Below are 144,179 nucleotides of genomic sequence, written 5' to 3' on the forward strand. Positions count from 1 at the left end.
AAGCAGCCATTCTGAAGCAGGAGGTCATCCTCATGCGATGGTTTTCAGTAACGCTTTTCATACTCCCAAGCAGGTGTTGTGTCCCAAAGAGTCTTTCGCAGCAAGAGTCAGAGTCTAAGGGTCCAGGGGACGTGAGTGCTTGATCCCTGATTGGAGCCGCCTCATGGATTTCCCACTTCCCTTCCCCGCTTTGGTTTTTCTTTTCAAGGGTTTGAACACTTTCCATTCCAGTATCTGATCTTGTGGACGAAAAGGGGCCACATGCTGCCCTGACCAGCTCAGGGGAGGCCTGCGTGGCGGCCTTGCTAACTCAAGAGACCTAAAGTGACCACACAGGATGGTCTGAAATTAAAATCTTTAATTAAAAAGCAGTTTATAGTGGGGAGTCCTGTCCCAGGCCAGTATCTTCCCTGACAAAGATCAACGTCCATCTTGACTGAGCCTGTTGTCTTTTTGCATCTAAGGTAACACACCTGTGGAATGTCAGGGTAACTTCTGTAACTTCCCTTTTTCCCGACCCCTCAGGGCACAACAAATGGTGCCAGGACTGAGACCACCAACTCCCTCATTGTTATTGCCATCTTGTTCATTGTTGACTGTTATCTGTCCTGCACCCACCTGTGTAAAGAAGCATGTGTCTATCATTTCACTTTTTATCCAATTCCAGATGTTTCTCCACGCTGCTTTCTGCTTTCTCCCACCTCCCTAATCTATCACCAATGGATTTCATGTAACCCACTTACGTCTCCTCCTTTGATGGAAACTTATAAAACCGCCATCCTTTGGAGCATTGTCTCAATGGGTTGAGATTCTACTGCCTGGCAATTGTCGATTAATCCCCTACTCCTGACTTCAGGCTATTCAGACAGAGTGAGGAAAGAGCTTCAGTCATGCCTGCTCCAAGCTCTGCTCCCTCCCGTATGTCTCCTGAAGGTGGTAAAGAGCCTATCCCTGCAGTCTCCACGTAGCCATCTTTTTGTTTGTTTGGGTGCATGGTCTCCAAAAAATGGTGTCTAATATCTATAGCTGTTCTAAATTCCTCTGGTTTTATTATGGAATTTAGGGTCTCTCAAATCATACTGAGGGTAGTCACAGAGTCTTTTCCATTTCATTTTATTGGTTCACTAGAAGCCCAGTGCAAAAAATTCGTGCACGGCGGGGGTTGTCCCTCAGCCCAGCCTATACCCTCTCCAATCTGGGACTCCTGGAGGGATGTCCGACTGCCCGTTTAGGCCCGATCCCTGGGATCGGGCCTAAACGGGCAGTCGGATATCCCTCTCACAATCCAGGACTGCTGGCTCCCAATTGCTTGCCTGCCTGCCTTCCTGATTGCCCTTAACTGCTTCTGCCTGCCAGCCTGATCACCCCCTAACCACTCTGCTGCCAGCCTGGTTGATGCTTAACTGCCCCCCTGCCAGCCTGTTTGCCCCCAACTTCCCTCCTCTGCCAGCCTGGTCACCCCTAACTGCCCTCTCCTGCAGGGTTGATAACCTCCAACTGCCCTCCCTTGCAAGCCTGGTCCCTCTCAACTGCCCTCCCTTGCAGGCCTGGTCTCTCACAACTGCCTTCCCTTGCAGGCTGGGTGCCTCCCAACTGCCCTTCCCTGCTGGCCATCTTTTGGTGGCCATCTTGTGTCCATATGGGGGCAGGATCTTTCACCACATGGGGGCAGCTATATTGTGTGTTGCAGTGATGATCAATCTGCATATTACTCTTTTATTAGATAGGATAGAGGCCTGGTACAGGGGTGGGGGCCAGCTGGTTTGCCCTGAAGGGTGTCCCAGATCAGGGTGGGGTTTCCTTGGGGCGTGGGGTGGCCTGAGCGAGGGGCCTCTGGTGGTTTGCAGGCCGACCACGCCCCCTGGCAACCCAAGCAGAGGCCCTGGTATCTGGAATTTATTTTCCTTCTACAATTGAAACTTAGTAGCCTGGAGCAGAGCCAAGCCTGCTGCTCCCTCTGGGGTGGCAGCCATTTCTGTGGCAGTTAATTAACCTTCTACAATTGAAACTTTGTAGCCTTAAGCGGGTGGGCCCGGCCAGGGTGTGCGGAAATCTTTGCTTCCCCTGTTCCCAGCGGCAACCCTGGCCTGCTCTCTCAAGCTCCATTCTGCCGCCATTTGTTTGAATTTGTTTACCTTCTATAATTGAAACTTTGTAGCCTGAGTGGAGGCTTAGGCCTGGCAAGGGCAGGCAGAAAGCTTGGCTTCCTCTGTTACCTGGGAAACCTTGCTCTCTGTGGCTGTAGCCATCTTGGTTTGGGTTAATTTGCATGCTTGCTCTGATTGGATGGTGGGCGTGGCTTGGCTGGTGGGTGTGGCTTATGTAGCTGAGTGATGGTTAATTTGCATATTACCATTTTATTAGAGAGGATAATAACACAAATACATTGACGTGCATCTGGAAACCCCGGATTAAATGTTCCTAGAACTACTGCAAAGTGCTAACCTATCCTACAGAGGCTTTGGAAAGTCTTCAAAAATCACTCTCCGCTCAGATCACCATCAGGACTTAAATTCCCCCACCGGGGACTTGTTCTGACCTGGTTAACATTCAGAGTTTCCGGCTGCCCAGAGGAATGGCAGCTGGCCCGAAAGAGTGTTGGGGCAGGGACACCAGAGGGCCACAGGGTGGAAGAAGACAAAAGCTTTCCGGTCCCAGTGATGACGTGGGCAGATCCAAAAGAGGGAGAGCCTTCCACATTTTTCACTTGTCTCTTCCGCAGAAGATTTAGAGAAGCAACTGCGGGATCTGAATTTCTCTCCCGAGCCTTCTCTTATCGATCAAGAAAACACAGGTCCCTGAATGGCTGCAATGTTCCTCCCTTTTCACTCTAAGGCACTTTGCAAATGAACAATTTTGTTCTTACAAAAAGATCCCCAAAATGGCCCCTGCGATTCCAAACTGTTGGTCAACTATGCCAACATTTGCATTGGTGTGTAAATACACATAAGAGGCCGGAATCTGGTCTGCAGGAGACACACACTTGGGTTTAGTCTGAGACAGACACGTGACCGTCTGGGGGTGGTTGGTCAAATCAGTGGTTGGTTCCCCTTGCGTCCTGGGCTCCCCAACCTACGGGCTGGGCAGTCTCCATTGGCAAACCTGCAAATCCGGCGTTCTGGGTAAACACAAGGGCTGGACGTGACCCTCCTGCTATCAACCACCAGCAGAAAGTGCCCATGAGTAAGGGCGAGAAGCAATGTTGCTGGTAACAAGGCAGCTTCCCCCCCCCCCCCCCCGGCATGGGGGCTCTCAAATCTATCAAATCATCAAAATCTTAGGGGGAAAAATACACTCAGCGTTTGGCAGCTTGATGAAAAGAAATCGGAACCGAATCTACTGCGAGCCTCGCCCCATCCCTGCAGGCCTCAGGGGTCCCAGGTTCTGAATTGAGGGTCTGGGTTACAGCACCGAGGGAGGCGGCAGTAGGCTCCTGGTGGGACTGGCGGGTTGTGGAACTCCCCAAAGTCTCACTGGAAAACCCTCTAATGAACAGCAGTGCACTTAGCAGAACTCTCTGCAGGCAGGGACAGCACCATTTGACAGCCTCTCGGGTGTCTCTGAAGAGGTGAGTCAGACTTGGATTAACGGGAGGACTTGGGGTCTGGGCGCAGATAGGGTCAGGTAGGTCTTTCCAAGTGGGGGGCTGAGTAGGACTGGGCCGAGCTCCTGGGGAAATAATTGAGGACTGGTTGATTCAGGTGAGGGTACTCCCTGTGCAGTACACACATCCCCGTGACTACGTTGAAACCGCCACGGTGTACTTCTTCACCCCTTGAGATCTCCTTATGTTATTCCAAGTGCAATCCAAGTGGAGAAGCACTGAAACAGGGATTGGTTAAAAAAGAAGCTCCAGCCTGGCCAGTGTGGCTCAGTGGTTGAGGTTCAACTACGAATCAGAAGGCGGTTTGCTTCCCATGTCCAGGTTGCAACTCAGTCCCCAGTAGGGGGCATGCAGGAGGCAGCTGATCAATGATTCTCTCTCATCATGGATGTTTATCTCTCTCCCTCTCCCTTCATCTCTCTGAAATCAATAATATATATATTTTAAAGTTCAGCTTCCACTTAAATCCTTCCCCAGCGAGTCCTTAGCCCTTCCCTTTATCATACTGAAGACAAATATGGCAAATTGGTGAAATGTGCACCTAACAGCAAGACAGCAAGAGGAGTCACACACCGGCAGGGTCCATCCCAGCTCATTTCCACAAGCTGTGATGACGCAGTGACTCCGGGAGGACAGATTTAATGAAGATCCATGTCAAAGCTCACATCTCAGACACAGTCACCAACCTCACGAATGCAGGCTCAGTGATGGAGGCCCGACTGGACTTTCAGTGGATTTTCAGTGCCTTGTGAGTCACTGATTCTGCTGCCAGAAAATAAACTCCATCTGAGGCTGCGTCCAGCAACGCATTGACCCCGGACAAGGAAGACCCTCTGTCCGTGCTGGCTGGACCCTGTAAGGACAGAGTCACGTGCTGAGCGGGTTTCTAAATGAAGAAGGAGTTAACTTGAGGGAACCAGGAGGGAACCGGGAGTTGCCCTAAGAAGAGATGTTTTGCTGGGCGGGAGGCTAGCACAGGGAGAGCAGAAGGCATTTTTCAAAGTCTTTGAAGAATCACACATGGACCATGGACCTGAGAGTAGATTTATCGTGGGAAGTCCAGAAGTCAGACGCAATGGAGAGATGGAGGGGCTTTTCAGCAGCCGTGGCCATCCCCACAGGGAATGGGCAGCGGGGCAGAGGGCCCTGTCCCAGGAGGCCTGGAGGCCGCCACGTGAATGATGCCCTGATGCCCGAGGGCGCTTTCAGAGCGTGTGGAGTTGAGTCAGATGAAGAACGTGTCCTCTGCATCTCAGACTTTAGAGGTAGAAAGTCTGCGTTTCTAGAAGTAGCTCCGGAGTGAGCGGGGACCTTTTCATCGGGTACATTGACTCCCTCAGCTTCCTTGTCTGGGGTCTGTCCCCTCCGCCCCCCGGAGGGACCTCCAGGGCAGCCCGCAGCACCACTCCGCCCCTGGGTGGTGCCCCTTGGGGTAAACTCAGTCACTTCGTGGCAGTTGTCACTTCCCACAATGTGTTGACCACATGTCCCTCTTTATGGGCCCCTCTCTCGCTTGAGCCCAACTTCTTGCAGAAGGAGCCGTGTCTCCTTACTGTCCCTGACGCCTCTGGCCAGAAGTCGGGATCCCCAAAGGGTCCTTCGCACGCATCCCAGGGGCCCGCACTGCACGCAGAGGACTTAGTTCTGGCTTCACCAGCAACACCAAGTTCCCAGGGAAAGGGGGGCCTCCGCTGGCCCCAGGTCCCCGCGGGGTCCCCGCCATGGCCAGGACTTTCTCGGGGACTATTCAGCGCGCCGGGGGCTACTTCCAAACCTGGAGCTGGGCGCAGCGGGCCGGGCGTGCTGGAGTCGGACAGGCGCCTGGGGCTGCCCGGGACAAAGGGGCTCCCCGCTCCCCAATAAGTCCTTTCTCCCGCTGCCACTCTGCCCAGGTCGCCTCCAGGCAGGGCCTGCAGCCCGCTGGTCCCGGGACTCCCCCGGCTCCCGGGCCCGCAGCCCCCGCAGGGAGGGACGGCTGGAGGGCACCGGGGGTGGGAGGTGGGGCTCCGGGCGAAGGCGCGGGCGCCGGGGCAGGGGTGGGCGCGCTCTGGGGGCGAGCGCAGGGGCGGCGGCCGGGCCGGCACGCGCCCTCCCTCGGCCTTTCTCTCACATAAGCGCAGGCAGAGGGCGCATCAGCCATGCCCTGCCCCGCGCCCGCCGCGCCGCCGCCGCCGCACTCCCGGCCCCGCCGCCCCGCGCCCCGCCGCCCGCCCGGCGCGCTCCACTCCTGGGAAGGGCGGGGAGGAGGGGACGCGGGCCCCCGGGAGTTGGAGGGGCCGACCATCGCGGGGGCTCTCGGCCCGGCCCCCCTCTTTCCCAAAAGCACCCGCAGCCACGCGGGCCGAGGAGCCGTCCGCCTCGCCCCGGCCTCCCGTCGCCGGCCCGAGCGCGCGCGGGGAGCTCGGATGTCCGGTTTCCTGTGAGGCCGGGCCCCGACGCCGCCCCGCTCGCCGGCTCAGGCGGGGACCGCGCCGCGCGCCGTGGGGATCGCCGCCTGCGGCTCGCCCTCGGGGCTCAGCGCGGGGCTGTCGGGGGGCCGCCGCGCCCCGGCCGGGCCACCATGCGCCGGCTGCGCGCCCTGAGCCTGGCGTGCTCCCTGCTCGCCGCCGCGCTGCTCCCGGGTCCGCGCCGCGCGCCCGCCGCCGCCGCCGCCTTCGAGTCGGGACTCGGCTTCTCGGACGTGGAGCCGGACGCGGGCGAGGCCAAGGTGGGTGCTCGGGCCGGGCCGCGGGGGGCCGCGGGGGGCGGGGGGCCGCGGGGTCGGGGCGCGGAGGGTCCGGACCCCGCGCTGAGCGGCGGGTGCGCTCTGGGTCGCCGGGCGCGGGGGGACCCGCACTCTGGGAGCGGACAGCGTGCTCCGGAGAGAAGTTTCCTGCTCTTTTCGCACAAAGTTGGTGCCGAGGGGACACGCGAGTTGCGGGAGGGAAGGGCCCGGGCGGCCGGGGACGGGGAGCGCGGAGCCGCTCTGGGATCCGTCCCCGCGCGCCCGGAACCTGCGCGGGGCGCGCAGCCCGGAGAGCCGGCTCCGCTGGGGTCCAGGGCTGAACCCCCGCAGGTTGTGGGGGTCGCACAGCCCTGGGGTGGGACGCAGCCCCCACAGCCCCAGCATAGGGAGCCCCCAGCGCGGGGCGCAGCTTGAGAAAGACGCGGGGGGTTTGGTCGCCGGGCTGGGGGCTTGGGACTGGGGTCGGTTCCTGAAGTTGGTGCAACTCGCGATGCCCCCGGACGGCACGCGGACCCCAGCCAGGCCCGGCCTTCCACCCTCAGGAGCCCGGCGTTTCTGACCTCTGTGGGGATGCTGCAAAGGAAGGTGGGTTTTGTGTGCCTGTTGTTCAAGCGGCGTTTTAATTTTGCACTCGGATGTCGAGTGTGACTCGACACGGTTAGCGTTAGAATAAAGGAATTGAGAGAAAAGCAAGCGAGTGCACAGGGTTTTAGCTCTCTGCCCAAAACCGTTGCCAAGGGACGTCTGAGACCTTCTGATTTGCACAGAGGAGCTGCGTGCTTGTGCCTGCTGCCTGCTGGCTCCCCTCGGAGGGTACAGTTACCTACAAAGTTCAGGTCTGAGGCGAGGTGGGTCGCATGCTCACTCGCGCTCTTGAACTCCTGAAGGTCCCACTGGAGGTGCGGGGGGAGGTCTCCCTCCCCACACTGGGTCCCTGCAGGGGCCTGGGCCGGTGGCTCTGCTTCTCTGGGGGCAGGAGGGGAAGCTGTCCGCTTGGAACTGATTTACGGACTCACACACATACACTGGACGTGTGGAAATTAACTTGCCTTCCCCGTTATATTTTGAAATACGTTTTAAGATTGCGTAGACTAATGTTCAAATACGAGGTTCCTAGTGTCTTTACATTTTGGGGCGGCGCGGGGTGGGGGAGGAATGTGCAAATACAGAATATAGGGCGTCAAGGAAAAACCTTTGGAGTAAAAAGAATAGGTGGTCAATTGCAGGACAGAGTGCGTTATGTGAACGGTGGGATGTTTTTAACGCACACAGTCACACAGGTATCACTGTTGTCAGGAGAGTGCCCCCCGCCCCGTGTCCTTAAATGCCACTCTCCCCCTGACACTGCTGCTGCTTCCTTTCTGTCTCTGCAGTCAGACCATTGGAAGGAGGGCCTGTGGCAACTCCCCTCGGTCCACAGGAGGGGAGTGGGAGGTCGGAGGTCAAAAGAGAGGTCTTTCCTGATAAGCTAAGAGCCCCCCCCCCCCCACGGGAGTCTGTCACTGCTGGACAGTCCTGAGTGAAAGCGCTGTGTGTGTGTGTGTGTGTGTGTGTGATGTGTGTGTGTGTGTGTGTGTGTGTGTGTGTGATGTGTGTGTGTGTGTGTGATGTGTGTGTGTGTGATGTGTGTGTGTGATGTGTGTGTGATGTGTGTGTGAGATGTGTGTGTGATGTGTGTGTGATGTGTGTGATGTGTGTGTGATGTGTGTGTGATGTGTGTGTGATGTGTGTGTGATGTGTGTGTGTGTGATGTGTGTGATGTGTGTGTGATGTGTGTGTGATGTGTGTGTGATGTGTGTGTGTGTGTTTGTGTGATGTGTGTGTGATGTGTGTGATGTGTGTGTGTGTGTGTGTGTGCGTGTGTGTGATGTGTGTGATGTGTGTGTGTGAGTGTGTGTGTGATGTGTGTGTGTGTGCGTGTGTGTGTGTGTGCGTGTGTGTGATGTGTGTGTGTGATGTGTGTGTGTGATGTGTGTGTGATGTGTGTGTGTGTGATGTGTGTGTGTGATGTGTGTGTGATGTGTGTGTGTGATGTGTGTGATGTGTGTGTGTGATGTGTGTGTGTGTGTGTGTGATGTGTGTGTGATGTGTGTGTGATGTGTAGGCAGGCGTGCTGTTGGACGATGCGAGGTAATTCATCTTTAACTTCAGAATTGTCTTCATTGGTGAAGTGATCCCCTTTCCCCTTGGAAAGTCCTCCTGGCTCCGCGCTCGCTCTTCCTGGCTCACCGTCCTTCACGCTCTGTGCGGTGGGCGTGGGTGGGTTTTCTGCATTCCGCGAGGACTCTTTCCCACACGATGACACATCAGGTGGAGTCTCTGAGTGCCACAGACCCCAGGCAGCCTGTTCCTTACCCTGCACTGACGTGTCCCCAGGGGCGAGGGAAGGCGTGGCGAGGCGTGTGTCATGAGTCCCTGCCATGGGATCGCCCAGAGACAAGATCCAGGCTCTCTGTCTCTCCCTAGTGGCCCAAACAACCGCCTCCTTTAGACACAGGCCCTGCTGAGGAGCTGACGGCTCCTTCTCCCTGAGCTACAGGAGCCCAGGAAGAGATCTGAGACAGTAACAAGAAGAGGCTCAATAGACTTACTCTCCCCAAAAGGCAGATTGTTGGTCATTGACACTTCGAATGCTTTTTTTTATATATTCACAAAATGCAAAACAGCTCATAAACTATGAACCAAGGTTAGCCAGCCAATCCTCCCCACCCCCTCCTGCACCCTTCCCCCACAGAGCCATGCAAAAAACTGGAGGTAAAATCACAAATGGAAACAAGAGACCCTGTTCTTCCCCTTCTGTTTGGGTCTATCGGGTCCCTCTTTCTAGTTCCCTGGTTGGAGGACGTACTCAAAAACCCTGAATTGTTTCTCTGCAGGGTGTTGGTGCAACCAGGTCCGCATCAGCAAAGTGAGGCGAGCGTGTTGCTCTCATGTAATTAAAGTGAAGTGGGCACGATGGGGGGAAAGAGGAAATATTTAACCTTGTCATCGCTCTGAAGAACACTGCAAATCCTAGAAAACGCACTAGATGGTTATCTTACAATCATGTTCCAACCTTCGATTAGAGAGAGTTCACTCTGGCTGGTGGGATTTGAGGACTTTGATTTTAAGAGAAAAGTTGGTTTACAGAAACAACAAAAAGGAAGAACTGCGTCATGTGAAATATACTTATGGGACTTCTACTTTACGGGTCTTTTATTCCATGAATTGGGTTGGACTAGGAGCATAAATACCTACATCCTTATATGTTTTTAGAGTAATAAATGCAAGGAGAGCAATATTTTACATTGCAAATACCTGTTAAAGATGAAGCTCAGCCCCGCTGGTGTGGCTCAGTGGTTGAGCATTGACCTGTGAACCAGGAGGTCTCAGTTTAAGTCCCCTCAGGGCACATGGCCTGGTTGAGTGCTCAGTCCCCAGTAGGGGGCGTGCAGGAGTCAGGGGATCAATGATTCTCATCATTGATGTTTCTCTCTCTCCCTCTTCCTTCCTCTCTAATATCAATAAAAACATATTTTTTTAAAAAGATCAAACTCAACATAAAACTCACAACCTGTGTCAACTGAGTGAATAATGTGGGAGATGAAATATTGAATACACAAATATAGCGTCTTATTTTCCGTTTTACACAACTTCAAATATCTTTACATTTATAAGTTAAATGCAAAAGAAGATTAGCTTAATATTAACAACATCAATTCCTTTAATGAGGATAGCTATTTTTAGTTAAAATAATAAAAGCACGTATAGTTTATGGTGACTATCACAAAAACCATCATAATGACAAGTAGTTTGCAGCGCGCCCGATTTCCTCCCTCCGTCATTTATACTTCTGCATACTTTCAGGCTTGCTTTATTTTTTATTTACTGCCTCAAATCCATCTGTGGTGATGTTTTTCCAAATGCCATCTGAGAGCTGACTGCAGCAGAGTTCCTTGGAGGTCTTGAATTGCTTTTTTTCTTACCTGACACTCATCAGCTCCCTGGTCTCGGGTCTAGGAACATGCTGCTTTAACTGGCATGCTGAGTCATCCTCATGCACAGTGAGTTTTGGAGTCACCAATCTATGGTATGTAACAATGATTCATTTCATTGGTTTTTATCATCTTCATTGTATGATTGTTGGGTTAGCGAGGGAAGTTATTGGGCCTGGGGGAACTTCAGGCACATAAGCCATTTATTCTCTCTTCAAGGAGCTCACAGCTCAGGTAGAAACAAAGGGAGGCTTTAGCACAGCAACCTCTGCGAGCTACATCTGGGTGCGGACGTCCTGCGAGAGATGCATCTGTGAGGCCTCATGGGTCTGGGTGCCTGGGAATGAGGCAGAACTTGAGTTGTCACTTGAAGGAGAGCTCCCAGCAGACGACTCCATCAAGCACAGGGATCCCTTTTGCGTCTTGGATGGGAGAGAAGGGGCAAGAAGGCAAGAAGGACTGAGGGATTCCGTAGGGTAAGAGTGAGGCTCTTCAGTAAGAACAAGTTTGTAGAGAAGGATGGGGTCACATTGTATGTGGCCGGTTTCAGGAATGTGACCATCATGCTGTGGCTCATGGGGGGTTGGTTGTGCATGACCTGAGCACCTGAAAGCCAGTTAGGAAGAGGGTATTGAACTCATGTGTGGGGTTGATTGGTCAGGACCTTGGCTGGCGGGGGGGGGGGGGGGGTGGGGATTGGTCTTGTTAAGAAGCAACAGCAACGATGTAGAAGGGGAGGCATGAATAGTGCGGCAGGTACAGTGATAACAGAAGAAAAACTGTTGGAGGAAGAATCCATAGATCTGGTGACTAACAGGAAAGACATGGGAGTGGGGGAAATCGACCTTGACCTCAGTGTTATAATCATAGGACATGTTGAGCCTACTTGTAAGACGAGGGCATTTCAGAGAGAGAAGAGACTGGTTTTCATGGATGCATAGTGGAAGAAGAAGGCATTATTCCACACATCACAAGATCTTACTAAACTAAGCAATCTTTGGAGAAGCAAATTAAACTCTACCAATCCATCTCACTAAAGGGAAATAATTGTCTAGGATCAGCCGGACTTAAGCTGCATAATAGAGCAAAAGTATTTAAGTGTTTGACAAGTATTATTACAATCCCTAAAGGAAAATGAACAGAATGCATACCCCATTAGAAGGCATTAGAAATAAGAAGGTAAACGTTATTCCAGTAAAATGGGCTGTGATGTTTAGCTAGTTACTCGCAGCCACCTCTGAGCTTGGGGGGATAGTACCTGGGGCACTTCTCTGATGTACTTCAAATTCCCGTCCTGGTGGGCAGCAGCCAACCACGGATCTTCAGAAAGCAGGTCACTGGTAGGGAAAGGCGCCCTGTTTGTGGAAGGGGAACCCTCTTCAGCTCTTTCTGCATCCATCATGTGAGGGCCTCGGAGTCTGACCCCCTCACAGCCCTTTCTGAGGAGGGCCAAGATTGTGCCACCAAGGACTGGATTGTTGTCCCTGCCCCGGGTGTCTGATGCCTCCACACCAGGTCTGCGGGTACTGTTTGTCCTTAGCGGGTCTGATCAGGTGCTCCGTCAACCTCCTGTCTTCTCAGAGCTCTCTGACCCCAACTCCGAAAGATGCTGGGGGTGCAAGGCTTTGGACATAGCGAGCTCTGTCCGTCTTTCCTTCTGGTTTCTGCTTCATGTTCTTTCTTCTGAACTTGGAACACCTGCCTGGCCGCCGTTTACTCACGAGATGGTGACCATCAAAACCGCAGTCTAGGAAGCCGCTTGTGGCTGGTCTAGGCCAGGGGTCGGCAAACTCATTAGTCAACAGAGCCAAATATCAACAGTACAACGATTGAAATTTCTTTGAGAGCCAAATTTTTTAAACTTAAACTTCTTCTAACGCCACTTCTTCAACATAGACTCGCCCAGGCCGTGGTATTTTGTGGAAGAGCCACACTCAAGCGGCCAAAGAGCCGCCTGTGGCTTGCGAGCCGCCGTTTGCCGACCACGGGTCTAGGCGGCTCCTCAGTGGGTGTCCACTCTCGTCCTTCTGCGCTGGGCTGGGCAGGGCGGTGGGCTGGGAGAGTTCACTCTGGGCCTCCAGGTCTGGGGCTCTGGAAGGGGTGTCTGGGGCTCCAGAAGGGGTGTCTGGGGCTCCAGAAGGGGTGTCTGGGGCTCCGGAAGGGGTGTCTGGGGCTCCGGAAGGGGTGTCTGGGGCTCCTTGCTGGCAGCCTGGGTCCAGCGGGGCGTGCGGTTCCCAGTTCCCACCTGCTGCTGCGGGACCGGGAGCTGGTGTGAGTGCCCTGAGCATCCCCCGTGCTCCTAGCACCTTCACCTCCGGCAGCCAGAGGGGACCTCGCAGGTTCAGATCGCCTCTGGACGCCATGCACACCTCGTCTATGGAGAGCAGGCGCCTCCATCATGAGGAGGTCACCCCTGCAGCGCCCTGAGCACTGTGTGCTGTGCGCCCACAGGGTGAGCTTCCTTTGTCAGGCACCTCCGTGGGATGGGCGCGGTCACATGTCATTGAAGACGATGAACCTAGACTCCAAGGACTTAGCCAGGAGCAAGGCCTTTTCCCTTTTAGAAGGCCTTGGCAGCAGCCGTTTTAGAAAAGTGTGGGCCTGGGTTTGGGCCTGCAGGGTTCCGGAAGCCCCGTGATCCCTCCTCCTGCACCCCCTCCCCACCTCCCCCCCCCCCCCCCCCCCAAAGCTGCAGCTGGAGGCAGAGGCCTCTGCACAGGGGCGGCCCCGGGTGCATTGATTTCCACCGGTGCCAACAGGACACTGCAGGGAACTGGACTCCCCCCGGCTGGCACATGGAGCCCCTCGGCTAAGGGAAGATGGTGAACAGCTTCTCCCTGGCCCTTGGGAGGGTGGCCGGCCGCGTGGGGAGGGCCTCGCTGAACCCCCGACGGCAGGCAGGCAGCGTTTTCCCGGTCGCACGCCTCCACCTGCAGTGCAGCCTGCTCGGCCCTGCGCCCGGCGACCTTTCACTGACAATGGGGCTTGGAAGGAGCAGTGCTGGTTGGCACCGGCCTCACCCCTCCTCCGACTTCGTGCGCCTGTGGTTTCACCTTTCCCCCGTCCCCGTGGTGGAAACCCGCTCCACACATGCCACAGCCGCCTCCGCGGGGCTGCAGAGCCGGGCTGTGACCGGATTAGCATCCATCGTGAGTCAGGGTGTCAGCAGCGGAGACTGCAGCCGGGGGGAGGCCGGTGCCTGTGGTTTGCAATGTGATTCTGACCTTTTCCACCGTGTCTCACATGTGTCCGTGCAATGGCTTCTCCTCTTTACTCACAGAAAGTGGTGGTGGCTCCTGCCTCCACTGGCTTACCTGCTGGGAGTCTGTAGGGTCCCTGTGGAGAGAAGAGGTGGTTCCTCCGTTTGCTTCCTTGGCATCCTTCCCCCCCCCTCCCCGCCCAACGAGCCCATAGGATGGGGGCCTTGACCCGCCCCTGGGGGGCTCTCACAGCCCGGTGCTGGGTGCTGACTGTGCCCGAGGCCCCTCTGCGAGAAGGAAGCGGGACTCCTCTGGATCCTGAAATCCTGAAGCTCATTTTCCTAACTGGTTTGGCGCTGTCACCCTGATCTGATCTGACATAAAGCTGTTTACGGCCTTGGTTTACCCTCTGCATCCGACTGTTTCTAACCTAGGTACTAGGTACCATGCTGCTGGGGCGGGGAGTGATGAGATGGCTGTGCCCTGGTGTCCTGGAGGCGCAGGGCCTGCTCCCAAAGGCGCTCTCAGGCCTCAGGCCCCTGACGCCTGGGAGGGAAACCCACGGGCCCAGAGGAGACCGTGTGGACGCTGCCGACTCCCCCCACCGGCCAGGGCCTGGCTTCTGTTCTTTCAAATCCAAACTCTCCTGTTGCAACCCGCTTCCACGCGGGCGTTTGAATTCGTGCTCAGCAGCGGTGGCTTCAGCGCCAGGCGGCAGTGCCGAGGCGGGGGGCAAGCAGAGGCTGTCCAGTGAGGGGTCTGTCCATAGCCAGCATCTCATCCTCCAGGAGAAGCTAGAAAGGTGCTCATTCAAGCACCAGATGAGTTAACTATACGCTCCAACATGTCAGAGGTTTTGTAAGAGTCTCCTGATCTCCCAGAGCTATTGGCCAGGCTGCCTGGGCCGTGCCGGCAAGGTCGGGGCTAGGTGTGGGCAAGGTGCGGGCAAGGTCAGGGCCAGGTGCGGGCAAGGTCAGGGCCAGGTGTGGGCAAGGTGAGGGCAAGGTGTGGGCAAGGTCAGGGCCAGGTGTGGGCAAGGTGAGGGCAAGGTGTGGGCAAGGTCAGGGCCAGGTGTGGGCAAGGTGCGGGCAAGGTGTGGGCAAGGTCAGGGCCAGGAGCAGGCAAGGTGTCGGCAAGGCGTGGGCAAGGTCAGGGCCAGGTGGGGAGATGTGAGGTCACGGACACTAGGGAGGCAGGCAGGGCCTCTCGGGAGCTGAAGAGTGAGAGTAAAGCCCAGAGGTGGTGATGGTGCGGTCAGGTGCTGGGGGGCTGGGGGCAGAGCTTCAAGGGGAACGGGGACACAGTGGAAGACCCCGAGACCCACTGACACACTCACACACAGTCATACACACACAAACACATTCACACTGACACATACACACACACACACTCACATTCTCAGTCACACACATTCACACACAAACACACATTCACACTGACACACACACCCACATTCACACTGACTGACACACGCAAACACACACACACACACACACACACACACACACACACACCTCATAATGCTTCTCCAAACAACCAACCAGGACTTATGTATCTGGCCTAGCTCACTATTTTTAGACAACCCATCAAAAGAAAACACTTTAAACAATCAGAGAGTATGAGATTAGATTCTTCGTCGTTTATACACTTATTTGTAGAGCAGCTGGCTATTAAGAAAAAAAGAGGTAACCCTAAAGTGTCCTAGCAACTCCATCTTTCAAAAATATGCTCACAAGTATTCTTGGGAACAGTAAGGCTGCAAAGAGGTGGCTGGGGGGAGGGGGGGCAGAAAGGAGACATCCAATAAATAGTGTAATTACTTTGTAGCTACTGGCAGAAAAATTCACTTACACTCAAAAGACATGTATGAGAAGAGTGGCCTACTGAAAGAGGACATACCCCGATGTGCAGCGTGGTGTAACCAACAACACTTCAGAGCGTAAAAGGCCGACTTCTCCACACGTTCAGCTTCCGTCCTGTCTGCGTGGACAGGTGGGGAGGAAACAGATACCTAAGCGTCGTTAAAAGGGATGTGGCTTACAGTAGGCATCCTAAGTTTACAGTGAAATCACACCAGAATAGCTAGGCGATGGAAGCATGCTCTCACTGAGTAAAACATAAGAAAACGTAAATGCAGGCCCGGCCGCGTGGTTCGGTCGGTTGGAGCACACAGTCCTGTACACCAAAAGCTTGTGGGTTCGATCCCCAGTCGGAGGGCATATGGGAGGCAACTCATTCATGTTCCTCTTTTATATTGATGTTTCTCTCTTTCCCCCTACCTCTCCCTCCAAAGTCAGTGAACATAGCCTTTGGTTGAGGATGAAAAAAGAAAACGTAATGGTGAAATGTCTTGCGCCAGAGTTAAGCTTGTGCGAATGTGTTGACAGCAAGGGGATCGCGCTGCTCTGTCAGGTGCTTTTCTAGAACGTTCTGTGCTGTCCTTGAGAAGCACTCTACCCTTAGGGGAAGGCTGGTCCCTGAGTGCTCTAGTGTGCTCGCCACGGGTGATTGTGTTCGATGGTTCTATTTGCCAGTAACACTGTGAATTTCTTGGTGCTGAGCCTGGGGTGGTGAGGGGGAGGCGGGCTGCATGGGAGGTGCGTGAGCAGACGAGGAGGAAACTCAGAATACGCGGTGGACACAGTTCCCGGCTCTTTAACAGCTAACAACATACTTTTTATTCAGAATCATCTTTTAAGTATTCACTTCCTTAGGGATCCAATATAGATGTCGGTTGGAGTATTTTAGGAACGTTTGATCAGATACCATATTTCTAAACAGAGAATTTTTTTTTCCTCACTGAATCTGGAACAAATGATCGAACACTAAATAGATACTCTGCTACTGCTTCTGTGTAAATGAATAAATAATTAGACAATATAGATAATACACTCTCTATACAAATTTATACATATCCATCCACATTCACCATATGAATCTACATGCAAATACTGGTATGATCATATCTTAAAGTGATCTTTACATTTTTATTTCAGGATTAGAAGCGTATGTAATTACATGAAATGACACTTTGTATTTAAGTGCTGTTATGGTTCCCTGTTTGAATTTTTAATGTAAAGCAATTTTTTTCACTGTGATTTCTCATTCTCATACTAATTTATTTTACTAAATAGCTGTGCTGTGCTTATTATGGGGGGATCAGAAACAGGATTAAAATAACATTGCTTATTCAATATTATTTTGTGCATAGAGGATATGTTCATGAAATGAATACTACTTTTCTTCCAACTTGCTAAAAAACTTAGAAAGAATGAAAACACCCACTCTCCCCTCCCTGCCCCGCCCCAAAAGGCAGCCCTTGCCCTGTGAGGGGGGCGCTGGGACAGCCACTCCTCCTCCCTCCTGGGAACCGGCTGGAGTGGAGGAATCCCACTGCTTATCGCTGCCTCCGCCGACGGGTGTTCAAAGCTTGAGCGCCTCTCTCTGAAATGGCAAAAATAATTGCCTTGTGCTGGTCACGGCCTATAACCTTTTCTCAGGAAAACTGCTTCTCTTTTCTTTGTTGATGCTTAAATAGGGTCTTGTCTTCCCCTCAATGACATCACACAGGCACCCTCACGCACCCCCCAAAGAGTGGGTAAGTCTGGCAAATTTAATCAGACTCAAATCTTTAAGGAAATGGTCTTTCTTTTTTTTAATTTTGTTTGTTTTTTAACTGTTATGGAATTTTGGGGGTTGACATTGGGAAAAAGGGAAATGGTCTTGACTTGCTTTCACCTGGCGTGGGCACAGCACCCGTGAGCCTGCGTGGAGCCCCACGACCCCTAAGGGAACTGCCTTGTCCTGGGCTCAGTGCTCAGCCTGCCTGGGCGGAGCCTGATCCCACAGACCAGCCGTGAGGCCTGGAAGCCAGGACAGTTCACGCTCCTGCCACACCCTGGCCTCCACGGAGGACTTTCCATTCTTCCTTCTTGTCTGTGTCTGTTGAGTGTATTTAGTTACTTTATCTTTCAAAGTCCCCTTCCAAGTTTATGTTTTTTGTGTGTTTGTTTGCTTGTTTTTGCTGCAAAAAGCTTTATTGTTTCCATTTGGCCCAATGCATGGGAGAGGGGTCCAGGGTGGTTAAAGAATGGCTAGTAGTTTCTGGGGGAGGCTCAGGCAAAAGCCAGACCCCAGGGGGTGCAGAGGGGCCCCTCAAAGGCCTCGGGCTCCAAAGGCTCCTAGGCATGCTCCAGGGTGAGCCTTTCCAAGAGGTGCTCGCCCAGCCCAGCCTGGGGCCGGCCGCCTGTGGAGGTGAGGCAGGTGTGGCCCCTTTTCTTGAGGAGTTGCACCTCCTCGTCCCGGAAGTGATTCTGCAGGAAGTCACAGAGCTGAGGGCGGAACCCGGGGCTGCAGCCACAGAAGGGCCTGGCTCAGGTTCCTCTCCAAGGCCAGGGCGGCCTGAGCTTCCCCCACGCACCTTGGGGAGGCTCCTGTGAGTCCTGGAAGAGGATGTGGTTTTGCATCTAATTGAAGAGACTCCCTGGAGCTTCTCCTCCAACGCTCTCCAAAGAAGTGGCCCCGCCCTCCAGGGTACCATGGTTGCCGTGGAAACAGAAGCCAGAGAGAGGTGGGTGTGGGAGGCCCTCAGATGCAGGTTGACCTCAGCCTCCATCTCGGTGGAATAATTCTGAGGAATTGGGGAGCTCATGGTTGCTGGGCGATAGGAGTTAAGGTAGAAAGGAAAGGTGTGTTGGCTGCTCTGGGAGGTGGCTCCGAAGGTGGTGAGCGGAGGGGGGTCGGAGGCTGGAGGAAGGGGGGTCCCTGGGTCTGTCCCGTCCAAACACTGTGGAAGCGGGAGACAGACCCGCGACGGCCGGGCCACTGTCCCAAGTTTATGTTTGGAAAAACGAACACTTATTTAGGTTCATGTTTGCTTATGGGTCGTGATATTTATGACTTCCCTAAAAAAACAAACTAATGATTCTGTCTCAGCGCCAGACTTCCGTTTTGGGGATGGCAGTGATTCCTTGTTTGTTCTCTTTGGATCCTGGGTCCTTCTTTTAACTTTGGTGTCTGTCCGCGCCAAATTAGAGTGCCATCGACGCCCGCGTTCCCCATGGCATCGCACTTAAAGTTGGGTCACCTGCAGGCGCTTTATGCTATGCAGCTCGGGCAAATGGTGATGTCATAAGTTCTAGTGCAGGTGACACATTGTTCTTCCCACACGTTGGCGGCAAGGAGACCTGCCCGGGTGGGGACCAGAAAGTGCACCCGGAGTCACAGCGTGTGAGCATGGCGTAGTTACATCGCTGTCACACGGCACACCGTGCCACCTGGGCTAGGAGTCCCAGATGGACATATTGCCCGGCAGGCGTGGCTCAGTGGTTGAGCATCTACCGATGAACCAAGAGGTCAGGGTTTGATCCCAGGTCAAGAGCATATGCCCAGGTTGCAGGTTTGATCCCCAGTGGGGGGTGTGCAGGAAGCAGCCGATCGATGATTCTCTCTCATCATTGATGTTTCCATCTCTCTCCTCCTCCCTTCATCTCTGAAATCAATAAGATATATATTTTTTAAAAAGATGGACTGCACGCAAGACAGGACCAGCTCACGTCACAGGACAGCCACGCACCCACATAGAGGAAAACATGCACCCTTTGCATTCAGTTAACTGTTAGACAATACTCTCTATTTAATTTTTATATTTTTTATATTTATTTTAAAGGCATCTTTAGGAACAGTTTTCCGTCCAGTAGCATTCTTTTCTAGAAGAAGGCCCTTTATTTATTTGCTTTTTTTATAAATATGCTTTTTTTTGGCATTGTCTTTCTTGCTTCCAATTATAAATGTGAGCAAATATCGATAGGGAATTCTTTGTAACTTCTAGCTTGGTTAGTTATCAAAGTTTATCAGCCAAAATGTGATTTTCTCCGTCTCCCAGAGAAAACGGAGTTGGCCACAACTAGACCATCAGTGTCTCGAAAGTCCTAGGTCCTGGACTTTCATATTTGTGTCTGTCTTTATCACATTAATTTCTTCACCAGGTAGTCATTGTCTTCTGTCTGTTAGTGTTTAAACTATCGAATAAAATCTGAGGAAAACAATTGTATAAAATTCCAAGATGTCAACTGTCTTACATATTTCAAAGTTTCATATATATATATATAAAATCGTGATTAATTTTTATGGGATGTGGATATAGACAAGAACTTAGACTTAAGTGACATGTAACTAGTTCTCTAGGCCAGTGGAAAAGCTATTACAAAGCTCACGCAGTGGCGGTTAAAAGTCAGTGAATTTACAACCACTCCGTTACTGGTAAGGCCAAATAGTAAGTACCAAAGCATGAAGTATTTTGAATGAGACGAAGATCGCTAACTGGGTTGTCTATAATTTAAAGCACTAATGAAAGATAATCTAGTAACTATCAAAAGTAGTACTTCATGAAGCTTTTATAGCTTGACAACTCCAAGTTGTTCATTTGGCATGTACAGAAAGACAGAACCGAACAACATAAAGCAACACCCAGGCCTTGAGCATGTTAATAATTTTCTGTGTTTGCCATAATCATTGGGTCATAGCATCACGTTTTATGTAACAAAAGACAGCCCCGGGGTTCCGGTTTGACCCGCTGGGGTCAGGATCAGAGATGCTGCTGTGCCTCTCCGGTCCCCCTGTCCTTGGTGCTGCAGCTCTTGACCTTGACAGCACCTGGGAAGTAGCCCACCCAGGGCACAGACGTCTTGCTTCCTCCCTCCTCACAGACCCATCACGTGCGTGTCGTGTGCTTGTGATCATGCCTGGGTTCTGCTGGTTGCTATTCATTTCCTTAGGACCGTGGTCGGCAAACCGCGGCTCTCGAGCCACACGCGGCTCTTTGGCCCCTTGATCGTGGCTCTTCCACAAAATACCACGGCCTGGGTGAGTCTATGTTGAAGAAGTGGCGTTAGAAGAAGTTGAAGTTTAAAAAATTTGGCTCTCAAAAGAAATGTCAATGGTTGTACTGTTGATGTTGGGCTCTGTTGACTAATGAGTTTGCCGACCACTGCCTTAGTATAACTCAAAGGGTTCAAAGGAAATTTTAAATGTAGTTGAGACCAAGCTGGGTTGGAAGTCGCGTGCAGTCAGAGCAAAAGCTGATTTCCCAGCTGTCTTTGCAGCTAGTGTTGCCATAGCATAGGCCTGGCCAATGAAATACAAGGCAAAACGTAGTAGGGATTTATGGGGAAACTTTGCTTTTCTCATAGGTACTGCCTTTCTTGTTTTATTTTCTTCCCTGGAAATCGGAAAATCCCTTCTAATTAAACAAATTATGCTTATCAAAAGAACACTTTTAGACTCATGTGGACTACAATTTTTATAGTTGTTAATGGCAGCCAGGGGATATGAGATGCCTTTCTAAATTTGTACTTAATCTGTTGCCCCTAGAGTTAAAATAATTTAGTATCCAAGTTGGATACAATCTTTATAGCCAACATTATTTGCCAGCTGATGGAATCTTTTAAAGTTCTATGTTTATATTCTGTAAAGATGTTAAGAAGTAGCCACATTTCAAATAAAGGAAAGTTCCGTTTATTAGGAAGACTATAGATTTTGTTCCTTTTTGCTGTTAAAAATGTTAACACGTTGCGTGCCACCCCTAACCAACTCTAATTATTTTGAAAATGGTAACTTGGATAGACAGAAAGAGAATTCTCCTAGGATTTAGAAAGTTCGATGAGAAGTCTCAGAAAGGCCAGGAAAAAGTGTGCAAACGAGAAAATGTTTTTTATCGTCGGACAGATTAAGGAGTAAACACCTGGACTGTGCAAGCACTGTGCTGGGCTCTGGGCTCGCAGAGCTGAACTGCCATCCCAGTATCACCACGGGAGATTGGGGAAGAAGCTAATTCAGATGTAAAACAGCTGGGACGCGATAGAACCCATGGCATATACAGCAATCTCCTCATCTGTCAACAAGTTTCTGCAGATGCCCCTCGGATTGTTTTCACTGCAATTGTAAAACTCAGTGGAATGTTTATCTGTGGTTCCAAAAATGTGATTTTTCCAACACACAGAGTAGAGTCGTTCTTAATGCTCTGTCCACCACAAAATGTGCACATGCACAGCCCCTCCTCCACACCGGTGCTTAGCAGTGGGGGAGGGGAGAGTCACTGTCAAATAATAAATATGAAATTTGGTTGTAGTCTGAGGCTGGAGCAATTGATTTCTAGAATATTCTTCCCTGATAATCTAGAGCCATGATCAGCAAACTGCGGCTCGCAAGCCACATACGGCTCTTTGGCCCCTAGAGTGTGGCTCTTCCACAAAATACCATGGCCTGGATGAGTCTATTTTGAAGAAGTGGCGTTAGAAGAAGTTTAAGTTTAAAAAATTTGTCTCTCAAAAGAAATTTCAGTCGTTGTCCTGTTGATATTTGGCTCTGTTGACTAATGAGTTTGCCGACCACTGGTCTAGAGAATACAGAGCAGCACATGTCATGTGCAGGCTGCAAGACTTAAAAAGCACGTGTTCTAATTTATTCCTTTAAGACATCATCTGGACCATCAAGTGTAATTTTACTTAGGGAGTTTATATAGGGTAGTGGTCGGCAAACTGCGGCTCGCGAGCCACATGCGGCTTGCAAGCCGGGGTTTGCCGCTCTGTTGACTAATGAGTTTGCTTGCCACTGATATAGGGAGATCATTTTTATTACTAGAATTGGCCATATTTTTCCATTTCTTGATTCTCTAATATTTAACTTTTCAGTTTCATTCTGTCTGTCACGTGCTGTAGCCATCTTATTTATTTATGCAGAGATCATGTTTTGTTTGCCACTAAAATCAATGTCGGGCAAGCTCAGCACAGGTGGACTACGTGGAGCAGCTAAGCACAGTTGCTCCATCCATCAGAAGGACAAGGTGAGTGAAGGAGACGAGGCTTTGGGTGGTGAGCATACCATAGAGGAGACAGGTGTCACATTATAAAGTTGGACACCTGAAATTTTATGACGTTATTAACCTGTGTTATCCAAATAAATTTAATTTAAAAAAGAAGGGATTCTTTCATTCTGATTTCTGAAGTTATTAACTACATCTTATTTTCTACCATGTTTGAAACCTAACACTCATAAAGTTAACTTTCACAGTTATTTGTGAGTTTAATAATTCAGTGACATCAGCCAGAATTTTCATGTGACATGCAGTTTCATTCTATTAAAAATCAAATGCTAAATTATCTATTAAGTAGCCCATGGCATAAAGTACTCAAGAATTACAAGTAATAGCATGTGGCAAATCAGTGGATAATATGTGTATCATGGATTCTATTTTCTTTTCTTTTTTAAAAAATTATATTTTATTGATTTTTTTACAGAGAAGAAGGGAGAGGGATAGAGAGCTAGAAACATCGATGAGAGAGAAACATCTACCAGCTGCCTCCTGCACACCCCCTAGCGGGGATGTGCCGCAACCAATGTACATGCCCTTGACCAGAATTGAACCGGGGACCTTTCAGTCCGCAGACCGACCCTCTGTCCACTGAGCCAAACCGGTTTCAGCTATTTTCTTTTCTTTTTCATAACAATGTGGTGGGGAAAAGTGAATTCCACAAGCAGAGAACATGCACTTGTCATTTACTCAATATTCTAAAACATGAAGTTGTTTTCACGAGTGAATTCTCTGGGCTCCTGGAAATTAGCATTTTCAAGTATATTTCAAGTTTTTATTGTGTTCTACTCTCAGACTTGCATCGCCGCCTTGGCACCATTCCTTGTATACCCATGTGAAAGATTAATGGCTTTAACCTAAAAGATTTAAAATTTTGTTTGGAGAGAACAGTCCTTATATGAAACATTTCCAGATCATGAGAGTTTAAACTTGCCAATTTTATTGTGTCAAAAGTGTAGTCGCAGAGAAGTGAAACACTTGGGCAAGTTAGTGCTTTTGAAAAGTACTTGAGTAATGTTGATTTCAGTATAGGATACATTAAATAATAGCAAATTAAGTAAATATAACATTTAAACAATGTTTAAAGTTTCCTTTAAACATTGATTTTCCTCTTCATGTTTTCTGTAAGGTTGGACACACAACACTTTCAGATTTCACTTCTTTCTGATGGCTTCGTCTCCATGGCTCAGCACGTGAAGGGTAACAGGGCTTCCTTCAGCTCCTGTCCCATGCGCTGTACCTCCTGTAAGGCCAACTGGGTGTCCCGGAGACGTCCCTTCTCCCCTGTCCTCTCACGTGTCTAAATGAGAACTGGGCAACGGTCACTGTTGGATCTGATAACAGAGAGTCTGGTGGTCCTGACCTCACGGGGTTAACGGCCCACACACCGTGTGATAAAGACAAACCCTACGCAGAAGAGGGAGACGGTGGTTACACTGTCTTCACACACCAGCAATCTAACGCACACCACCGGCTCGGCTGTGCCCAGGCGGGGTGTCCGAGGCACCCCTGCCAGCTGGGAGCACCGGTCCCCACCTGGGTTCTGCAGCGTCCCGCCTGGCCTCCTCCCGTGACTGATACATTCTCTCAGGGAGACAGGAAATCGGGGAGCGTGAGCTCCTCACAACGTACTCAGTGCATTTCTGATGCTGATGGAGACATTTCTCCGTTATTTCCTCGTTGCCCTTAATAGTTCATCCTATTGATTTTGTTATTCAACTGTGTAATCATATATAGAGAGTGTCCCAAAAATATATACACACACTGTTAGTGATTATAAAGGCAGTGTTTACTAAAATACATTTCATTTTCAAAATTGAGCTATCAGCTGTTAAAGTGTGTGTACATTTCGGGGGGGGGGACACACCCTATATGTTAAGCATATTTTTTCAGTAATTTGACCGTATCTCAGACTTCATGGAAATTTGACCTGAAAAGACATTTCAAAGAGGGAGGGAAGCAGCTACGACGAGAGCATCTGAACTTCGAGCTCGGCCTTGTTTACCTTCCATATCATCTTATATACTAACCAGATGTGAGCAGTTTCTACTGGTTAACATTTCCCTTGCAACTGATTTATTTGTCCTTAATCTTTTGAACTATTCTCCTGAATGCGCCTCACAGGCAATTGTCACCGATGCTGATGTGTCCGAGCCATATAGAATGCATTTGATTGCAAGTATCGGTTATTTGTTTTTTAGGTAAATTTTCTTGAAAGAAGTGAATTTTGCATATTCATTGGTTATTTGCACTTTCACTTAAGGCCGTGGTCGGCAAACTGCAGCTCGAGAGCCACATGCGGCTCTTTGGCCCCTTGAGTGTGGCTCTTCCACAAAATACCACGGCCTGGGCGAGTCTGTTTTGAAGAAGTGGCGTTAGAAGAAGTTGAAGTTTAAAAAATTGGGCTCTCAAAAGAAATTTCAATCGTTGCCCTGTTGATATTTGGCTCTGTTGACTGATGAGTTTGCCGACCATTGACTTAAGGAAAGGGGAGAGCATGGTTGTGTTAGGGCAGACGGGGAGAAGAAACGGACAGCCCCATGGGAACCTTGGAAACCAAATCAGCATCAGCCACTCTGCACGGTAGCAGGGAGGAGGCGCTCCACGTGTGAAAACCAAGATCGCAGTCTGCTCATGCTTCTGGGACTCTGGGTCAGTTTATTGTGTTCATTAGGAGGGAAGCAGGGGCGGGTGGGCGGGAAGAGATCAACCAATGAACCTGTATGCATATCTGCATCACCAGTGGACACAGACCATGGGGTGATGAGGCCCTGGGAGGGGTGGGGGGAGAATGGAGTGGGCTGGAAGAGGTTCATGGGGGAAGAGGAGGACCTATGTAATACTTCAACAATAAAGATTAAAAATATTAAAAAAAAGAAGTAAGACTCCAAAAACAACAACAACGAAAAACCAAGATTACATAACGGGCCTTCGTGGGTGCCAGCCTCTAGTGAACTCTGTCTCCTCATCGCTTTAAACCCACCCAGAGAAGGCCTGTGGCTAACACGGCAGCTGAGTTGCTTTTCGGGGGCAGGGGTCCAGGAGACACTCTGATGGAAACAGATCATTTCCAAGGTGAAAATGTCTGAGATTCTATTTTTATCCGGTTTGGAAAGTCTGCACTGAGACTTCATTCCACTCGGCTTTCTCAGGGAAAGACCTGGTTCAGGTCGCTGGAAATAACACGTCAGGTTTGAAAAGAGAGTTCACATGTGGCCAAGTAAACCCGCTAACGATGCTTAGAAAATCATTCCAGGGAGTAACTGCTTCAACTGTTTCCACAATAACAATGTGGGTAACGTTAGGATTTTCCCTTGTGCAGTGGCCTTGACCTGCCGCGTCTGAAAGGAGGCTTGGGAAGGGCAGCCAATTATACTTGCTAAGTGTGGTTAGGAAAGATGTTGGCTAATATAATTTTTTTAAAAGACTATTCATTTTAAGCAATAATATTGATTGATGTCTTTGGGCAGCTGGGGAGGGAAGTGAACCTACTCTTTGTTGGTGTAACTTTTTAAAAATATTTTCAGTTTAGTGGGACAAGGGGAGTAAGAGCCAGCTCCCGTTGGAAGTTGGAGTCGGTAGCCAGCGTGAATTCTGTTTTTCAGAATTACTGTTTTCAAGATCACGCATCACAAGCAGACATTTGTTAAGTTGCCTGATAACTTCCTCCTACTACATAGTCGTTTCTTCTCAAGCTCTGCAGGAATATGTTCTATTGCTGTCTCATTAGCATGGGTTACAGAGAAAGGGCTTTCAGGGAGCACAGGGGCCCACGATGGGTCCCCGGATAATGCACGTGAGCCATCCCGAGTCCTTCCGTTGTATTTTATTGTTAGAGAGCACGGGGGGAGTTGGGAGAGCACGGACCTTGGGGTCAGAACTGGATCTGAACGTCGCCCTGCACTGTGGGAGCCGCCTGATCTTCGTGTTTCTGAGTCGGTTTACTGTAATTGGGTACAGCAGCGTCTGTCGTATGGCATCGGAAGAGCATGCGTTTAAAGCGCTGCCTCGCGTTAGCTCCTAATAAAGCATCAGTTCCCTCTTGGGGGCCTGTCAGAGTCACCGAGTCCCTCCCTGTGGCTTGCACTTTTGCCTTCTTTAATTCCGCTCCTCAATTCAGGTCTGTGATCCAAAACCCACCTATGGAATAGAGTCGATCTCAATCCGTTTATCCATGTCCTATCTGCTAGCTACCTCCACGGTGGTTAAAACCGACCAGCACGTGGCTCTTTTCACGACAGCGGTGACCTCGTGGTTGCGGAAGCCAGGGGACCGTTCTCAGAACTCCTTGTTCTGTGTTCTATGTGATGGGCAGTCAGGTGTGGCCACAAGAGGGGCACAAGAAAACAGAGTCTCAAAAAAAAAAAAAGGAAAACGAAAGAAAGTCTCTTATACTCCCAGGAAGGGGTCACACAGGGTCACGGGAAGGTTTGGTGAGGAGGTAGAAAGGGCAGGAACAAGGGGAACTGGAGGCTAGATGGGTCTCTATTGAGGTTTCCCAGGGGAAGACAGGTGGGGCAGGGTGAACAGTTCAGGACTGGGAGTTTGCGTCCTCTCCCCGGGCTCGCAGCTAGCGGGTGGCCTCCCGTTGCCTGGTGCCTGGCCTCGGGGTGCCTAAGGCAGAGGGGCACTGTGCCCTGAGGGGTGTGGGCCAGGTGGAGGAGTGTGGCTCCCATGGAGAGTTTGCCCATCAAAGGCTGCTCCCAGTCACTCATCCCTCTCTCCAAAAACTGGCCGGCCTCTCCCTGGCCAGAAGGGTGTGTTTTTGTTTGTTTGTTCGTGTTTTGTTTTAACGTTAATAGGTCAAAGTATTCTAATACACAGACCAAAGATACATGCAATATATTCTGTAACTTAAGTTAGCAGCATTTGATCTCATTGGTTGCTCTTTCTTGTTCTCCACTGCCTGCGATTTTATATAATTTCTCTCAATTATATAAAAAATTGAGTTTTTCATTTTCTGTAGAGGCCTTGTACGTCTTTCTTATGGGTACCTAGGTATTTGGCATTTTTTAAGCAATCACAGAGGGTGATTATTTTTTCATTTCATTGTCTGTTTTCTGGGTAACAGTGTTCTAGATTGGCATTTATTGTCTTTCCATATTTTAAAGATTTGTTTCCATCCTCTTCTGATTTTCATTGTTTCCACTACCAATATTATCACCCCTTTGAACAATAAGTGATTTTTATTGTTGGCTTTTAACGTCTTCTGTCTTTGGATTTTAGTGGTTCTATTACACTTTTAGGTGTAGCTTCGTTTGTGTTTAATCTGCCTGGAGTTCACAGCAATTCTTGAAACTATTTGCTTGATGATTTCATTAATTTGAAAATTCCTAGACTGTCTCTTGAGACATTTCTTGTGTCCTGTGGTCTCTGTCCTCCAATTGAATGGATATTAGACCTCTTCGCTGTCTTTTTGGGTCACTTTTCTGTATTGTCTCCATCTGCTATGCTGTTTCTTATGGATATGTCCTACTGACCTATCTTCCAGTTCACTAATCCTCTCTTTTGCCCTGTCTAATACTATTCATCCAACCTATGGAGATCTATCTTCAGTCATGACATTTGCAGTTCTCAAATTTCTCTTGTCTTTTCTTTTTTTAAATAAATTCCTTTCCTCAATTCCTTTCCTCTGGTAGCATTCTTCATCTTGCCTTCTGTTTTCTTAAACATACCAGTCACAGTATTTCCCAACACCTGTTTCAGCATCTGACTCATCTTTTTTGTTTTGTTTTTTGAGTTTTTTTTTCATTTTTAAAGCTTTTTATTTTTTTATTTTTGATATTTTTAATGACTTTTTACAGAGAGGAAGGGAGAGGGATAAAGAGTTAGAAACATCAATGAGAGAGAAACATCGATCAGCTGCCTCCTGCAACCCTCTATTGGGGATGTGCCCGCAATCAAGGTACATGCCCCTGACTGGAATCGAACCTGGGACCCTTCAGTCCGCAGGCCAACGCTCTATCCACTGAGCCAAACCAGCCAGGGCTCATTTTTTTCCCTTCGTCTGATCTGTATGGCAGAAAATATCTGATTGGGTGCTTGACATTGTATATGAAAGTCGATCACTGCCTGAATGATGCTGTTTCCTCCCAGAGAGGGCTTACAGTATCCTCTGAGAGTCAGCTGAAATGGGGACAGGCCACCCCGTTCAGGCTGAGTATGCAGGACCAGAGGCTTGCCCGGCATCTTCGTGTGGACAGTCTGCTCTGGCTCACCGCCATTCCTAAGGAGCTGTCATTCCAGAGATTCACCTGATGATGTGATGGTCAGTGAGGTGTGGCCACACGAGACACCAGAGGGGCACAGGTTTATGGAGTTACGCCATTCTTCTTCCTCAGCGGGTTCTGTACCCCAGTTTTTGCTTCTTCAGAACTCTAAGGCTGCCGATAACATCCTTGTACTTTTCAGATTTTTCACTTTTGGTGTGTATGTGTATGTATGTGTGTGTGTGTATGTGTGTGAGTGTGTGAGCGTGTGTGGCTATTTTGCTTCTTTCCCTGGACAGTGTGGACATTTAGCCAACAGTTCAAGTGGACAACGTGTCTGTCTTGCTGCTCTTGCCTTACGTTCTGTCCAGGACCAGAGCCCCTGAAACCTTAACTGCCCTGCAGCCCCACGCTGTGAGGCTTTGTGTCTGCAGCCCCATAGATTGCTGGAAGTCTTACTTTAAAAAAACACACAAAAAACCCTTTGTTGTTCTTTGCCTGAATCCTAGCCTCTCACCCACACAAGGACTGGCATGTGGCCTGAGGAAAAAATATAGCTCTCAAATGTCACCTTTCTGAGATTATTTTTCTATCCAAGATCTTGGCCACTAAAGCCGTGGCTGTCTCTTACAGTTATATCATCAAAGAGGTGTTTGTTGTTTTAGTTTTACCTCATATTTTCTAGTTCTCAGCGGAAGCATTGTTTCGTCACCAGCTGCTCCATCGTGGCTAGAAGTGGGATTCCCTAAACAAGCCATCTTGATCATTGTGGTGGGGTTAGTCTGGCCGAGGGACTAAGGGGACACAGGTTTGGGGTAGGCCTGTGGTTTAAATTTCTCTTACTGTGTTTGAGATACTTATCCACTGAAAACTCTTTTTTTTTTTTTTATTGTTGACTCTATTACAGATACACCCCATCCCCTCACTTTGCCTTCCTCCAACCTACCCCTGCCCCCTCCTAGGCCTTCGCCAAATTATTGTCTATGTACGTGGGCTATGCAGTTTTATCACCTGTAGTCAGAAAACCAGACCTTTTTCATAAGATGTTTATGAGGATTAATTGGAAAAAAATATACGTAAGTAATTTACTACAGCAAGCATCGTATAGTAAATTTAACAAATGTGATACAATAATGTGAAATCTTACGAAGTCTACAAGACTAAATAATGCATTTCTGAAATTAGAAATAACATAATTAGTTTAGCCCCAATGGATTAATATTTACAATCTCATTTGAAGATGTTTCTTTTAAATATTGACTACATTTGAAAGACTTTTTATGGTGTATATCTTCATTTTACAACAATAACAAGACTACCACCACTTAAGTTAAAAATAGAATATGTTCCTTCAAGTGCTGAATATGTGTGCTCCTTATAAGTATTTTGTTGAGTTTTGCTGGCTTTGGAACTTCATATAATTGGAATGATGTTTATGCATTCCTTTGCAATTTGCTTTGTTCACTTAACATCCAGTCCCTGTGATTCATCCATGTTGATGTTTTGGAGCTGTAGCTCCTTCATTTTCCCTCACTTTTCAATGTAGTAAGATTGCATTGCATATTTATTACCTGTCCATGTGTTCTCCTGTACGTGGAAAGGGTATGTTTTCTGACCTTTCACTCTGGGCTTTTTTTCTTGGAACTGTATTTGTGTGGGTTGAAGGTGAATTTCTCTAGAGCCCACGTGTATTGCTGTGTTAGGCACCTGCGAGCTCTCCACATACCATTTCCAAAGGCATTTCTGGCGTAAGCCTGCTTGAACCACAAGCAGATTATTTCAGAACACAGACCGGGTTGAGCGCTTCCGTGTGATGATGTCACAAGCAGGCGATTTCTTCCCTTCTCTCCGCTAGAACCAGTGTTGAAACGTCAAATTTCCTTGTTGTTTCCTGTGGACATGAGATTTCCCCCCCACCCTCCAGTTTGTGCATGGATTGAGAAAACACTGTAGATTTGGGGGTTTCTATTAGACTCCCCACTCAAGGGGAGTTCTGAGCTCGCTCTCCTGTGACAAGGTCAATGTCAAAGCTCTTGCTCCCAAGACGGGTGTGACTGAGTGCTTGCTCAGGCTCTGGTTTCCCTCTTTCACTTCGTTTTGGGTCTTTACTTGATTAGATGTTCACTGCACATGGAGACACATACACACACATAGATAGATACATACATACATACATACACACATAAACACAAGTGCATAGATAGATACATACATACACACATAAACACAAGTGCATAAATAGATACATACATACACACATAAATACAAGTACATACATACACACATACACACATAAACAAGTGCATAGATAGATACATGTATACATATATACATACACACAAGTGCATATATAGATGGATATATACATACATACACAAGTGCGTAGATTCATACATACATGCATACACACAAAAGTGCATAGATAGATAGATAGATAGATAGATGGATAAATGTACTTTTTCAGAAAGAATCTCTTCCAGCAAACTGTTAGAAACAGAAGTAACTAAGGCATGCTTTACAGGAGATTTTAGGATTGTCCTTACGAGCTGGTGACCGGAAGGTCTCATGTCCTGGGTCTGCATCTGACGTCTGCTGCAGTGGGACAGGCTGCACAGCCAAGGGCATGTGGTCATCGCGACAGGGTGAAACAGAAGACTTTCACTTCCTCCCGCGCGTGGCTGGCACGGAAGAATGGACAGTTGCTTGGTCCTAGCGAATACATTTATTCTGAATAAAAACAGAGGGGCTGCTCCCCACCACTTTCTTTCCTTGCTCTGTCTCTGGCCTGGTGCCTTCCTCCAACTCGGGGTGAATCCTAGCACTCTCTGTCAGCTCACTGTGTGTTCTGTGCCTTTCTCCCTCCCCTGTGATCCCTCCACCTACCTGTGTTGAGCCTGCAAGTACTTCCTTTCAATTGTCTTTGTGTCCCATGAGATAAAATTAACAGAAGTGCTTAGTAGGTGTTTATTTCTCTACTGTTACATGGGCTGTTGATAATGTGCATAGGGAAGCTGGCTGACAAAGACAGACCACACACACACACACACACACACACACACACACACACATGAATTTATTGTTCTCCTTGTAATGCAACACTCAACATTACAAATTTCTATACACTTAATAAATTGTGACATAAGTGTTTTAGGGAGTACCTATAAAAACTATATATTTGCTCCCCAGAATACTTATGTGTATAGAGTCACTGAAGAGTTTACATGGTGCTTTACACGGCTCTCTCCTCCAGCCCCTCTTATTTCCTCTGGAATTCCTATCCTCTGTTGAACCTCCTGGAATTATTCCTAATAGTTGTAATTTTTTCTTATTTGTATCGCCTTACTCTTTTAAAAGACCTCAGAATTCTGAAAGAATTTGCAAGGCTTATCTCTTGCTTCACTGATATTTTGCACAGTGTATGTACCTCTTTAGCAGTTTTGAATGAAGTAGTCCAATACGTAACTCACTGTCAACTTTTCTCATTTATCTTTTGTTTCTGGCCCTTTTTGTGGAATTTTTAAATAAATATCTTGTGCAGTACTTGATAAAAAAGTAATTTATTTTAGCTTTCAAAGTGAATTTTTGCAACTGTTGTGTTTTTCACAGCTGGTCATTTTTCTATGACTCCCGTCCTTATAAGTGAATGAAACTTGTCAATAGTAGATGTTGAGGTGGACTTTGTTAGAGGATATGTGAGTGCCTGTCTGATAGGACATTTTACGTCCAAAACGGCTAAAAGAGTTTGAATTCTTTCAGCTTTATGTCCAATATTTTTGCAACTAAAAACTATATATATATATATATATATATATATATATATATATATATATATATATATATATATATATATATATACACACACACACACATACATCAAAGAGAATCTTGAAGGAATGGACTTAGAAATATGCACTCAGGTCTCCATTTATATATGTTATGTATAGGATTGTAAAGCAAAAGTAAAACAAAGCAAAAAACTAGGTATCGATATGATGGACGGTTTCCATATGCCACTCCTTTAAAAATAATGTTTGAAATGTCCTAACGGTTAGATTTTCCACAAGTACCTCTTTCCACTCTCCTGGATGAATTGGCTGAACCCCCAAAATGCCACGTCTAAGAAGTCTTTCCAAAGGGAAACCTGTTACAGTTAATTTCTAAATATAAATGGAAAATGAATCTCAATCATTTTAAATTTCAACAAGAAGTATAGTATAGTCATTGAGTTTTTACCTCCGTAAGATGTTATTTTAGCTTTTCATTTGTGAATTTTTACAACTCAGTTGTGATGTTTTACTGTGTTATTTATTTAAGGAAGTAAGATAATTTTCGTAACAATGAAAACTGCCCTTCTGGAGGGAGTTTCTTAGTGTTTTTAGAAAGTCTCCTAGTCATATCAAAGGGACACTCTGGTATTGAAAATTTACCTTAATAACAGTGGGTTTGAAGGTGATGGTGTTGGCTCTAGTCACTGGGCGTGGATGGCCATGGGAGGTGCTCCCAAGAGCTGGGACCTGGCAAGGGCCGGCCAAGACTACATGCATGACGAAGCAGGGTCTGTTTCAGGAGCTGCCCTGTACTAGTGTGAGCACAGAAAGGGTTAGAGCTTGGAAATCTACGGAGACGAGGAGATTGGCAGCTCGCATAGGAATCAAGTCTGCTGTTTGAATGCAGCACGGGGCAGGGGGTGGGCATCCTGAAATGTTTCAGACTTTGTAGCCGCAAACGACACCTGCTGATAACCAGGGTTGGCAGAGGAGGGCATTTTCTGGGACAAGTTACCCAAAGTGAGAAAAAGCAGCAAGTCCAACATGGCACCTCTTAGGGAAGCTCGTCACTAAGGTGGTGACATCCAGGTGGCATGGCTGGAGATGGAGAGCCACATTTCATTCAAGGCTGGTCAGCAAGAGGGGTTCCCCGCTCCTGCCGCCAAGGCTGAAAGGATGCGCGGGGCCCAGCACCAGAGGGGTCTGCTGTGATGGGTGCTTGCTACTGGGTCATCCGAATATGCATTCACTGCTGCGAAGGAAATGGAACTGCTGGGTATTTATTTAGTGTCTCAGATCAGCATGATAACTCAAGTGTGGCTGCTTAGGGGATGAGGAATAAACCTGAATAAGAAAAACTTAGTCAAGCTTACCACCACCCCTGGCTTCGGCGATTCTCATACAACCTAAGTGTCCTGTTTCCACTCTTCATACCCTGGGAGTCTGATCTACTCATGGCAGCCAGGGCGTGTTTTCAAAATTGTAAACGAGATAATACCATTCCTCCGTGTCAGCCCACCAGTGGCTCCTTCCCATGACAGTTAGACTAAAACCCAGCCTCCCCGGCGTGGACTGTAAGGTGAGGAAGACGTGTCGCGACCCGGCCCTGAGTGCCTCTGACTCCATCCCACTACACTGTGCCGCCCCCCACCTTTTGGAAAGACTGCACCCCCCTTTTTGGTCTGCCACGTAAACACATTCTTTCCACAGAGCCCGGAATGTTCTCTAGACAAGCATGGCTGGCTCCCTTTTGTTGGTGGAAGTCCCAGCTTCAATACCGATTGTTATGTTTTCTTTTTTCCCCTTCACCTTTTTTCAGCCCCCCCCCCCCCCCCCCCCCCGGCAGCTGTCCGTCCGTTCTCTGTGTCTATGAGTCTGTTTCTGTTTTATTTGTGAGTTTATTTTGTTCATTAGCTCCCAACTATGGGTGAAATCTTATGGGCCTTGTCTTTCTCTGACTGCCTTATTCACTTAGCATAATGCTCTCCGGGTCCCTCCATGTTGTTTCAAAAGGTAGGCTTGCCTTCTTGTTCAGGGGCGACTAGGATTCCACTGTGTACACGTGCCACAGCTGTCTCATCCGTTCCTGTGCTGATGGGCACTCGGGATGCTTGCACATCTTGGCTCTTGTGAGTAACACTGAGTGAACACAGGGGTGCACGTATTCTTTCGAGTTAGGTTTCTGGGCTTCTTAGTTTATACCAGTTCTTTAGGGACCGCCCTCCCTTCGCTCTCTATTCTCAAGTGGCCACCCAGAGCCTATCGGGAGCCTCAGTTTATTGCCATCCCTGCCTCGTGTGTTTAAATCTATTTATCACTTTATTTAACAATTGATTCCCTCTCTACTAGAAAGTCGGGGGGGCTTTGGGGTGTTTTATTCATAGCTGAACTCCCAGATCCTAATAATGCCTGACATCCAAAGGACATTTATAAGCACTTAGTACACTTCATTAAGTAAGAAAATATTGTGTCATAACATTCTCAGAATACCATTATAAATGTAATTCTGTTATTGTCACTTAGCAGATAAAGAATGCAGGATTTGAGAGGTAAGCACCTCGCCCAGGGTTATTCAGCGAGTTCAGTGGCAGAGTCCGAATTTGAACTCAGCTCTGCTGACATTGGAACCTCACCTGTAGTCTTTAACCTGTGCTACAGGACGCCCCAGGGTGCTACCTTATTCTAGTAAGTTTGGTACATATGAAGAATACATCTACCAAATCACCTTTGGCCCCGGGAATGGAGTTGTCCTACACTAAGTCAGCACAAATTACCTGGATACATGATCCATCTGTGTAGTCCAATACCCAAGCTGACAATGTCAGGCAGGCCACCAAGAATGCTGTGGCATATTCTCAGGGAGAGACAGACTCATGGGTTGGGTACTCATGGTTTGTGACTGTGAATATGTGTATCAGTGGGATCATGCTATTGATCCCGGGGATTTGAAGTAAGGGAGGTGTATTAGTAAGGAAATGATGAGATGAAATGGGATTGGATAGGACCCAATAAATGGCTCCTTGTCAAGTGAGCTCCCACTGTATCTGGTGTTTCATTCCACCAGGGACCCCTGGGAATCACTGTAGAGTGTGCACCTCAGAGTTACCCCAGCTGAGGGGCAAGGGGGCAGGGCTGTTTACACGTGCACACCCTGTCTTGTTAGGCTTTGGCGAGGGCTTGTCTGAGAGCAGCATCCCAGCATGGCCGGCCGCAGGTGTGCGGAGTGAGTCCTGGCCCTCAGAGCAGGCGGCTAGCAATCAATGCAGCTGGACTGGAAGTGACTGATGTAGTGAGGACATGGGCACATGGCCCAGGCAGTGACAGGGTCTTCCACAGTACTCATTTGCATAGGGTAATTCACATGCATTTATGCATGTCTATGTCTTTGTGAATTAAGGACCAACAGACGAAACGCAGCTAAGGGCAAACTGTAAAATCTAGGAAGTACTTAGTTGTAATAGTAGAAGTAGACGATACAGGTAATACTCAGTAAAGCGGTTGCTCTCTGAATGCGTATGTTGGTGTAGTCGGGGTGACAGTCTGTATTTGAGGAATTGTGGGAACACTTGGCTAAGTTATTTACTTATATAGCAGCCCTCTTTAGTACAAAATATCAGCAGGCCCCTGACAAAGGTTCTATAGCTCCCTGTATGTTCATCCACCCCCATGCCCCACTGAGGTGTTTTTGTAACTCAAACCTACCTGTGTGGTAGGCAGAATAATGGTCCCTAAAGAAGCCCACATCCTGTTCCCTGGTTTTGAGAATATGTTACCTTACGTGGCAAAGGGGACTTTGCAGATATGGTTGAGGATCCGGAGATGGAAAGATTATTATCCTGGATTATCTGAGGGGGCTCAATGTAACCACAGCTCTGATAAGTGGAAGAAGGAGGTGGGAGAGGAAGATCCAAAGTGATGTGGTGTGTTCCCTGGCCGGATGGCTCAGTGGGTTGGAGCATCATCCCCTGCACCAAAAGGCTGTGGGTTCGATTCCTGGTCAGGGCACATACCGAGGTTGTGGTTCAATCCCTGGTTGGGGTGCATAGGGAAGGCAGCCAATCAATGTGTCTCTCTCACATAGATGTTTCTCTCTTTCTTCCTTCCTCTCTCTAAAACAGGCGTTCTCAAACTACGGCCCTCGGGCCACATGCAGGTGTTTTTGCCGTTTTGTTTTTTTACTTCAAAATAAGATACGTGCAGTGTGCATAGGAATTTGTTCATAGTGTTTTTTTTAAACTATAGTCCGGCCCTCCAACGGTCTGAGGGACAGTGAACTGGCCCCCTGTTTAAAAAGTTTGAGGACCCCTGCTCTAAAAACAATAAGTATATTTTTTAAAAAGTAGAGTGATGTGGTGTGAAGACTGCCCTGGCCGTTGCTGGCTTTGGAGACAGTGAGGAGGTGAGCCAGGGATTGTGGCAGCTTCTAGAAGCTGGGAAAGGCCAGTGGGTTTGATTTCAGAGCCTTTGGAAAGGAAGACAGCCCTGCCAGCACCTTGGGTCTAGCCCCGTGAGAGCCCTTGGGACTTCTCCCCTCCAGATCTGCAAGCTAATATGTAAACACACTGGCATTGTTTTATGCATCAGAGCCTGCGGTCATTTGCTCCAGCAGCAACAGGGAACTAAGGGCCGTAATAACACGTATAGACCTTACGTGAAACACGGAGATGTCAGGTCACCCAGGTACAAACATGTTGGCCTGAAAACCATAGCAGTTGTCACCATACGAAGCCACTGCGATACTGTTGACTGTATTCCCTGCAAAAGGCATGACATCCCCGACTTACTTCTTTTGCTTTAAAACTGGAAGTTTGTGCATCTGGTTCCCGTTCACCTTTTCACCCAGCCCCCTTCGACCCTGCCCGCTGGCAGCCACCGCGTGTCTCTGGGTCTGGGAGACTGTTTCTGTTTTGCTTTGTTTGTTCGTTCATTGTTTGGTTTTTTTTCCAGATTCCACATAGAAGCGAGATCACAGAGTATTTGTTTTTCTGTGTCTGACTCGTTTCACTTATCACCATGCCCGCTGGGCCCAGCCATGTTGTCACACATGACTCGAATCATTATGCTGGGCACCTGAGACGAATGTAATATTGTGTGTCCGCGCTACTTTTTTTTAAAAAGAGCGAAACAGAAAATCCTAGCGATTTTCCAGTCTGTACACACGGTGATGAACTTTGGAAGGAATTTGGGATCTGGGGAAGCAGACCGGGTCTGCATTCTGCCTAATGGCTCTCTATTTGATCCCAGCCGCGGTTGAATCTCTCGGCTTTAAGCTCATCCTCTGCAACATAGGGACAACGGGATTGTCCTGCTTCTCCCGGGAGTTTGTGGTAAGAGTCAATTGAGATAATCCGGGCGGAAGCACTCTCAGGCCATGAAGTAGTGCATGCAGCCTTCATTGGCTTGGTTAGCCAGTGGCCTTGCCAACGAGTTCATCCCAGAAACCCAAAACTCAAAAGGTAGAGGTCAGGCCACATCGTTCTAGTCAGTTTATAGATTTCTCAGCATTTCTGAATCAAATGAGCAAGTGTGTCTTTAAAATTCGGAAGCCATCATTCTGTGTGACAGGTTGACACGTCGTTGTTCTCTTTCTGTCTGTCGTGCACTTGAAATGGCCTTTTTCTGCCCCTTGCTTAGCGGTGCGCTAGGTCACTCAGGGAGGCGGGAACACAGCCCTGCGATGGCCGTGAGGGGCTCAGCTCTGCACCCTCTGCTCCCGAGAAGTCCCGGAACCAGGCTCTGATTCCAGCTCTTCCCAGACTCCGGCAGAGCAGCGTCTTCCCTCGCATCTGTCTCAGCAAAGAGGCTTTGGGGCCAGAGAAAACAAGCCACCTCTGATGACAGGGTCTCCGGCCCTGCTGATCAGGGCGAGCCTGCGGGGCAGCTGGGCAGCCCTGGTCCAGGCCCTGGAGTCTCCCAGGAGGAATCCCCGCGGATCAGTCCCAGAGGTGTGGGTGCCACTTCTCTTCTGAATCCTGAAGATCAGGCCCGGCTGCTCAGGCTCTCTCCTGCGGCTGTGCATGCTCTGACACCGCCTGCTCTCACCTGCCCCTCCCAGATACCCCCCACCCCCCGCACACAAGCATAATAAGCAGAGCAATGGGCTGTTGGGTTTCGAGACAGCACCCCCATCCAACAGCCCAGCGCGACGCCACAGCTGCAAGCTGTCACACAGCTCCCTGTGCCCTGGCGCAGGCGGGAGGCAGGGGGGGGCCAGGGCACATCTGAGTCTCTCCTGCTTATGGATGTTGTTCCCATTTTATGGTTAAGCCACTGAGGCAGAATGAAGTGAGGTAAGCGCCGGGTAGAGTAGGCTTCCCAGCATGGAGCCTGGTAAACTCCCCTGGGGAGTCAGGCCTTGTGCATTCTGGAACCTGCTCTCCCTAGGAGCTCCGTTTGCATAGTGTTACAAGAAAGGAATTATTGTAACACAACAGCTACCTAAGAGCTATTTTTGAAAGACAGATAGTCTTCTCTTACTGTGAAACTACTCTTACACACGTGACCCGATAACGTGACCCACCACAAAACCGGGCCCGTTCAGACCCGGTCTGGGCAGTCTCAGCGCAGCCCGCCAGGCCCCGGCTAGCTCACGGGGCTTCTTTTCCGCTTGCTCATCAACAACTCTGTCCTTCTTGTCTATCACCAAGCTATTGGGGTAGTGACGCTGACGGCGCTCCTGCGTGCATCACCTTTGACCCTGAAAGTCGTGTTGTCTTACTGCTCTTTGTCCCCCGGAGGGAGGCCCGTTGCTCTGCCTCACGTGGGGACCCCAAGTTGTAAAGAGAATGAAGAACTACTTTTTCATTTAGAAAATGCGGTCATTCTTTCGTCTTAAATTATGTATGTGCTGCCCTGACTCTCGATGTCTGGTCATTCTTTATGTTCTAGCTCGAAGCCTCATTCATCCCGGATTCGCCCATTCACAGGAAAGCGTGTGTGTGAAGTAGAGGCTGGGAATGGACCATTTAACTCATTGAAATAGTCACCTAACCAGTGCCTTGATGGCCAGACAGAGCCAGTGACTTCACAGCAAGGAGTGTTCAAGATCAGTTCACTGCCAGACATAGTATTCAACATAGAGTGATTTTTCTTTCTTAGGGTGGGGTTTTTATTACATGTATATTTTATTAATGCCCTCTGCATGGACAGTATTGTCACGATGACAAGTATTTTTTAAAAGTAACAAAGGTTTCTTGAAACTGTGGCTATCTTTTCCTTTCTGGGGGTGACCAGCATTTTTGGAACTCTCAATTTTGAGAAGTCTTTGTGGATTTGCTGGTAAGGGTAGTGTAGAGATTTGGGGCCACAGGTCAGAAGTAGCGTTCGCTCCACATTTACACTGCTGAGGTCCAGGGAAGAGTTCAGAAAGGTGAGTTGCTTAGCTCGCAGAGTAAATGTTTGAAAATCACTGAATAGCATACACTATTAAATGCCTACACACATTTGCCATTTGTGTGAATAAAACAGTAGAAAGATAAGTGTAAGATAACGTTCCATGCTGCTGGAAGATTTTCAACTGCATATGATTTATATAATGTATGTATGATTTACATATTATATCATTTCATAGATATTGTTTTACATATTATTTTATAATATATAATTACAGAGAATAGTTATTATGAAGCACATTTAACCATAATAAAACTGAGACTCAGAATGATTCTTCATAATCATTCATTACAAATTCTATATAATATATAAATAATATAAATAATATAGTATATAAAATGTGTAATAACCCCAAAGTGGTTCATGATACACCCAATTTCTAGTCTATAAGACTTTTAATCATTTATCCTTATTTTACGATTCTATTGTATAATTTTTATTGGCTATCATTTCAATTTTTAGGGCATATCAATACTGCATATATCCTTTATTACACATTTTCCATAAATATTTTCAGCACTTGTGTTTTGTTGGATGAAAATTAATGCTTTGCAAACCAACTCTGACTGCTCTGCCCTCCGTCCTTGGGTTCAGGCGGGCTCCCAGGGGCAGGAAGAGAATGGGCCGAGCTCAGCATGGGGGTGAGTCCGTGGCCCATGTCCACCCTGACTTCCCTCTGGGTCTGACCTTACCCGTCTCCTTTCCTGGGCAGCCTGTCCCTGTTGAACACATCCAGCCTGAGTACCTGATTCTCTTCCCTGCAGCCCGCACCCACTTGGGCTCCCTCCTGCGGGTAGCTGACCCTGGTTCCTTCGATAGCAGCATCATTCCCCTCGCAAATTAGGACCCGTTGTCCACCTGCCATGTCCAGCCCCTGGCCCAGTTCTCGCCAAGTATTTGTGGGAATAAATTTAATTTTTGGCCTGTTGGCATCTTTATGGACAAGATGGATACTACCAATCATAGAAGGATTTGAACAGACTTAAGATTAGAGTTGTTTTTAGAGTTTGACAACGTAAGAACTAGTGCCAACAAAATGCATGATTGCGGGTATGGGACACGTTGAGCATTCTCATCTTCAGAACAGCCCTGCGCAGTTATTATGAAGCACATTTAAGGATAACAAAACTGATACTCAGAATGATTCTTCATAATTATTTGAAGATAAATCAAAAAGCAAGTGGAGCCCTAGCCAGTTTGGCTCAGTGGATAGAGCCTGGGTTTGATTCCCATCAAGGGCACGTACCTTGGTTGCGGACTCCTCCCCGGCCTCGACCTGGTCAGGGCTTGTGCAGGAGGCAACCAATCGATGTGTTTCTCTCACATCGATGTTTCTCTCTGTCTTTCCCTCTCTCCCACTCTCCCTAACAATCAATGGGAAAATATCATCAGGTGAGGATTAACAAACAAACAAACAAAAGCAAGCGAAACTAGGATTTGAACCAAGGTCTTTCTGATCCCAAACTCATGATATGCACTTAGAGTAGATGGAGAAAGAGAAGAAAAGGAAGGAACCCTTAACAGAATCAGAGAATTGATTTGCTGCTACATCATGGATAGCTTTTCTTCGTGGATATGGACACAAGCCCAGCAAAAGCATTGCGGTCTCCGCAGCTCACCTTTTCCTGAGTAGAGATTGGGAACAGTCAGAATCTTTTGTTCCTAGTAAACGGCACAACCTGTAACAGTTACACCAGAGATTTCTGTTTAAACTACGCATGAAGTGGTGTTTCCGGTAAAGGTTACACTTTATATTTTTGATGATTCACCAACCTAATGTGTTTTGGGGTGTTTGGGACACTGTGTACCTTCTTAGTTTGAACCTAGGAGCTAGAGGTCTGAGGCATGATATAGGCAGCATAATTCAGTTGCCACTTGACAGTTTCTCAATGGCTGTCAATGAACCTAAAGGCGACCATACCAGATAAATCAAGCCCCAAGGAGACGCTGGCCTGGCTTCCTCAGGGTTAATGTGCCTACAGAGTGTCCCGATACACTTTGCATCAACTCTGATTGTCCAACTGCCATAGCCCTGGGCACTCAAGTGATTTATACAAACCAAGTCACTTCTTCAACAGTTAAATCAACTGCAATTAGCATAAGCTTTTTTTTTTTTTCTGTGTTTTTACATTGAGGATATTTCCATGCAGCAATGTTAGATTTTTAAGTCCAGTAAACACAACCTTCCCTGTGTTCTGGAACTTTCCAGTTTCTATAAGATGATGATTTTATGGAAAGACATACTATCCAAATGGAGCTTTTGGTTTAAAAATGAGTACATAGATTCTTCCATGGGTATAAATGAGCCAACACAGGAGATATTGGTCAGTGACATTGATACACATTAAGAAGGTAAAGGTAGCCCAGCCAGTGTGGTTCAGTGGTTGAGCATCGAACTATGAACCAGGAGGTCACGGTTTGATTCCCTGTCAGGGCAAATGCCTGGTTGCGGGCTGGATCCCCAGTTGGGGGCGTGCAGGAGGCAGCCGATCAATGATTCTCATCATTGATGTTTCTATCTTTCTCTCCCTCTCCTCTCTTGGCTGAAATCAATCCTATATAATAAAAGGCTAATATGCAAATCAACCGAACAGCTAAATGACTAGTCGCTATGATGCACACTGACCACCAGGAGGCAGACACTCAACGCAGGAGCTGCCCCCTGGTGGTCAGTGCACTCCCACAGGGGGAGCACCGCTCAGCCAGAAGCCAGGCTCATGGCTGGAGAACACAGCGGTGGGGTGGTGGCGGGAGCCTCTCCCGCTCTGCAGCAGTGCTAAGGATGTCTGATTGCCGGCTTAGGCCCATGTCAGTCAGACATCCCCCAAGGGCTCCTGGACTGTGAGAGGGTGCAGGCCGGGCTGAGGGAACCCCCCCCCCCCCGCCCCCAGTGCACGAATTTCGTGCACCGGGCCTGTAGTAAAAATATATTTTTAAAAAAGAATGTAAAGCTAAATATCTACTCTTTACCTTCCTTTTTTTTTCTTGTATTTATCACTCAAATTTAGAGAATTCTCTTTGACCTTATTAATTAGTGGGCCAATAACTTTACACTGCAAACATTTGTTGAATGTCTGCTATTGACTCCTTCATCGTTGAGTTATTCATTTAAATCAATCAGTGTTAATTGAGGTCCTACTATGTATATGTACTGTTTAAGGTGCAATGAAAAAAAAAATTGACCTGAACTTTGGACAAATGTGAAGTTCTTGCTTTTGCTCAAGACATTTTGGGAATATTTACTTCTGAAAATGTCTCCATGGTCTGTAGCAGTTTCTTCTTCCGAATATTCCAAGAGATGCCAAATATTTTAACAGCCAGAGTCCGTTGGAGCCAAGTCTGGTAAATATTTTGAGGATTCCAATTATTAGAGAGGGCTGGTTTTAATTAAAGTGTCTACGTAGCCATGAAATGGTCATTTCTGTGTGTTCCTGTGAAAACAGTTTCAGATCTACGGTTTTGGCGTGTTTCTGGCCCTGTTCTCAGCCTGAGGACAGTGCCCCAAACAGCTTCTCAGCAGAGTCACGGCTGCTGGCTGGGGGCTCCCGTACATTTTTCTGCACAAGATGAGTAGCCTTGAGGGCCAGCCTCGCTGTCCGCAGGCCATGAACAAATGGTGAGGGCCACACATCAGTGTGGAAACGACCACGTCACCCCATCGTTTACCTGGTTTTTACCAAACTCTCGTGTCTGATGCATTGTGATACGTTGATCCACAGCGTGGCTTTACATATTTGGAAATGTGACTTCATCCACACGCAGAGGCCCTCTGGCCCAGAGCTGACTTCGTGCAGTTCTCCCGGTCACCTGCCCATCGAGTTACAAAAATCACAAAACATCACCTCACGTTAGCCTGGCACCTGGATTCAAAAGCTTCAACCTATTACTTAGTCTTACCTTCCTTTTTAGAAGATTTCAGACCTTCCCCTCATGGCTTTAAGCTGTAGTTCATTCCCACCTGTTGCCTGGGTTTAGCATTGGATTCTGTCACGTGGCCGTTAGGAGACTTCTGTTCAGCTTCTCATCCTCATAACCGATAAACCTTTCATCAGCAACTGAAGAAGGTAGAACAATCTCTGAACATTTGCAAAACATACTCTGCTCATTTTCTGTTTTCCTTGTCTGCAGCTTATAAAAATATATGAAGAGATTTTAAACTAAATTTGGTAATTATGTATAATGGGAACCATGGGTTATTTTAAGAAATGACTTATTATAAAATGAATTATGAGGAATTGCTGTGATTTTCCAAGGAGAGTTTTATTGGGTAAAAAGCAGAGTTATCCTTTAAAAGTTTTATAATTAGACTACTTTTTAAATGATGATTCTGTTCAGAACACTTTTATATTGTTTTGGGGGCCCTTTTTTATCAAGTAAAGAAACGTATATTTTCCTTCTTAGGTAATTTTTAATTCTGAGCATTACATTATATGAACACTAAAAGACAAGTTATTTTTAGAAATATTGAATGAAGGCTGGATTAATTTATCTGTTTTATCTTAAAACATTTCACATTTAACATTCTGACATTAAATGAACAAATATATAATATTTTTAGAATATTTTCAAACTAACATCTTTATAATAATTCACTCCTTTAACAAAACATATTTCTGAATTTCATGGTAGTTTACATTTCTTCTTTAATGTTGCTTTACATTTCATTTTAGGTTGTTTATTAGATAATCTGAGTAAATGGGGGTCTGTTAATATCCCCACTCAAGTTTATAAGTAGTGCATGTTTTGTATAACCATTTAAAATTCAGACGCTGATACATCAGATATTTTGTTTAAGGATAGTGTTTTAAAAAAATTATTATCATTTGTTAAACTAGAAGGATTCTTACTTTTAAATGCATCCTCGAAAATAAAATGGGTTATGCTTCACCGCATAGGCCACTGGTAAATATTTAGTCTGTAGTTTCTATCTCTCTGTGTTTAACTGAGAATTGTTTCTAATTTGGTGAACAGTACCCTATTTAGAAATATTGAAAACATTGGAGCAATTATGGAATGCTTAATTTTTTAAAAAATTAACATTTAAAAAATCACAAGAGATATTCTCACTGACATGAAGATAGAGTCTTTCATTCCTCGTATGTGTACAAACTTAACTTTAGAGACACAGAGAGAGGACTAGTGGTTGACTAGAGGACTAGAGGAGAGAGGCTCCGGGGCCTGGCTGGAGAAGGGGAAGGGAAAAGAAGCACAGATTGGCAGATAGAAAACAGTCCTGAGGATGTGAAGTACAGCACAGGGAATATAGTCAGTGATATTGTAATAACTATGCATGGTGCCAGGTGGGTCCTAGAATTATCGGAGAGAATCACTTCATACTTTATGTAAGCATCTACCCACTAGGCTGCATACCTGAAACCAATGCGAAATAATATTGAGAGTAAACTATAATTGAGACATAAAAGTAATAATAAACGCACGCTTTTCTTGGAGCCTCAGAGAAGACATTTTCATGCCTATGAAGTATTCATTGTGTACACCAGGAATTATACTGAATTCGGTGCATACATCATCTCTTAGAAATATCACAGGGAGGTGTGAGGCAGGTGCGTTCATTATACCTCTTTTATAGTAGAATCAGTTGCAGCACAAAGAGACTAAGTAATGTGCATGCAGCTGAGTTTTTACCTCGGAGGCCAGCTCTAAAAACTACACTCTGGCCTTCTACTAGTGTATTGAGTGCATAGACAGATGAGGAGTTATAGAAAGTTATGAATCAAGAGAAAGCAGCACTCAATGTGGTCCCCATATAATGAAATATGGGTGAACCTTAACAAGCAATGACATCCAAAGCCATCATCGTCCGAAGCATGCAGCCTGTTATTTTTGTTTGAGTGATTTAGGTGCTAATTATTCCCATATTTCCCTTCTTATTCAAGAAATAACGTTCAGGCCTAGAGCCCTTATAGAATTCTCTGCTTACAAAAATTAAGGCATGAGTTTCCATGGAGATGGACGATGGTCCAAGGTGGAACTGATGCATTTTTTTTCTAACAGGAAAGCATGGACATGAATCCATATTTGAATGAGCAGGTCCATCTGTCTCATTTGAGGCCAATTAGTTTCCAAAGCCTTTGCTATTTCAGACATTACAGGGGGCCATTTAAATGAGCCAGTTTCCCTAAGATAGATTATGAGAAAGAATTTTATGTACCTCATTGAAACAATTCCCGAGTCCTTTCCAGTAGTGATGCTGAACACGTAGCAATGGCAGGCACCTGTCTGCAGCCGTGAGCGTGATGCTGCGTGGCCAGTGTCCCCTCACAATGGCGAGTCAGCGTTGGGTCCTCAAAGATTAAACCTGGCAGTGTTCGGCTCAGAGTGTCACCGTTCAGCAGAACGCCTCGGAACGTCCTTAAATGTGACGTTTCACAATCTCTTGCTCCAGGGAACTCTTCCTGTGCACCAAACTGGGCAGAGATTATAAAGGCGAAGATAAGCATTTGTTTCATCTCCGGGAAGATTGGCCCTGAGAGCCTCTGTCCAAAACCTCTAGTGCTGAAAAAGGAAAAGGCCGTGGTGTCTATCTACTGGGACTTTGTTTCTTTTCCTTTTCTGTCCTGTTTTGTAACGTGTAAAAAATAGAACCGGGTCAACTATGAGTTAGAAGACTATCTTTTTGCCTACGGAAATGGGCAAAGGTTATTCTAAAGTGTCCAACTTTACATTGTTGAAATAAAAGCTTACGCAAACACTGATCTTACGGTGGTAACGTCACAAGACTGCAAAGCCATCTCACGTTACGTATAAGGGAAGTACCGGATGGTATGTATTCTGCACCATTAAATATGGGCAAAAGTGCGGCCTAAAGAAAGTCTGGGCAGCATCTGAAGGAAAGGAAAGCAGGGGGGCATTTTCATTTGTACCTGAAAGAGTGTGAGTACGTCGTTTGTAATGACTATGTATCTATGCATACAGACAAAGTATATTCATTCTAAATGCTTTCTTTGCAAATGCTTTTGCTTTTCAGTTTCTCCCACTTGGCTTTCACAATTTTTACGAGATTTTTGTTGTCTGCAAATTCCTTTCACGCAGTTTTCCCAAAAGCAGTTAGCTAATGCTGCCATCACATGAGGCTTTGATAGCCCATAAAAGTAGTTGATTTTAGTTTGAACAAATATAAACATTATGTTTGTTTTAGAAATTCTTGTGTATAGCCCTCAAGCTTGCTTACAGTCTCCATGTCCACACAGCACAGTCTCTCCCACAGGAGGAGAACCGGTTGACTCATGATGATGGAAACTGCCACTTCCTAAGAGAGAGGATAATCAAGGGCCTCGTTATGAATTTCAACATATGGCTTAAGTGACCAAAGAACAATTCAAGCTGAAATGACGGTGGAAACATGGCCTCCTACAAGGGGAACCATTTCGATGGATGAGAAGAGGAATGAAGTCATTAGCAGAGAGAGAGACAGAGATAGCTAGTATCTGGGTGGTAAACACACAGTGCAATTTATAGAGATGTATTCTAGAAATACACACTTGAAATGTATGTGCTCTTATTAAACAATTTATTGGGGAATCAATTTTTTTTTTAAATCCTCACCCGAGGATATTTTTCCATTGATTTTTAGGGAGAGTGGAGGAGAGAGGGGAAGACAGAGAGAAACGTCATCAGTTGGTTGCCTCTTACGAGGGCCCCCACCAGGACCCAGGCCAGGGAGAAGCCTGCAGCCGAGTACATGCCCTTCTCTACTAGTGACTTCACCTAGTCAACGAGTTTAAATGTTAATATGGTGAAATAGCTAGTTAAAATGCAAATATTATACTGTCTCTCAGAATGTTATTTTTAAAAAGAAAATTGTGTTTATTTTTTTATTTCTTGATTCAGACTAAACAGGGAACAGCTTCCTAAATGAAACCCTATTCATCTTAAGAAAACAAGCACATCATTATCAATAGTTACTTTTTGGCAATTTTAATCAAATTTGAGTAGAATTACCTGTAAATTTTTTTCTCCATGTTTCTCTTTGGTTTTAGGAAAGTGTTCTTTCTAGAGTTATTCCATGACATGGAAAATGACAGGATACTGCAGCTACCCCTTCTGCACTTACCTTATCCCTTCGCTCTTATCGGGGCCAGATCTGCCATAGAACAGCAGGCAGAAGGCAACAACACCGGCCTGTGGGGAGTGAGATAAAGAGTCAGTACCTTAGTGTGCACAGTGCCTGAGTGATATGAAAAGAAAGCCAGGGGAGGTGCTAAACCAGAGCACGTGGCTGCGGTTCTCAGGGGGGAGTGGCTAGAAAGCTGCAGGGAGTCCGGGGCGTTTCCATGGAAACTTCACCACCTGTGTTGTGCAGGACAATATAATTCTCCCAGCAGGCTTACAGCCTAGGAGACCCAGGTTCTGTGAGTGCCTGCGGGATGCTATGGGGCTAGAGCCTCATCATCTGAAGCCACTGAGCAGATTCCATGGGAAAGTGGCACCGTTTAGTGAGTGTTCCCCAAGGATCCTCTGTCCTGCCCTGTGAGAGTCAGAGGCCCCCGAGAAGATAGGGTGTGAAGGTGATGCAGGGAATCAGGCCGGAGATAGCAGAGGCTTCAACCAGGTTAGCATGGACCTGGAGAAAATGGGTGCATTTTCGAGGCAAGATTCTTAGCATGTGCTGATGGATTTTCTTACGAACAAGGTATAAGGACATGAGAGGTGGAATTCCCAGAGCCTTGGTTATTGAAGCAGGAAGAGCTGAGGAGGCAATGGATCTGGAGAGGAAATTCACGAATCCCAGTTCTGATGTGTTGGAATGGGACCTTGAGGACTAGCGCCAGCTCCTTGGAGGAGAAGGTGGCCTGGATATCCGAGTTGGAGTGTTGAGTCCTCAGCTGCAGACCCTCCTTGCAGAGATGGACTGGATGAAGGTCCCTGGAAGGGGCATACGGAGGATGTTAGGGTAATGATTTCTGGGCACTGAGAACTCAAACATTGAGGATTCTGAACAAGGAAAGTCAGCAAAGGTTACTGAGGACACAGCCACTCCAGAGAAGGGAAAGCAGAAAGTGAGGTGTCGGGGACAAAGAGCGCCTGGCTTTGATGCAGTGACAGGAAGGTGGTCACAGGACAGAAGGAAGGCGGTGGGGCAAAGAATAGCTTCCAGGGGAGTTGTGGGACCTGGTTCTCCTGGAATAGTGGGCACAAAGGAGCTGGAGTGCGGACAAGTGACTGGGACGTGAGGAACAGGGCACATACAGAGCGTGCCCCAGAACCACGAAGCTGTGAAGGGGCAGAGATGGTGGAGCTCAGGAGGGGTGAGAGCTCATATGTTTGTATTTTTTAATTTGAGAGAACAGCCGATCTGTATGCTAATGTGAAGACTAATATTGGGGCAGGGAGAGAGAGAGAATGAATAAGGTAAAAGAGCCCAGCTGGTGTGGCTCAGTAGTTGAGTGTTGACCTATGAACTGGGAGGTCACGGTTCTAATCTTGATCAGGGCACATGCCCGGGTTGTGGACTCGATCCCCAGTGTGGGGCATGCAGGAGGCAGCTGATCAATGACTCTCTCTCATCACTGATGTCTCTATCTCTCTCTTGCTCTCCCTTCCTCTCTGAAATCAATAAAAATATATTTTTAAAAAAGAATAAGGTAAAGGATTAGCGAGTTGCTCTACACAGAACAGAAAGGAAACAGCCCCTATGGCGTTACCAGCTTTGGAGAGGATGAGAGGAAGTCTTTTACTAGTTCTCCCTGAGGGAGGAAGACAGATTGGGAGAGAGTGTGTGTGTAAGTGAGTTGCCCTTCAACATCTTCTGTTTTCTTCATGGCGTATGAGTCAGGTTTGTCCATCGACTGCAGAGATGGGAGGATGGAGATGGTGTGAAATCAGCGAGGGAATGTATTGGCATAGAGTAAATGAACTGGCAGCGAGCAACGTGAAAGAAAAAAATCATCCTGATATTTGTTAAAATGCCAAAGGAAGTCTGTCCTTTGGGACTTTGTCCGATTGAGCAGAGTTGTTCCTAAAGTAAACAGTTAGGGGTCTAGGGTCAGTGTTTGATGAGAGAGTGTCTGTGCTTTCCGCAAAGCCAGGGAGCAATTCTGCCCCAAGAAACACTTTCCAGTTCCTTAGTGGTGGGTTAGATATGGTGATAACCTTTCATCATTCTCTAGTTGACTTGTTTACTGAGTGTATATCCTCAGGATACTCCAACCGTTCAACACACACACACACACACACACACACACACACACACACACTCACATACCCCTTCCAGAGTGCAATTGTGTTCCAAAATCATATACAATCAGTACATGAATTTAAAATAAAAGCACATATAAAACTTATGCTTTTGCTAACTTTGAATTAAATTCTTAAATAGGTTTTCATGATAAAGAGAAAGTTTAGAGCTCAAGGGCTAGTAAAAATACAAACTGGAATTTTTGTGTTTCAGACAACAGTGCTTCTGGTTAAATAATTTAACTTTGTTTTTTACTCAACATTGTTTCATAGCAACAAATTCCAATTCTACTTCTTGCCCCTTTAGTACATAATCTGGAATCTTTTAGACACAGAAGTGCATAAGCAACAGGTGCATCTGGAATTAATTCCAATACACAAAACAGGTATGCCTTAAAACTCACACATTCCATGGAAAGAACAACTGTAAGAATCTTATAATTAATATCTCTATCCTCAAAATCTATAATAATAATCTATAATAATAAAAGCATAATATGCTAATTAGACCAGACAGCTGAACGACCTTCCAGACTTCTTTCCGGATGACCTTCCAGACAAAGCCGGGGCGGAGAGGGCAGAGCCCCTTGCACAAATTTCGTGCATCGGGCCTCTAGTAAATTTATATAATTTCTAGCCTGTAAACTCAATGAGAAGAAAGACCTTGTTTACAACCAGCATGCCTAGGACAGTCTGACAGATAGGAATCCTTCAATAAATGCTGTAAAGTCATACAAATGTCCCTCCTTTGCTATTTATTTAAATTATCAGAGACAGGTGACTTCTGAATGTACCAGCCTTCTTCCTACATGTTTTATAAATATTAACACACAGTAGCTTTATAAGATACATTTTATTATCTAAATTTTATAATAAAATGGAACCATAGGCTTGAGGTTTTATTAATATCATTTCTACACTTGTTAAAAATTTAGCATAAAAAATCTCTGGGCTACTTACATACCTTATTTCAAAGTAACTCATGTAATTGTTACAGCAGTCTTCATATTTCTTTTTTAAAATATATTTTTATTGATTTCAGAGAGAAGGGGAGGGAGAGAGAGATACAAACATCAATGATGAGAGAGAATCATTGATTGCCTGCCTTCTGCACACCCCCTGGGCATGTGCCCTTGACCAGAATTGAATCAAGGACCCTTCAGTCCACAGGCCAATGCTCTATCCACTGAGCCAAACCTGCTAGGGCATAGTCTTCATATTTCATATGGGGACATGATCCTAGAAAGTCACACTCATAGCAAGTGGAGAAGCTGAGATTAAAACACCCAGTCTCATGCCCCAATCTCATGCTCTTAGCATTGTGTTGTACCGTACATATATGACTCTCCAAAACATGATCTCCGCTAGAAAACTCAGAGTTCAATTAGTCATTTATCAGCAACATATCTCTGTGTATTCACTGTGTGATTTCAAGTAACATGTACATGTGAGAGGCTAAAATGAGGTTTTAAGAGAATAATAAGAGGTAATATTGAAGTATGCTATGAGAATTGAGAATTGAACCTTTTATGTAGTTTAGTGAATATCCCTTAACATAATTATTGTCCATGTGTTTACTGCTATTACCACACTATACTGTTATCCTTGAGTGCCTAATATATGCAGACTTATGTTATTTAATATCATTGAGAACCTCAAATGTGTTGACAAAACCATTGTTGACATTACTCTTAGAAGAGGAAGGAAATGAAATTGCAATTAATTTTTGTCCATCAATGATAAAATTTGGGGCATCAGAGGTATACATTAAATAATATACTTAACCTCAAGATTAATTATTAAGCAATTTTGAAAAGACCATGTAAAAGTTGTGTTTGAAATTAGTTAAATCTTCAGCAAAATAATTACAAGCAATGAAAGGAAAACAGTTCTGAAACATCTCCAATTTACTTACCTGGGAAGCCTGTGTCTAAACTCCATTCTCTTCTTGTCATGAAATGAAGAAACACTGTTGAGAAAATGCCTGTGTAAAGAGAAACACAGTGGGTTACCCTGGCCTGGAAATACGTCTCCCTAAGAGCGAAAGTCCAGCGGCTGGTGTCTTCCGCCCATTCGGTCTCGCATCCTGGTGTCTCTAGGGATTTTACAAGGTGAAATCCCTGCACAATTGGCACCTTGTGACTTGTTCTCAAGAGGCTACGGAGTGACAGGCCTGCCCTTACTCAGCTGCAGGGCCCCCAGCAGCAGTTCTATTAACACGTGGGCCTGGGTCACGCTGGTTTCCTAGGGGACCCCTGGGCACGGATGTCGAGCAGCTTCCTTGGTCTACACACTGGTGCCCGTAGCATCACCCCCGCAGTCTGGAAGCAAACATGTCAGCAGACATGGCCCGATGACGCTGGGGGTCAGGGCGGGGGTTGGGGGCAGTCATGCCTGGAGAGCCGGCTCTCTGAGAGATGCACTTGGAATATTTGAGTAATCCGTTTTGGTTCCCTGGCATTTCCTTCGTAGGCAGTAAATATACTTGTTATTCTTGGCTTCCCCTACCTGGTGCTGTTTTAGCAATCATTTCTGGGGAAAAAGTGGGAATTAATATTTCTGAGATCATTTTGTCCTTCTGCAAGGAACGGAAGTCAGTGCCATAGACGAACAAGAGGCAAGTGAGTGGCTTTCAGCGTCCGGGGCAAGAAGTCAGTGTGTATGGAATCCCATTGTCCATTGCGTTGATTAGGCAGATGTGTATCTACTTTGGCATTAAATTAGAAACTTGTCTAAAACGATAACGTAATTGAAAATGAATATTTAAAATATTTTCTAAGAGTCTACTTAACTCAGACTTGGATGAAATAATTTTTATTTTTTTAGTTAATTCATACATGAGATAAACTAAAAACGTGACTTTTATTTTTAAAAATAAATAATTTATGCTCTTAATCCACTCTTTATTATGGCATTATTTCCAGCATTTCCAATAAAACATTTGAGAGGATTAGGCAAAATTAAATGAAAACTTAAAAGTTCCAATCAAATATGTCCAACATTAAACTGAAATTTAAATCTCTGCGTCCAGGGTTCTCTGTCTGAGGCACATCAGGTGGGGGTAGACATGGATGATGGGTGCCCTGTGGGTGAAAGGGCCCTGCTCGGACACCATCACTGAAACATTAGGTAAAATGGTTTGCGGAGGTTCTGCAAACATTCACACCCTTCTATTCCTCAGAAGAATACCCTTGGGTTTCCCATATTCATGGATGATTCTTTACCAAAGGGTCATTTTAAAATTTAATTTTATCGCAGTGTATTAGATGCATTTTCAAATCCAAAATCCTCTCCATTCTGCTACGAGCCCAAATTTTGTTTTAAAAGGGTATTTTTAAGTAATTAGGGTATACTTACTAAATGTGCACATTTGCCCAGCAAGGACTGTTAGCGGAAGGAGACAGAACAACCACAGCTCCTCTGTCATGCAACCACCGTGGTTGAGCAAGAAGGATGAACAGCGAGCCCCTTGGCGTTTCAGGGGAAGAATAACTCAGCCACCGCAGTTCTAATAATGGCTCTGACCCTCTTTCCAAAGAAAGAGAAGCGAATGGAAGTGTAGCTCTTGGCCTTGACCACTGCCTCATGATACAGTGATTCCTCCTGATAATGTGTTTTTCTAGGACAAAGAGATGACGAAGGTGATGAATAATATGAAAAATATTTCCTTTTAAAACCCTTGAGACTATTATGCTAAATGAAATAAATCAGTCAGAAAAAGACAAGAACCATATGATTCACCCTGAACAAAGTGGATATAAAACTGAAACTCATAGAGACAGACAACTAACTGTATGGTGGTTACCAGAGGGGAAGAGGTGGGGGTTGGAAAGGTTAAAGGGGGTCAAATATATGGTGATGGAAGATGATCTGACTTTGGGTGGTGGGCAGACAATACAATATACAGATCATGTGCCATAGAAATGTACAGTTGAAACCTATATGACCCTGTTAGCCACTGTCACCCCAATAAATTTAATCAAAAAATAAAATAATTACACACAAAATCTTTTAGTACATTTCCTACCTTATCAAACTGATAATTTGACCAAGTAATCTTCCTTTTCCTTCATTTTATGAAATTACTCATGACAATATACATTTTTTTTCAAATATAAAATATGACTTAAGCCAGATTTCTAAAGATTATGTATGTGCATTTTAAGAAGAATATAAATGTCACTTGTTTCCTTTTTGAACATTAAGCTATTTCCTCCCTCTTCCCTCAAATATAGGTTTATTGGACAACTAGCCAGATTTGCCTATGGCCCTTTTTGGCCACTTCGTGAAAATGAAGTAGTGTGACCAAACTTTCCTTCAGTGGCCTCTTGCCTATTCTTTCAGTTCTGATTATGAGTATTTGGTAAGCGTGTATGCTTTTAAGTGAGAGGAGATTTTCCTTAATTCAACCATGTGCATTTCCCCGTGCATTGTCCACATCATAAAACTATTAAATGAGTGTTAAATTTACATACAGCATAGCCAGGAACTTGACTGTTGTTTAAAGGGACTGTTGATGTTGGACTAATCCCACCCCTGACTACAAAATTTATAATACACTTCTATAGCAAATGTCTGTTTGAATTATCACAAAACCTCCGAGGAAAAGGTCATTATTGTAGACCCTGAACAAAATGGGTTTGAACTGTGCAGGTCCACTTATACACAGATTTTTTCCAACCAATGCCTGTGCCGTTATCAGTCTGTGGTGTGCATTGTTCTGTGCCATTTCATAGGCAACTGGAGCACCCACCGAGTTTGGTGTCTGCTGGAGGGGCCTGGACCAATTCCCTGTGGACACTGAGGGAAAACTAACGTTTAGGGGAGTCAGAAGTTATACGTGGATTTTCGACTACACAGTGGTGGGTGTACCTGACCCCCTTCCATGTTGTCAAGGGTCCCCTGTATTCCCATTTTACAGAGTTAAATGGTGTTCAAAGAAATAAAACCTGTTACTCAAATAAGGTGTATAGCCAAGATGGAAAACTGGGTCTTTTGACAAATAAAGCTTATTTTTCTTCCACACAAGTGTAATAGCTAAAGTCTAGTAGGAATAAGTAAATTAATTGCTCAGTATCAAGCTATTTTTTACCTTTTGTCTGTGATAGCTTTCACCAGTGATTGTTATGAATTAAACTAGTGACCCAGTGCACGGATTCATGCACATTGAAAGGAAATTAATTAGAAGGTGGCCAGCAGGGCGGGACTGGGCGAGACAGGCTGGACACACCCTGGAGCCAACCTCCTGCAGTCCCTACCCGGCCAGCCGCACCTGGGGTGGCGCCGTGGCTCAAAAGGCATCTGTGGAATGAGCGGGGTCTATCCGGCAGGTGCAATCCCTTGACCTGGCCTGTGGGGATTGGGCTGAAACCAGCTCTCCGACATCCCCCACGGGGTCCCAGAGTGCGAGAGGGCACTCTGCAAAGTTGCTGTGGTACAGGGTGTGGAACGCAAACACAAGTGTGCAGTAAACCAAATTTGGGGCCAACAGTGCCCCAGCAACAACATAACCCACGGCCATGAAGGTGGAATCATGTGGCCCTGCGAGTAATCAGGCTCCCTCCTCTCTGGTTTCAGGGTGCATCACCCAAAAACTGCTACTGCCAAGTCTCTGCAGCTCGGCAGCTCCTTCATTGAGCATCTGCCTCCTGGTGGTCAGTGCATGTCATTGCGACCTGTTGGACTGAGGGACATTTAGCATATTAGCCTTTTATATATATACTAGAGGCCCGGTGCACGAAATTCGTGCACGGAGGGGGGTTGTCCCTCAGCCCAGCCTGTATCCTCGCCAATCTGGGACCCCTCAAGGGATGTCCGACTGCCCACGGATCAGGCCTAAACTGGCAGTCGGACATTCCTCTCACAATCCAGGACTGCTGGCTCCCAACTGCTTGCCTGTCTGCCTTCCTGATTGCCCCTAACTGCTTCTGCCTGCCAGCCTGATCACCCCCTAACCACTCTGCTGCCAGCCTGTTTGCCCCCAACTTCCCTCCTCTGCCGGCCTGGTCACCCCTAACTGCCCTCTCCTGCAGGGTTGATCACCTCCAACTGCCCTCCCTTGCAGGCTTGGTCCCTCTCAACTGCCCTCCCTTGCAGGCCGGGTGCCTCCCAACTGCCCTCTCCTGCTGGCCATCTTGTGGTGGCCATCTTGTGTCCACATGGGGGGCAGGATCTTTGACCACATGGGGGCAGCTATATTGTGTGTTGCAGTGATGGTCAATCTGCATACTACTCTTTTATTAGATAGGATAGAGGCCTGGTACAGGGGTGTGGGCCAGCTGGTTTGCCCTGAAGGGCGTCTGGGATCAGGTGGGGGTTCCCTTGGGGTGTGGGCCGGCCTGAGCGAGGGGCCTGTGGTGGTTTGCAGGCCGGCCACGCCCCCTGGCAACCAAGCAGAGGCCCTGATATCTGGAATTTGTTTTCCTTCTACAATTGAAACTTTGTAGCCTGGAGCAGAGCCAAGCCTGGGGCTCCCTCCGAGGCCGGCAGCCATTTGTGTTGGGGTTATAATTGAAACTTTGTTGCCTTAAGCTGGTGGGGCCCGGCCAGGGTGTGTGGGAAGCTTTGCTTCCCCTGTTGCCAGCGGCAACCCTGGCCTGCTCTCTCAAGCTCCATTCTGCCGCCATTTGTTTGAATTTGTTTACCTTCTATAATTGAAACTTTGTAGCTTGAGTGGAGGCTTAGGCCTGGCCAGGGCAGGCGGAAAGCTTGGTTTCCTCTGTTACCTAGGAAACCTTGCTCTCTGTGGCTGTAGCCATCTTGGTTTGGGTTAATTTGCATGCTCGCTCTGATTGGATGGTGGGCGTGGCTGGTGGGCGTGGCTTGTGGGTGTGTTGGAGGTATGGTCAATTTGCATATTTGTCTATTATTAGATAGGATAGATAGCACATTGAAGGCATGCTCTATGCAGAAATAAGAACAAAGTATATCAAAAGCTGAGATGAGCAAGTACTATGAACTGCCTGCTAATATGCTTAGACACGATTACTTAAATATGTTGTTATATATGTTCATTATTAAAAATATAGAAATATATAAAGAGCATAATAATTACCTCAATCCTGCAGTTAGGGGAATACAACTGTTGTTTTTGCTGCATTATCTTTTACTTTTAATACTGTATGTACACATGTGAAAAGATTTGTCAACCAATGATCCTTGGCACCAATTCCAGGCCAGCAGGAATCCCCAGTTTGAGGTTCGGTGAAGAAGGAAACTTCATTCAGTGCAAAACAGCTCCACTGTGAGGCAGAGCCAGCTGGCCCTGAGGCCAGGCCACTCCCAGCTAGACAGCTCTGCTCTGCAATGGTCTGCCATGCACTGCTCTGGTCTGCTCCTTGCTGGTCTGCTCTGGCCTGTGCTGGGCTGCTCCGCTCTGCACCTGATACCTCTTCCGTGTTTCAGCTCAGCCAGGGACGTGCAGGCTTCAGTCTTCCATGGAAAGGGAAAGTGTGTTTAGAGCCTGAGGGGAGCTGGCCTATGTGGACAGAAGTCCCTGTCCCAGGTCCCTCTATGGTCTCTCCTCATGCAAATGAGGACTCCAAATCCTTGATGTTTGATTGGTCCAAAAGGTACTATCCTGATTGGTCAGAATAGAGCCACTATGTTTGGTCAGACCTGCACAGCTTCTATTGGTTGGTGGAAATAGGATCCCAGGAGCTCCTGTATAAGGGCTGGCTCAGCAGGCAGGAACACAGTGCAGGCGGGCCGTTGAGTGCAGGCTTCTCCCTGAAGTATGGTTTGTGTGAGAGGCCCCTGGGCAGAAATGGCTGCTAGGCTCTGATTTATTTATTTTTTTTAATATATTTTATTGATTTTTTACAGAGAGGAAGGGAGAGGGATAGAGAGTTAGAAACATCCATGAGAGAGAAACATTGATCAGCTGCATCCTACACACCTCCTACTGGGGATGTGTCCACAATCAAGGTATCTGCCCTTGACCAGAATCGAACCTGGGATCTTTCAGTCTGCAGGCTGACACTCTATCCACTGAGCCAAACCAGTTAGGGCTAGGCTCTGATTTTTAAAATTTGAGCCCAGTTAGCCACCCCACCAGGAGCCCTTCTTAGTAGGTATCTTTTTTCTCAGGGTTCACAGAAAGTACTACATAATGAATATTGTGTGTATGCATATACTGTGTATAAACTGGATACTCTACACATGCATAGAATATACTCTTTTCATGTCTAAATTATAAATCTCTATCATTATTTTATACTCTCATGGCATTACTTTCTGTGCTAATTTCTTTTTATTCTACACATTATTTAATCAATTCTTTATTATTATCTGTATAGATTTTTAAATTCACTATTATAAACAGCCTCATGATAAATTTGTACATATATCTGGCATAATTATAATTTCTGTTGGATAGAAAATTTAATTCCAAAGTGAATTTGCTGTCTAAAATGGAGCTTGTTTTAAGGCCCTTTGACTTGAAATAGCACATTTTTCTTGAACAGCTGTACAAATTTATATACTCACCATGATTGGAAGGGATTATACTTCTCTTCACTTTTGCCATCACTGAATATATACATATATGTATACTAGAGGCCTGTTGCATGAAGAGATTCATGCAATAGGCCTTCCTTCCCTTGGCTTCCAGTACCAGTTTTCCTCTGGCACCCGGGACCCAGGCCTTTGCTCTGGCCAGAGTCTGCCTTCTTCATCTTTGCTGCAGACTCTGGCCAGAGTCTGCCATCTCGTCTTTGCTGCAGACTTTGGAGTCTGCAGTCTTGTCTTTGCTGCGGCACTCCACTCCTGTAGATCCCTTTGCCCCCCGCCCTCCCTCTCATGGCAGGCGTCCTGCCCCACCTGGCCACTCCTCGCCTGGAGCAGCTGGGCGGCTGCCATCTTTGGCCTTCTAATTTCCATACTCACTCTGATTGGCTGTGGGTGTAGCGGAGGTACGGTCAATTTACATGTTTGTCTATTATTAGGTAAGATATATATATAACATATTTAGTCTTTGTGAATATTCAGTTCAAGTTCTTTTCCCACTTTTTACTGAAGTGCCTGTTTATTTTTTCTCATTAACATGTTCTTGCGATATTTTAAGATTATTAGTCCTTTTTCATCTTTCATGTGTATAGCAAATAGTTTTCCAACTTTACTGTTTGTCTTTTATTTTGTTTACAGTGTTTTCTACCATACAGATAGTTTACATTTTATTATTATATTCTCCCTTATGCCTTTTTTCTGCCTAAGAATATAAATATGTACAATAACCTTTATTTTCTACTAGTATTTTTCCCATTTTTTAATATTGTATTTTATTGTGAATTGTATGCTTATTCTTATTTTTTTCTCCTGTTGATCTATTGGTCTCTCTCTCTCTCTCTCTCTCTCTCTCTCTCTATATATATATATATATATATATATATATATATATATATAATTATAGTTATTTCCCATTTCTAGATTTTAAAGTACAGACCTTATTTGCCTTAAAACTTCAAGTGACACTTCATTGGAAGCCCCTCTTCACCACCACCCTTTCTTAGTATTCGGTACGCGTCTTTCCTGTGCTGCAGAACATGGGTGGTTATAGTGTGCCTGCTCTTGGTAGAGTGAACATTCACGCTTGTTTCATGTGAGATTCTTGTGGTCAACTTGGGTCACACCCTGACTTTAATTCTGGCTGAGTTCTGGGGAAGAGAACCCAGGGACCCACCAAGCACACAGGGCCATGTGTGCAAGGGCGAGGCCAGCAGGCAGATGCCACCCTCTGTGACATGGCCCTCAGGGAGCAGTGACCACAGATACCCGTACACTTCAGTAAGGATTTTCTCCAGCAGCAGACCTTCTCGATTCTGTAACATTTTTTATTCTTGCATTTTGTGTCATATTTGAGATTTCCCGAGACACATGTTTCATAAACATTTAATTAGGAAACTGTGTGAAGATATGTTGTCACTTTCCTTGAAGCTGAGGTCTTTTCTCCATCCCCATCCTCCATATATTCAATGGAATGAAATATAGTATAGCTGTATGGCATATCAAGAATCATCCCATATATTCCAGAAGGTAATGGAGACATATCAATGTTCTCATAACATAATATTTTATTATGCTCAATTCACACAATAAAGGGAGAAAGGGAAACCCCAAAATCCATAGCCAATTTTATTATGTAGTAGGAGGGGACACATTTCATACTCCACTGCTCAGGAGGCTCTGTACTGAACAGGAAACCTACATTAGATTGTGTTTCTCAAAATGTTGTATAAAGATCACCTACCTCAGAATATCTTGGATAATTAAAAACTGGTGAAAAGTCTTTCAATGAGATAATATGTTGATATTTTAAAGCAAATTTCTTAATTTTCTTCTTCAAAAAATTAGAAAGACAAAGCCATTACTAATTAGAATGTAGTTTCTTCATCCAAGATGTGCGACTGGGGGATGTGGGAGGCAGGTACCTGCATCGTTAACAGATGCGGTGCCCAATGTCCGAAGTATTCTATATCTAGACGCTAAAACTGGAATAATCAAGACAATATAATATAAACACTTCATTCTGTCTTTCACTTTGCAGATAAAGTTAAACAATGTACCATTTCCCATAATTTCTAAGTATAATTTAGAAAAAAAATCTATTTTTTTTAAGTACAGTAACTACTTGGCTGTACTATGGAATGCTCCACTTACTTGGATGCACTAATGTATACAGTTACCTATCTGTAAGCAGAATTAATGCTTTCTGGTCTCTTCCATGTCTTTTTCATACCAGACTAAATCTCAGTGATTAATTTTTTTAATACTGGAGCGTCGGCCAATATGTAAACCTTTCTGTGGTGATGTTGTTGAAATCCTACTCTTCATGTGATTATTGATGCTCAACGAGCTTCTGTAAGACTGATTTCAAGCTCCTGCTTAATTACATTTTATCGGGGCCGATAATTAAAAATGAAGCAAAGCATGAGAGTGGCTTTCAGTTTAATTTTATTTATGTTGGAAGTGAACACAGCCTTGACCGAATTTCCAAACCTTTGAATTACCCATTTATGTAAAAGAACTGTCACTAAAACAAGCTCCTGCAAAGAATTATTTTAAAAATTACACCACACGACTTTTGTCTTAAAACCCACATATATATTTTATATTTTCACCGGGAGATGTGATTTCATTTTTATGGTGGAATTGGTTCAAATGCAAAGTATGAATATTTTACCGTGGAACGTTATCTAACCCAGGGGTCATCCATCCTATTTTAATATGGATCCAGCCTGTACACTAGGAAACCTACAGGTTTTTCAGTGCGTCTGTTTCCACATCCCGCCCTCCGGTGGGTATTTGATGGTGCGCGTTTCTCCCACAGGCGTATGCGGGCAAAGACCTGGAGGAGCAGCTGCGGGCGGTGTCCAGCGTGGACGAGCTCATGAGCGTGCTCTACCCGGAATACTGGAAAATGTACAAGTGCCAGCTGCGGAAAGGCGGCTGGCAGCAAGACCACGACCAGCCCGGCGTCGGCCCGAGGACGGAAGACACTGTAAAATTTGCCGCGGCGCATTATAACGCGGAGATCTTGAAAAGTAAGTGTGGGAGAGGAAAGACACGAGAGGGTCACACGGCAGCACAGCGGAGGGTGGCCAGCCTGCGCCCTGTATCTCAGCACCGGGCCCGCTGAATGTGTTTAGGGCCCAAAGCAAAGGCTGTTTCCCAAAGGCACACTTTTAGGATTTCACTGTGAGTGGTTAGGTTGATTTCTTGAAAGAAAAAGGGAAGAGTGTATGCCTACCAGCACACTTAAACTTTTAAACGTGAGGTGGTAACTCCTTGCCCAATTTTAAAGCATAAGGACATTGCACACAGCCTGTGAGTTTCATCATGCCAACATCCTGTAGCTTACAACATAATTGCGCATACGTGTTCTTTCTGGTGTGGATTTAGAAATGTTTGATTTCTAACTCATTCCAACTCATCTTTGCAAGCACCACTTGTTGCCCTGTGGTCTCACAGGCCACTGGCTTCAGAGAGGGACTCTGCGGGAGCCCCTGAGGGACCCCGCAGAAAGTGCCCCCAAAATTAGGATGCTGCATAGCATGGCATAGTGTAAACGGGTGGATTACTTTTCACAAGTAATTCCCTTCAGTTACTAGATAGTAATGCCTACAAAGGTTTGAGATTGCCAAGTATTTCCAGAACAAAACCAGCCACACAAAAAGGCTTCATGGTTGAGTCATGAAGAGTCTATGTACTCTTTCTCCAAAGAATATTATTTTAAGAGAAACATGGGGAAAATGTACTAGGACATTGGAGACGTCCATCCTTTGTAAGGCAGCACGTAAAGAGTCCACAGTGCTCAAAGTAAAACGCGGGAAAAAGAGAGAGCACTTTCCTGAGGAAACGGGGTTCGGGATCCGTGTTCCCCCTTGCAAATAGCCTTGTGTTTCAAGTAGCTGAGCTGCCACCATGACATTGCCCCACATGGCCAAGTAGCCTGCCTGAACATCATTTCTGAAGGGAGTCCCACACGATGGCCATCATCTCGCTTCCATCTCAGCGTAAGAGGAGACATCCCTCATGTTCCTCTTTGCTCGGAGCCCAGGAAGCGGTGCCTGTGGCAGCCGATGAGCATGGCCTCTGCACATCGTGTGAACATCTACATGGAGTGGCCAGATTATGATGATCTCTGAACGCATAATCATCTGGCCACTCAGTGTCTATCCTATAGAATAAAAGGCTAATATGCAAATTGTCCCCTCGACCAGGAGTTCAACCAGCAGGCATGCTGGCCAACCGCCCATGTCCCCTCCCCCTGGCCAGGCTGGCTGGACCCCACCCATGCACGAATTCATGCACCGGGCCTCTAATATATATATATATATATACATACATACACACACACACACACACACACACACACACACACACACACACACACACTGAGTGGCCAGATTATTATGCGTTCAGAGATCATAATAATCTGGCCACTCAGTGTATGTATTCAATATCCATTTTCTTACTAAAACCCAGACATTCGTGCTGGGGAATATCGGTGTCGTTTTAAGGAAGCACATCTACTGTAGCTTGTGACATGGCTGTAGAAATTAGTTCTTTTAGAAAATAGCCTTCGCTGCTCTGTTTCGCAGGATACCGTATCCCAGCTCCCAGGGCAGTTGAGGGCACCGTCCGTGATTTCTGTAAAGTTATCTGTGAATCTTTAGTCGTAAAGTCTGAGATCAAATGTAAGTGGCTTCCAGCTGCTGGGGGCGCTCCCCTTGGTGGCTTCTGTGTAACCTCTGGCCTTCCCTATGACTCGCAGGTATTGATAATGAGTGGAGAAAGACTCAATGCATGCCACGTGAGGTGTGTGTAGATGTGGGGAAGGAGTTTGGAGCAGCCACAAACACCTTCTTTAAACCTCCATGTGTGTCCGTCTACAGATGTGGGGGCTGCTGCAACAGCGAGGGGCTTCAGTGCATGAACACCAGCACGGGCTACCTCAGCAAGACGGTAGGTGTCCCCGCCCCGCAACCTGCGCCCCCTCCGGGCACATCCGCCTCCATTTCCCCCCCCCCCACCCCCCATAAAGCGACCTAGTGCAATGCAGAGTGGCCTGTCTTTTCTTGGGGGGATAACGTTAAGCTTTCAGTATTTTGTGGTTTGGGGGGATAACGTTAAGCTTTCAGTATTTTGTGGTTTTGATGGTAATTTCACAAAGTAAGTGATGTTTTATGAACCCACGCAGTAGGATCAAAAGCAAGTGAAGAAAATAAATATACATATGAATGTGTGTGAACGTATACTCCTGTACACACACATGCACACTTGCACACACACACATACACATGTGTGCACACATATGCATGCACACATACATACAAAGTTGATCTTTGAGGATAAAAATTTTCATTTGACAATGAGTTACTTTTCAAACCTTTAATAAGTGTTGAAACTAAAAACCATTTCTATCAAGTAGAAATATTTATGCCAGTAGGATAGTCTCCAAAAAAGTTACTTTAAAAAAGGTATTAATATTAAAATTTTGCTGGTTTTATATTCAGCCAAACTCAATAAAAGCATTTTTGGCCTTCTGAGACATTTGGGGGGAAAAAGTCATTTTTTAAAAAAGAAAAGAAATATGGGTGGTGTAGGAATTAAAATAAGTTTATGGAATATATTCACTAGTGTATATTTTTAAATAATTCAGTTGAGCAATATGATATGTGTCCTAGGTTATACTGTTTATTATTATGGTGTTTTGTTTAAATCAAATAGCACTTTGGCGGATCTTTCAAAGGTATTGATATCCTAATTGCATTTTCCAAATACCGAAGGGTCATGTTTCTTTTAGAAATGGAATGACCTGGGATAGACCCAAAGATGAATTTTGAATATTTATTTCATCAAATCTGTCTGTTCAGAGCTCATTAATCATCATTTTATAAAGGACTTGTTAGATTTAATTGTGAGATAAAATTTTACTTTCAAAGTGCTCATATTTTAAAGATGTAGAGTTGAATAATAACCATTGTAGTGTTGGGATTTCTTGTTTTGTTTGCTTATTTCTTTATATTTCTGTTTTGTTTTTAATTCTTTATTGTTGAAACTTTTACATAAATTCCTCGTTTTTTTATTGTTAATTTATTTTTCTTGGTGAAAATCAGTTGCCAATTCACAATATACAAAGCTACTTTTTATTACTAATTTCTTCCATAAATTTTATTCTGCCTTGTTAATACAAAGAAAACATTTTAAAATGAATTTTCTTTTAAAAACGTCTCACCTTCTATAGCATACTATTTATTAAATAGGACTTTCATATTTAAATTACCTACTGCTTTCATATTTAAATATCTCAAAATATGTCTTCTTTAGATATGGATACCCACACGTTTTGTATAACTAGTTCCTCAGACCAGCTTTTTCTCCCAAAACCAAACTCATCCAAAACAACACCACCACCATACAAAGAACCCTGGTCTTCTAGCGTGCCTCTCTCCTCAGGTGACATCATTTCTAGTCAGAAACATAGGGTCCCTTCGGACATCTTCGTCATCCCAAATCCAGCCCATCACCCAGTCAGATGTTAATTTCACCCCTCCAGTGTCTTGAACCCCCATATACACCACCACCCCTGTAGTCCAGAAGACGTTGACGCTCTTTCCAACCAATGAAACAGCGTTCTGTCTGCTCTTCCTGCTTCTCTGTCCCCTTTCCCGATCCATTCTTTAAACTGGCCCAACGTGTGATCTTTTAAAAATTGCACATTTGATGTGGGCCGTCTCAGGCATACAGGCCTCCCAGGGACCTCCCTGTGCCTGGAGGAAGCCCCACACCTTTGTCTCAGCTCGAATGTCTGCCTGTGCTGCCTCTGCAGCGGCACCTGCCCCGGACCTCACCTCCTGTCATCCAGTGCTAGAGGCTTCTTTCAGTTTCCGGGAGCCCTCACCGCCCCAGAGCCTCTGCACATTCCTGTAGATTATCCTGGCCTTCCAGTCCCCTCCTGGCGAAGGGACCAGGTCTTCAGGTCTCAACTCAAGTTTGACGTGGCATGAGGAAGTCCTCCTGGGAGATTTTTCTGGTCTCCGTGAGATAAGAGGTCAGAAATAGGCCCAGCATTTATGAGAAACTGTTTAATAGTTTCTCATACTTTTCTTTGAAACACTTACTATAGCTTATAATCCTATAGGTATAATAATATAGTCATCATTAGTTGATTGATATTTATCTCCTCCACCAAGGCAAAAGCAAGTCTGTTTTGTGCACTAGCGACCCGAGTGCCTACCACAGAGTTAGTGCACAACCCCTTAGAATCACATAAAAACTATGGGTCCTTCCGCGGGGAAAAATAATGAGGATATGGATACATCCACAGCATTTACCCCGTTTCCTCACACACTCCCAGTTTCAGGAAGTTGGTTCTCTGATACCTACGTGTTATCTGTGGAGCCAGATTTTTAAATTACTGCCTTCAAGATTAATCATAATAAAACAGCTGATTAACTGACCTGGGTAATTTTTAAATGAACTGATCCCTTTGCTAACTAAAGTGTATGCTCTAAATTTTAGCTCAACTTTTTTAAAAATAGATGTTTCTTTAACCTATCAGGGAGGAAATTCTCCCCCTTCTTTTCATTCATAGTTACTATGAGCAAAAGTCAGTTTTCCAATCCTCTTACTATTGGTTTGCTAAATGCATGCTTAGTTTACACATGGGCCAAATAGGTAACAGGAGTCCCTAAGGCAAAATCTAAAATCAGAAAACAGCACACAGCTCATTGTTAGTAAACAAGATAAATACGTACAGTCTTCAGCTAAGCATTCCTGTCAACCGTGTTTCTGTGACCACTTTCTGTTTCCCTATGTTGTTCTCATTGGGCCCCCTGTTCCCCTAACTGGTAAATAGAGTGAAGTGTTTAGTTAAGGTAAGTGTGTATTCCGGGCAGCATACAACCAGGTAGGGGGCCTCGGAGGGGTTGAGGCTTTAGAAGGTAGAAGGCTTCAGGGCCAACTTAGAAGTTACAGGAGCATTTAGTGCTAAGATAAGGTATGTGCAGGTGAAATGGAATTTGGTCCAGTAGCCTAGTACTTATATGTTTTTCTATAAGAAAAGTGTCTACTTTATGTCATTTAGAATCAGCTCTCATTCTCTTCCATCGTCTTTCAGAGAACTGGGGATTCCTTCTACTGTAATAGATTGATCACATTGATAATTTCCCCTGCTTCCTCAGAGTCACTGCTCAGAGAGAGAGTCAGGATTTACCTATAAAATTTTTGAAGTCAATCTGGTGTTTCTTGTTGGTTTATGTTGTTTTTCAGTTTTATTTTGATCCTTTATTTCAAATATTTATTGCAGTCATATTTTCAAATGTGTATCATTATACTAACAGGGTAGTTTTCATGTGAGCATGTGCATTTTAAAATATATTTTTTTATTGGTCTCAGAGAGGAAAGGAGAGGGAGAGATAGAAACATCAATGATGAGAGAAAATCATTGATCAGCTGCCTCCTGCACGCCCCCCTACTGGGGATCAAACCTGCAACCTGGGCATGTGCCCTGACCAGGAATTGACCAGTGACCTCCTGGTTCATAGGTCGATGCTCAACCACTGAGCCACACCAGCTGGGCTGGCATGGCCATCTTTTAGATTTGCAGATTTTTGGAATTAAAAATTTTAGGTTGGTTGAAAACAAGGTACTGGGTCCTTAGGGTTCTTCCCTCAGCTACCTTCTTTTCTGACTCTGCACACACTCCTTAGGTTCCCTCATCTATGCTTTCTCTTCCTGCTGACTCCTCCCCAGTCTTTATCCCCAGGTCACAGTCTCCTGGCTTCATACTTAACCCGTGGGCTGTCCCTCAGAAAGGTCAAAGTCAATCTGTGTCACACTGAGGTTGTGACCTATATATTCTCCCCATCCCACCTCACCCTCACAAATAAGCAAGCAAGTAAATAAGCCTTCTTTTTCCAGTGCTTTCTGTCTCCGTAAATGACACTGTTCATCTAGCTGGCCATTCCTTTCACTAAAAGGCTAATCAAATATTTCTGCTAAATCTATCTTCTAATATCTCTAGAATCATACCCTATACCAGTGGTCGGCAAACTCATTAGTCAACAGAGCCAAATATCAACAGTACAACGATTGAAATTTCTTTTCAGAGCCAAATTTTTTAAACTTAAACTTCTTCTAACACCACGTCTTCAAAATAGACTCGCCCAGGCCATGGTATTTTGTGGAAGAGCCACACTCAAGGGGCCAAAGAGCCGCATGTGGCTCGCGAGCCGCAGTTTGCCAACCACGGACCTAGACCATTACACCTGGGCCAGCTTAATAACTGGTCTCAAATCCCCATTCTTTCTTCCCTCAAATCCATTTGCCACATTTTAACAGTGAGATTTTTCTTTTCTAAATGATATATCAGATACCGCTCAACTCTTCAGGAACATTGCATTCAGCTGGTGCATTGATAAGGTGCTCTTTTCTGATTGGATGGCTCAGGCTAGCATCAGTTCTGATTGGTTGGTGCAAACATTCTAAGTTGTTAAATATTTTGAATGGCACTCACTCTTCTGAAGGTTAAATCCTTAAACATGGTTTACAGGGCCCTTCATGATCTGGCTGCTACCTAAATCTATAGCCTCAATGGTCACTGCCTTTTCCCTCAAAGACTACTTTCCACCAGCACCCAAATTCTTGGATTCCTTAAATCATGTCAGTATCTCTTACCTCTAAGTCATTACAGCACTGTGCCCTGTGTTCGAAACATGCCTCCTCACACCACTCCCATATCACTCTGACCTAGCTGATTGCTCCTCATCCTGAGCCCTAAGCACAGATGTCACTTTGAGGCCTGTGACAGCATCGTTTTTGCCCGTATTTTAGCATCGTTACCTTACCTATCTCTCAGGTGGTTTATTCCCCAGGCTCTCAACTCCATGAAAGCAAAGCTTGTGTTTGGCTGTTACCCCGGGGCAAAGCGCAGTCTTGGCACACAGGAAACACTTGTCACTAAATGGAATGAATACTTAGACAGAAGGGGACAGATTTGGGGTCGAAGTGAGAGTCTTGAGCATGCTGATTTTGAAGAATCTGAGTGGCAGTTAGGTGGAGACATCAGGAAAAGATTGGGCATGTCATTCTAGAATTCTCTGGCGGTGATTGGACCATCAGCTGCAGATTTGGGAGGAAACATCATATTGATGAACGTTGTTGGAAGCCCTGGTGTGGTTGGTACTAAGTGACTTCCTGGACCAGGAGAGAAGAGGGAAAGCCAGTATTCGCCCTTGACCGCCCGCCATTTCTCCCTTTGACTTTGTGATTTCCTGCGCTTCTCCTGCCTGAGGAATCCCTCAGATTTTTTTATTCTAGAGAAAGGGGTCGTTTTACTTTGGATTCAGTTGAGCAGGTGTGGTGCAGCACCCACGATGTGTGGACCTGCACTAAAGGAGCTTACAATTTAGCAGGGAAATCAACAGTTACCAAGTGATGGAAAGTAGGCTCAGTGTTGGAAAGAGACGTGCAGGGGTTTGTGCAAATGCGTATCCAGGAGGTTTACAGACCACGGGGGAGCCAGCCGTGGGACCCCTGAGGGCAGTGTGTTCATTTGCATTTTTCCTGAGATTGCAGCTTGTAAAAGCTTGGACTCAAGTCACACCTTCCCCTGAGTTTATTTTATGATATTTTCAATGTCGTGTAAATGGGAGCATGTGATGATTTCTTTCAAACATGAAAGCCAGTTTCTCACTGCTCTAATTTCTGAAGGAAAAAAAAAAAAAAGAGGTTTTGTTTTGTTAAAGGAGTTCCAGACACATCATTTAGCAATAAAAGTCACCAATTGGAATCCTATAAATTGTAAGGACAATGTACTGTAAGTCATGTAAAACCCACGTGTTCTGTGGAAACTTCATAGAAATTCTTTTATGGGGCTGGGCGCAGGCATGTTATCAGAATGTGTGAGGAAGCCTGGTTAGCTGCAAAGTAAAACCACATGCACGACACATTCCAGGGACCTAATCCTCCAGCAGCCGCTCAGACCTCCCTGCTCAGGTCTGAGGGCTTTGGGACACGGAAGTTGATGGGATGGGTTTTTGACCTCTTTCATAAACATATCCTTTCGGTGGGTTGTCTTATGAGAGGTTGTGCCTTTAAGAGATGTAGCCAAAAAGCAGAAAGTGGATTTTGCAGAGCGTCAATCATTTGATGACCGAAGTAGCAGTAGAAGAAAGTCTTCTGCTTTCGAGCCAAACATTTGGATTAAAAAGTTAGTTAAATGCTGGTATTTACCTTACATATTTTTCCTGAAGAAGATACTGGGAGAGAGCTTCTGAGCTCACGGGGTTTCCTTAGAAACTGGAGCCTCTTTGCCTTGTTCATTAGTGTCCATGGAGGAAGGCTCCAACAGTATCCGTTCAGATTCTGCGTTGCCATCTTCTAAAGAAATGGCTACTCTCCTTTCTAATTATGTGATAAAGAAATAATAAAAGCAGACGTGTTAACAAAAGCATTCCAGGTTATATTTGAGTTACCTTGGGTATTTCATAAAATGTTCTTTTACCGCAATATTTTTTAAACCCAACAAAAATGTGCAACTCTGGAATGAGACTCATAGGTGCTCGTTTGTGCTGCAAACAGAGGTAATTCTTCCATTAATGAAACAGAACTCTGTGGCAGCCTGAAAAATTAGTTTATTGCATTCATATGTACGCAGCGAGTGGAATGTGACTTGTTTTGAATTTTTAGCTAATTCATCTTTGGCGCATACAGTTGTTGGAAATCAGGTTTTATCCAGATGTGGAGAAAGAACTCTCCACCTACACCAATACCAGTTATCAGAAGTCTCTTTAGGAATAGCAGTTGCCCAAAGAAAAAAAATTAATGCATCTATTAAAAGCCCACTATGTTTTCAATTCAAGGTACTCATCACGTCCACACATTTTACTCAGTGTTTCTAAACCTCCTGGATGGGTTTTTGTTATAATGGTAGCACTGTGCATATGTTTCATGTATAAAATACATTAAAATGAATGCAGAGCCAGGTGTTGTTCTGTTAGGATCTGCTAACCCATGTTCTCCTCAAACTCAGTTGAAGGTCCATAGGCCCTAGAGAGTTGGCTATGTGGTTGGTATGCTCAGTGGAAGTACTCAGAACAAACCCTCAATTTTCACCTTCTTCCATTTTTAGGGATTATTTCTTTAAATGTTATCGAGTGTTTTCCTGTGACTTGACAGTTATTAATCATATTCTTCAGGGGCTGCAGATGTTTCCATAATTACTGGACTAAGGTGGGAATGTTTACATTAAATACGGTAGTGAGATATTCTGTTCTGAAGGGAAACTGGCTCGATTTGGGGTGGAAAGAGGTTGTAGAGGAAGGCATTTTTCTGTTTCCCACTTGTACGCACACAGACTTTCCTTTAGACTTTGGTTAATCCAGGACTTTTTCAGCAAGGAAGTCCTACACCTTGTTCTTGAATAGCTGGCCAGATAAGTAGGGTTAGGAACTGTTGCTTTACAACGGTTGCTATGCTGGGTAAACAAGCTATTGTTTCAAAAAGTGGCTTGATATGAAGTTCATTCTTGTTGGTGAGAATTGACTATTAAACATTCTTATTAAAAAATTCCAGTTGATAGCAATGGGGAGCCTCTCAGTTGGAAATGATTGCCACTTCCTTTTTTATTGCAGCTTTACAGAATATACTATTGTATTTTACCCCAATTTCCAGCCTTGTTTAAATGCCCCCTGGATGTAAGTTCTTTTGATCTTCTTTAAAATGAGCAACTCTTTAATAGGCGTATACTGATAGACAGCCTGAGTCTCCATGGTGACTTTCATTAGTACTGGAACCCTAAGTTAATTACAAGTTTATATCTTACTGTTTAAGAACAATTCACTTCACAGCATAAAACTGTCTTAAGAAAATCATCATGTTCAAAATATCAAATTATGATTGCCACCATCAGAACTGACAAAGTACTATATATACATAGAATTATTAGCTAATGCTGAACCTAATACATGAATCTTGCATTCTATGAGCATAAATCTAAAATAGAAAACACTATCGTATACACATTGAAGCGCAAAATAGTCTGAAAATAGTATAAGGATTCTTATTTTATTAAAATATAAAGAATCCATTATTGCCTCAAACACTCTGGTGTATGGCTAGAACTGACCCTTTTGAGAGTAAATTATAGTTCCTGCATTGATTCATATCTTCATATAATGGCCAGCGCGCATTTCCATAAGACAGGTAAACCGAGGTTCTTGCTCACTAACAGCATTCGTGGTAAACTAGTTGATATTTTGATAATTCTAACATAGAATCATAATATATGTAAAGTTTCCTCTAGTTCACTCCCATTGTTTATCTGGCTTCTTATGAATTGCATGGAGGCAAGACTCATGGACTGATAGCTGTTCACTTGACTGTCCAACATGGCACCTGGCACTTGGCATCTTCTAGGTTCTCAATAAACAGTTACTGAAAACTAAACAAGGAACCATTTTAAACAGAAACTTAATCATTTGTAATCCCTCTACCAAAGATTCAACTCAATCTTGAAGAAGAATGGGGAGAGTGAGGGGAAATCAAACAGCCCAACAATGAAATCACCACCATATGATCCCTATTTTAGAGAGAAATGGAGGCTCAGGGCAGTTGGGCAGTTTTTCCCAGGCCCAGGAATACCAAACTGCAAATTCAGGGCTCTGCCTGCCATCTGTCTGCCTGCCTGTCCTTCAGATGATGCTCTTGGTTGTTCATACGTCTCTAGTGGGGAAGGGAAGCTGCCAGATATTTTAAAAATACACTGATTTATTTCAGGAGGGGGACCTGTGAGTTTATAATGTGATTCTAATTAATATTTTTAGTTCAAAAAAGTTTACATTTTTAAGTACATATTATCTGACTCAGGAAAAAGGCATATGGACATTCTTAGTAACGTAGGGATTAAATAGAACTATATGAAATTCACAACTTGTTCTGTAAAGAAAACAAGTTACTGTACTTATTAGCAAGGTAGTAGAAATATTTAATCACTGTAAATGGGAAAATGTCAATCAATGTATGCACCTTAAGAGGAGTGGGGAATAAAATTGGAAGAGGGAAGTGGCCCCTTCTCTGTACACAAGCCAGCAGAGGTCAAATGAGCTAACTCACCCGCAGCACACTCTCAGGTGTTCCCAATTTTTCTGAAATTGCTAAATGAATAAAACTCAATTTTTCTACATTTTATATTGGTCAGAGCCATCCTTCTCTGGCCCCTTACATGTTTCCCACACCAGGACACTCAAGAAGGGAGTTGAACTACCTGAGAAACTCAGGTCAAAATTTGAAGGTAGAAGAAGTGTTTCAAGAACATATTTTTTTAACTTTAATTTTTAACCTATTTATTCCTTTAGATTAAGTTAACTAATTCCAGCTGGCCAACTGCCTACTTAGACTCAAACAAGAAGAATGAAACATCAATAATTACAATTTTTTTCTGTTGTTTATTTAGCTAAACTATAAGTAGCTTTTTCTCCCAAGCTATCCTGTAATTTGAAGGCATAAGATTTCTTCAAGTTTAAGAAAAAAGCAAACTTCTCTAAACAGTGATTTTTTTTTTTTAATGCCTCCTTACCTGTCCCTTTATCCTCTTAGTAGTGGGTCTGCCAACACAGGCCTCTTCTGCTCTTTGAAAGTGTAGAGCCAGTCTTGTTTTCCCAAGAAGATGCTCTCTTCCTGGGCATTCATCTCTCTGGAACATTCTTCACCGCCCCAGTTCCTGAATACACACGTGGTACCTTTGGGCAGGTCCTGACTGTGGTCATTATCCACTGGGAGTGGCTGAAGTGGCTTGAGATCACTGATGACGGTCCCTGGGATCTTTCTTGGAGAGGTACGTGGGGTGGCGTCTGGAATGGCCACCACCACTGAGAGCAGGAAGTGTGCCCCTGAGGTCCAGGGGTGGGGAAACTTCCTTAACTCTTCCGCAACAGCCCTTATCTCAGACAGGGCCTGAGCCTTCCCTCTCAGGCTCTGTCCTGCCTTGTGTCACTTGAGACGATGACAGATCCTGCAAGGAGTACATGCACTCTGTCAGGGAAAGTGTCCCTTGTTGCCAGAGCCATCTGAGCCCCTTCCCTCCAGTCCTGTGGGGCCCCTCTTGTCTCTCCATCCCCACCGCTGCTCCTGTCCTCACGCCCCGGCCCTGCCACAGCCCTTAGAGCCACTCTGGTGCCCAGCCGTCCCCGCTCCTTCCTGACGACCTTGCTTTCCCAGAGACACTGGAGCCTGTAACCACACACGCCCTTTTGAAGCCCTCCTCTCATTCTGTGCCTTCCCTGGACTTTAAAATACCTCGACTTGTTTTCACCTCTTCCCAGACATAGGTAATAGCTCACCTGCCTTTGTTCACCCTGAAATGTTCCTGCCCCAGCTTTCTGTTGTTAGACATTCTTTGATCTCATCAGGTCATCTTATCGATGCCCAGACTTCAGTTCCAATGTTAATATGGATGACTTTCCCATGGCTCTCCTAAGCTCCAGGCACAAACATCTACCTGCCTACTAGACATAAAATCCAGGCTTTTGTGAGCAGACCTGCACACCTCTCAAGTCATTTATAAAAATTAAATATGCACCATGTTAAAACGGCTTAGTTTCTCAACCACTTCATGTTGCCTTTGTCACTCTGGTTATTAATGTAGGGTCTGCAGATGCCATGCAAGTAGAAAAACTGTAGCATGTATAGACACTGCAGAATTATCTTTCTTTAAATAGTTACGCGTAGCACAAAGGGTTTCTGCCAGTGTGACATGTCACCCAATCAAAGGTTCCGCCCACTGCATAAACCAATGTCTCTTAGAGAAGAAACTGGGCAAAACCGTAATGTTGGGATACACTGAGGTCCTATGTTGAAATTATCGATGGAGAATGGACAGTATTCTGGGGAATATCTAGAATCCTGAGAATATATGCAAATAATTAAACACCCACATCTATACAGCACTCAATATATAAAGCACATTCGTGTTTCAGCCTATATAATTTTATAACAGTCTCACGAAGTAATCGGTCAATATTATCTTCATTTTACTGTTTTTTTAAAAAAAACAAACAGCTTTGAAAAGTTAGATGGCATTTCCAAGTTCATACAACTTACAAGTGCGATCGCTAATAAAAGTGTCCTGTCTGGGTGTGATCTTGTGCCCATTCTTCTTGAGGCACTTATGCTAAGAAAATAGCTGCCATTGGAAATGAATGCATTTCAAGTGAAGAAAATATGCATTTTGTAATTGAGATATTTCTGCATTTCATTCTTCAAAACTCATTTTAATACATCTCTCCGTAGTATGAACAAAAGAGCAACTAATTCTGTTCCCTCAACCTTTTCAATGATCTTCAACTGTTGGTATGAACTTGCCGTGAGGCGCCAAATCACGAGGCTCTGGAGTATGTCATGTTCTTCACGCTGCCCAGATTGCCATAAAAGTCCCACACCACACGTGGTTCCCTGCAGTTGAGTTTACTGCGCGCTGATCTTATCAAGCAGACAATGGGCAGGATTTTACTTTGCCATTGGTACTGAAGAGCATTTAGATTCTCAGAGCCTGAGGAATCTAAATCCACTTGGCTTTACTTAATGTTTCAAAGCACTGTTTTGGTAGAAGGAAGAGAACTGGAGTTCTCCACAAACAAGGCATTCTGAAGGAGACTTTAGTCAAGCTAAATGTTGAGACTCCAACCCACAGTCACGTAAAATGCCCTACCTTTCTCTAAGCTTATTTTTTTCCTAATACCTTTGTCAAAACAGCAGGAACAGAGCTTCAGCTGTTAAATCATGAATGTGCGTTTTTTTCTTTTAAACATGATACGTTTATAAGAGTTCTCAATACATGTACAACTATCCTGAGGTAGAAATTTGATTTGGAATGAAAACCAGCTTTTCATCTATGTGTTTTTTGTCTATGTATTCAGTTTATATACAGTAGGACTTAGCCAAATGTTTTGAGGTGGCCAATAGCTTTGCTCTTACATCACAATGAAATGTACATTGGTGCCCCTTTCTTACCCCTTAAAACAATCTAGGTCTCCCCAGCCAGTATGGCTCAGTGGTTGAGCATCGTTGACCCATGAACCAGGAGGTCATGGTTCGATTCTTGGTCAGGGCACATGCCCTCTCCCTTCCTCTCTGGAATCAATCAGTATATATAATAATTTAGGTCTCTGAAACAGTTCTTTTCCTTGAACACATTGGTCTATGACATCTCTGCTCTATAATCATTAGTTGATGATCAAAATCCCAATACGCTTTGTAACAGTGACATGTGGTAAGCATAGGGCCTATTGATTAATTGATAAAGGATATGGATGTCCTGCCTATGTTATGCAGCACTCTATCTGTTCATGAAGAGTTCATCTCACTCTTTGTGGACTCCAACATTTGCCATACCATGCTGTCCAGCATCTATATAATTGTTTCTCTTTTTGTCCCTTCTTTGTAGTTGTTTGAAATTACAGTGCCTCTCTCTCAAGGCCCCAAACCAGTCACAGTCAGTTTTGCTAATCACACTTCCTGCCGGTGCATGTCCAAGCTGGATGTTTACAGACAAGTCCACTCAATTATTAGACGCTCCCTGCCAGCAACACTGCCACAGTGAGTATGAATCAAGTTTACCTTCTCCGCATCCTCTCCTAAGGGAAAACTGTGTTCAAGTAAATAGTTTATTAAAAGCTGTTTTGTGAAATTTTCTATAGTATTCTTTGCATTGAAATACAAAAGAAGGCAAATGCAATAGTACACCCGGAAAATGAAATTAAGCTGAAACAGGGAAGCCCACTTGGTAGACACAGCAGCTCACAAAACCAAAGGAGTATTTCTATGGAATCACACATATCCCGCTCATATCCAACTAGCAGAAATTTAGATACAGAACTCATAAAGTTAGGTGTGCCAACTCACAAAGGATGTTCAAGCTAAAAACATTTAAGTCTTAATGAGATTTTGGTTCAAAACAAAAATAAATAAATAAATAAATTATCTTACATCTATTAGCATCCAGTTGCTTTTCTTCACTCAATTATTTTTTCTCCATATATCTCTTCATATTTCTATTTCAGCGAAGAATTGAATATTGATTAATTACTTGAAAGAATTTTCTCTTACTGTTACTTCAAAACGACATTCAAACTGACATGTGTTATTCAGATTTCCTTCCCATCCTGCTTTTTTGGTTTGGTAAGTGGTAGCATCTGCATCATGTGATCAGACAGAAGGACCTGGATGGAGTGTCAAGTGCTGACCCCCACCCCCAGGAGTGTGTAAGGAGCCATTAAGCAGTGCCGTCTGAGATAGGGCAGCACCCCGTTTCTGCCCCCAAACAAGGAAGCAGCTCTTTGTTCTTTAGGACACATGGAGTGTGCATCTGAACAAAACTACGCAAGTCCAACATGTGTAACACAAGTATGCACAAATTGATGGGCAAAAGTGTGTATTACTTTTGAAAAGAAAACCAAACTTGCATTTGGGGGGACTTGGCCATAAATGTGATACCCCAGTGGCAGATTCCCCATCGGATCTCTCTGAGCTCCTTTCCTCTGTGAGGCAGGGAGGAGCCTTACCTTTCCAGGGGCTTTAGGGAAATGCGGGGAGAGCCTAATTGGAGCGACAGAACTCTGTCTTCGGTGCCCTGAGAAAGAGGAGACCTCTGGGCCTCTGGGAGCACCTTCCTGCCGATGCCGGCAGACACCACTCCTGGAGCTGCTGGAGCTGCGATTCCATCATCGCGGCTCTGGGAGGTCTCTGCACCTGCCTCCTGGGCTGCCCATCCATTCCTAGCACTTCAGTCATCATCTCCGTGCGAGGGTTCCAAATTCCAGTTCAAGTCCTGGTCGTAGCATTGACTTATAATATTTTATCTAAATCTGTCTTCTATTGCTGTGTTTATAATTCTACTAGAGGCCCGGTGCACGAATTCGTGCACGGGTGGGGTCTGGCTGGCCCTGCACACCCCACCTCCCACTCCCCACCACCCACAGTGTGCATCACAGCAACCGGACATTCAGGTTGTCCCAGTCACTTAGGGTTTTATATATAGAGATTAGCTATCACGGGCACAAAGTCTAAGCTTGATTTGATGCCTTTAGTCCATATTAGTCATCCCAATGCTCTCTCATGTTCTTAGAGACCTTGCACTCACACAGTGGCCATGAACTACTTCTTTTCCTCATATCTCACCCGAACACTATTGGTCAGTGGCAGAAAGGGAGGAATATCTGCTCCAGCCTACATTCATTCCCATCACGGCCATCCTCACACTTCATTCTGCATGTGTTTCTGATTTAACGCAGTGGTCTCAGTACCGGTTTTCTTGGAGCAAATGTCTCTGGCTCCTGGATAGAGTGGTAGGTAAGCTTTCAAAGGCACCATGTCATTCATCGGACCAGGAACTGGCAGGACTCTTAGAGGCTCAAAGAGCTGAGCTCAGATCCCCCCTCCAGTCTGGCAGCCTTCTTTCTGGGTCCCATTGCTCACGTGTGCACCTCACCAAGTCTGACTCTGATCGCCACCCTCACTTCCTGCTCTGCGTCTCCTTTCCATTCTGGCCTGGTCCTTCCTCTGCTGCCTCCCTGAAGCCTCATCCCCGCCTCAGATGCAGGGGAAGGCCTTTCTCCTGCACTCATCTCTCCTCCACATACCTCAGCCACCTTTGCTTCTTGCATCCCCGGGGCGATGACTGTACTGGTATTTACTCATCCCTCGCCTGGGTTTACCATATAGGGTCTGCACACGAGGCAAGGCTGTGAGAGTATCTCAGGCAGGTTGTATCCTCCGTAATGTCCAGCTAACAACACTGAAGAGTAATCGAGCCGTTGCTATACTTTCGGCCCTTTGAGTACATTGTCAGGCTCAGGAACCACCCGAGTCTGCCATGACGCTGGCAGCAGCATTAGCCTATCTTACAGATGAAGCCGATCTGGGGGCTAAGCAAGGTACTGCACTGATCACCAAGTGCTTCTCACATGAAACAGCTTCCTTATCTCCATGCCACGTCACTGGCATATTTTACTCATGTTTTCATCATTTCGCAGTCACTAGTGGTTTGAGGCGAGAAGAGACAAAAGGAGTAAAGAGACCTTGGGCCTGAGAGTAAGCCAGACGTCAGCGTGAATGCAGGCCCACCACTCAGGAGCTCGCGGAGCCTGGGTAGTTCCTGTCTCTGAACCTCACTTTGCTTCTATAAAAAGTGTCAAAATGTAAAGAGAATGGAGTGGACTACTGGGCTGGTGCAGGGCGCAGGTGCTGCTTACATAACCAGCTGCGTGTGGCCCGAGAGGAGCCCAGGAGTGCGTACATCGTGCCAAGGATGAACTTTTCCTTCAAGTCCTCCAGAAACCACTAGAAGATTCATGGAGGGGTGTTATATTTACGGGTTATACTATAGAAAGAACAGCCTGGTGGTAATGTAGCAGGTGGACTAGAGGAGCAAACAGGAGGTGAGGAAATGGGAGAGGAAGCTTCTGAAATATTATTATTATCAGAGAAATAATAAGGGTGGGAGCTGAGGCAGGGGAGACGGGATGGAAGGAGAAGAGGTGGAAAGACACTGGAGACAGGACAGTGTAGGGCTTAGGAGCTAGGCGTGTGGCATAACGGAGAGAAGATGCACTGATGATATTTAAAAAGACAGGGAGGCGGGTTTGAGAAGAGTTTAGTTTTTACGTGCGTAGTTTGAGTATTTGCAATATCTGAAGAAATTAAAGTGACGGTTCAGCAGGCAGCTGGATGTGGGGGTGGAGGGCAGCTTGCTCATTGGGTAGCTACCAGCGTGTCATTGGTAGTGAGAGCAATTGGAAGAGCTGAACCCAACCAAGGAAAATACAGGACGTAAGCCGAGAAAATAAAACCATGGGAACATCGATATTTAGAAACTGTTGGAGAAACAGTGGTCTGTGCAGGAGACTGAGAAAGAGCAGGCAGAAAAATGAGGGATGAAAACTGAGAGAGGAAAGATATTACAAAATTCAAAAGATCTTACAAAAGCCGGCAGAGTTCAAGGACAGAGAAAGTGGTGAGAGGATCAACTGTTAGAAAAAGCTCGAGAATGGCAAGGGCTGACTCATTAGCTGAAGGACATGGAACGAAGATAACCTTGTCATTTACTGATAATCTACCACCCTCGTGGCACGGAGAGAGTGTTTGAGAAAGTAGGAGAGACAGTGAGAGAGGAGACTGATTCCCAACTAGATCTGAAAAGCGGAATCATCGGCGTTAAGTAACTTTCTCCAACAGCACAACCGACAAGGAGCTCTTCAGAGATGCAGACTAAGGTTGGAGTCAGTTCATTCCTGTGGGTTTGCAGTCATGACTGCGTTTTTAACTTAATTAAATTTAAAAATTCAAACACTTACTATAGGACAGCAGAAACAAAATGACCTATTCCTCCACCCCAATTCAAAATTTAACAAATATTTCTTTGCTATTTACTCACGATATAACCCCAAGGCCCAAGTCACCATTCCTGTCCCCCACGCACAGAGGGAATCACTCCTCTGAAACTGTGTTATTTCCACTCGTGCTTTTCTGTTTTTATGGCAGATGGGTGAGTTAATGCGCCACAAAAGGTTACACAGTACAGCTCTGAGTGTTAAACATTTTTTATGTTAAAATGGTGACATTACCTTTTTCCTCTCAGCGATATGTTTTATGGACTTAATCTTACTGTTGTCTGCAGGCCTAGTGTGTTCCTGGGTGGGAAAGGGAAGTCAATATATTTACCTATGATTCTCAGCATAGACCCTCTTTACCAGTAAGTGCAAACTAATTTGTAAACATGTTAATATGTTCATCCATTAATATTCATAACTTACGGTTTCAATAGAACAAAAATGCTCTGGAGATTAAGATAAATGAGATACGATGGTGCTAAACCTGTCCACCATGACAGTATTTTGGAAATTGTGTCTCTAATTATTTTCACATGAGAAGCTTTAAATGCTAAGTAGTTGCTACTCACTTTTAGATAAAGAAACTTTTCCAGGAAATTATGAAAATGTATTTCACCCAAATATGTGTTTCTTTCATTAAGTCGTATGTAGCAGAATTTCAAATTTCAACTTTGAAATATGCGTTAACATTGATGAGTAGTAGTTTCTTATTTTTGGTAGCTTCGGAAGTCATATTGTCCCAGAAATTTAAGTTTTAAGAGTATTAGAAATTAAAATATTTACTTCACTTTGAGCAAACCATAATTAGCAATTTAAAATTCAAGTGGGCACAGTGTTTGAGATAGAACATAATTGAATGTTATTCTGAAGGCTGTATTTTCATTCAACATAAATGTGCAAAAACTGAAGAGTTAATGAAGCCAGATCATATGAAATCATTATTTAATTCTGTCAAACGTGATTCCTTGCTTTGTATGACATTCCCAGAAACATATTTCCACAGTTACCCCTACATTCGTTTCTACACACAGTCCATACTTTCTAGTTTATATTTTTGAAGATGTTGAAATATAGAGAAAACTCTCTATTTTTTCCTCACTACATGCTAGGAAATTGTTTTGTTTTTGCACCTACTTGGGAAGAACAGTTGTGTGTCCATTTTTAAACCTAAGCACAAACACAGTAACACATGTGCCTGCAGATGGAAATCTCGCCATTCACCAGTCTCACTTGGGCTAGTGATCCAGATTATTCTTGACACCTCTTGGTGTCGCTTAAATAGCTTAGGTAGGTATTTTGTCACTTTTCCAACTGTGACTAAAAACAAATATATTTGACATTGCAACCACAGACACGCATACACACACACACACACACCACACACATGGGAGAAGGGGAGTTGTGTGTGTGGGGGGTTGTATATTAATATTCACACATATATATTTGTATATGTACATTACTTACATTAAAATATGTACATATATATATATCATTGAAATACAATTGCAGAAAACAATATCACATGTACTCTACTCATTTCTATTTTATTACATGCCATTCTTTTACATTAAAAAAATGCATTTCCCAAGTCATGTGGTTAATTTTATGACCCATGACTGGCTTACAACTACCAGCTGGGAACACAGTGGCTGAGGTCATGGCAGCTTCAAGCGCACGTTGGCAGGTTCTAGCTGCGACCCCACAGCACTGTGCCAAATGGGGCTGTGCCGCTTAAACCACGTCAGCACTGCGGCAGCATGGCCACAGTCGATTGGCTTGCACGTATAGAAGAGTGATATGAGCTTGCTTCAACCAGGATTAATTGCGTTGCTGTTATATAAACGTGACTGCTGTCTTCTCTGATGGACGAATACTCAAGTTTTTAATAAAGAGGTAAATAAAAAACAACAATGATACTGTTTGGAAACATGGATAAGCACTGTCTTACTTTCACGTGCATCAATATAGGTTTGTGATTAGCCTACAAAATAGCAACAAAAATACGTCATGAGCAGAGACTTGCTCTTGGGAATACCTGAAATCATTATGAAGGTGTAGCATTCTCCAGGAAATAGTGTTAAGTGAAAAATCAAGGTTTGGAATCTACGGGAGGATATCATCTGTGTAAGAGAGTGAGATAAAATATATGCACACATGCATATATACATACATGTATGCACACCTACACGCTTACTTTCTTTCATTTGCAAAAGGAAACTCCAAAGTCATAAATCAAAAGCTAAGGAAAAGAACTTCATGCTGTTTAACTTTTACCAAAACAAAGAAGATGGAGAAGTTCAACAGTGGGTTGGGGCATCCGTGGGGAGGGGTGTGGGAGGGAAGGGGGGGATGAGGACAAATATGTGACAAATCAATAAAGAAATTAAAAAAAGAAAAAGAAAAAAGAAACTACAAAAAAAATAAATAAATAAAAAATAATAATTAAAAAAACAAAAACAAAGAAGATGGAAGGAGGGGAGGGAGGATAACACTCAGAACCCCTGGTTGCGGATGCCTTTGGGGTGGGGACCGAGTGGGGGTTTTGCATGAAGGGACCTCGACAGTGTGGGCGTCTGTGCTTCCAAAAGCGGCCAGCAGGCACAGGCATCAGAAGGCTTCCCGGAGACGTGTTGGCAAAGGCCGCGGTGGAAGCCACCGCAGTGGCTGTCCACAGGGGCTGATAAAGTCAATAATAACACATCCTTCTACGGACCCTGTGCAGCCTCTGCAGATAACGGAGCAGAACGTCACGGCCTGTCCTACAGAGATGCGCTGTTCAGTGGGAAGGGACATTTTGGAGGAAAAGGCTTTGTCCCATTTTTGCACACAGGAGAACGCTATGCGATTGCACAGACCAGTGTACCGCCTTAAAGAGGCGGAAGCCTGGAGGGATTCAACCCATCCCACTCACGGTGGTCACCTCTGGGATGGGGCTGCCACAGCCCATGTGGGTGGAGGTGGTGCGAGAGGGAACGGCCACATTTCATTTCCTGTGCTCTGGCATCATTGTGGAGCACTTTCACACGTAGGTATTGACGGGATACTTAGGTAAGGACAGCGATGGCCCCGTCTCCGTGCCGGTTATGCTAATGCCTCCCCGGTCTCTGTCTCCCCAAGGTGCCAGGCTGCCAACAAGACCTGCCCCGCCAACCACACGTGGAACAGCCACATCTGCAGGTGCCTCGCTCAGCAGGATTTCATGTTCGCCTCCGCCGCTGGAGACGGTAAGAGCGTGGTGGCTTTTAACTCGGTGCCAGGGCTCTCTCTGTGATTAGCACACACTTTCCTATCAGATCCACACGCACGATGTTCCGATCATGAGAGCCTGCACTCGCTCCCTACACAACGGGCCCTGGCTTGCCTCCCACTGGTGTTGCATTGACCGCTCCGGTACAGGAACACACATGTTTGTGCACAGCCCTGTGATGAACATGGCAGGGAAGATGCTGTCGATGCTTTTACTGCTTCACACCACCCCAGCCCTGAGTGAGGTGTAGTAACCATGTCCCGCCTGGTTGTCTAGATGCGGCCGATGGATTCCACGACGTCTGTGGCCCCAACAAGGAGCTGGATGAAGAGACGTGTCAGTGCGTCTGCAAAGGGGGGCTGCGGCCGGCCAGCTGCGGGCCCCACAAGGAGCTGGACAGAGACTCGTGCCAGTGCGTCTGCAAAAACAAACTCTTGCCCAGCTCGTGCGGGCCCCACAGGGAGTTCGACGAGAGCACGTGCCAGTGCGTGTGCAGAAGGGCCTGCCCGAGAAGCCAGCCCCTCAACCCAGCCAAGTGCGCCTGTGAATGTACAGAAAACCCCCAGAAGTGCTTCCTCAGAGGGAAGAAGTTTCAACCTCAGACATGCAGGTGAGCAGTCGTCGTGAACCGTGGGTATTTCCCTTCCTGGAAATCGTTTTCTCAACTGAACGCAGGTTTCTCAACACAAACAGCAGCTGCTGGTTGCTAGCGTGGAGCCAGTAGATTCTGGAAGAGTCGTTCTGCTAGTTTCCAACCAATGCCACACTTTCCAGGCCAGAAAGGAGGCCTGGGAATGCACACCAGATCCTAGCTCAGAGAGCACCGAGTCCTTGTCCCAGAAGCTGAGGTGGTGGCTCTCCACCCGAGCTGGACGGGTGCATAGGGCAGTCACCTGTGGAGCATTTTCCAGATGCAGCCAGGCCCTGGCTGGTGTTCTCAGTGGTCAGAGCATCGGCTGCTGCACCAAAGGGTCCTGGGTTTGATTCCCAGTCAAGGGCATGCACTTGGGTTGCAGGTTTGATCCCTGGCCTCCTAGGTGCGTGTGTAGGAGACAACCAATCTATGTGTCTCTCTCACATCAATGTTTCTCTCTTCCTCCCTCCTTCCCTCCTTTCCTCCCTCCCTTCATCTCTCCCTACCTCCCTTCCACTCTCTTTAAAAATCAATGGAAAAAATGTCCTCGGGTGAGGATTAACAACAACAAAAAACATACAACCGGGCAGTGCACACCTGCCTCCACCACAATTATGATTCCATCAGATGTGATTTAAGACAACTGTTCTAAGTGCAGAAAATAGCGTCCAAAATTTACAAAGGATAAGACATTGACAATTACTGTAAAATTGTATCTAAGCATAAAAATAGTTAAGCTAAGTGTTTAATGGAATTAGAGAAGTAAATTAATATGCTGTTGAAGGTTATTCAAGACTCCTTCCTTAAACCTTGAGTCTGCTCCCTTTTCACCAAGAAAATATGAGGCTTTTGGACCCGAATCCTGTTGGTGTGAGTCCTGAATTTGGTCCTCTCTATCCTGAGAATAAGGTGGTCGACTACTGAAGCCAGATTCGATGTTCGACATGTCCTCCCATGTTCCTTCAACATTGCTTCACCCATCATGCCTCTCTCTTCCTGACCTTTACACTTAACTCTGTTGTCCTTTCCGCTCAAGGTATAAAAGCTCCCAAATGTCTTCTATCTTCTCAGCGTGTCCCTGTGTGCAGAGCTCACGTTAGCCACCGAGACCTGTCCTCCTTGCCAGAGATGCTCAAGGCTAGGCCTTCCGTATTTGGGTCCACCTCTTTCTTTTACTAAAATCTGAATTATTACATTTATTGGTGTGATGTTGGTTAATAATATTATATAAGTGTCAAGTGTATAATATTATAACACGTCACCTGTATATTGCATTGTGTGCTCATCACCCATCGTCTCGTCTCTTGCCATCACCATATATTTTACCCGCCCTCCCATCCCCCAGCCTTTCTGGTAACCACATAGTCACCTCTTTCATCTCTGAATTTTCTTTTTTTTAAATATATTTTTATTGATTTCAGAGAGGAAGGAAGAGGGAGAGAGAGATAGAAACATCAATGATGAGCTAGAATTATTAATTGGCTGCCTCCTGCACGCCCCACGCTAGAGATCGAGCCTGCAACCCAGGCATGTGCCCTGACCGGGAATTGAACCATGATCTCCTGGTTCATAGATTGATGCTCAACCACTGAGCCACGCCAGCTGGGCCATCTCTGAATTTTCAACCAACTAATGGGGTTTGTGCCCTGGAATTCCACGATAGGTTTCTGTTTAAGGTATCAGTACACTCTTGGTTGCCAGATGCACTGGACAATTTGGTCTTTCTGGAAGCGGCCCTTTCTGTAGCTTTTCTTTAAGCTCTCTTCCTTTTTTGGCTGACATTACATTGCCCTTTCCTGGCATCTCTGAGTTTCAGATGTTTGCTCTTCATCACCTTCACTGCTTCTCTTCTTCTCTTTCATCTGCTCTTCCCAGACGGCGGTGACGTTCTTTCAAGGGTGACTATGCACAGGACTCCACGCTCTCATCCCATCTATTCACAGTTGCGTCTCTGCATTGATGTTCATCAGTACTCTCTTCCTCAGTAAACGGAGTGTCCATCTTTTTGTTCTCAAAAGTTCTGTGCTCTCATTTTCTGTTATATTTGAAGATCCATCTACACTAGCATTTTAGCTGCTGCATAAGGAGATTCATTGAATCTACAGATACAATTGATGACATATATTTTCATTATTATTTCAGAATACCTTACTGGAATCAATTTTTTTCTCTTTAGAATATTTTAAGCAATAACTATATTGAAATTTTACTTGCATATCTCTACTCAAATTACCAAGGTATTTTAAAAATGCAGAATATAGATATCAAATCTTATGAAGCCATTTTGTATATTGAGTCTTCTGAGTGAACCTAATTAGTATGTATTGAAAAGGCTGAAATTTGTATGCTTATAAAGTCTAACCAGTAATCATATTTTTTCGCTGGAATTCTTATGTTAGTAGAAGAGATTTGTATCATTGTATTTCTCTTAATAGTATATATGCTTCATAAAGATTTTTATTTACTGAAACTCTCCCTATGTTCACTTTTCTAGGTGTGTAATTCCAGGTTTCATGTATATATTGAAGCAAAAAATAATAATTTATATTTTGAAAATATTTACACCCATTTTCTCTTAATATTTATTCCAAAAGTGTGGTGGGTAGCATATACATGCTTTGGTCCACTGCCTTGTTCAGTAACTTTCATTGCTCATTGAGAATTCTGTCTTTTTAAGTTAAGGAACAACAGTGGTCTTATGAAATTGCATTTGTATTTAGAAGTTTAAAAAAATCACATTTTAACTAGATGTGCTTCCGTTTCTAAAGCACAAGGAGTGAAGTGATCGCATCAGCATCACATGTGTAGTTTTCTGCAGTGCACTATGATTTCCGCGGCAGGCCATTTGCATTCTTCCCTGGACACCCATCCCCATTCCCACATGTTAAGCAAACTCATATGCAAAAAAAAAAAAAAAAAAAAAATCATCTTCAAAGATCTCTCCCATTCCTCAGAGCAACAGGGCTTTGGATGGGATTAGTTGTTAGATCATTCATTTTTTCACCACTGCTGGGAACTGGAAGTCCAGGGGTGGCAGAGAGGGGCCCCCAAGGGAAACTGTCCCTCCCTTTGTACATGGAGCCGAGGTGGGGAGCGGGGAGAAGGGGGGTGAGCCCCCACCATGCTGGCAGCTGCAGGTCCCGCAGATGGGAGTGAGGGTGGGGCTGCCCCTGAGGACCACAGTGCTGCCTGCAGATGGCTGGGTTGGGTCCCTTCAAAGCCCTGTTCCCCGAAAGTCTCATGCTTATGTGGTCACCCTGAATCAGCAGACCCAGAAGTCACTTCCAGCATTTCCGCTTCATCTACAAAGCAGAGAGCACTTCAGAAACACCATGCTGGCAGGGCCTCACTCTCCCATGTGTTCCATCAGCACCGAGACACACTGAGCCGGGGAGGGCCCATTCCCCAGGAGAGTGGGCCCAAGCCATCAGTCGGACATCCCCCGAGGGCTCCCGGACTGCAAGAGGTGCAGGCCGGGCTGAGGGACCCCCACTTGAGTGCACGAATTCCACCCCCCCTCCAACCCCACATCGAGGCATGTCAGTCTGTTCCATGCCTCCCTGCTTCGGGTCTTACTTTGTTGGTCTGTTCATTTTGCTCATTCCATTCCACAACTAAGAGAGATCATGTGATATCTGTCTTTCTCAGTTGGGCTTAGTTCACTCGGGATTACATTTCCCAGGCCCCTCTGGGCAGTGCTGTGCAGCTGTGACAAAGAGGGCTCTCCCTCCTCGCTGTGGTCTTTAACCAGAGTGTGTGTCTCTGCTTCCCTAGCTGTTACAGACGGCCGTGCACCAACCGGCTGAGGCCCTGTGAGCCGGGCCTGGCGTTCAGCGAGGAGGTGTGCCGCTGTGTGCCCGCCTACTGGAAGAGGCCGCACGGGAACTGAGCCGGACTGCTCCCCGGCGCCCCGCTTCTGCCGTGGAAGACTGTGCTCCCCCTTTAAGACTGTCTGTGGACAGAGCGGCGTGTATGGGGCCGCGGTGACAGGGACAGCGGTCGGTGGGTGTTTCCCGAGCCACGTGGATAACGTCACGGAAACGGGCCCCAGCTCATCTGCAAAGACCTCTCAGAAACACTGGTTTTCTGCCAAGGACCGAATAGCCGAGGTTTTCCTGTTGTGATTTAAAAAAAAAAAAAAATGACTATATAATTTATTTCCACTAAAAAGATTGTTTCTGCATTCATGTTTATAGCAATAACAATTGGTAAAGCTCACTGTGATCAATATTTTTATATCATGCAAAATACGTTTAAAATAAAATGAGAATTGTATTATAAACTCCTGAGTTTGGTCTGTTACCATCTTTGTTGTAAGTAGGACTTGATATTATGGACCAATTCATTCACCCCCTAACCCCCACCCTTTTTCTTTTTCTCTAACCAGATGTCAGACTGGGCTTGTGATAAAAATCTGAACCTACCAAAGAAACTTCCACACGGATAACAGTTGCTATTACATTTTAATTGATCTCAACATGTTCACGATGACAAACATTTTAGCACACGATGCTCTTGAATTTATAACCAAATGAATCCATAAAGAACATACCATCTGATAAGGCGGTCTGCTTAGCATGTCCATGTGATGGAGTTAGTCTGGGCACCGGGGCACTCGGACCCCTAACTCTGGGTGTGAGCTCTCTCTGGATCTGGTGAGTCATGTTTAGTGTCAATATATTTTTAAATACATTAATTTTTTAGCTAATGCAGGAAAAAAAAAATCTAAGTTTTGAATGAGCCCCCGAAGGCTCTGTAACGTGATACAACAGCTGTTATAAGTTATCAGCTTAGAAGTCATCTAAGCTATGTGTTGACAATTAGTTTCTCAGAAGATAGGGCTAAGCCAGCAAACCCCTGGGCCAAATATTAAAGCGCGAAGCGTGCCAGAAAAACAGGCATTTAACTTGTCCCTGGAGATGTAATCATTTGGGCCCAAAGCAGAAGGAACAGGGGCAAAGACAAGGCATTGCCGGTGGTGCTCAGGCAACTTCATGTGGGCCATGAAGCCTCACTTCCCTCCATGGTAGCAACTGAGATTTGCGGTGCCAGCTGAAGAGGTGGGCCGGAGAGAAAGCCGGACAGTTCTGTGCAGTGTTAGCAAAGGGACGCAGCAGAGGCTGAAAGACACACTGAACATGCTATACACGGGCCTCGAGCCCCCAGGCCCCGGCCCGGGCGATCTGCAGGGCGAAGACAGAAGACACTGAGGCACCAGGGACTACATGGGGTCTTGGGAAGTCTGTACACAGAATCGTGGCTCAGAAACCTAATGCTGTGTCCTTCGCTGGAAAGACTCGAGGGGAAAAGATATTTTTTAAGCGGTTGTATAACCTCTAGCTTCCAGACTTTTTTTTTCTTTTTTTTTTTTGGAAAGGGATTTTGACATTGGCTGACTGATGGAATGAAACAGATTCCAGTATTAGAATTTCTAAAAATAGTTGTGCTCTCTACATCCACGCTAACTCCCAGCAATGTGTGGGTGGCGGCCACGAGACGGCACGCGCTGGCAATCCCGGGCGCATCTCTCCGAGGGGGGCAGACAGGGCTGCTCTCTGGTCTTGCTCGGGAGGAGACCCTGCTCAGGAGGACCAGTCGTGGGGGGGCGGGGGGAGAGGACAGCAGAAGCGCAGGTGGGCTGAGCTAGCAGCCGTTGCTGGAGGGCCTGGCCCGTGGTCATGACACTCCCAGGTGGGGAAGGCCCGTGCTCACCCCCAGGGGTGCTACCCTTCTGCCCTTCCCCGGGCAGATTCTTCACGGGATGCTGTGTAGGGACTTGGCCTTCTGAACCGAAGATGAGCGTAGCGCATCCCTTTGCTATAGTGGAAGACAGGCGTTGCCGAGTCTGGTTTTTATGTCGATGAATTCTAGAAAGTTCTGAATAAATCCGATTATTGTATCAGGAAAAAATGCCTTCAGTACACCCAGAACACTGTTTGAGGTGGTCAGTGATGCTTGATAAAGTAAGTACTGGCTTTCTCTGACCTTGACTTTTTGTAGATGGGATATTTCTTAAAGGGGAAGTTCTGTGACCTTGCGTGTGGTTGAGGGTTGAGGGTTTGTAAATCTCTGTAAAAACCAGAGCTTCCCACGCGCTCTTCTCTTTGCTCCGCAGCTCCCGAGCCGGTGCCTGGGGAGGCACGCGTGATGGGGAGCCCGGCGGGCCGCACAGGTTCTCATCCCAAGGCGGGGCGGGCGGCTTCCCGGGAGCAGGGGAGGGAGGCCTGTGCAGGGGGCCCGCCCGCTGCCTCTCAGCTGCGCCCCCTCCCGCACCCCGGGGGCAGGAGCACAGGCTGCTGAGGACTGCGGGGAGCCCCATCCTTGAGAATAGCGACCCCATTAGGAGGAAATGTGAATCTTTTCTAAATGCTTTATGTAAAAATCATGAGTAAACTATCCCCCATAACTCTAATGCTGACTGGTTCAGACAGCTCAAAGCCCCGGCATCGGATCAAAGGGTCACCTTTGGAAAATGTCTTTCAGCTGCTGAGAAGGCCCACATGTTGGAAAAACAGCACCGAGACTTTCCATAGAATGGCGAAGGGAAGGCTGCGCCCGGGCCGGTGTGCACACACTACCGCGCGTGGTCCAGACCGGCTGTGGGTGCAGAGCCTCATTCTGACGGCCCGGCTTCCTTAGACCTCGGCCTGGTGTCCACTCCGGGCCTGGTGTCCACCCCCGGGCCTGGTGCCCACTCCCGGGCCTGGTGTCCACTCCCGGGCCTGGTGCCCACTCCGGGCCTGGTGTCCACTCCCGGCCTGGTGTCCACTCCACTCCGGGCCTGGTGTCCACTCCCGGCCTGGTGTCCACTCCTGGGCCTGGTGTCCACTCCCGGCCTGGTGTCCACTCCTGGGCCTGGTGTCCACTCCCGGGCCTGGTGTCCACTCCCGGCCTGGTGCCCACTCCCGGCCTGGTGTCCACTCCTGGGCCTGGTGTCCACTCCGGGCCTGGTGTCCTCTCCCGGCCTGGTGTCCACCCCCGGGCCTGGTGTCCACTCCCGGCCTGGTGTCCACCCCCGGGCCTGGTGTCCACTCCCGGGCCTGGTGTCCACCCCCGGGCCTGGTGTCCACTCCAGGCCTGGTGTCCACTCCGGGCCTGGTGTCCACTCCCGAGCCTGGTGTCCACTCCCGGCCTGGTGCCCACTCCGGGCCTGGTGTCCACTCCGGGCCTGGTGTCCACTCCCGGGCCTGGTGTCCACTCCCGGCCTGGTGCCCACTCCGGGCCTGGTGTCCACTCCGGGCCTGGTGTCCACTCCGGGCCTGGTGTCCACTCCCGGCCTGGTGTCCACTCCCGGCCTGGTGTCCACACCTGGGCCTGGTGTCCACTCCCGGCCTGGTGTCCACTCCGGGCCTGGTGCCCACTCCGGGCCTGGTGTCCACTCCGGGCCTGGTGCCCACTCCCGGCCTGGTGCCCACTCCGGGCCTGGTGTCCACTCCCGGCCTGGTGTCCACTCCGGGCCTGGTGTCCACTCCGGGCCTGGTGTCCACTCCCGGCCTGGTGTCCACTCCGGGCCTGGTGTCCACACCTGAGAACAGAGGCAGGTGCCGAGGCAGCCGGGAGCTCACCCAATGCTGACCACGCATCAGGCTTGAAGAGACGTGACTGCACACGGACACAGTAACTATCCGTTAGATAGAAAGGGTGGGAGACACCATTGAAAACGTCCTTTAAGTTCACAAAATAATGAGCAGCTGGATAAGAGACTTCAAAATTGCCTCAATCAAAATACTTAATTTTATGAACACAATGTGTACACACTTCTAAAAGGAAAAAGAGCGCTTCTATGTGTTCTCAGCACACCGCTCTGTCTGACGTTGGAACACTAGTGCGCTGTTCAAGCTGTGACCTTTTTTTCCATCACTTTAAGGCAGCTGCGCATTTTTCTTAATCTTTTTAAAAATCAATTTTGCTCTATTTCAAATGTACAGATTTCAATTAAGTAGCAATTCTGTTTTGAGAATGTTATTAGGAATGCAGCTAGGTGGCTGACAGGGCCATTCAGTGTGGAAAAACCCAGCCAGTCCTTCTCTTGGGTGCCAGTGTCAAATCCGTGAGGACTTGGCATGGAGACTTCCCAGAGCACAAGTTCATGTGCCACAACTGAGCCCTCCACACCGCCCACGCTTACACCCCCTGTCTCCTTCCTCTGACAGCCCCCCACTCCACCCCCCAGGCGCTACTGTTCTCTCTTTATCTCTTACAAATCTTAAACGATGACCTTTAACCCCAACTCCTATTCCCAGCTCCCAATGTTTCTTGTCAACAATATTTGTACCGTCACTGCTCAAGGATAAGCTGTCCCAGGAAGCAGACGGGCCTGGGAGTGGCTGCTTCCTCCCATTCCGAGGCCCAGCTTAAGGCAGCCTCTCCTGATTTTGATGATGTTTGCGCTTCATGGGGTACCCAGTAAATGAGGGGTCATAGACTCGCATTGGGACACGCTAATAAGGGGGGGGGGGGGAAAGAAAGGAGAGAAGGGAATGAAGAAAAGGTGAAAACAGGAAGAAAGAACAGGAAAAAATAAGAAAAGGTCACAAGGGGAATCAAGAGAAAAAGCAGGCCCACTAGAATTTTAAAGAAAAAATGAAGATGTCCCCGGACCTGTTGGGACGGGGTGGGGACTGGGGGGGGTGAGGAGGGGGAAGGTGAGGCCGGTTCTGGACGTGCGTGAGGCATTTCTGCAGCTTGTGGCCGAGATCGGCAAAGGCAGGGTGCTAGAGTCTTGCACAGCCCTTGCCTGGGAGGATGGTGATGAGTAAATGCCGGAGCCGTCATCTGGAAAGGTCGAGGGGAACCCTGATGTAAGACACTGGGCGGCATTTACTCGCACCCATGGACTCTGAATGCCACGTCGGTCACCGTCATTCCTGCGGTGGCCGGTTGCTCTGGAGAAGGTCTTGGGGAAACAAAGAAAGTCCTCATCCCTGCATTTAGGCTGATGCCTTCATCGGCCACTTCAGATCACACGACAGTGTCATGGGGATTTCCCCGCTACGTGATATGACTGGTGTGGCCTGTGTGTGAGGATGGCCAGCTCTGTTCTCCCTGCTGCATTTGGGGGGGGGGGGGGGGGGCGGTCACCATGTGCCTGGCAGGGCACAGGATCGAGAAGTCTCCCTTCATCCAGAGGGTGGCTGGCCCCTTCGGGTCTCCGGGGAAGCTAGACGCCCGCAGGCGGCACCTGAGACAACTCCAGGAGTTTCCGTGAGGCCTACGGTGTCTCTACAGGTTGCAGCCGTCGGCTTCTCATGTTTATGGAAAAGCACTGGTTGCCCTGAACTGCTAACGGTTTCTCCTGAGACAGGCAGCGCCCACAGGACAACGCGGGCAGGTGATCGTGCGTGGCGCCTTCTTCCTCTTTCCAGCGACACCCTGTGTGTGCTCCGCAGCGTCCCAGGCCGGCACCGCCCTTCCCTCCTCATCCCACCAGAGCTGCCTGACCTGATCTGTTTTATGTCAAGATATTGAGGGGGAAAGATATGATTTTTTTAAAATGCCCTGTGAAAATTCTTTTTTCAAATGTTCTAAAACATGACATTTACCTTCTAGAACTACCTGACCAAGCTCTTGCTCTCTGCCGAAGCCACATCTCCCACAGGTGCAGCTGTGGGCGCAGTCTCAACAGCACCCTGGAGCATGCCCGTGCCTCTTCCTGACCTGGGACCTAACCTGTGGCCACACCGAGCGAGGTGACCGAGCTCTCAGCCGGTGAGGGACAGCGCCCCCAAGCAAAGAGCCCTGGCTAAAGAATGCTCCACAGAGAATGGATGGGGAAACCATAAATTCAGGTAGGTTTTAATTCAGTGTTGTTGTTTTTTTAATTACACTCAATTAACAGCCTTTGACCAAAGCTAAAACAGAACTCAACGTGAGCTGGGCTGGCCCATGGTCTGGGCTGGATTTATAACCAGCTCCTCCCTGTGAGCCACGAGGCATTACTCTTGGGCCACATTCCTATGAGTTGATTCTCTTTCCCCTCGTGCCGCGTTGTTTACCAGGACTTTGAACCTGCGAACAATAGAAGCCGCCCTCATCTAGACACGCGGGATTGCTGTCAGAGGGCTGGTGTGAACTCAGCTCTTTTGACACACACTTTGCCCTGTCTTCATCTGCTCAGCTGCCGTAACAGAGTACCACAGACGGCATGCTTCAGCAACAGCGAGTTATTTCCTCGCAGTTCTGGAGGCTGGAAGCCCAGGATCGAGGTGCCTGTAGGGCTGGTTTCTGGTTCGAGCGAGCGAGCTGTCCCTCTCACTGTGTCCTCACCAGGTCTTCCCTCTGTGCTGTGCTGGGAACGAGATCTCTGGTGTCTCCTCCTGCTCCTATAAGGCCACCAGCCCTTTTGAATCAGAGCCCCGCCCTTAGGACCTCACTTAACCCCCAGTTGCTTCCCTAAAGGTCCCATTTCTAAATGTGGTGACATTAAGGGTTAGGGCTTCAACGTATGGATTTGGAGGGGACACAATTCAGTCCATAGCAGCCCCCTCTTCATAGACAAATGTTCATTGTTAAGAAAGAGTTGACTCTGATTCAAATGCTTTGAGACCGAGGAAAGTATTTCAAGGCAAGACAGTGCCCCTGAGCAGGATTGTGTGTGGATGGAGGGAAAAGTAACCGAGATCTGCAGAGAGAACGGTGAATTCCACAACAGCCAAGCTATACCTGAAACTCCACCTGAGAGAGTGGGTTGAAAAATAGGCTAACTGAGCTGTGTGTAAAAAATGGAAAGATAGCTGTATATAGAAGCCAGATTTCACTCACGAGTTGGGTCTTCACTTTATCTGCCTCCTAGTTGGTACATCGAGGTACTGCATAGTGTACCAAACTCCTGCTGGCCAGATGCCTGGTGCTTTCAGACGTTACAGGACAGTCGTTAAGCTGGCAGGAGACACCTGGGGATAACTGTGGCCGCCTAGGGTTTTTTTCAAGCGAAAGCTAGAAGCTGCTCAGCCCAGTCAGCACTGAGAGTCTACGGGTGACCAAGACTCAAAGCCACAGTGTGGATTTCAGAGTAGTTAACATTTTGGTTGCTGATTGAACGATTGGCCAATGTGTCCACGTTAAATTCGTGCTTGATCCACAAAAAACCCTCAAGAAGTAACTTCAGTCATCCTTGTTTGGTAGTTTCAAATGCCAACTCCTCTTTTTAACTTGAACTAAAGTTAAATTCAGAAATTCAGCCTCACTTACAAAAAACAGCAAAGTTCTGAGAGATCAACTGTCAGTATCCAGCCAAGTATCAGAAGATCAAGGTAAGTATTCTGAGAACGAAGGCACTTTGAACATCGTAAATTTTCTGTAAAAAAAAAAAGGCAGAATGAAAAATGAAACGTGAAAAAAATTAAGATGCATTTGAATAATGACATTAAGTTACAAATAAACTTTGTGTTCAAATTTCCACTTGGTTAAGAATTTCCCATACTATTTTGGCAAGAGTTGCCTTCATTTTTAAGAAAATGCACTTTCCTCAAAAAAGCTTAGAAAGTCAGTGTAAATCAGTGCTTTTCAAACATTAACTCATAGAGAATTTTCAGTGCATTTGGGAAAGACAAGATGATCTGGAAAATGTCACAACCGTGTCCCTGGGCTCCCACAGGAGGCAAAATCAGGTCCTTAATATGTAACTTGCTTGTGAGATCAGATCAACCGGCTGTTGGAGGAAAAATACCATTCCTCAGAACTAGAGATGTTGGGCGTTCTGACCCATTTCTAGCAGATTCGAATTTAAGTTTTTACTCTTTCTCTCCTCGAAAGGAAATACATTTATAGAGATGTACTAAAATCCGAGTACCTTTTCTAAAAGATGAACAACAGAAGGCTCAATGTGGTTCAAAAAACAGTTTGTTCAATGCATAAAAGCCTAACCAATGGACACAGACAACAGGGGGGTGAGGGCATGAGTGGAGGAATAGGGGGGTGGGTAATGGGGGAATAAGGACACATATGTAACACCTTAATCAATAAAGAAATTTAAAAAAAAAGCAGTTTTCTCAAAAAGTTAAAGTTTAAAGTGTAGAATTATAAAAGCTTAGAGGAGAGGAGGTAATAATTTTAAAATAAAACTATAGAAATCTCCTGGCCAAAAAGTGTGTGCATATGTAATTTAAAAAATGCTAATAGGCAAATTAAAAGTAAAACAGGACTCTAGTGTTAATAAAAATATAGAGCATCTTTCATATAGTACAAACCCCATGTAAGTCTAAATGTTATTAACAAACTTCAACTTTCAGGTGATAACTTTTATTTTACTCTAATCATATACTACTCTCTCCTATAATGACACATTAGGGAAATAAGCTGATCTTGAAGTAAAACACTCATCTATACAAATTTTGATTAGACCCTTGGCATTGACTTTGGCAATAGGTATGGAATGTATGAGGTGCTTATTGGTCCAAGATTAAAGACCTTAAAATAATAAGGGTCTTCAGACTCTGCATGTGGTATAATGTGTGTCTGAAGACTGGAATCTATTGGAATTGGAAGAGACTTCTACAGGTAAACTGAACCCTAGTTGGTGGTTGATTAATCTAAGGGGTTAAGGATCATTAAGCATGCTTTAATTATAATTTCCTTTTTATGTACATGATCCACTAGGCTGTTGTTGTAGTAACAAGAGCTTGTCATTTGCATTGGATATTGGCTTCCCTCCTTGTACAAAACTTGCAATGCTTTGTGTATATTTTGGAACTTTTATTACATCAAAAGGGACTGAGAAATTAAAGTCACTTACAAAGCAATCTGAAAAAAAATATTCTTCCGTTACATTTGCCCTAAACCTTGCTAGTTGGTGGCTCAGATCTAACAGATACCATGTTACAATCGGCTCTCCTTGACAGAGCTTTTTCCAAAGCATTTAATGTTTTCCTGGAGTTTATATTAATTTTTCCATATACCATGGTTACTTTCATTGAAAAACATTGAATAATTATGCATTCATTCATTTCACATACTATCTTACAATATGGAGATGACCAAGTCAAGTTTGGGTCATATAATTCCATAAGCATTAAAAAAAAAAAAGCAATTATTTTTTTAACTAAAATAGACGCATGCATTATTAAAACATTTCAAACTATGGACTAAATGCTACTTTTTCACTTTTCAAGGTTTCCATCAAATATATAAGGACAAACAAAAATATCTAGTCAAATGTATGCAGATAGAGGACATGAAACTAATAGTGTAATTTTGAGGGTCAGTGGGTGGTCTTTCTAGATTTTCTCCCCTTATACCTTTCCAGGGGCTGCAATGCTCAGGCCCTACTCCAGATTAACAGCCTGACCTCTGAACCTTTTAATTTCCTAGTCCTTTTTTTGTCATTTCCCGCACCTACACTCTCCCCTCTCAACTCTGAGGAAAGCAGCTCCAAGCTTCTCCCTAGGAGACGTCAGAATAATGTGTCTGGTTGAAAGCTGACGGAGCCTGTTCAAAGCTGATGCTCCTCGGGATAAAGGAATAACCCAGGAACTGGACTGTAACCCCTGATCCCTTTGAACCATGACATTGGCCTTCCGGTTACATGGCCATTTACATTTTCTAAACAGAAGCCAAGTGCGTGGTACACAACAGTCCATTTAAAACATGATACTTGGCAACCTTTTATGTATTTTTCTTCCTGTAATGCTGTTAGAAACAGTAGTCATATTTGAAAGGAAGGGCCATAGCAGAAATCACCTAAAATTTTATTTTTCTCTCTTGCCCTGTGTTTTCCTCTTTTTCTGAGAAAACTGAGACCCCTGCACCTCGGAATGTGCCCATTTGCTATGGAACCGTATGCTTGAAGCAGTCGTAAGCTGTCAAGCTTGATTTTAATAAATAATTTTTAGTAAGTTTCTAACCATGATTGCAATTTTGTGTTGGCTCCTTCTTCAGACTAAAATATACAAAGGTTAATATATCCGTTTTTCTTTATCACCAAAGGAATCTGATGGTTTTGCTGTCCGTAGGTTTATTGCGAATGAAATGCAGAAGTTTCAGGACTGCAGACAGCACCTTATCCAGCGGTCCTGACAGGATATTGCCACATTTTCCTGACTTTGTGCTCTCCTATGTGCAGCCTGCCTAACTAGCCTGCTTTTTTTTAAATAACAAAACAACCTAAATTCCCCATGGCCTCATGAGCTTCGGCACCACTGAGCTCCATTTATAATAAACCAGACGTGCCCACGTCATTTCATATTCTCGGCCGTTTTTCTCCATAGCCAAGTCATCTCCACCAGTTAAGTTTTGAGATCATATCTAAAAAGAAAATCTCAGTTGCCTCCCACGAAAGGAATGGGTTTCACTTAAATGTTTCCTGTTTTCCATATATTGCCTGATGGAACTATTGTGTACAACACAAAGTCTGCTTCGGTGAGAAGCTAAATTGTCACAATTAAATTTCAGCTCAAGCCGTAGAAAAAAGGCAAGAAAAGGTGAAAAAGAGGGCGGGTGCTGTTCTTAGTTGGGAGGTTGGAATGTGCTGCATTGTGGTCCAGGACCTTCGTCTTTGGACTGACAAGCTAGTTGAAGGCATGGTTCAAAGATCAAACAATCAACAGATGAGGAAATCCCATCTATTTTTGTCATTGGCAGCCTTAAATAAATTGAAATATTGGTCACACGAATCCATGTACGTCTATATGGGAAGCATCATACCCAAAGCCATCTACCAGGTTGAATGATATGACACGAGAACCACCCTGCTTAGGATCAGAGCATTTCCAAAATGAATCCAGTTTAACAGGAGCCTCCAGCACCTGCTTGTGTACATGGTCGGCATACAAGTTAATGATGTTGATTTCAACTACCTGTTTAGTTATGAAGGGTGTATTTTTTGCCCATTAGAGTGATGTGCTTTTAAGTCAAGCTGGAATGAACATGTTTTACACAATATCCACTTTCTTCTATTCAGTGTTTTTAATCTTAAAGAATTACATTGTTGTCTGATGTTCATATTGCAACATTTTTCATTTAGTTTGCAATTGCCTCATTGTTTTCAATATTTCTTTACCCACTTGGTTTAAGTGTGTTTCCTGAAAACAGCATGTGCGTTTTATTCCGAATAGAAAAGTTCGGATTCATTCATATTTTATTAAAGTCATATATAATTGGATATATTTTCCACCTTACTTGATACTGTCATTTCTCTTTATCTTAGTTTTGTTAGTGTTACCATAGGTAGCGAGGTATTGATAATGGGAAGAGAGCGGGGAAGTCAGATACTGTTGAGCATAGTCAACTGGGGACTCAGAGCCTGCTTGCTTCACCAGGCTACAGCTTCCCATTCCCCCCAGGGAACCGCCAGTCCATTCACCAGATCACTGGGGGTAAGGATAGAACAAAGGGGGAGATAAGTACAGGCAACATAAACTCAGTATGGTGCTGGGGGAGGTGCTTGGCCCTAGAGGCCTGTCAGTCTAACCTGGGAAAAAGATCATTGGCTAGGGGGTAGAGCCAGTGCAAGTCCAGAGAAATTTAGGAAGTTGGTGGATTATTTTGAAAAAGCTCCTGGTTAAAAGCCCAAGAGAACAAAGAAGTTCTCTCTCTCTCTCTCTCTCTCTCTCTCTCTCTCTCTCTCTCTCTCTTTCTCTTTGTCTCTTGTTAATGACCCACACTCTCCTATTTGTTCGCATTCTCTCTTGCCTGGAAAAATGCCGAACATGTGGTTCAGCAGCTACCCGGGCCTTCAGGAGACTTCGTTGGCTCCGACGGACTAAGCTTAAATATGAAACAGAAACTCTGCACGCTGGCTTTTATGTTGGCCCTGCTGACGACATGGTTGCATTTTCTTCTAAGGTGGAACAGAGAGAGATGGGACATTGGAAGCCCAGTGTCAGCATCACAAATAAATCATGTTGCCACCATACCACAATCTCCTGCATGTAGGACCTTGGAATTCTTTCCTCTTGATTCTGAAGAAGAGTCTAATTTCTACCAATAGCAGCATGATCAACAAAATTTACTTCAAATATCCACTCCAGTCTACGAGCATCACTCTCTGTCCTGTCAGTCACAGACGCATATTCTACTATTAGATGAAAGCAAGATGAAAAACTACCTTACTTAATAAGACCCATAATCCTCTTGTTCACATCAATTAGATGACAGCTTTGAAATACATCTGTTTCCATCCTTTCTTTCCCATCTCCCTGCCTTCCCCACAGTAGCCATTCCCCTGCCTTTTCTCTCCCCTAAGTTGGCTGAGATCCTTGGTGCCTTAGTGTTCATCAATGGAGGTTCCCTTTGTGTTTCATTTCCTGGCTCCCTGACACCTAGCTGAGGTCACATGACAGATTCTGGCCAATGAAACGTCAGTGGAAGTCATGCGGGGTGGGTTCTGAGTTGAGTCCGTGAAAAGTTTTGTGCACTTTTACAACCTCTCTCTTCCTCTTTCAGAAAAATCATGGAGAAGCCTTGTCTGAAGACGTTAGAGCCACACAACGCGAGTGGCTTCTGGATATGTGAGAGGACTGCAGAGGTCAGCTGTCTAGAAGAATCGCAGAAAGTAAAGAGGATTCTCAGTACAAGCAAGGGAGAAGCGTGTTTCTGTTGCAGAAAAACACAGAAATGTTGGGGCTGCTTGTTGCCAAAATAGAGCTTATTCTAGCTTCCCTTCCATGGGTCCTTATTTGTCATTTGTATTATCTGTCCTCATATAAAGATTCTTATTGGCTTTTCAATGCCTAATATGTAAGGGGCAAACCAATCCTTTCATTTTAAATGATATGGAAACACACTCAATCCAAGGAACGTTTCAGCTCAATAAAAGTTATTTTTAGCTATTTTTAAAAAGTGAAGTACCTCCTACATAGTAAGCATTAGACTATGTGCTTTACACATTTTTTAAAAAATTCTTTAAAATCCTACAATTTCAGTTATAATGGTTCTCATTTAGAGGTTTGGAGAATGAAAAGCTAGTGGTTAAAAGCATATGCTCTGAAGACAAAAACAACTGGTGATTTCACCTTTCGTATCAGTTAGATGGAAAAGCGACCGAGTCTACCTTTAGGATTGTTTTAAAAATTCAAAGTAGAGGCCAAGGAAACCAAAGGCGCCCATGGCGATAAAGGGGATATTGGCGTTCACAAATACTTTATTGGTTAGTGTTTGGTGCCAAGGAAGTAAGTCAAATGTCCTTGGGAACACTCTCCTTCAAAAGTTTAAGAGAAAGAAGAGGCAGTTTCTAAAAGCTCAGAAGTAGTGACTCCAGATATATAGTCACAGACAGATTTTAGCTGCTCTGAGTGCAAAGGCACTCTGGATGATAAAGCAGTATTTGCTCCAAGAGGTTCCTTTTCTTCTTATCAGTTAAAATTCAGTTCAAGAATCTGCCAAAGCCTGAATAATTATGTGAAAGATCTAATCTCCCCCCTTGTCATTATAACTCACAGAAAACAATGTTCAGCTTCAGCTCCACGGAGTTTTGCCTGCAAAGTTGCAAAGAGCATTCCAAGGGTTCACATACCACCAAACAAAGCCATGGCTATCACAACACTCACGCACGTCAACAAAAGAAAAGAAACCAACATGTTGGAGGAGAGAGATCCTATAAACCGAGAACACACACAGGTGACTGCCTGGGCATTGGCCCCCTGTGAGAGCAACTCAGCTGACACAGGTGGCCTGCTTCAGGACTCCAGGCCTCCTCTCCTGCACACAAAACACTATGATGATGGTAGTAGTGGTGATGGTAATGAGGATGATGGTGCTGGTGACAATGATGATGATGATGATAAGTTTCAAAAATTCCTCTGGTTACAAATTCCTGTGTTGACTCTCTCACTTGGACAGTGGCAACCACCTCGTTACAAGGATGACGAGGTGACTGATGGGTCCTGTGGGATAATTGGAAGACTTCCGAACTAAAACACGGTCACATACTAAAGTCAGTGGCAGAGGGGGAGGGAGGGAGGAAGGGAGAATCGTTCCTCCACAAAAGAACATGATGACATTAACATGTCATTTTGGAGGTGCTGAAGTCTGAGGAAACCAACCCATGCCGCCACGAGTCAAAACTCATGAGAAAACCAAAAATCATTCGTTTCAGTCTTGATGGTCCAAAACTACACCCGGAAAAGTTTGAGGCCAACTTCCTATGACAGGAACTAAACACAAACTATATTCAGTTTTCAAGAGCAACTAAAGAGGCTTTAGGAAAGCATTTTCTGACAGAAAAGGCTTCTCAAATAAGAAAGGAACTTTGGTTCAAATATTAAACTCAGAATGCAAGCAGAAGAACACTGTCTCAGCATAAGGCTTCCCCCTTAGGTTTGCCTTCATGAAGACCTCAGAAAGATTTATATTCATGACCTCTAGCCACATTCAGATGGGAAAATGTTCTGTAGGAAATGCCTCTGTTAAAACAAAAGTCCGGGGCCCGAAGTGGAAATGGGCTTATCTCTCAGAGGCGTGTGCATATAAAGTTTGCCTAAGGGGTTAGGTTCATATATTTACATACAAAAGTTCCTACAACATTTTAAAATAAATTATACTGACTGAGACTAAAAGGGACAGAAACAGTACAAAATGACAAAGGCCTTGGCCTGGCTGGCATGGCTCAGTGATTGAGTATTGACCTATGAACCAGAAGGTCATGGTTAGATTCCAGTCAGGGCACATTCCCTGGTTGTAGGCTCAGTCCTAAGGGTGAAATGTACTGGAGGCAGGTGATCAATGATTCTCTCTCATCATTGATGTTTCTCTCTCTCCCTCTTCCTTCCTCTCTGAAATCAATAACAAATACATATATATTTTTTAAAGTCTTTGCACCTCTGAACTTTGACAGACAAGATATAGGATAAAAACAAAAATAAAGAAACAAAAATCTGCTCAGCTGTAAACATGGGCTACAAGTCATGAAAAAGGAAGAATGACTTAGGGGGGAGAACAAAGAGCCCAAAATGGATCTAAAAGCCATTGAAAATGCCTCTTGGGTTGTAGGTTGAAGCCTTGAATCGAGGATCTGGTAATCTGCTTCCCGCTGGATTTCAGAACTGCTATGAAACAGTGGTTCTCTTTTGAATAGAAAAGTCTACTATGGTTATCCTAAATCTGTCTGACTGTCTATTTGCTGATTTGGGGACAGATAACCTGTTTCTTTAGTTCACAGATCAGATTGGGAGAAACCCTACATGAGGAATTGCATTCAAGGTATCTCATGCACATTTCATCTTCAGCCTGAGATGAAAGACAAAATAGAATGAAACTTTTGAGGGTGTTGAGAGAGAGTGGCTGTATTTTGTGTGCCATATGATATGAATTGTTTGGGCCAGAGGGCGAATGGTGGCATACAATATTTCCAAAAGATGGCCACCAAATATATCCCATCCAAAGTGTAGTCTATTCACCTCCCTTGAAATCTGGATGGGCTTGTGGTTGTTTTACTGGGTAACCAGCAAAATGCAGTGTGAGGGGTACTGTGTGCTTTGTAGGCTGGGTCACTACTGCCATGGTGCTTGGGTGGTCCAGGTCATCTGAGACTCTCCCCCTTTGGACACATCTATCCACCATTCCGTGTCTATCATAACTCACCCAGGGAGGCCATGAGTAGGTACTCCAGTCAAAAGTCTTAACTAAGTCCGGCCTTTGAGTCAAACCAACCCAGAAACCAGAATACATGAGTGAAGAAGCCTCCAGATGATTTCAGCCCTCAGATATTTGAAACTGCCTCCACTGAGGCCCCAGATGGATTTATGGGTTATGGGTTAGACACAAGCCATCCCTGCTGTGCCCTATCTGAATTCTTGACCCACACAATCAGTGAATGTAACACAATTCCTGCAGTTTTACCCTAAGTATGGATTGTTTCTTCCATAGCAATAGCAACTAAAACAAGGATAGATCAAAGAGTACACAAGTTGAGGAAGAAGTGACTGAAGAAATGTTGGAATGGTGAACAGACGCACACACTACAAATGCTGTGTTTACATGCCTCCACCAGTTCAGCAGTTTGGCTTTTCATGGGATATAACGCTCCTGGAAAGGGCCAATGAGACCAATTAGTGCTAAATGCATTGTATGCAGCTCACGAAGAAGAAGCCAGTTTCCGGTATGTATAAGAGCAGTGCGGGGAAAGCCTGCCCATCAACATGTTTTTGTGTGATTTTTAGGCAGATGCTTGACAAAATGTAAGCCAGTAATTTGTTTTCAAGTCCGCCTGGATTGCCAAAATACCAATGATGTCTAAAGCATGGGGGTTGGAGGCAGGGAGAAGGGAAAGTGGAAAGAAATTTTAAATTATCAAAGGAAGGTCCAGCCCAATCCATTTTAATGAAAACAAGACTTTAGAGTAAAGTTGCCAGATAGTCCAGTGGATTCAAAGCATTTTTAATTCTCCACGGCCCACAAGATGCCTTTTCCGTGACAATTGTTTCCTCCACCAGCAGACCTGCGCATTTTATAGGCAGACTTTCCTACCAGGTAGGTCTCTATGTCTCTTATTGAAAACATGGCTCATTCTCTGTGCAGATAAGAAATATTAGGTTTTAGACCAAAATCCACCCTCTGTTTAAATAGGTAATGTTTAAATCGGGGGGAAAATGAAAAGGGGACAGAATCCATTCATTATTCCTGTTTGGCACAAGTCAACCTGCTTGGATAAAGAACAGGACTTCCAGGTGAGGAAATCTCTTCATACTAAAGAAAAATAACAAAGTGATAGAGACCAAGTTCATGATTAAGAATTGTGTAGAGAGCAATACTGGCACGTGTGGCTAAGTGCCAACAATGTGAATCTGACCAGTCGCTCAATGTATTAGTTCTCTGTTGCAGCATAAGAAAGTACCAGAACCTGAGCAGCTTAGAACAGCACCCATTTAGGACCTTACATTCCTGTAGGTCAGAAATCCAGAAGGGCTGCCTGACTCCTCTGTTCTGAGCCCCAGGCCGACTTCGTGGTGTGGGCTGGGCTGGACTCCATCTGGAGGTTCTGGGGAAGAATCTGCTCCAGGCTCATCGCTGCTGTTGGCACAACTCCGTTCTTCCCAGAGGCCACTCTCAGGTCCTTGCCCCAGGGACCCTCCATCTGAACAGCGTGAAATTTCCTGAAATAGATTTCCTCATGCTTAGAATCTCTGTGAGTTACTCAACTGCAACCAGCTGGAGAACATTGAAAAGGCTCACGTGATTAGGCCTGGCCCACCCTGACAATCTCCTTATTTTAAGGTCAACAGATTCATAATCCTATCATCAGCAAAGTCACCCAACCAAGGGAGGAACACCAGTGTAAAAGGTCATTGGGGTCATCTTAGATTTCTGCTACCACAGATAGATTGTAAACATCAATGGAACCACTTTGTTAACAAAATCCATTGACCTTCATTGGTCCTTTTTTTTTTTTCAATCCTCACCTGAGGATATTTTTCCATTGATTTTTAGAAAGAATGAAAGGGAGAGGGAGAGACAGAGAGAGAGAAACATCGATGTGAGAGAGACACATCAATTGGTTGCCTCGGAATGCACCCTAACCAGGGCCAGGGATGGAGCCTGTAACTGAGGTATGTGCACTTGACTATAATTGAACCCGAACTCTTCAATCTGCAGCCAACGCTCTATCCACTGAGCCAAACCGGCAAGGGCCATTGCTCCTTATTTAGATGGTCAACTTCAATGCTTGGAAACTGTGGCCTATCAGTGGGACCTTGGTTTCAGAGTCAGAAAGAAAACTGTGTTCCATTCTGTCTTTGGCCAAACCACATGTCCATTCATCACACTGGATGTCAACATCTACATTTGGTGAAAAAAAAAAAAAAAAAAAAAGGAGGAAATAATATGTATTTCATAGGTTTTTAAAAATAATTAAATGAATTAATAAGGGTAAAGAATGTCTACTTCTATGCTTTCTACATGGTAGGCACATATAAGAAATCCCCAGGTTCTGCCTGCCCTTCTATAAAATTGCTGGTGGGCTGTAGATACAGTGGTTACTTCACCCTTTATCACCTCAAGTAGCAGCACTTTTTATCCTTTTATTTGGCATCCGTCACATGTCAACCTTTTGCTTTATGTCACACTCAAATTAAGGCAGAGCAATGAGTCACCAGGGGATTAATATTGGAAATTAATTCCGGGTATACCAATATTTATTGAGTTGGACTACACCAGTTAATATCAATGCATAGTTAGTGGGAGAATTCAATATAGAGAAGAGGAAAAAAGAATAATGAAAATCTGGTAAGTTTGCTTTCAATTGTAATAGTACTAAACCCTGGAAATGGTCAATTAATTTTTATAACAATCTTATTTTTTAGGAGAGTTGACTCAGGAGGCGGTCATATCTCTTTCTCTATTAATTTATAGAGTAAGTTACTAATACCTATGTTTGTCATGGGTCAAAATATCTTAATGATGTCGACAGTATACTCACTCCCATCTTGCTGATGAAGTTTGGAAATAATTTAAGTAGCTCCTCCAGGATCCTTAAATACATTAATGGTAGGATCTGGAAAATTCCAGAATAATCATCTCCTATTGCAGAGCAAGCCCTGAGTCTTACATCAACTCATGAGCCATAATGCTTCAGTGACATTCCCACACCTTCCGGATGTTCCTCTCCTCAGACGCATGGAGACAGCTTGATGAAATGAGGTAAGCACAAGACAGATTCAAAGAGCATGTGAACCCAGGTCTCATACTATTTGGTCTGTTAAGAGCTGAGAGCTTGTTGCCAATCCAAAGTGCATAGCTCATGGGCTCAGAAATGCCATATTCCCAAGTTTATTTATTCCTGTTCTGTACAGAGCACCCTAGAAAGGGCACCCATTTTACAATCCGTTGTTAGTAATAATAACAGACAAGGAAATTCACAGAGATTTGAAGGAAAACAGATGATCCTGAGCTTCCCTCCTCCCCCCAATACTGGGGGTGGGGGAGAAAGAAAAACAGAAAAATATGCCTTGCTTGAGTATATTTTCTACACAAAAACAAAAGTGGGGGGAAAGAGACTGCATTTCTCCTATAAATGGATTCAAAAACTACCACCAAAATAATCACACTGGGCCAGACCAGAGAGTTGGCATTGGTTCTGACTCATCTGAAATCATTCCAGAACTTTGGAAGCAGAGAGCTGGTTGCTATCATTGAATTTTGGAATGGAAAAAAAAAAAAAAGCTGAAAGGATTTTGGAAGTATATTACTAAGTAGAACTTCCCAATTAAAAAAGTGTTTTTAACACTTGAAAATTTTCTAACTTTTGGAAATGTAGGTGAATTCAAATATTAGAATTATGATTTTAAGTAAATAAATGACTAGGTTATAGACAGAAGGGTCATACTTACTAAGGTAAAGTTTAAAATTAGCTTTCAGGAAGTAAATGCAAATTGTTTTCCGATTTGGACAGTTTGCCTAAATCTCTTTGGTTCTTTGTCCATTCCTTTGGCTTGGCCAGTGTATCCCAAACAACTCAAGCTACATTACACTTCATTTGGGCTAAGAGATACGTTTCCACTGCCAGTCCTCTAGTAATCCGAAGTGGCAGTCACAGAAATTCTTTGTCAATTATAGCGTTAACACGGAAGTGTTTCTGGTCTCAAACCTAGTTAACATGACAAAAACTTTATTTAAGAAAGAACTAGAATATAGAAACCCCTTTGTAAATAGGCTGTTTGGTTTCTTTTGGGGTGTCAATGGAAGAAACATTCAAACCTGCAGAGAATTTTTATGAGTTCATTTGATCCAAACTGACAACTGCCGGAAGCAAAATCTCAATGGATTGAGAAAATGCTCCAGAAAATGGCAGTTTTACCACTTATTTGAAAAAAAAAAATCAGAATCAAAGTGGAAGACAGAAGGGGGTTCCATGAAATCCACTGGAATTGGATAAAAAGTCAAAGGAATAGACACACACTTCTTTCACATTGGTAGATGTAGGATTGTTAGCGGTCAACGATAAACATGATAAAAACAACAATGAGGGGTTTTGTGGCCTCTGCTCAGGTGTAGTGGTTGTGCCCTGAGGGGTCCAGGGTTAAAAGAAATAAAAAGGAAATGACCCTGACATTCCAAAGGTCTGTTATCCTACATGCCAGAAGGCAATAGACGGGCTCAGGTAAGGAAGATACCGGCCCAGGACATGACCACATACCAGGACTTGCTTTGAGCTGGAAAGTTTTCATTCAGACCATCCTCTGTGGTTATTTGAGGTCGCCTGGACCTCTCACAAAAATATGCAGCTGACCCAGGGGTTACATATGCAATAACAATTCACCTTTTACAGAAACGCTATTTGTGTGTGTGTGTTAATTCTCACCAGAGGATATTTTCCCATTGATTGTTAGGGAGAGTGGAAGAGAGAGGGAAAGACAGAGAGAAACATTGATGTGGGAGAAACACATCGATTGGTTGCCTCCTGCACGAGCCCCGACTAGGGCAGGGGCTAGGGAGGAGCCTGCAACCAAGGCATGTGCCCTTGACTGGAATTGAACCCACGACCTATTGGTCCGCAGGCCAATGCTCTGCCCACTGAGCCAAACCGGCTAGGGCCAAAAACACTTTTAACAGAAACAATGTTAAAGGAATGGAGGGGCGGGTTACATAAGTATTTATAATTTTGCCTTCCAGATTATAAGCAGAATCCTCCTTTCACTTTCAAAGCACACCACAGAAACGCCATTAGGATTTTCCCACCACTGCTTAGTTTTGGATAAGTCTGGACCCTCCATGTCTCCCAAATATCCCTTCACTTTTCCCAATGCCATACTTTCCTGGCACCATCCCCTTTCTGGGAGTCTGTCCTGTTCCCACTCTCCTTACTGACATTTTATCTTTGTTAGTTTTTTTGCTCAAAAACTATTCTTCTATCAAAAACTGTTTTATCAAACCAGATTATCAAAAGAATATTACTTAATTATGAAATACTCAGAAAAAAAAGGACCATAAGAATAACATTTTAAGTTCACTTTAATTCTAGCATCAAGAGATATGGTTAACATTTTCAGGTAATACTCTTGGCAGAGTTTTTTACTTTTTTCTGTATGCACTTTTAAAAAAGGTACCATAGTATACATAGTATCTCATAAACTCTATTCTCATTGGTGACTGCAATATAGACATGCGAATAAATACAGCTATTTCCACACCTCTCCCCTTGATGGTTTCTCTAAAGTTGTGTATCAGTCATCTTCGTGTACCTTGCAGCACCCAACACAGAGTGTGGCATGCAGTCACCAAGGGCAATGCACATGTGGCAGGTATCGTTGAGTCGGCTCCGATTCCTGATGACCCTGTGAATGAGCGATGTCCACAATGTCCTGTCCTCACAGCCCTGCTCAGCTCCTGTACATTCATGCCTATGGCTTCTTTTATGGAGCCAACCCATCTCATATTCCGTCTCCCCCTTTTCCTGCTGCCTTCTATTCTTTCCAGCATTATCATCTTTTTGCAAAGAACCCTGCCTCATGATGGGCTCGAGAGCAATGTACATTCAGGTATAGATTTTGATTTTGCAACTTTTGTCTATTTACAATGACCAGAATAAAAAAATTTACTAATGTTGAGTGACTTTTCAGTTAGATTTTACATAAAATTTTGTTTCATATCAGAGAAATACAGAGACAATTTGACACATGAGCCATGCATTTGATGACATATATTATCATATATAATATAACATAAATACTCAAATATTTGTTAAATACATTTAAGAATTTTTAAAAATCTAAAAAAATAAGATAGTTCTAGAGAGAGATAAGGCTCTCTAAAACAAATTAGGGGCCTCATTACCCCTGGATAAGGTGGAAGTTCCATCTTCCCACCAGATACCACCTTGGATGGCAGGGGTAGGAATTCCTTCTTTACTGCTCCCCACTTGTCCTGTGCTGATACCATGGAGTAATGGCTCAATACCCCTGGACCAGAGTGAAAATGCTCCACGGACATCACCCCAGCAGGGAGTGGAAGGATGCATCAATTCTCAGATAGGTTTGGAAGACCTGGATCTTCAACCATCTCCACCTACTGTGGGGGCGGGGGGGAGGGTTGGAGGGGCATATCTTTACCATCCCATCAGGCAGAGATGGAAGTCCCTCTAGCACCATCTTGGCAGGGGAGTTGGGGTTCCTCATTACAGCCTGACTGGCAGGTTAGTCTACCCACTGATCTTTTATTAGCATGAGTGGGAGTGGGGCCACGATTTTTTCTGTGGTGTTTGGCTGGAGTAGAGAGAGAGGCTAGTATCTAAGTTTTCTTGCTGAGGTGCCCCTTTCCTGGACCTTTGGCTAGAGAAAGGAGGCTTCTGTTGGGGCCTTTTTTTGTCTGCCCTTGTTGGTGTGTCTGGCTTGCCAAGTTCTTTGTCTCCAAGTATAGGCTATATGAGTCTAAGAGACAAGCCAGAGAATGTCCCCCTGTGCTAATCCTTGGGCCCTGAGTTTCCTACCTGATCTTCCTTCTTTTCTCCATTTTTCAGAGCTTGTTTTGTGTATAATGTGTTGCCGGGACTGACCTGCAGACCCTGAACGACGGATGAATGATTACTCTGACACATTTCTGTGGAAGAGAGGCTAAGGGACTACCTGGTTATAGCCACCAAGTAGCCTTGTTCACCTGCTTCCTCAGGCTTTTATTGTAACAACAGCCTGAACTAAAATGAACTATTAGATACTCTCAGCAGGGTAAGCATCCTTGAGAAAGCACATGTGTCCTTCAAACAAGGACATGTCTAAGTAAACACCTGGGGGCTCAGACCCTGTTTGGAAAAGTCAAGGCAGAGGCAGGCGCCTTCAGCCAACTCCTGTCCCATGCCTCCCCACGATGGGTGTGACTTTTAGTCATCCTTAGAAGAATAAATAGGGGAAATTGTGTCTATTCTTTCTTCTCAGAGCACAGTCTTATGGCATGATTTTAGAATGGAGCTGTTTCAAAGGCAGACCTGGAAAAATTCACATTATTAGTGATTTTACAACACATTGTGATCCCCAAGTTAAAACTATTAATGAAGAACCTTCATGAAAAATTACTATTGAAAATCTATACATAGAAAATTCTGCCAAATATCACTCTTATGATTAAACACATGCTAACATATTTAGTAACTCTATATGTTCATGTATTTCCAATTATCTAAAATTTATTTGAAGCACAAAACACTGTTGGCAGACCACTCCAAAATGATTATTCTTTCTCATATTTTTGATGGGAAAAGAGAAGACCATATGATATGAGAAATCCTTCATATTGTCGGCCTAAACTAGGTGATTTCTTCCACAGCTTGCTCAGTTTCTGATTGTCATTATCATCGGACCACGTCAACCTGTTAGGAAGGTGGAAATCACCCAGAGGTCCACCCTTGGGGAATCAACATGCTAAACAGTGGGCTGAGACCCATAAAGAACTACTTGCATTCCAGATGAGAGAATAATTTTAATCCGTGTTATTCTTACTTAAGAGTTTATCACATCATAGAAGCAATAGATGTTGAAAACCAAAGGAGGATTGGTCACAAGAATACAAATGCTCTGAATAATGAAAAGATCAGTTCATTGTAAAGGCTTTGGTGCTGAGTATAACAAGTCTGAAAGGGTATAATATGTCTAATGGTCACATTTTGTGTTGTATTTACTTGAGGCCAAGATTTTGAATGTAAAATAGCTGTCAATCTGGTGGTTCTTTCTAATTATCTGGATTTTGACGTCTTATCAGTGTGGTCTCAAATTTAACATCAATTTTGGTACACAGTACACAACACACAAAAATACACTGAGATGCCAAAGAGGAAACTAAGAATGGAAATGGGAAGGAATACTAATAAAAGAGCTCAAATATTTTCAAAATATATGTCTTAGAACCTGACTTTTGGTGAGGATTGTGTATACTTTGGGATACAATTGAGCAATGCGCAGGGCCATTCTCATGCTTTCTCACCATCTATTTGTAGTCACATATCCAAGGTGGGGAAATTCTGTTCTTAAGACATTTTGGTATTCAATGATGTGCGCTTTTCTGCAGTAGTTTGATACTTCAGGATCACCAAAAGTGGTAATTTAAGCAAAATGCAGGGGTCTTTCATTCTAGATACAAAGAAGTAGTAGCAATGATTGTTTTTGGGTAATGTTGCCATCCTGCAAATCTAAACAACCATAAAAGGCCCCAGTTTACATACTAACTCACTGAGAAACTGTCCCATCTAATGACTTAATTAACTTAATAAACATTATCCAGTTTCTTGTAGTAATGCCTCCTGTCAATTCTTTCTCCAAATGTCTTGATTGCCTAGGGACTTCCTAACAGCATCAAACATTACCTCCTGTCTGAAGCCTTTCCTGACACATTCCCATAAAGTTTCCTGCTCTCTCCATGGTACTCTCATCATTTCTTACATATATTTAGATAAGGGGTTTCCCATTGGAGGTGATTTTGTCCCCCAAGAAACATTTGTCCAATTATGGAGACATATTGGTTGCCACAACTGAGGGGGTGTTACTAGAAACTAGCAGGTAGAGACCAGAGATGCTACTTAATATCCTACAACTCATAGGAAAACTCAAGACACATATAGCCTACAAGACCGAATCATGATGAAATAGAAAATCTGAACAGACCAGTAACGAGTAAGGAGACTGAATCAATAATCAAAAACTTCCCATAAAGAAAGTCCAGGACCAGATTGTTTCACCGGTGAATTCTACTAAACATTTAAAGAATTTTCATCAATCCTTCTCAAACTCTTCCACAAAACTGAAGAGGAAGGGACTAACTCATTTTCTGAGGAAACAGTTACCATATACTAAACAAGTGAAGAACACTGGATGAAGAGGAAACTACAGGCCCAAATCCCTGATAATTACAGGTGCAAAAATTCTCCATAAACACTGGAGCACCGCCCTCAAAGCACATTCAAAAGATCATAAACCATGATTGAAAGAGTTCATCCCTGGGATGCCAGATGGTTTCACATACGTAAATCAGCAAATGTGATAGAACACATCAACAGAATGAAAGAAGAAAATACTACATACGCAGCAGAATCATTATGAAAATATCACATAATCATTTCATCCTTCAAATATCTGGTAGTTATCTATATTAAAAATCATCGTTTGAGAGGTATCCTGGATCACTAGCTTTTAATTATTAAACATTTCATTGCAATTAACTAGCACATATTCTTTGAAAAGCCATATTTTAATCAATAATTTATGAAGTCTAACTAAATGAATGAATGCTATGTTGAATAAATGATTCCTTAAACCTGAAATAATATCAAGTTTTTTGTAACTTACCTAATTAACTTTTTTATCTTTACATCATTGCCATTTATCTACTTGGTTATCCACTAGACACTCATTGAAGGCAAGAATCAGATCTTATTCACCTTTCTAGATTCACTGAGTTATTTAACTGAGTATCTTCCTGAACATTATTATTAATATACTAGAGGCCCAGTGCACGAATTTGTGTGACCTGCAGGGATTGGGCCAAAACCAGCAGTCCAACGCTGCCTGCCACTCCTGCCTACTGCTCCCACTCATCCTGGCCCCACTGTGCCTGCCATGGGCTCGCACCCAATCAGTCCTGATTGGGGAAGGCTCATGCCCCTACAGTGGCGCTCACCAGCTGTGAGCCCTGTGTCTGGCACCCATCCTGAGAGGGATAGGGGGGCTGGCCGGGATGCGATTGATCCTCTGGGCAGGCGATGAGATGCCCTTGCTGGCCTGGGATCCAGATCTGTCCCACTGACATTCGCGCCAGTTTTCTGGAGCCACCTGGTGGCTGCTTTTATATCGTTTCTTCTTTGTGGACTTCTAGAGGGGGGAAGTGGGCATGGTGGCAGAGACTGACTTCTAGGAGGCCAGAGGTGATGTCGCGATTGTGCCAATGGTTCTGGTCTGTCAGTGCCTGGCCCGTTCTCCAGAGATTAGACCTGCAGGACTACCGAGGGAAGGAGTGAGTGGTTGCTGCCAGGCTGGTGGGCTGCCAGGATGGGTTGGTCAGCCGAGTGGCACTCCTGCTGTGGGAGCGCACTGACCACCAGGGGGCAGCTCCTGTGCTGAGTGTCTGCCCCCTGGTGGTCAGTGCACATCATAGTGACCAGTCGATGTTGCTTAGGCTTTTATATATATAGATGTGGAATTTAATGTAATTGCATTAGGGCTAATTTTCATGATGAAATTAAAATTTGACAATAATGGGTTGAAGTTTAGGATATTTTACTGTTTTACTTTATCTGTGTTTTCTATATATTCTTAAATTCCCTTCAATAATCTAGCAATAGAAAATAAATAAAGTAACATTTGATTTGGAGTGAAAGAGGAGAAAATATAGCATTCATTAAGCGACCAAACTTAACATCCCAAATAGCTAACATTTTGGACAGAAAAAGAATAGGGAGAGCTGTTTTTTCTAGCCTTTTTCTTTTGCTATCCCACCCCTTAGAGAAACTCTTACAAGATCAGGTTGATTTGAAGCACTTACGAAAATAAGTATTTCATAAACTCATGATAATAATTCCAATAATGTTGCCCATTTAGATAGACCCACTGCACCCTAAAGATAATTTATATTTAATTTTGTTTGGTATAACCTTGATCACTTCTTAATTATATGATTAAACCCCTGAAATTATGACATTAGGAAGATTTAGTGAGTTACAAGGACTGAGGATTTGGGCTTCATTTACAAAATGAGTGAAGCATCATTATTGAAACAAATATCAATTTAGATGACTGTCCTTATTTCAAGTCTGGAAGCAATGGAGCTCTGCCCATCCCACGCATGTGAGGAACCCTCTTTTGCACAATTATGTAATCATGCTGTGTGGGCAGCTATGAGGTTTAGTACCTTCGCTCACTCCTTCCTCGTCTGCACCAGAATCTAATCGGAATGCATAGCATTGAGGGGCAGTAACCAGCGGTCACTAAGCCCACTATCTCTGCAAGACTTCTGTACTTGCTTGTCCTGCCCCAGGCAGTGCTGTCTGCACTTTGTGTTGGAAGTCACATTGCCCTCATGCTCTTTAGAAGTAACCATGCCTTCCTATTCTTCTACCAATGACTCCTGCAAGCCACAGAGTTTAAAAAGAAGCTCAACAGGTTTTATTTCTTCATTTTTAAATTACTTTTCTATCTTTACCCAAAGATATGTGTATTGATTTGAGAGAGAGACAGACAGAGAGAGAGAGAGAGAGAGAAAGAGAGAGAGAGAGAGAGAGAGAGAGAGAGAGAGAGAGAGAGAAGAATCCATTGGTTGCCTCCCAAACCTGCCTGGACTGCAGGATGGAACTAGCAACCTAGGTATGTGTCTTGACTGGGAATATAACCCGCAACCTTTTTGGTATATGGAACTATGCTCCAACCCACTTAACCACTGTCCAAAGCAAAACTCAATAGGTTTTAAGCCTTTTCTTCCATTTTTGGCGGTAACTCCATTTGGTGGTTTCTTCAGCTTCAGAAAGTCCAGTGCAGGCAATGCCAGCCTTGATGCTGATATTATAATAGACTTTCCTGGGGTCTTTTGTGCGACAGTACACATGAAGGCATGCAGCTCTGCTCCCTTTAGCCATTTCAGGAGCCTGGAGTGTCCCCAGGGAACTGTCAGAACAATCAGCACCTCCTTCAGGAAGAGAGGAAGTGCCAGCCCAGTGGAAATGCTTAATTACCTGAAGTCCAGGCTGAAATAACAAACCTCCTTCTGACAAGCCACCCAGGGCCGCACAGAGACACGGGAATATTCTCACAGGGGCAGTGAATGCCAGGGGACAAGTGCTAAGGAGGATTCTGTTAAGAATTTTGTTCCCCAAAGAAGGAAGAGGGCAATGTGGTCATGCAAAATAAATTAAGCACCAGCGATGAAGTTTCCCTGACCTAATGCATTGCTGGAAATCTGCAGACCTTGGCCCCTGAGTCAGAGCGCAGGCTTGTCACCATCCCACTGTTCATATACGTGAAAAATGAGAAGAAGGCATTCAGTCTCAAGGCTCACGTAGAAATCCCACCGTGGGGGGACCCCTAAGCTCAAGTTCAGAGTTAAACAAAAACCTGCCGGGATCTGCTATGCCACAAATTGCGGGAAATGGAGAGCTTGGTTATTCATGCCTGTGGAAAACTAAGGATTTACATTCATTATTTTCTCTCCTTCCCAAGGAGAGCTCTGTATTTGAGAGAATCCGGGGGCTGGGCTGTGGCCGGGAAGGTCGCCCCTTAGTTCAACTGTGCTCAGAGTTAGGTCAAGTGGGAGCCCCGGCTCTTCCTTTGGACTTTCTGAGTCAGAGGTTGGGTGAGAACCTGTGAACTGTTCACCTCTGTCATCCCAACAAAGGCCAGTCTTCCCTCCCAGGGCCATCTGCCCATGCTTCCCGTTACAATGGTCTCCTCTTCTGAAAGTCTTGTTCCCTCCCAGGGTATTTGAAGAACTTGTTCATATACGTGAAAAATGAGAAGAAGGCATTCGGCCTCAAGGCTCACGTGGAAATCTTGCCTATGTGTCCATCCTGCCAAGCTTTGGATTTCAGGCTCAGGATGGTAATTGCAGCTCTGACCTCATTTCCAGTCTGCCCACGGCTCACCTGCCCACCTGCCCACCTGCCCTCTGGATTTCCGACTCGCCAGCCCCCACAATCGTCATGAACTCCACGCCATGGGCTAAAGCCTTCCCCACAAGGATGTGAGTCACAGGTCCTGAGCTCTGGACGCCCCTCCAAGCAGCTCTGCTGGTCCAGGTCCCTTCACCCTGTCATGAGTCAGCGTGGGGCACTGAGGTCCGGCTGCTGGAAGGCCCGGGAGGAGGGGCGTCCTTGCAGGGCTGAGCAACCTCCTCCCGGGGGCAGTGCCACGTCTGTGCCAGGGCTGCCTGTTGTGTCCACAGCAGGACAGTTAGTGTGAGCAGAACCACCCCCGGACAGGAGCCTCAGAGGGTGCCCTTACCCATGGATACTCAGAGACCTCTTCCACTCGGGACAGACCACAGACAAAGGGATCCTGAGAGTAGTCCTGGGGACCAGCCCCTGTGGCAGTGTCCCAGCTGATGGGCAAGGGGGCTCGAGCCTGAATGTGGAGCATGAAATATGATTTGAAGAAAGTCGGTAAATTTAGCCAAAAGAAGGACCTGAAGCCTCCACAGACACACTTCTGAAGGTGACTTGGTGGCTCAGAGACCATCTGCAGGGTGACCTTGGGAGGCTGAAACCAAGGGTCCTTAAGACTGTGATTAAATTTATTTTAAATCCTTGTTCTGGAAATCTCTCTCTCTCTCTCTCTCTCTCTCTCTCTCTCTCTCTCTCTCTCTCTCACCTCTCAGAGACCTAGTCTTTCCCAGAGATAATCAGCGACCCCCGAGGCAGCAGAAGGCAGTCCATGGCACCTGACTACTGGTCAGGTTAACGATAACATCTTGACCTCAGTTATGTTTCAGGTGGCATGACCCCCTGCCTGCTTTCCCATGAGATAGGGCAGAAGGAACAGGCCCCAGAGCTGCCCTCAAGACCAGAAGAAATGATTCATTGCCCTAACCTCTCATCTGACAGATCAGCTCCTAGCAGGACCCAAAGCCCTAACCCACAGTGTCTTGTGACTTTGCCCTGGATAAGCTGTAACCTGCAGGCCGTCAGGGAGTTCGGGCTTTTGAACATTAGCTTCCCATTCTCCTGGGTGGAGCCATTCATCAGTAAAATGGCCAGTATTTCTTCACTGCAGTTCTTGGTCTTGGTGTTGGGCTCTGCCAGTGCCTCATCCATCGAGTCACCCCCAGAGGAAAGCCACCCCCATCCAGGAACACTGGGATTGAAAGGAGACAGAATAGCTTCACAGAAAAGCCATAACATTTTAAGACCTTCCCAGTTCCAACAATTGACTTCCTCTGAGTTCTTACCATTACAATCAGGTCTCTTAGTTACTGCCTTTGGGGAGCTGCTTCAGTCCTTTGCCCCTGCCTGTCTGAGTGACCAAACTCAAGGACTTTGGGGCCCTTTAGGGGAGGAAGGTCCCTGGGGCTTTGCAGGTAGAACCAGGCTTTCCTGCCACTGAAGGGCCTTTTAAGACAGGAAGGGGGGCTGTGGACCATGGTAAAGAGAATTAGTTAGAAATAAATATGAGGCTATGGAAGGACGTTAAGTGATGGGTTAATATGACCCAATCGTGTTTTTAAAACATTGTCCAGGCTACTGAGATAGGATCTGGGCAGGATGGAAGTGGGAAGACCACGCCTGGGCCAGTGGTCAGTGGGGGATATTGTGTCCTGGATGCGAGAGGTGCCAGGAAAATCAAGTGATGTTTGCTGGCTCTGCTCCCCAGTACACCCCAGAGAAGCAGATAAACTAGAAAGAGACCTTTGCCTGGTGTTTCAAGAAAAGGTGGTTTGATTGTCTGTTGTGTGTTCTCTTTTTCTGTCTCTTTTTACTTGGGTGCATAAAATTGGGTTTGTCGTGCATTTTTATTTTTTAATATAAATTTATTGATTTCAGAAAGGAAAGGAGAGAAGAGAAAGAAGGAGAGAGGAAACAGTGATGAGAGAATCATCAATCGGCTACCTCCTGCATTCCCAACACTGGGGATGAAGCCTACAACCCAGGCATGTGCCCTGATCAGGAATCAAACCATGACCTCCTGGTTCATAGATTGCCACTCAACCACTGAGCCATGCCGGCCGGGAAGGATTTATCATATTTTTTATGACCCACTCTCAATATTGATATTTGCAGGGACCTCCCTCTCTACCTCCCCCCTTCCCTTTTCTTCTTTTCTTCCTTCTAATATAATGTAATTAATTAGCACCTACAAATCTCTGCGGCGCAAATCGAGCTAAAATGATGACAGGGATCTACATCTAACGCAGGGTTCCTCTGGCCCCATCCAATCGCTCTGCCTCCAGGCAACCCGAGGAGTCACCACCTGAACCCCTTGCACTCGTACTTGTGTAGCTTTATGGTACATGGACATAGACATTGCTCCCAGGGACAGTTGGAGCATCGCCTCTTTTTCCCTTTTACTTGAGTATGAGATTGCTGAGAGTCATCCCTGGAGTCCCAGGTCACCAGTGGGTTTGTGGTCTGTGCTGCACATTTTTGGTGTGGATGGACCATGGTTTATTCATTCACTCGCCTGTGGAAGCACATGGGATTGGTGCAGGTGTGAGCTTTGGGTACGGTTTGTACCTGTTTCTCTGCCACTCCAGGGGATACAGCTAACAGGCTGGGATTCCTCATTTTTTTCCGAAAAGGGAGATGACATGAACTTTCTTTACACATGTGCTTCCCATACGGGCTTTAAAAACACTTATTTCAATCTAAGTGATCAATCTTTCCACATTGACTATTACTCCTTTATCACATAGTCTCTGTTTGCATAACACCAAAAGGACAAGCTATTTTGCTAAGTTAAGTTACGGGTTAACTCCGTGGAAAAAAATAAAGGACACCAGTTACTTGCATTAGCCAGTCAAGCGAGTGCAAGCAGAGCGTGTGGAAGGCCCACAGATCCTCGGCAAGCAGGCTGGGTGGTTTTCTCTAACTTGCAGATAAGACGGTAAAATGTACTCCTAACACTAACACTCCACTGTTGGTCAGAGCAGAGGTAGTATCCCCGTCACAGGCAGCCCAAGCCTCAATCAAGGATGCACAGAAGGGGAATCTAATGAACCAAACAAACTGATAATCAAAAATAGACCCAGAGGCTGTTGAACCTCAGAAGGAAGGCAGGGGAGGGTGGGTGGGAAGAGATCAACCAATGAACTTGTATGCATATGGACACAGCCGTGGATACAGACATTGGGGTGGTGAGGGATTGGGGAGGGGAGGGGTGGCGGGAGCAGGCTGGAAGAGGTTAATGGAGGGGGGGAGGAGGACCTATGTAATACTTTCAACAATAGAGATTAAAAGAAAAACAAAACAGATGCACAGAAGGTGCAGAGAGGAATGCCACCTGTCTCAGGACACTGAGCAGTGGCCCGGCCACGGCTGTGTGGGCAGGGTTTCTCCTCCGTCACGCCTCCTCAAGGTCTTAAACAGTAGATCGCCTGTAGCTTCCCTGGCCCGGCTGTACCTGTAGCAGATGCTGGCCAGCCCAGGTGCACAAGGGCTGCCCAGGAGGGACAGGAAGACTGCCAGGCTTTCAACCACTCAGCACCTGATAGTCTTGCAGACTTGACTCACCTTCCACCAGGGGCACAGCACCAAGGAACACACGCTAGTGAAGACGGTGATGCTTTGGCCTGGTCACTACAGGGTGGTGGTTTGGAGGAGGTGCTTCCGGGGTCAGAATCAGCTCTATTGATTCCAGATGGCTCTATGCACCTGATGTCTCTAGAATTTCTCTCTCAACCAAGTGTGAGCATCATGTTCAGTTTCTTAGTCTCAACTCTTCATTTCCTGTCATCTCCCTGGAAATTGGGCATTTGTCTCTTTCCTTACAGAGTAGATAGTATTCGTTCCATCCATTCCTTCAGGAACTCTGCATTGAGTTAGAATCATGTGCCAGAGAATTCTAACTGGATCCCAGAGATTGAGCACTAGAAAAAGTGAAACTTGGCCTTAAGAGTTTTAATGAATCACGGGGTGATGTGTGATGAAGATTACAACCAGGAGAACCTGGAGGTCGCTGAGCCATTCTGGGCATCCGGTGGGAGAGAAAATGCATTTCTTATTGCTGCTTCTCCTTCCGTGTCTCCTCGCCCCACTCCCATTCAGGCACAGTATCCCCACTGACCACTGCCCAGGCGTGGCCTTCCCACTTCCATCCTGCCTGGGCTAGTCACTTCTTTCCTCAGTAGCCTAGAAACTGTTTTGAAAACATGACTTGGGTCATGCTAATCCATCACTTGGAATCCTTCCAGTGCTTCGCTTAGTTCTAATTAAATCTCTTCGCCATGGGCCCCAGTCGCCTGCCCTGCCCGCCACTCTCTGTCCTGACTTCACTCCCCTCCTGCTGTTTCTAGTGAGTCTGCCATGACTCAGCCAGGGCGCTGGTCAATTTCCCCAGCATGTGGGCCTCCAGCTCTTGGTTTTCCTGGTGCCTCTCTGCCTGGAATTCCCCTTGTTTCTGATTAAAAACTTCTCATACTCAGACCTCAGCTTAGGAGACATCTCCTCCCAGAGTCTCTGCCCTCTTGTGTCTTTCTAGAACCTACAAAAATTATATTTTGCTTGTTTACATCTACATTGTTTTTCTCTGCCAGCAGACTATAATCTCCACAAAGGTAAGAAGCATTTCTCCTGTTATAGACCAGAGTCTAACTTAGTGCCTGGTACATTATAGACCCTAAATGCACTTTTGCTGAATAAATAAATGGATGGTGTTAGAGATACTTTTTAAAAAAATCAAATAAATGTTTGTTAGAAAGATTAATTCCATAGGTAAGGGAAAAAAACTAAATTGGAAAATTTTTAAATAATGTTTAAAGAAACTCTGTTCACTTCTGTATTAGACACAGTTCTCCTGAGAAATAGAACCAACAGACTATATATATGTGTGTGTATAAAATAACTGGCTCGTGCAATTATGGAAGCTGACAAGTCCCGAGATTTTCATTATGAGTTGGCAAACTGGATACTCAGGAAAACCTATGGCTTAGTTTTAGTTCAAGTCCAAAGGTCCAAGACCCAGAAGGGTTTATGGTGCCATTTCAGCCCGAAGGCAGGAAGCTCAGTCCCCGAGGAGAGCCGAAGTGTCAGTGTGAGTCCAAAGTGATGTCCAGTTCAAAGGCAGTTAGGCAGGAGGAATTCCCTCTCACCAGAATCCGTTCTGTTCCGTTCAGGCTTTCAACTGATTAAATGAGGCGCACCCTCATCAGGAAGGGCAGTCTGCTTTCCTCAGTCTACCAATTCTGTGTTAATCTCATCCAGAAACAACTCTCACAGACACACCTAGGATGCTGTCTGACCACATGACTGGGCACAACATGGTCCAGTCTACTTGACAAATAACATTAACCATCACAGTCTTCCATTAACATCACAATTTTGTGTCCAGTTGAACGCGAGTTCCTGGTGCAGGGAGCTACAGAGTACACTGTGTGCGATTCAGTAGGACCTGGGGACTCAGTGTGTCCTTCTTGAGCTAGGAATCTGCACTACAGGTGATTAGATATAACCAGAGGCAAAGCAAGAACCCAGAACTTCAAAGTCATCATCATCAAGTCACAGAAGAGAGGAAATGGAATCTGTAATGCTTCTTTACAATAGTTGTCATTGGTATTGAATAAATGCCATCTACTGACTGTCCGCCAAATATGGTGCTAAGCACTTTATCTATAGCAACTCATTTAATCATCATGATACTCATTTAATCATCATTTCTCCATTTCTCCAATCACAGGTTAAACATAACTTCATATTTTTTTTTCTATGCAAGTGTATACATACAACAGTCCTGGATTAAGTATGAATTTTATGCAAAGATAGTTTTATATTTATGACTTCCCTCTGTTTTCATTATTTTTGATGGTAAAAATTTATCAGTTGGAATGACTAATGCAGGTCACCTATTTGTGGCTTAGGACACTTAAATGGTGATTTGATGAATATAAAATAGGTCTAATCCAGTTGTGTAGAATACAAACAGGGAAGTAAGAAGACCTAGCCACAAAGTACTCAGGTTCCAAGCCTCAGCTGGGGAAAAACTGAGTTACTTGGGGCACTTTAATAAGGTTTGCCATTAGCTAAAACTCATTCCACTGTTCTCTCTACTTCTAGACTTTTAGTTTTGTGAGTGGAGAGGGATTCATCTTGTGAACCTGGCTAAACAATCAGGAGTTCTGTGTTCACCCATACTTGTCTTTGAGGACACTTGAACGTGAATAACAGTCCTCTGTGCACATTGCTTCAAGTACAGGAGGCCATGGGCTTGATGGAGCTGGAGCCAGTCAACCTGTGAGTGGCAAAATCAGCAGGATGCCAATATTCCCTTCAGCCCAGCCCATGCATTAAGCAGGACACCTCCAAACACTGTCCCCATCCACCTGTGCCTGCTCTTTTCCTTTTTATCATTTCTCCAAGAATTAACTCCTACTCTGTAGATTGCTTTAATAATACTTCTAAATAGTCCCCACAGCTCAAGAGTTCATAGGTATACACTCACTTGGTTGTCTTAAAATAGTTCCTAGGGATGATTTCTTACTCTAAAAAACATTTCTCCCAGATAATGATATATAATTACAATGATAGACTTGTGTTTGGGCACTGTCTGTGCAAAAATATATCAGGTACATTAACACAGATATTACAAATAATGCACATTAGCTAAATGGGCAGCTGTGAAGTGTGTTTCTCAGCAGATATTTCTTAATAGCCCAGATTCCCATCTGCCCAGCACAGTTGCCTAGAAGCTGCTCAGATGCCTAAAAAACAAAACAAAACACAATCTTTTTCTTTCCTTAAGCATATCTCTTTTGTATTAAATATACATAGGTAGTCTACTCGGGTAAAATTGATGCTTTCTCCAAATTGTCTGCTTTCTTGAGCAGAGTAAAGACTATGGGAGCTACAGCAAGGGAGAGCAATGCTGATTTTTTTTAAATGTGAGTTTTCACTTATAAACCTCGGATGAGTAGAGGTTTGCTTGATCTGTGTCCGAGGCTCTATTCCTAGAGGTGCTCCGATCCTCTGCCTGCTGTTGACACACAGACTAAAACCTCGTCCAATTGGTTGAGAAATGACAGGCCCGCATCCTAGGATGAGCTACGGCGTCCCACGGTGACATCATGAAGATGCTCATAGGGAACAGCCCTGAGGGACAGGCGTTGACTGCTGGCACAGCCCACAGGCCGTTATCTTCAGGAGGAACAGGCGAGCAGCATCGCAATGCACGATTCACTGCTGTGCTTATCCATGTGCTCGGCTGAGCTCAAGGACAATAATTTATTTTGGGGTGAATCACAACCATCCTCAAATCCTTCAGAGTGTTGAAATACATGCTTTCTACTAAGATTTGCCTTTCATCTTCAGGCCCATCATCTTTGTTTAGTGGCTCTGTAAAAATATAAACACGGTGGCCAAGGGGTAGGACTCAGCATTGCTCCCCAGCAAGGCATTTTTTCCACTTCCCCCGGGAGTGTCCTACAAATCTCTCCCCCTTAAGAAACTGATGGAGTCGAACCTGTCAGGAACCGCATGCTGCTATGCTTGGCACTTCCCCAAGTTGTGCTGGGAGGACCTTGAATGTGGCTCTGTTATTTCAGGTTGAAATATTTCAACTCTGCCATGGAATGGCACAAAACAGCCGGGGGAGTAGGGAGTGGGGTGTGTAGATGTTTTGGAAGAGAAAGATGAAGTCTTATCTTCTGCAATGTGTCACTGGCTAAGATTTTTAACTTAAACGTACAAGTTCAAGTTCACACCAGACTAGACTTCTTAAAATTATGACGTATGGAGTTTAGAAAATGCAGAGAGCTTATAGAAATAAAATTGCTTTAAAAAAAATCTCATGGGTTTTGAGGTTAAAAATACCATGTTTCTGATTTTTCCCATCATGTGCATTATTCCCACATTCCTTCCCAGGTCATTAAAAGAGGTATGTTATAAAAATACAAGTCAGTTCCCTCATTACATGATAGAGGCATCTTTTCTATGTTTGCTCAATTTATTCTTTATACAAAGTTGTATTTATAAGAAAATGATTATCTCAAGTGACTGGTGAAAGAGTTTCTTTCCATCTTTAGTTCACAAGAGTTATAAGTTCTTGAAAAGCCATATGGAGGTCTTTTCATAGTAAACAGGGATCCCAACTCTATCCCAATATCTAACCCATTGGGACATCTAGGACTTCAGCTAAGAACATTCTGGAAACGAAGGTTCAGGAAACTGAAAATTAACAAAGTGCAATTCATTTGAAATGCTGTGAGCTAGTTGACACCTGGTCCTAGTTGACACAGGACCCAGCAAATATTAAAAATACAAGGATGAAGGAAGTATTAAAACAGAGAGCTCAGGGAAAGTCTGGAGGAAGCTTAGCACAGAATGAATTAAAATCAAAGAGTACAATCAACGACCTAGTTTAGCCCATCAGGACAACTCCTAGAAAAAATACTTCAAATGGAAGGATCATTTCACTTACAAATGTATTTTAAGCTTGTTTTTTCAAATGGTAAACGACCAGCATGCCTTGCAGCAAATTGAATGTGGATACTAATTGCAGTTACAGTTGGGCGGTTTTCTGCCACCCTCGGTTTCCCTTCCTGAGATGGATCTGGACTGCACACAGCACCTACATTAGAGATTTGGTTCCTGCCAAGTAATGTGTGGGCTTTCTACAGCATGCCTGAATCTCATAACTTGGCAGCAACGTGTAGGTGTGTATATGTACACACACACATTATTCTCTTTAAAAATACATACTTAAAAATCCACAGTTTTATGTTAACTATCTTACAGTATGGAGTTCTCAAGAAACCAATGTGCTCATTGAAAACAGCCCCATTCGCATTGCATTCCATTTTCACTCCTAGCTTAGTGCTTCCAGCCTTGGACCCTGGCTTGGAGCAAAGTCTGATCCCACTGGACTAAGTGTTGCTCAAAAGGAGCTTTCTCATGTTTCTTCACATCTTGTAAAGAACAAAGAACAGAGAAGGACACTGGGTGCTTAGAAGTCTTAAAAGCAACCCCCCAATGGCCGCACCCAGGAAAGTACCGCTTTGTGGGTCCGCATAGGCCTCGTCATGCCTCATCACCATTCAAGTGCAGCCACTGCTTCTGTGTCCCCATTCTTGGCACCTGCACAAAGTCAGCTGCAGAGGAGGGGGAGGAGCTAGTGCTGCCCTGGGGAGGAGGAACTTAAGCTGCAGTCAGAACAAAGGATATGAGAAGTGGGGGTTCTGAGGAGCCAGTCACCAAACCCCCAAGCCCCAAAGATGACAGGTAGTGAGGCCATGATTAAGTGGGGACCCCTAAGGCCAACAGGGAATAGGCATACAAATACATCTTCGCATTCAGGTAGAGCTGACTTTTAATTCAGGAGTTGGTACTTCACTATCGCCAACTTTTCCCATTCTCACACCATGTTTCTTTTTAGTCCTTTCTTCCTCCTTAAATAAAACTTCTCAGGTACCGAGTTACGTGAGTAGCCAAAACAAGATTTGATCTATCAATGAATTGGAGATCCCTGGAACCTGATGAAGAATTGAGATGTGTATTGAGTGGATGCTCACATAGCTTAAGGTGAGCTGGTGGATTCATTCCCCATAAGAGCCCAGTAACATAGGTCCCATTACTCCGTTTTCCCAATAACAACATAGAGAGTAAGATGATTAAGTAACCAGTCCCAGACATACTCCCCAAATAGTGTGGTTCCAACTCTCATTCTTTCTTCTCCTCCTTCCCTCACAGAATATTCAGACAGAACGCCCAAGTCAGCTGAATCGCACCTGAATTCCTGTTTGCCTTTGGGGCGCCACCCTGGCAGCTCTCATATCGACTGAGATCACAGAATGACTGTGTGTTCACTACATGGTATTTACAAACATTGGAAGTAGTCGAAAATAACTAAAGCTAGGGAGATAGCTCATCAAAATGGCAATGTCTGGGTCCTCTTGAATACCTCCTTTACCGTTCACAGACTATCAATTAAGCCCCCATTGGGCATCCACATAGTTGAGGTGAAAGTCCACCAGCTTGGGAATATGGAAGCAATCTATTTAGAAAGATGTATCCTCTGAGAAGAAAATGCTCACAATTTCCCTTGCCTATGGCCACTTTTTGATCATTCTTGGGAGAAAGTGTCTGCTAGAAAGAGAGAGAACAGATCTGACCCTTCCATGGGAGTGGAACTCTGAAGTGGTTTAGGATCGACTCAATCTTCCTTGACAGTCACCATCTGAAGGGCCTGCCTGGCTAAGCGGCTGTCACTGACTTGAGCTCTTCAGAGGCTCTGGGTAACAGCATCCATTGCTTCTCCTGCCCTGGAAGAAAATCCACTGAGCGTCTCCAAGGTGTTTTCTCCCCAAGAGCTATGGGCCAGATCTATGCTTCCTACTAGACAAGATGCCCGCCCAGCACTTCTGGGCTCAGCGGAAGCTTTAAAATATAACTCCCTGGTTCTAAAAACGTCCACGTGCTAGAATTATCTGATGATTAAGAAGCTTGTCTCCATGTCAGAGGGAGGTTCATTTCCCATAAGTAAACTCTCGGTGTACAGGAGGGCATCATTTATAATCCCATAGTTAAACACACAACATTGAATAGATGTCTTTGGAGTTTCTGTTTAACTAAAAATAAAGATGTTTCCTTTCATCTGATAAGTGTTAGGAGTTTTCTATAAACCTGTGCCTGTGGTCGCACCCTCCTTCCCTTTTCCCTTGTTTATTTCTGCCCTGGAGTTTGCATGTCCTGCGCCTCTGTCTTCCCTCAAGACCCCTTCCCATTCTATTCCAATAAGACTATCCTTTGGGGTCCATGCATCTCTGTTTCTCCTCTTGTCCTTGGCCATCAGAGGCTGCATGCTGCCAGGCCAGGAGCGCTGGATCCGGGAGGAGCAGGGTTGGAATGACTTGCTCTCAGCTGCATGAATGTGGATATGTAGCCTCCATATATACCTGAGATTCCTGCATCCGTAAAATGGGACAGCACTTCCCTCGGATGTGTCTCGTGGAAACCAAATGAGATAACATATAAAAACTATTTACCATGGAACCCTCTCATCTGATGCTCAATCCATTTTCTTTGTAGACCTACCAAGAAGATGTTGAGTTCTCTGATTTGACTTGATGTGAAAAGTAACACAAATTGGGTTTGTTACTTGTCTCATACCCAAAGTGTTCTTATTTTCCATCTCTTCCATCTGTACACAACAACGTAAAAGCACACCTCAAGAAAAAGTGCAAATTTTTGAAACACACAATTTTTGGCCTTGTGTAAAACTTGTCTGCCTTCTTTTCCCAACCCATAAGTAATTTTTAAAGTAATATTGAAACTAAATTGAAGACTCTTTAAGAATTCAAGTTAAATAAAATATTTTGTGGATTAACATATCGATTCAACGGACTTCTCTCCCTCTGCCCCCACTCCCAATTTAACTCTAAAGTCTTGGGTGAAAGAGCCTATACTTGAGACAGTATCTGGGAGAAAAAAAAAAAAAAAAAGGTACCATTGCATGCTCTACGTGCTTGGAATGAATAATTGAACCAAATGAGAAGGAAATTACTTACAAACAACCCTTTGAGGATCATAATTTACAGAAGTAGAAAGTAAGGGTGAAGAGGTTAAGTAACTTGCCTGAGGCCATGCGATTAGTAGTCTGTCAAAGTAAGTTGTTGAGGCAGGTTTAGAATCCACTTTTGTCTGGCTCTAAAGTTAATGTTCCTTCTATAAATCACACGTTCAGCCATTTCCCATTGGATTTTCAAGGCCTGCTTCTTCAAGATCACAGAGCTGAAATTTAAAGTAAAAGCACATAAACCAAATATTCTTAATTTATAATAAACTGTAAATATTCTCAGAAATGTTCATTTAAAAATGGCAATACTTTAGGGCAGTTTCTTAACAAAGGATGGTTTTCTTCCCTACGGGGCACTTGACGTTGTCTGGAGACAATTTTTGATAGTTGTGGCTAAGAGAGAGAGAGTGTGTGTGTGTGTGTGTGTGTGTGTGTGTGGTGGTGGTGGTGGTGGGTTGTTGTTGCTGGCATCTGGTTGATAGAAGTTACTGATATTGTTAAGCACCTTATAGTGTACAGGGTGGTGCCTTCCAGGGAAGAAGTATCCACCCCGGTGATGTCAATATTGCTAAGACTGAAACACCCTGATCCAGAGGCTTTTGCTTCATGGCTAATGAAATAATCTGACTTATCTTCCCGTCGAGGACAACTTTTATACATTTTCATACCCCTGAAAGGATAGTGAAGACTTATGGGACCAAAATCTGGACAAAGGCAACATTCCAGAGTGGCAAGGCCTGCACACAAAACTGGTCTTGCCCTGAGGCCACGTACTCATCGGGAGGAACAGTTATCTAGCTGAGTTCCAGTGCGGGTGACGTTTCAGGATGAAGGGAACACATCCCAGGGATTGCTCAGCACAGAGAACCCGCCGGCATCCTCCTTCAATCGAACCTTGGAGCCAAAGGCGATGCACGCAGAAATGCTCTGAGCTAAAAGCGAATCAGCCTTTGTTCAGACTTGCAGGCTGCATCCGCCTCTTCTTGAGCTTTAACTTTTATTTACTACCAGATGAGTGGTGCGTGGAGGTGCTTGGCAGGAGCTTATGAAATTCTCTCTTCAATCTGGAACAGTGACATTAGGACTCCAAGTTTCTTAAAAATAATTTTTCAAGCACAGTGAGCTTCGCACCACCGGACATCACCTGGCAGTAAGTCAACAAATCCCCACGATAAGATGATCTGAACATAACAGAGAACAGAAACCCCACATGTGGGATAACCAGACGCAGACGGTGAGGTGACTGGTGGACATTCCTGCCAGTCACCAGTGTCTGCTCTGTCCTGCTTCCTGCACCTCGTAGTCTCTTGAAATGCGGAACAGCCACATGACCTCTCTGTCTCCTCTTGATGGTGCAGTTTCGGCTGCAGTTGTATCCAGGAAGTGTAGGCACAGTTCCATTTTATGCTAAAAATCACCTGAGGCAATTACACTTTCACATCAATGTGCAATACCCTGTGGCCCGGTCAAAGTGGGGTGACTCCATGAGCAGAAGGAGCCCTTGTCCTCGGGTTGCCAGATGTTTAATTCCAGGATGTCGTGCTCTGACTCTGGCTCGTCTGTCTGCAGGTCATCACCTCACCAGCCCCAGTGGCTCTCCTCACAAGCCTGGATGTGTCTGGATTATCAGTGACAACAGTCCAGACGCCAATTTAATGTGCCACTTAGATCATTATGTTTGCTTCTTGTTCCCTCAAACAGCCCATAGCTTCCTGATGGAGGAAACTGCTCCTGGTCCAGGCTGTTTATCCTGTAAGTCCTGGCCTGGGGTACAGTGCAAGGAAGCCAATGTACACCACGGGTCAGGGTGGGGGTGAGGGAACAAACTGCAAAAGGGAGCAGAGACCACCAGCCCCACACAGGCTGAGCTCTGATGCAGGTAGAAGCAGCTTCACCTGGACCTTGACCTTCCCACCATGTGCAGACTCATGCTCACCTTCTCGGTCTCATGTCACCTCGTGTTGCTCCTGGAATCATGCAACAGGACGCTGCTCCAAGGCTTTCTCCGGAAAACAGAGCTAGCAGGAGTCATGAGCCATTGCACCTGCAAGTGTGGAAGAGGTTAGAGGGAGGAGCCATTCACTGAGGCCAGGTTCAGAGGTTGTGGCATTTAATGCCCTGGGTAAGGATGCTGGCCTTGGGGTTGCACCGTGTGAGTCGTGGAACAGCCCTGACATGTGGTACAATATCAAGAATCACTATCCGATTTCATTTTTGGCCCAAATATTCCTTTATTAACTTTTGGTCGAGAATATGTTTGTATATTTTCAGAAAACAACTCCGAGACCATGTGGATTCCAGCAACAGAGAGGAATCGACAGGACTACTCCAGCCATGAAGACAGAAGTGAAGCAGTCCAGAGATGGAAGACACTGATGTGGCCTTCCCATACTAGCAGTTAGCAGCTGTGCATCACTGCAGGTTGCCCAGGACCAAACCAGAGAGAGTCGGACCTGCATTACCACCATTTGTCCACCATCCAGAACTGTAATGTCAGTGCTGACATGTACACATAAGGAACTGTTGGACATTGAAATTGGGTCTCAAAAGAACTGTTGGCCCAGAAAGAAACTCACTACAGACCGATTCATTTGCCTGTCACCATAACCATTATTGCTTGTCTCATTTTCGGTTCTTATAAGTGTATTTCTAATAGCACATGATCTCACTCATCTAGGGGAAATAATGAACAACATAGACTGATGAACAAGAACAGACCCAGAAACAAGGAGGCATGGATCAGACTGTTGGGCCTCAGAGGGAGGGTAGGGAAGGGTGGGGGGTAAAGGGGAGAGATCAACCAAAGGACTTGTGTGCAAGCATATGAGCCTAACCAGCGGTTAAGGACAACAGGGGGGTGGGGGCATGTGTGGGGAGGGGTGTGGGATGGGAATGGGGGGATGAGGACAAATATGTGATACCTTAATCAATAAAGAAATTAAAAAAAAAAAAGAATCACTATCTGGCTATTCATGGCCATGTTCCCTCCACTGGAGCATCCTGGAGGGCAGTGGGTCGGAGAGACGGTGCCTTCGGTAAATCTGCTCAGTGAGAGAGGACGCAGGAATCAACCCTTTGCTACTCGGCCAATGGCTGTGCAAGGTGCACAGTTGCTTTCTGTCCCCACACCAATCGTTTGCAACCTTGTGTGACTCTCTTTCCAAGCGATTATTCTATAGTTCTTTTTCACTTCATTTGCATGCCTTTCCTTTATTGAAATTATTGTTTTGACTTTGCTGGAGAATCATTGCAAGTCCTCCCATTCCTCCATCTTCGGTTTGGACAAGTGACGTGGAAACCTGCCCCCAGAGCCACATACACAGCATGTCTGTACTACTCCAGTGCTGCAGAGAAAACGTGTCTACTGTCTTCTAGAACAAACAAAGGAAAAAATGAGTGAGTGTGGTGAAACATATTTTAACTTATGAATGAGAAACGTTGCAAATACTTTGAAGTTAAAGAGAACAGACTGAATATGTTACTTGCCAGGTCTCATTTAAACAGTTAGTTCATACCTAGAGGACCATCCAAGTTATCGCTGACCTTGGCAATGTGACAAGAGCAACATTTTCCTAAGGATGAAATGTTCTTGAAAAACATCCACGGGTAATCTGACGTGGCCTCACTTTGCTTTCATCACTAACCGTGTTCCTTTGCCTAATTCTCTTCCTCCGCCAAGAAGCAGGGAGTCTTTTAAGATAAAGGTAGGGGAAATGTCATCTCCAAAATGCCGAGTCTTGGATTACCGCTGGACTTAATAGAGTCATCATGGAAACAATCTCCCAAGAATGTGCATGCATTTGACTTCTCCTGTGGGTGAATGGCAGCAGAAGACCATAAATCAACAACAGAACAAGCCGCAGGATTCCTAGCCCAATCCACTGGGAGCAATTCCTTTGTTTGTTTGTGGTTTTTTTATTTGAATGTCAGGGATCCCACAGACCTGTCTGTGTTCACAAGAACAGATTTCATAAAGTTAAATGAATGAATGGTTGAATCCATTAATTAATGAATAAATAGACGAATAAATGGGAATACCATATAAAAGATAAAATTTTTTTTCAGTGCTATGATTTTTCCCTTCTTTTAGATTATGTTTTAAGTTTAGGGGGTTGAAATGTAATATTTTCAGAGAATTTATGGCAATCTTAAATTGTAGTCACATTCTAAAATATTATTTTCTAGAAATTTTATGATCTCCATAGATTTCTCTTAAGGTAAAAATTAACTTGAAATTCAAAAGAATCACATGACTCTCATCAGTGAGTTGATTCCTCTGAATCCTTGCTGAAGGAACCACTTCTAGTAAACATTTAAAATTTTTTCTCATGCTTTGCTTGAACTAGAGGTTACTATTACCACTGTCATCTTACAAATAAGGGAAGAAAGGCACACAGAAGATGTCACCTTTCCTAGGTCACACAACTCAAACATGACAGAGCCATGTGCTAGTTTGAACCCAGCCAGTCTGTCTCCGGAGCCTGAATTCTACTCTTAACTCGTTTCATTTAGTTAGCTCTTAGCTCATGCCTGGCTAAGACTGGCTATATATGAAATTAGACAGTTACAGAAATTATCTCACTCATTTGTTGATTTGTTGATGGATTATGGAGGGACCTTGTGAAACCATGAAATGAAGTTGGCCTTTTGAATTTTGTTACATCACCAACCTCATCACATCACTGCCACCTTAATATGCCTTAATTCAACTAAGGCATATTAAGTTGAATTAGTTATTTCGGTGGCCACAATCCACCACTGACTAATGTTGATTTCGGAGATGGCTGTGAGGATGAAATGACAATGACTTCTAAGGAATTAGTTTAGTATCTAACAAACAGGACGTATTCAACAACTAGTAATTTTATTGTTACCTAAATGTCACAACTTGAAATTTGATTCAATCCGATTCATGAAGTACCATGCTGATACTTCATGGGCAATTCTATGAATAACCTGAACAATACAATAAATAAGCTTGGACTAGTATTCATATATCGAGCTCTACACTTAACAAGGGCATGAAGTACATTCTTTGGAGCGATAAGAAGCTCCAAATTTACACAGGTAAGAAAAGAAGTCTTGAAAAAGCCCAAAGAATCAACATCAGACAACCTATGATGCAAAGCATAATGCTACAAAATTAGAAATCAATAACAAAGGGATAGCTAAAATAGTCTCAGATATTTGCAAAGGAAAAAACAGACTACTAAATTACCCTTGGGTTAAAAAGGCAGTTGCAATGTAAATTATAAGAAACACAAAGATGAATGACAATGAGTCCCACACATATTAAAATTTATATGCAAAAGCTAAAGCAACACTTGGAAGAAAATTTAGAGCTTTGAGTGTGTGTGTGTGTGTGTGTGCGTGTGTGTGTGTGTGTTCACATATTAGAGAGCAAAATATATTGAAGACAAATGAACTAAGGTTCCACCCAAAAATTTAGACAATGAGCAGTGAAATAAGGAAAAAAAATTGAAGGAAACAGCAAAGAGAAAGAAAGCAATGAAATGGAATACAGTGAATGATTGAACTGAATCTTGGTTTTCTGAAAAGAACGCAAGTAGACTACATCTGAATAAGACAGATTAAGAAATAACTGCGAAGTTCAAAAATATATAGAATAAAATACAACTATAACTAGAGATAAAACAAATGTTAAAATAATACTTGGAAATTCAGCTGGGATTTACCAAACAGCTTCCACATTGCCAGATCCAGCGGTCTCTCTTCAGTCCTCACCCACGTGACGTCATGATGACTGAATTTGATGGCCACGTTCTCCTTCTTCAGGTGACCTCCTCCCTTTGGTTTCTGACACTGCTCTTCCTTGGTTCTCTTTTAACCTCTTTACCCAAGTGTAACTGTATGCACTTATTTTGTGAGTAAAGTAGCATTTCATAACAATGCTGGAAATACGGTATTTCATAAATTGTGTCTGGGTGATTGACACACTCTAAAGAATACTTAATTGCATCACTAGCTTACTTTTAGGCCAAAATAAAATTCCAGATGCCCCTAACATTTAAGTATGTTAAAAAATCAAAACCATGAAATTTTAGAAGAAAACATAGTTTTATGGTTTTATCATATCTGAATGGGGACATCTACTTCAGAATGTCACAAAACTTCTATGGTTTTATAGGACATATTTTTGTATTTGATACATGGTAATTTTTAAATTCCTGAATAAAACCACAAATAAAGTTGGAAGCTAACAGAAGACTGAGATAAATATTTGCAAGAGTTATTACATAGGGTTAATTTCCTTAATATATAAAGATATCTGACAAATCAATAAGTCAACAGTCAGCATATTATTTTTAAGTGATTAAAATATGAAGATACAGAAAAGACTACAAAATATATTTAATCTCACTCAAATGTTAAGAAAGCACTTCTGGAGATAATGATTGAAGCATTATTATTTGATTTTTAAAAGTAGTTTCTCATTGATTGACTGTAGTTTGAAAAAAACTGAGCTAAAATGGTCTAAGATCCACTAATCTCAGAAGTTCTGTGTGACTATCTTTGTCTGTGATCCACCTCTTTGACTATGCCATCTTCCTACCTGCCCTACAAACATCCTCCACACACTCCTGTGATCATATCCAGGCGTCCTCAAACTATGGCCCGCGGGCCACATGCGGGTGTTGTTGCCGTTTTGTTTTTTTTACTTCAAAATAAGATATGTGCAGTGTGCATAGGAATTTGTTCATAATTTTTTTTAAACTATAGTCCAGCCCTCCAACGGTCTGAGGGACAGTGAACTGCCCCCCTGTTTAAAAAGTTTGAGGACCCCTGACTGTCCTCTTCATTCCTTTAACCAAGGAGCTAGAAGTGGCAACGTGGAAAATAGTCCTGTATTGGAACTGGGACTCATTCCAATCCATGCTCTCCAAATTTGCGGCTTTGATTACATTCTTCAAGACTAAAAAAAACTGTGGCCTTGCTCTCGCACATTCAGTTCAGCTCTATCATCCCGAATGATGTCCACTCCTCACGCCTGCTCCGCTTGCTGCTTGCTCATTTTTACCAGCTGACCTCTTCTTAAGCCACAGAGGAAATACAGGTCATCTCTTGGTTTCCTAATCCCCTGCTCCATCCCCAAATGCAAACCTTCTGACATCTCTAACAGCTCCTTTTGTCTTTCATTTTGGTGCCTTCATTTTGGTGTCTCTTCTGTATAAAGGAAGCACATTTGTCTATGTCCTGAAACCCAGAGCCTCCTGCCTCAGTGGATTCTGCTCCCCCCACTTCTCTCTCTTATATTATCAGTCTTTTCTACTGCCTTCTCTTTTAGTGCAGTGTTTATCAACCGGGATAATTTTGCCTCCCTGCCAATGTCTGGAGACATTTTTGATGTCACATGCAGCGCTCCTGGCATCCAGTGCACAGGGGTCACAGATGCTGCTAAACTTACTACAGTGCACGAGATACTGCAGGTCCCCCACACCACACCCCCAGAGTACTACCACAGCATTACCTGGCGCAAGATAGTGTCAAAGCGGACAGATCCTTAGCATATAAACACCTTTCTTCCCTCCCCGCCTCCCTTCCTTCTCTCCTTTTTCTTTCTCTCTCACATTCAGAAACACACAACTGCATTTTAAACACATTTTTCCTTGATTCTTCATCCCCCTCTAGCTATTCTTGTCTTTCTCTTTCCTTTTTTTTTTTTTTTTTCTCAGCAAACTTTTTTTGGGGAAAAAACAAATCCATTGTTCTCAGTTGTTTTTATCTCAACCATTTAAGGCAATCTGGCTTAGCTGGAATCATTCTAGCAAAGGTCACTAGTGACTCAGTGTTGCCAAACCCTAAAACAAGTCTCCAGCTTATCTCAGAACACTTCTCCAAGGCGTCTGACCTTGCCTCCTCCCCTCCTTCTCCTCCTCCTTCTCCTCCTTCTCCTTCTCCTTCTCCTTCTCCTTCTCCTTCTCCTTCTCCTTCTCCTTCTCCTTCTCCTTCTCCTTCTCCTTCTCCTTCTCCTTCTCCTTCTCCTTCTCCTTCTCCTTCTCCTTCTCCTTCTCCTTCTCCTTCTCCTTCTCCTTCTCCTTCTCCCTCTCCCTCTCCCTCTCCCTCTCCCTCTCCCTCTCCCTCTCCCTCTCCCTCTCCTCCTCCTCCTCCTCCTCCTCCTCCTCCTCCTCCTCCTCCTCCTCTTTCTCCTTCTCCTCCTCCTCCTCCTTCTCCATCTCCTCCTTTTTGACAACTCCCTCTTACAATCTTCTTGTTTTATGTCTTCACATTTCTAGATTTTGAAGTGAGAACTTTCTCACTCTCTTTTAACAATCCACATTTTGTTTCTGGTGCAATAATATTCCTTACTCATCTGTCTCTATTGCAGTCTTCCCTGCTAAGGCTATGTTGGCTATCTTAAGCATATTGTAGCTACCACCTAAAAGCTGATTGCATGTAAATATACAACTTTAAACAAAACAATGCTATGGAACTCCAGCAAATATAACCAATATTCTGTTAGGATCCTATTCTGTACATCCCCCAAGGCACTTCACATTTTGTATATGAAAAATGAACTATTTTTACACTTGACAACAATGTTCATTTTTGTCTTTCCATCTCATGACAAACATCATAATCCAAGCAATCTCCCAAGCAAGAAGCCCTACATCTGATGTCATCCATGACTGTCCATCCCTATCACTCCGTACAGTCCAATCAGAACCAGAGTAATAAAACCGGCACCCCAACCCCTCAAATATGTCCTATTCGAATATGTCACTGCCAGTGCCTTGCTTTAGGGCCCTATCATCTCTCACTTGGATAAGTGTAATACCTACTCATTGGTTTGCCTACCTGTAGCCTCTCCACATGGCACCAAGGTCAGCTTTTAAAGCATTGCTTTTCTAAAAACCTCCCATAGTCCTTCCTTGCCTGAGGCTACTTTGCTTCTTCTACTTCGTGTTCCCATAATACCACTGTTCATGCTTTCTCACAATCATCAAATTGTTTCTCACCTCCTTCCCTTTGAACACTTTCGATCTTGGTGCCTGAATGAACTGACAGGTCCCATCTAGCAAAGTTCTGTTCTGCCTTCAGGACTGGGATAGGTGTCTCCCTTGAAAATCTTCCATCCCATTCTCTGAGAATTAATTGCCCTCTCGTCCCCTCCTCACCTCCCTGCTTTGTACTTGCTTTAGATGTTACATTCGTCATGCTGTGTTCTAGTTTACGATACATTTTTGCTTCTCCTACTAAGTGAAGGCTTGTTTGGGAAGGATCTGTGTGTCTTAGTGGCCAATGGTGCAACACGCAGACACACACTTAGGACTAGGCATCCAGTGACTGTTTGTGAAGGAGGAAGGGAAAGAAGTAAGGAACAAGGCAGCTGTCCCATGTTTACTAGGAAGCCACATAACCCGGCCTAACAATTTTAACTTCAACATCCGAGTCATTGATCAAATGTCTGTATGCCCTTGGTTGCGCATTGAGCACTGTACAAGGCAAACTAATTTGACTGATGAAGGTTTAGGTAAATATAAGGTAATAATTAACCCTTACTATTGCTCAGTTTGAGGCAATTCTATCCTCTCGATAGCACAACTCCCCAATTGCCGGGGCATGAGGGTTCTCTTTGGTCAGGGTCTCGGTGGCTATTTACTTTCCTCAGTTAATTTTGGTTTCTTAAAAACAAGAGCTAAGTTTCTTAAAGTGTGTTCCAAGGGGCCTAGTCCTATGAGACTTCTCCAATGAGAGTCTCGTGGTCAGTCATGTTTGTGCAACATACGTGTCATAGGTCTGCATTGAAGACAGAGAACAGACACAGACATGTTGAAACCTTAGAGAACGTTTCATAGCCAGGAAATCCATTTCCATTTGCTGCACTATAATGTTCACACACTCATTTACTCATGGGACCTTTTTCTGTGCTTTATCCATAACATCTCACGAAAACAGTGTTCTGTGAAACGAGCTTGGGGAACACTGCTCAGAGCGCAGTTTAAAAAGCACCAAAATGTCACCCCTTCATCATCAACCCTCCCCACTTCATTAGCTCAAGGCGGGGCTGGGCTGGGGATGGTGGCTAGGGGATGTGTTATTTCCCCGAATCGTGCCCCAAATTCCATTTTTATTAAAAATAATTTTACCTAAAGTAACATTAAATGTGTTTGATGAGAGTGGAAATTGTCCCACCCTTTAAAATAAACTGATATATTTTTCATAATAGATTATGGAACCCAATGACATTATTATTTTGCTATAAGAATTAGCAGGCAAAGGGAGGTCCCTTAGTCACTTAGAGGTTTTTCATCAAGCCAATTATCAGCAAATAAAGTGAATAGAAAGCTGAAGATTCCAGAGAGGAAAGGAGAGGGAGAGAGAGAGAGAGAGATAGAAACATCAATGATGAGAGAGAATCATGGATCGGCTGCCTCCTGCATGCCCCACACTGGGGATCGAGTCTACAACCCGGGAATGTGCCCTGAATGGAAATACAACTGTCATCTCCTAGTTATAGGTCAATGCTCCACCACTGAGCCACGCTGGCCAGGCAGAAGGGTCCTATTCAATAATTAGGTAGTATGACGTCAGGCTTTTGAATGCCTACAAAGAATTAAACACGGAGCTGGAAGGAATGTCGTGACCACCGAGGTCAGCCACTTAATGGACCAGTGAGGAGTTTGAAGGCCAGGGAAAATAAGCGACTCATTGACCATCATTCATAGACAGTGTCAGAGGGCTGAACACAGAGCTGGTATCTTCCATGTCAGGGTTTTCCCTCCATCCACTTCCTCCTCGTGCATTTAAGTCAGGGAATAAGGTTCAGGGCTGGAATGAAACTAAATGCACATTGAGGTGAACCTGATCCACATTCACTTTCACGCTGCTCACGAAAGGCGGTCATATTTATCATCACAGTTGGCAGTCCCATCTGCCTGCAAGGTGAGTCAGCTGTCCTTGCTTCCTCATTATCAAGATTTACAGCCCAGCCCGCCATGAGCAGTGGTCCCTGGGAGAAGATGCCTTGTTAAAACCTAGAGGAAGTGCTGTGCTTTCCAGGGTAGATCAGGGATAATTGGCCTGGACCGAAGAGCAGGTAGATGCACTTCAATGGAGACTGTAGTTCGGGGAATATTGTGGCAAACCCGAGGTCCTGTTAGTCAGTTTCCTGCCCGGCACAGCGCAGGCAGAAGTCCAAAGTCTTCATGGGTAAACATACACATTTTCAGAAACCCAAAGTGTTCAGCTTGACTCCAATCTAACGGTCAAGGCCAGCAGTCTGGTACGCAGGGAGCCCTTGGAAAGCCGAGTTCTCCAACACAGTGAACCCAGGTTGATACTGAAGCGAGACCTTCTCCCAACAGCGCGGGCCCATGAGAGCTTCAGGGAAGAGTAATTAGCCGACGGCCCACTGCAAACAGCCCTCCGATCCGCGGGGACCAGGGCACCGTTAAGTCAACATGTTGAGCCTCTTTGTAAACAGATAGAATTATCAAGTCGGTTTGGTGTAAACAGCCGGGCAGCAGAAGCCAGCCTGCATCCCGCCCAGGAGGGGCTCTGTGGACATAGTCTTAACCAATGGAAAAGTGCATCGGGTTCTTCCCCCTTCTGTGGCTGCTTTCTCTGAAATCTGGCCCACTTGTTGAAAGGCTAGTGGCAGGATTACAATAAATTCAGGGGGTCCAGAGCAAGTGCTAGACACTACTCCATACCTCCGAGTTCTGCCCGTGCCACTTCTGAAACTAACAGCCACTGTATTTTTTCATGTATAAGATGCCCCCATGTATAAGATGCCCCCCACTTTTCCAACCCAAAATTATGAAATCAATAGTTTAAACATTTTGCTGGTTCTCCTCTGAAGGCCTTCTTCTTTTTTTGGCATCTTAAGGAGCTGTTCTTCCTGTTTTCTCCACTGTCTGATCATACACTCAGTGGGAGGAAGTCCACATGGTCTCTGTGCAGCTCTATTTCCATGCTCTTTTGCATAGCTGATGACATTCAGTTTGAATTTTACAGGGTAAGATAATCGCTTACCGGTATTTATCTTTTTGTTTTTTGACATCTTTATGGGCTCAGAATGCTCCGGTCCCTGTTGCATTTGCACACCTCCACCTCCACCTCCGATTACAGCATCAGCTGACGTCAGTAACAATAAGGCTCATGATTGGAGGAAGCCAGTTTGACAAGATATGGGCAGCTACACACCTGCGCAGCTCCCTCCTCTGTTGACTTTGGGATATGATATGGCCCTCAATTTTCAGTCTAATGATTTTAGAAAAAAATAGCTTCTTATACACAGAAAAATACGGTGATCTGGCTATAATTTGAAATAGGAGATGAACAGAGTGGACATGAAAACAAAACATAACAAGCACAAAAACACACAAAAGACTGCGAGCTTGTGAGCAGATTTTGGGGAAAATGAGATAAGGAAACTAGGAAAGAAAAACAAATCTTGTGGTGGGCCAATGTGGCTCAGTGGTTGAGCATCAACCCATGAACCAGGTGGGCACGGCTCAGTTCCCACCCAAGGCATATGTCCGGGTTATAGGCTCAATCCCCAATAGGGGACATGTGGGAGGCAGCCAATCAATGATTCTCTCTCTTCATTGATGTTTCTATTTTTTTCTCTCTCTCCACTCCTCTCTGAAATAAAATATATATATATATAAAACAAAACAAAAAAATCTTGAACATGAGTTACTACCAGACATTGGGATCAAGATGCATGATTTGTGAAGTATCCAGCACAGTTGGGTGAAGTATTTCATTCTCTCCCACTCTACCACAATACCCTGCTCACCATTCTAGCACTCACCACTCCCTTTGCTTTCGCATTTACAGAAGGAAAAGGAAAGTAGGTAATGAACAGAGTTTACCGATTGATTGATAGATTGATTGATTTGAGCCCAGTTAGCCACCAGGAGCCCTTCTTAGTAGGGACTTTTTTCATCGGGATTCACGATAATAATCGGCTTGTATGTACATGAAATGTTAACCAGCATTGCCTCTGCTGGTCTTTGCTGTGCTATTGACCCGGTGCCTCTAGGTCCCAACCTACCCCTCTGTCATCTGCTTGGACTCCTGGGGCTGCTAGTCTGCGAATTACCTGCCCACACTCCCTTCCTGGGCGGCTTCCTATTCATCCTGTCCTTTGGAGCCTGGTGAGGAGACAGAGAGCAGAGGGGCAGAGAAGGGCCTGCGTCAGGTCCCCACAGCGGTGGGCACGGCTGTGTGGGGGTGGCAGGGATGGGCCACCTGCAGGCCCAGCAGCGGGGGCAGCAGCAGGAGCCTCCGGGGGCCCTCTGCTCCGAAGTGTCAGAATCTCGGAGGGAAGCTGCAGGTGTCGGTCCAGGGGGTCTGGTTTGGGAGCAGGAGCAGGTCCCTGACCCCTATGCGCCGCTCCTTCCCTTCACTGCACCCCCATCTCTCTCCTGTCACTTCTCCAGTCCCAGCAAGTCATCTGCATGGAGCCTCCTTCTGTCCTTCTGGACAGACAAGAACTGACGCATCCCTTTAAGCTCGAACAACATCCAAGGCAGTTTTTGGTGTAGACATATTTACCCAAATAAATTATTTCCTCTGCTATGTCCCACTTCAAGCCTTGATGCAGGCAAAGAGCAAACCCTTCTGAATCCCCCCAACACACGCACTAAGACAGAGGGTCGACTGGCACCCAGAAAGTAATGGCCTGGGCCTCGGAGCAGAGAACCTTATGTTATAAATGGAGACCGGGAGCCTGGCAGTGAAGCACAAACCATCAGACCTCAAGCAGAGGTTTAGGTCCATCACCCGGTGCTTATATGTCCTGCTGCCAAGCGTGCAAGTGTTTGGAAACACCCGGAGGACTAACGAGAACTTCCCAGGTAGCTTGTCCACAGCTTTGGAAGGGACCCAGGGAGTTTCAACAACTGGGTTTTAGCAAGGAGAGTGCAGCGCCTGAACTACAGCATCCTCTTCTCGCCATGATGGTCTCCATGGCAATGAGCCCAGGACCATGCTTTCAGGGAGGACGTTGATGAGCCCTCTGTGGTTTCAGAGAAGAGAGGTCAGCAGCCCAGACCGTCAGGATCCCATGGCGCCCGCGGGAGACAAATAAAGAACACCCCGCATACATATATTAACGTGCCACAGTTAATATGTCTGCGCAGTTTGTTTTCTCAGCAGTATTTTGCTGTCTAGGGACCCAAAAAAATGTGTTTTTCTTTACGAGTGAGACATGATTGATGCTTTGCTGGGAAAGGCTTTTCATAACTGAACAGATGTCTCCTGACAAGAAAGTTATTGGTACAAGCAAACTACATTATTGCAATAACGTTAAGGCTCAGGCTTAAGCAAAAGATAGCAAGAGAGTGTAGGGGAGGCTCCTGGGGGAGAGAGAGCAAGTTTGAGGAAGAGAGTGAGCTACAGGTTGGTCAGACTCAACATCCTTAACCACCTGTATGGACCAGCTCTGCACCCTATCTGGGAGGGGGGCATGTACAAACTTGAAAAGGCCAATCTCTGCAGGCATTCATTGTCAACATTGGACTCCTATTCATCTAAAAGACTCTTCACTTTAATATACCAAAATGTCTTTATGTGCAAATTAGAGGTGATATTTCTATCTAAATTAGAGGAGATGCCATTTCTCTCATCCCATCATGGCAAATTCATGGGAAGAACCATGCAATGTATAGGATTTGAATCACTTAGAATTTTCTTCCAGAGTTAATTTAACTGTAATGTGTGTGTGTGTTTTTTTCATTGTTATCAATTTGTACAGGACATAGATATAGTAGAAATAAGAGGACAGGTTTTAGGACGAATAGCCTTTCTGGAGAAAGGTGAAGAAGGAGACTATAGCTATATGTCTCCATAAGAAATGGAAGCCTTACACTTAAAACAATTCAAGAGCTAAGCATTTAGGGTACAAGCAAAAGTAATAGTAATAGTGGATTTACTTCCCAAACTTGATTATACAGTTTCATTAAAATCTGCTTTTATTCAATTCACCAAATGCAATTGTTAGAATTCTTACTATAGAGCAACTATTCTATTCTATTCTATTCTATTCTATTCTATTCTATTCTATTCTATTCTATTCTGTTCTACTTTACTTTACTCTATTTTTCTATGGATGTGTAGGGTTCTTGTAGAAAAGATAGTGGTGCTTTCTTTTAGATCCACAGTAATACAGTCCTGGGCTGCTCACTGCTCTCAGAATACTTCTCACCAGATTCACCCTGTAAATCTGCACACGAGAAATAGGCTGTCCCTGATTTCCATATCCAGGTTACTTGTCACATGCTCCTGCTCTTTTCCTAGTTATTCACCCTATGGAGGATTGTTGAGGTTTTGTTTTAGGAAAATCGAAAACTTTTCTTCTCCAAACCCAGCTTGCAGTCATCCCATTTCTTATCACACAGCAGTTCCTCAGAAGACCCTGTTGTTCCTCACCTTCTGCAGGTGTCCTGCAGGCCAAGGAGCCTGTGACGAGGTTGCCTTCAGGGATGTGCCAATGGCCTTGTCTTGCAATGCAATGCTAGTTGGTAATCTTTTATGCCAAACCGAATAAAAACACTCCCAGAAATGCTCCAATGAGAATTTTGCTAATCAAAACTATGCTGTCACTTCATAGTTTAAATATGTTCAGTATTGATAGATCTTCAATTGTCTGGAAAACTGATGCCAATATCTCAATCACCCAAGAATGCATTTGGAATCCATGAGGTGTCCCTCTACTTCCTAGTTTATTAATACAGTTTAGCAGACTTTGATGATAAATTTGGGTCTGTTTACCCCTGTGATTCTGCATCAGGATACATATTTAGGTTGTGGGTTTGATCCCTGGTTGAGTGCCTACAGAAGGCAACTGATCAATCTCTCTCTCTCTCTCTGTCTCTCTCTCTCTCTCTCTCTCTCTCTCTCCCTCTCTCTCCTCCCTCCCTCTCTCTCTCTGTCTCACTTCATCTCTCTCTCTCTCTCTCAAATCTCCTCGGGTGAAGATTAAAAACAAACAAGCAAGTAAATAAATAAATAAAATTGGGTCTGGCTTCTTTTGTGAAAAACTAGTCTTGTGACTAGTTTCTCTAATTAACAAATAAGTTTTTAAAATTTTATTATCTTCATGGACATGGAATATCAACACATAACAGATTCTGAAAATCTCCAAAGGAATCTTGACAATAATTGTAGTATATTGAGTCCTAAGCATTTTTCCCCAGAGGAAAGCAAGTCCGTTAGGCCCTGAAGTACAGCGAGGGTACAAACCAGGGCTGGTTCCTGCAGATGGCCTTCTAGCGGGCAGGGGAGGGCGAGGCTGGAAGGTGCTTGTAAATGTAAAACAGACCAACAAAAAACTACACAGTTAAACACTGGAAACATCAACAGTGTACTGTGTTCATCAGGCCCCACAGCCAGACCTTGTTCTTGTAATTCATGTGGTATCCAAGCTCAGCTTAGGGGATAATGGTAACCTCAGCA

General features: G+C 45.0%; 1 protein-coding gene and 1 long non-coding RNA gene across 2 annotated transcripts; both read left to right on the forward strand.

Moving 5' to 3' along the window:
- Positions 1–5,778: 5,778 nt before the first annotated feature.
- On the forward strand, positions 5,779–87,990 carry VEGFC (vascular endothelial growth factor C). Its single transcript, XM_054720170.1, has 7 exons — positions 5,779–6,311; positions 61,264–61,477; positions 63,211–63,401; positions 75,883–76,034; positions 82,943–83,049; positions 83,349–83,682; positions 87,481–87,990. The coding sequence occupies exons 1-7, from the start codon at positions 6,165–6,167 to the stop codon at positions 87,593–87,595; spliced, it is 1,260 nt and encodes a 419-aa protein (XP_054576145.1). The 5' UTR covers positions 5,779–6,164; the 3' UTR covers positions 87,596–87,990.
- Positions 87,991–88,299: 309 nt separating this feature from the next.
- On the forward strand, positions 88,300–100,357 carry LOC114235258 (uncharacterized). Its single transcript, XR_008556797.1, has 3 exons — positions 88,300–88,361; positions 93,256–93,494; positions 100,087–100,357. It is a non-coding gene; the product is annotated as an uncharacterized LOC114235258 (long non-coding RNA).
- The last annotated feature ends 43,822 nt before the right edge of the window (positions 100,358–144,179 follow it).

This window comes from Eptesicus fuscus, chromosome 8, assembly GCF_027574615.1.
Source record: "Eptesicus fuscus isolate TK198812 chromosome 8, DD_ASM_mEF_20220401, whole genome shotgun sequence".
Taxonomy (NCBI): Eukaryota; Metazoa; Chordata; class Mammalia; order Chiroptera; family Vespertilionidae; genus Eptesicus; species Eptesicus fuscus.

Bases quoted from the DNA above. Each gene is read 5' to 3' on its own strand.
- VEGFC (XM_054720170.1), top strand. From the start codon at position 6,165: ATGCGCCGGCTGCGCGCCCTGAGCCTGGCGTGCTCCCTGCTCGCCGCC. The intron at 61,478-63,210 runs GTAAGTGTGGGA...TATGACTCGCAG, and splicing joins TAACGCGGAGATCTTGAAAA to GTATTGATAATGAGTGGAGA. The intron at 83,050-83,348 runs GTAAGAGCGTGG...CTGGTTGTCTAG, and splicing joins CGCCTCCGCCGCTGGAGACG to ATGCGGCCGATGGATTCCAC.